Source organism: Phoenix dactylifera, chromosome 1 (assembly GCF_051530095.1).
Source record: "Phoenix dactylifera cultivar Ajwa chromosome 1, Ajwa_hap1_PhDact_Kaust_v1.1, whole genome shotgun sequence".
In the NCBI taxonomy this organism is placed as follows: domain Eukaryota; kingdom Viridiplantae; phylum Streptophyta; class Magnoliopsida; order Arecales; family Arecaceae; genus Phoenix; species Phoenix dactylifera.
In genome coordinates, this window is record NC_143190.1 from 41,602,783 (window position 1) to 41,746,961 (window position 144,179).

Genomic DNA, 144,179 nt, shown 5'->3' on the forward strand with positions numbered 1-144,179 from the left:
AAGTTTCATAGTAATTATCTTTCCAACTTTAGACTAACCAAGATCATGACCCAGTCCAAGACTGCTAAACAAAATTCCACATAAGGTTCAACTTGCCACTCTCATATTACAACCTACTCTAATTGAGAGGATTAAATTATCTCTGAAAGAGGGCTCAAAGTGACAGAAGTTCAGAGAAGCTGTAGAGTCAGGTGCCCAGTCGGAATTTCGGATACATGAGGATGGTTCTTTAAGGTTCGATAACACAGTGTGCGCGCCAAAGAGATCTATAATTGAAGAAAGAGATTCTTAATGAGGCTCATAACTCTCTACAGTGCACCCGAGAGGCACTAAGATGTATTGGGATCTAAGAAAAAAAATTGGTGGAAAAAAAAAGATATAGCTCAGTATGTTGCTCAGTATTTAGTGTGTCAGTAGGTGAAAGGTTGAGTATCAGTGACCCGCTAGACCACTACAATCTCTCTCATTCCCCAATAGAAGTGGGAGCACATCACCATAGATTTTGTACTGGCTTGCCTAAAATCCGTCGAGGTAATGATGCCATGTGAGTGATTATTGATTGGCTGACCAAGTCAGTACACTTTATACTGTTCAGGGTTGGTTTTTCTTTGGAGAAATTGGCATGCTTGTGTGTAGAACAAATTGTGCGGCTGCATGGGGTCTCAATAACCATTGTGTCAAATAAAGACAGTAGATTTGTGTCGCAATTTTGCAAGAGCCTTCGTAAAGCTCTTGGTACCAAATTGAACTTCAGTACAACTTTTCATCCGCAAATTGAACAGTTGGAGTGGACCATTCAGATCTTAGAACATATGCAAAGAACCTATGTCATAGACATAGGTGGTGCATGGGATACTCAGCTATCGTTAACTGAGTTTGCCTACAATAATAAGCAAGCATTCAAATGGCTCCTTTTAAGGTGTTGTATGGTAGAAAATGCCGATCTCCTATTTGTTGGATGATGTAGACGAGAAAAATTTTTTAGGTCCAAAGTTAGTGCAGTAAACTATAGATAAAGTACAAGCAATTAGAGAACAACTTCGCACAACTCAGAGTAGACAAAAGAGTTATGCGGATAATAAAAGGAAAGAGCTGGAATTTCAAGTTGGTGAATATGTTTTTTTCAAATTATCCTCCACTATGGGTGTAATGAGGTTTGGGGTTCGCGGTAAGTTGTTACCTAGATAAATTGGCCATTTGAGGTCTTGGACAGGGTTGGAGGGGTGGCATATCGATTGGCATTACCACCGATTTTATCAGGGGTGTGTAATGTATTCCGTATATTGATGCAGAGAAAATATATTCTAGACCCAAATCATGTAGTAGAGTATAAGCTGTTGGGTATTCATTAGGAAGTATTCGGTGCAGATTGTGGACATGAAGGATTAGGTATTATGACATTGAACCATTCTTTATGTGAAAATACAATAGAGCAATCATTCTGAAAGAGGCCCTTTGAGAGCTCGAGGAAGACATGAAAGTCAAGCACCCTCAACTTTTTGTAATCTCAGGTACATTAATTTTAAGGGCGAAATGTTGCCCTAGGTGACAAGCCAAGAGGGGGGTGAATTGAATTTTTTAAATTTTTAATCCCTTAATCAAAATGATAGATGAATGGGTAGTTTAGTTAATATTAATTAAGTGCGTGTAGTGAAATTAGAAAGACACACAATGCAAATACACAAGAAATATAGTGGTTCGGTGCTCTCCTAAGCACCTACGTCCACTTCCCAAATGTTCCCTTGAGAATTCACTATAATCCCGTGGATTACAGTTGTATTATTTTCCGAGCTCACAATCCAAAAACATTTACACTTTGGTTTTCCAGGATCACCAATAACCTATGTTGGTTTTGCGGGCTCACCAACAACCTACACCGTTGGTTTTACGGGCTCACCAACAAACGTTACAAGAAATTTAAAAGGAAAAAATATGTAGCTCCTAAATGAGCAAATATAACAAATATGCACTAAAAGAAGAGATGAGAAATAGTTATCGCTTTGAGGATGCTCTTCTCTTCTTTGCTCAGTTACTTCACTTCATAAGAGGTTGGTGGAGCCGTTGAATGCACTTTCAAATTACTTAACCACCTTCTTTTGGGACTTGAATGAAGCAACTTGATGAAGAACACTTGGGCTTGCTTTCTCTTGAATACTCTATTGATTTTTTGCAAAAGATGCATTCCTCTGATGAATAGTGTCTCTTAAATACTTTCCAACCTCTATTGGTCACTCCCCAACTGTTTGATTTGAAAAACTAGCCGTTTCTAGCCATTGGGAGCTCAAAAAGTACTTCAGCAAAACAAGCTGTTATGCTGTCAGCCGTGCTGGGGTCGACCCAAGCTTTTCTGGGGTCGGCTCAAGTTACTGTTCATCAACCTTAAGGTCAACTCAAACTTCTCTGGAGTCGACCCCTGCTACAGTGGGGTCGGCTCCTGCTACAATGGGGTCGGCCTTCTCAGGAACCACAGAACCCTTGTTTTTCTGACTTTTTCACTGGGGTCGACTCATGCTTTCTTGGGGTCGACCCAAGCTCCATTAGGGCCGGCCCTCTCAGAGATTTCAGAGACATGATTTTTGGACGCTCATCCTGGGGTCGGCTCATGTTCTCTTGGGGTCGGCTCCACTGGCGTCGACTCAAGTCTTCCTAGGGTCGGCTCCACCTAGGGTTGGCTCAAGGAAACTTGGGGTCGGCTCAAGGAAACTTGGGGTCAGCTCTCTCAGTAAATTTCAGAGAGTTGTTTTCTTTGAGGTTGCAAGTTGGGGTCGGCTTATGGTTCTTTGGGGTCGGCTCCTCTCCTGGGATCGGCTCAAGGATACTTGGAGTCGACCCCAGTTACTGTTCATTTGTGCCATTTTTACAAAGAAGTGCCAGAATGTCCCAAAGTGCGCCAGGGTCGACTCCACCTCTTCTGGGGTCGACTCTTACTCTGTGCCAAGTGTGTCACTTCATGCCAGTGCGTGCCATATGTATCAGGGTCGACTCCAAACCTCTTTGGGGTCGACTCGACTCATAATTTCCTGCATCCTAAGGTTAGACTAGTTCATAGAGTCAATAGAGCATATTTCAAATAATTTTGAGTGTATGGCACAATAGGGTTTCATACCCTTAACAATGAAAATTACAGTTTTGCCCTTAAGAGTATAATTGACTTGAAACTTTGCCGAATTAGATTTAAAAGCTCTCTATCATTTTCTACTACATATTTTATCTCATTGTTAATCATTGTGAGTCGTCTTGATCTCATTTTCTTAATGTATCATGAATGTATCGAGGGTGTGATATTCATTAGTGATGTATCAAGTTAAACTGCATTATTAATTTGATATTCACTCAATTGTTGTGTTAATCATCGAAATAATACTATCATCCTCAATCTTCTCCTTTTTGATGATTACAAAACATTGAGTATCCTTAAATTGGCATTTATATATGAATTGAGGTTTAAAGTTTAGAAAATGATTTCAAGGCTGAAAATTCAGAATTTTCTGAGTTATAGGATGTGCCAACCAAAAGCTCCCCCTTTCTAATCCAAATCTATGCCAAATGAAATTTAGTTTTGCTCCCCCTTACTCTTGTGTTTTATTTAAGATAAGACTTCAAGAATTTGTACCAATGTAAGAGTTTCAAGTTATGTATCGAAGCAAGTGTCGTATGTGCCATTAATTTAGAATCTTTGATTAAACTTCAAATTTCTTATTTAGAGCTTCTAGAGTGCAGATTTTTTTTTTGTTATATATATTTCTCCCCCTCAATAAATATTTTCTTCCAATTTGGCTTTGGTTAAGGATGCATATATTCCAATTTCTCTTACTTCTCCCCTATATTGCAATTTCTCTCTTCTCTTACTTCTCCCCCTTTTTGTCATCATCAAAAGAATATGTAATACATGGGTGAAAAGTATTTTAAAGACAAAGATCATAAACCATAATAAAACATTGCATTTCATAAGAGTCAAAAATTACAATGTTCTAATAAGCCAAATAAGATAACATCGTTCTCAAACAATAGAAAGCAAGATACATAGATAACCAGTGTGTCTCTAGGCACTAATCTAGATGAGTCCCTGCAGTGCTATCAGTAGGCCTAGAGGCATCCAAGGGCTGGGATCTGGCTCTAGATCTCCTAGTATAGGTGGCGAGAGGAGGTCTGGGCTGATATGACTGTAAGGGTCTGTAAGCCCTGTGAGCTGGCTGGCTCTGTGCCGATATCTCTGACTCAGCTGCTCGAGCTCCCGGAGGACCATGAAACTCTCTCTCTCTCTAAAGCTGTCATCCGGTCCGTGAGACCTGTTATCTGAGCAGATAATCCTCTGATCTCAGCTGTCATACTGTCCATCCTACTCATCATGCTATCGGAGAGGGTCCTGCCTTTGCATGTGCCGAAGGGTGGTCAACCGGTACCTCAGGCTCAGGAATGGAGTCTCCAGGCTCTGGTGCATGTGCATCAAGGTGAGTACCATACCATACCACGGTTTCTAAATGGGGTGTGGATTGTGTGAGTTTGTTAGGAGTTAGAAGCAAGAATCCTTGTACATGATCACCAATATATATATATATGTGTGTGTGTGTGTGTGTGTGTGTGTGTGTTTATTGATTTGTACTACTTAACTTATCATATTCGCGAACATGCATGAATTGAAATTAGGAAAAGACATCAAAACTACATGAACAATAGAAACATGCATACCAGAAGCAACTTGGAGCAAAATGTATAGCTTTTTAGAAAAGCAAATTAATCAAGAGAACACCCAAAAAAGCACAAACTCAATAATTCAATGAGAAGAGCCTGAATGGAAGAATTCTGCATATATTTGTACTAATACTGACAAAAGCTCACAGCAAGAACAAACTTGGTAACTGCAAAACAACATTTTATCAACAATAAAAGTTGCACCCCTGGAGAGAAAGAGAACCATACAAGTGAATAGAAACTTAAAAGCCGCCAAATTTTAGCAGACAATAATGACACACATGCTTTAAACATTAAAAAACAAAAGAAATTGCATCTCATGGATGAAGGTACAGGTGAATGGTTATCTTTTAGAACTACAATTCATCTAACTTCCAAAAAAAATGTCCACGACTGTGAGGGAAGCAAAAAGGTATCGCTATGCCCCATAATCTCTGCATGGAGATTAACTATATTCGAGAATTTCAACACTCTTTGCCATCCAAAAGAACATCAGAAATCGTAGACTAAATATACCACAACACCCAAACTGCCTGCAAAGCAAAAGTAGGCCATTATCTACAATCTCTAGAGATCATAAAGATATGTAGAAACCCTGGATCCATCTTGAATTGAAATAGGCAAAAAGAAGCCCTGTTCAAAGATTCTTCCATTAGGTCAGCCACTAGAGAAGGCAATCAAAATTCAAGCAGCGGTGAAAGCATAAATTGGAAACCCCCCTTCCAAGAACATCAGTTATATGCAGAGTGAAAAAACATTTACAAGTTACCAAACATAAACGAATAATAAAATCATAGGAAAAATAACTTTGATCAAAACAAACCATAAAAACAAATAGTGGCTAAGTCTTCTAATCAGAAACCAACAACATCATATAGTACATATTTTCAAAATAAAAAAAAATCCTGCAATATGTAGCAAAAAAACTATTATATCGAGAAGAACAAGATCACTGATAGTCTCTATTCATTCCAAAGATAGCTGCAAGAGGAGATCAAATTCAACGTACCAATTCAAACAAAAGAAGGAACAAATCATTTACGAGATTGAATTGCAGTTTTTCTTCTTTGTTAGCCATCTTAGAAATCCCTACAATGAAGTTCAAAAAACCAAATGGCATATAACCAACTCCAACAAAATCAGCAAGATGATTCTTACAAGATCATAGCATCAGTTTCTCTTTGTCCACCTCAGAAGTCACTTGGGGGATAAATCAAGAGCATCTGCCATAGTCAGCCGATTCGTATAAAATGAACTTGATGATTCATACAAGGGCACGATTCAATTTATAGTGTGTACAAGTTGCTGCAAACCTGATACAATGTCCATGGTTATCAATGCATAAGATCATTACAACCATGCTCTATGATACCCAGACCATAAAAACTTTGGAAGAAACTCCAATGGCCATCAAGAATTGAAATAAGCAAAAATTCTATTAAAACATTAGTAAAAAAGATCAACCATTAAACTAGATGAGACAACCAAAATTTAAAGAAGTGCAAAAATGTCAAAAGAAAGAAGAAAAAAACCAAAGAACATCAAATTCATCAAGTAAACAAGTATTTTATTTTAAATGACTGAACATAAAAATAATAAACTTATATTGTTGTAATGAAAATTACTTCAATCATTGACAGAAAGCCTGTGACAGAATGGATCAACAAATACTGGAAAGTCCAAAAACCATAACATTCAGTGAAACAGCACAAATCTTCAATTATTAAAAATCCTTGCATAGCTCTGACACCACGTGACATAATCAATCAAGAACAAGATAGGAAAAGTTTCCAACCATTTCGGGAAACCCTTGAAGAGAATGTTGAATGCATGTAACAACAACAAAAAAGAAAAAAGAGGACATTTCTTGCATTACTAAGTTACGATCTTTTGGTCCATCTAAGCCACCTTAAAAAACATCTGCATAGCTATCATCTTTTCTTATTCAACATATAATATGGTGAATGCATGTCAATTCACCATGTCCTTCTGAAAAGGCCCAAAACAATTAAAAATTTAGGCGATCCAAACTAGTATATATAGCTATCATCTTTTCTTACTCAACATAGAAGTCCCCGCAAGAAAGTATCATTTTCTCAACAAAACCTACTCAAGTGAAATCAACTAATCACCTCTAAAAGTTAAACATTTTGGCTTCTCTTATTCGTCTCAAGAAACAAAGAGTTAACAATAAAAGAGACAAAGAAGATGACAGAAGAAAGATATCTGTATTAGAATTAGAATTCAGGAAGAGAGAGAGAGAGAGAGCTAAGAGCATGGGGGGAGAATTATCCTCTGAACGCCCCAACTAAGGTGCAAAATTTCCCACAATGTCCACAGACACATCAATAATTTGGCATTAGAACATATATAGAAGATAAAGGAAAAGAAAAATGTTAAGGCACAAAGAAATGGTGGTCAAGAGATGCAGAGAAGAGAGAAATTTAAGGTCCAATTAAAACTGCACAAGAAGACAAGAGAGGGAGAGGGAGGGACAAAGGGGGTAAGTGATTTTTTTTATTTTTTTATTTTTGGGTGTGGGTGGGGGAGGAAAAGGCTCAAAAAATATATCATAATTAGCACCTTACAAAAGTTATATGCATTACATGAGCTGAGGAACGTGTGCTTTGATTATAAGATTTGAGCCTTAGTCAATAATTGGTTCTTAATCAGTCATCTGAATCACATGTGCTGAGTTCAAGGTTAACAAAGTAACCTATCGGAATTAGTTCTTTCATGACATTCCCTTAATAAAAGGTAATGGATTTTTTGATAAAACATTAGACAGGTTAAAGCCTCCATTTTTTAAAATAATATAGGTTTCATTTATAACCATAAACATCAAGCCCCATCCAAATAATTTGGTTCAGCTAATAGGTTATAATTTATACCTTTAAACATATTTCCAATGCATATTCTATTCTTTTATAGTTTTTTCAAAAACATCTAATAAATTCCTTCTTTCATACACAGTGCAGTAACTTGCCTATGGAGAAGTAGATGATAGCTAGCATTTACAATAATTTAAAGCCACCCAAAAAAACACAACACAATTTTATCACCAATTTAAATATACTAAAAAGCAATTGATTAACATAAATTAATTTACTAAAGTTAAGATCTTGGAAGTTCCCACAACCACATGGTTCATAGAAAAACCGAGAGAAAATAAAAGCCACATTAGATCTTTCAGTGTTCATAAATAAAACTGTCACAGCTTCAAGAGTGATGCAGAAGATTCTAAAAATTAGAAAATAAAAAAGAAAAGCAATGCAGCAGAAGATCCCGACACATATCAAATCTTCAAAAATTCTTAATGTTGGACAGTTGTAAAGAGATATCACCATAACACACCAACACCAAACTAGAAATCAAGAACAATATGAAAATTTCAAGAAAACAAGAAGAATGGGGGAATTAGCTTATAATGCCAAATCCAAACTACCAGTCAAGAACCATCTCAAGGTTTGAAAGAAATACAAGAACGAAGGAATGGCAAAGATACCTATACCAGCAAACCTTCAAAGTTCTTTACTGAAGTCCTTGTTTGCGTCATGCAGTATGAAATACATAGCAAAACACAAGGATTGAAACAGAAATGAAAAATCTGACAAGATCTCGTTAAACATATATTGATCATATGAGCTACCTAAAGGGCAAGGAGCAAGAAATATGATAGAAACCACATCCAACATCCGCAAAGTTACTTGCAAGGGTAGACCTCATTAAATCTGAACTAAAGAAACTTGTTTTAGCCACCAATATATCATTCAGAATTAAAACATCATAAAAGACTGCACAGATACATTATCCAAAAGAATAAACAACAGAAATCACATTAAATAGCTGCACATAACACAACAGGGAGATCACCATATAACATCAAAACCTAAAAAGAATCACCACTAGAATCCAAGAAAATGAAAGAAATTAGGAACAGGTAACCTACCATAAAATACCCAGCCAAAATAGAAACCAAGAACCATCTCTAGAATCCAAAAAACTATCACCAATATATCACCCAAACCCATATTAGAAATCAAGAACCATCACAAGAACTCAGAGAATAATCAAGAAAACATGATATTTGAGAAAAGTACCATATAACTGCAAGACCAAACTAGAAATCAAGAACCATCACGGGATTTCGACGCAGAGGCAAGAAAATAGGGAAGTGGGGACGGATCGCTCACTTTGTCTCCGATGAGGGCAGCTTCTGCACCTCCTCCTCCTCCTCTTCCTCCTCGTTCTCGTCCTCAGCGGTGCTGATCTAGGGAAGTAAAGAAGAAGAAGAATGCCGACGCCACGCTCGTCGCGACGCAAGAACAGAAGATTTGGGTAATTCGAAAACGCGGAGGAAAAACAGGTTAGGTAACGGAAGAGCGGGGAGGAGGTCCATATAAGGATTAAAGTCGACAGCTGTACCGTTTCCGGATTAAAAAATAATAAAAGTTTTTCTTTCTCGGCTGAATCTTAGCTAATTATAAGTTTCTTAAAATAAACTCGGCAGAAAATTACTCCACTTCCCGACTTAATTTGAAGTGGAGTGCGTTAAGGAATTAGTTTTCCCGAGTTCCCGTCCAGCTTTATAAAGTCGGCAACCGAACCCGACAAACTAAGAAGGACATGTTCTCTTCAATACAGGACCCGCTCCAGCTAAGCCAATAAACACAAAGTAACTCATGATTAGGAGAAATTATACCCTACACCTCATAAATCATGCATGCCACCGGTCACTGAGATGCATTACTACGTGTTCCATTCATCATGCGCTCATCTCGATGATTAGTCTATAGGAATGCACCTCGCTAATTGAGGATGTGCAAGGCCATATTGCACGTAGTGTAGAATATAATCTTTGCATGATTAGACAGTTTGACCATACTAAGAAGAGGAGTGGTGAGACGAGCAGAGCAAAATGCATATCAAAATATCTTGGATAAATCATGTTTCAATGGAAAACCACAATTGTGGCAGCCAAGGATGTTTGACGAAACATAATTAGCTCCTGACAAATTGCCATCCATACTTCAACATTTAGCTGCTTCATAAAAAGTGAGGTTCAATTTCTGCAAGGTGCTTGCAATCTTAGCCAAAAGCTTCACAAACTCAAGCTCACACTCACCTTCATCCCCACTAAAGCCATGGACATCAAAGTCCTCGAGAAGACGAGCTCAATTCACCATCCAAATTCTGCGGCCTTCAGTTTTCTCCGAACCCAACCATTCTCTGATTGGAATTGACTTTCTAAACAAAGAGTGAATAAGTAATCTTTCAGGCTACAAGTACGTAAGATGGTATAACCAAAATGCTGAATGTGTAGCAATCACCTCAGATGCATCGATCCCAATAATTCTGAGATTAGGATATTTTTGCAATAAGGTTTAATGACTTCAATGATCTGACCGTGTTGCAAAACCCACATTCTCTTGATTACATTATGAAAGTGGTAAGCATTTTTTTAACATTTCGCACTTCAGATAGGAACTACAGTGCATAACAGAGTCATAAGGCAAAATCACTACTTCCTAAGTCAGATAAAATTACAAAACTTCCTCATAGGGTTTCTGCTACAAAACTAAAAGCAAAAGCTGATTATTGAAGACAGGCATGTGATAGCAAAGAAGATGTTGGCAATCCTTGGATCTCTTCATGTTGAATAGTCATATCATTGCTTCAATCTGCTCGCATTGTCGCCTGATTCTCAGTCTTCCTTGATGGAACTACAGTAACTTCTTCTGCTGAAAATATGCTACTAGACAGAAATTTCACAAAACCTCTGCGCCAAAGTTACTGATCTAAACCACCCCAAGGTGACATAGACGAGCTGAATCTGGTATAGTGGATATGGAACCTGCTTCCGTGCATAATTTCTCTGGCCCTGCCCAAAAGTGAATGGCATGAATCAAAATCTGTTTGAAATTACCAAGGAAGCATGGATTCTCACAGTCCTTTTGTTACCTCACTCGATCGATCACCAGAGATTCCAGATTGCCTGAGCACTTAAGCAGGCTAGTTATTGCAGCAACGCCATCTTTGTCAAGTGAAGTGCTTGCTTTCAGATGCTTGAGGTTGTGAAATGAGGGAAGACTCTGTGAGCAATCTTTCCTTTGCAGGGGATACTTGAAGAAGAATAAGATGGAAGTATAAGAATCACAAAATGCTGGTGGAAAAATGAAACACGCAACTGAAGTCTATTGTCGTTCAGTTTGCATCAAAAAAGAACTAGTTTCCAATTGACGTAGAGGAATAAGAAGGAGAATTTTAGCGCACAACTGGCATAACATGTTGGAGGATTCAAAGGGGACGCATACATTGAAGGCACCATACAAGAATTCTAGAGACTCAACATTATATATGAAGTCCGGTAAGCAAGTTGCCGCTCTTCTATAATGATTCATATCCCCAGTATCCTCATTCAATGAATCAAAAAAGAGGCAGATAGAAGCATGCATCAAAGAAGACAACTTCATTAGAGTAAATTCTTGGAATACCATGTCCGGTAGGCAAATGATGCTAGTCCTCGAGCAGAAATCTGACCACAGCCCAGCATCCTCAGGCACATATAGTTCTAATCTCTTGAACAAATATCTAAACTGGTGAAACAAGAATCTTAGTTCTGATCTCTTCTTAAGTTCAAGCCATCGAACATTATACTTCACCACAAGAAGTAATAATCTCTCAGCTTGCTCCAAATCTTTCCCCTCTACCAACCATTAATGCGGGACATAGAAATGTGTAAAGCATCACAAAGGAGGACAGTGTCATTGCTTAATATACAACATATATTAATGACGCCGGTATTAATATATTTGGCCAACATTAAAATTATTTCTTAATTTATAACAAAAATTTAGCCATTGAAGTTTTTTATTTATTATTATTTGTTATATTATTATATTGTGTATTAGAATTAGTTGGGAAAATAAATAAAAAAATCATACTCATGCACCATGCAGGCTGATATTAATAATGCCAGTATTGTTGGCATAAGTTTGGAGCTTAGTTTGTTCTTTCAACCAAAAACTGAGAAGATTAATGAACAGGGGGGGAAAATAGGAGAAAAATATATGCAACCAGGCACAAGTCCGCAAGATTTGCCGGACTTAGTGGAAAGCCCTTCCATCAATCAGTCCCACAGTTTTGTATTTGGAGGAATCATTTTACTGTATCATTTAGAAAAGGATATCTTTTTACGGTAAGCATCCATATCTTAAAAAGATATTGAAAGCATTCAATCAATCATTCAACTTTCCCAAAGAGCCCTCTTAGTACAGAGCGCGTCTCTATCTCTGTATCTTTTATTATTAAAAGGATAGGAGAGATGAATGTTTAAATTTCAGAAGAATTATAAAAATATTATGGAAGAAATCAAGTATGACATGTCACCAAAAATACTATAGTGTATAGAGTTCATAAAATGACGGAATTCAAGGAAAAAAGAAAAGAAAAGAAATCTCATCCTAGGTCTACTACTACTCTCACTTTCTCCTCTACGTTTCTTCTTTTCTTCAGACTCTACCTGAGATTTCTACGGCCATGAACGGCCTTCAAAACCTTCAACAAGTGAGTGAAATATCTCTCTCTTTCTTTTTATCTCCTCTACTTCTCTACTTCTTTTTACCGCTATATGGTTCCAAATCCCCTGCATCCCACTTTATAAGCCATGAAAAGCCGCTCAAGAATCTTGTATCTGGTACATATTTCCCATTTTCTCCGCTTTCTTGAATTGGTTTGGGTCTTTTCGTAATGGATCTTCGATTCTTTTCTTGCTTTATTTGGGAATTTGCTTTTGGATTCTTGAACAGGGGATGGTTCGAGCTAATCTTAGTGGAAATATCGTCATGAATGCAAATCATTACCTCTTTCTTTAATCCTTTCAATCTGCTGTGTATACTTTCTCACATGTTTGATTCTTGAATGGTAAAAATTTAACTGGTTTAGTCCCATAAATTTTTCAAACCTAGGTGTTTTTAGATATTTGGCCCTCACCTATCGGGAAATAATTAAAATGGCTTCAGCTGTTCGAATTTTACTTCATCATGTGGGTTTCCATTGATTACAATCATTAAGCTAGGTCAATTAGAATTATGGATATGAATTATCTGGATAAGCCAATCAATGGGTTATGATCGTATGGTATGTTGTGCAAGGTGTATCATAGTCTAATGGTATCATGTGATTAACATATGGACTAAGTTGTAAGATTTCAATCAGATTAATCTCCTAGAGTTTCATAAGAGATAAAGATGATTGTGATCCTTATAAACATAGCAAAAGTTGTAGATAAATTAATTTTAGTGACAATTATAAACAGAAAACATCGTAATAAAATACTAAAATGATATTTGAAAATATCATCAAATTTGGAAATTAGAAAGGTTATTTGAATTTTAGCAATGTTTTCAAATATTAGATAAAGTTGAAAAGCAATGTTTATGGCAAACATTGAAATGACTTGTGATCTACACCAACCTTTGTTGGAAATTTTGGATGAACTTAAAGTGAAGGAGGCTTAAATGACTCTTCTGACAAACATCGGAAAGGCATTGCTTAAACTCTATTTTGACATTTTTTTAATGATAATTTTCAAAAATCCACAATTGACCATACTTTTTATAGAAATATTTTGGAGATTATTTGAGCTCAAATGCTTCACATTGAAAATCAGTGACTCTGCCACCAAGGTAGTAGCCTGGTGGTAAGGGGGCGATAATTCCGCCCAAGTTGCCCGGATTCGAAACGCACGGGCGTCGATTAAATTAGGGGACCGGATGTCGGGGAAGGCACGCGAAACCTGCGACCTGTATCGAACATTCCCTAGTGGAAGGGGGGCCCAGTAATGGGGCTGCTACGCGGGTGGGCTGGTCCCTCCCCCTCCCCTCCTATTTTTTGACCAAAAAAAAAATAATCAGTGACTCTCAAAATAAAAATCCTTACCATTAATTATAACATGTGATGTCCAAATTAGTTGAAAATCGAGAATTACATATTTTTAACCTTTTTCATCTAAACATGTAATAGACAAAAAGGATAACTTTGATGATACCATGATACTATGTATTGATCTGATCAATAATCTAAAAATATCCAAATTAGAAAAATATTGATATATACAAGTTTTAAAATTTTTTGATCAATTTTATTGATTTGAATATACAAATTATATGGTCTATAGCATATTTTTTGCTTATTAGCAATATTTTTACAATTTATTTTGTGGTCGTATATACGGATGAAAGGTCTCCAAATGAAAATAGAAAATTTCAGTTATTAAACATATTATATATTCCAAATCATTACTAATGATGTAGATTTTCATTTAGGAAGGGCCTTCAATTTTTTTTGAAGTATTCAAGATTAAATACTCTATATTCTGAGTTGGTGTAAATGTTTTGTTTACCAAGATAACATTTCTACTTAATTCTTATCATCATCATCATTATTTTTCTTGTGGGCTAATGAGATTGGGTAGGTTGTCATTTGATAATCATCGGTAGCCATTTGAACAAAAATCTGCCTCTTTGTTGTCGCATGAGAATATGATAACTTGCTTCCAGCCATAAATTTAAAATACAAACATATTTTCATAAGGGAAAAAAGTTATCAATAAAAATTCATACTTAACATTTGATTATTTGATAAAGAAAAGATCTACTTATTAATAGGGCTGGAAGTAGGCTCGGGTCGGCCGATGGCCCATTAGGCTGAGTCGACTTTAGGTCGGGCTACGAGCTTAAATTTGGATCGGGTTTGGGCTCAAAATTAAGAGCATGTATACTTCTTGGGCCAGACTTGCATAGTTATGTGGCTCGGCTTGGTTCCAACCCGAGCCTAAGCTTGGATTCAGGCTCGGAGTTAGCTCGGTATATGGCTCGAGATCTAGCTTGATTTCTTAAATGATGTTTTCTTCAATCAGCTAGGGTTCTCTTCTACTATCTTTAAATGTCTTCCACTCCGCCTCTCGGATGCCGTTCCTCCACTAGTTCACCATCTTCAATAGACAGTCATCGGTCTAAGTAAGCGAAGCCGAGATCCCTCCATGTTCGCCATCTTCGGTAGCTGGACACCATCTATTGAGCTCTCCGATGTGATGAGGAACCCTTATGCTAGCCTCCGCCTGCCCTATGCCTCCACCGTTGATCCCTCCACCTCGCACCTCTCCATTGTGCCCCAACCTACCTGCTACACCTCCTTTCCTGATCCAGAAAGATTATCGGACTCGATGTGGACCACTTTGACCGCTATGAGTATTCAAGAGGATCACTAAATTCAATATGGATCACTTTGGCTACTATGAGTATCTAAGGAGATCACCAAACTCAATGTGGAACACTTTGGCCACTATAAGTATTCAGAAGAATCACCAAACTCGATGTGAATCACTTTGGCCACTATGAGTATCGAAGAAGATCACCAAATTCGATGTAGAATACTTTGACCACTACGAGTATTTGAAAAGATTCTAATTTAAAAGAATTACCGGACTCGATATGGACCACTTTGGCCACTACTAATATCAAAAAGAATTACCAAACTCGATGTGGAACATTTTGGCCACTACCAATATTCAGGAAGATCATCAAACTCGATGTAGATCACTTTGGCAACTACAAGTAGAGGATCTGCTACATCAGAAACCGAGTCGCAGGCCAAACTTTTGGAGGTTATAACTTGGTCATAGGATGTCCGATTGAGATGAATTTTTCTTTTTTTTGAATTTGGATATCTTTTCGAGATCTAGAATTTTAAGCCAACCTTCTAGGAGGTTGAATCAGACTAAAATTTCATCTTTTAAGCCTCGAAACGGACTAGTCAAATTGAAAGTTTTCTTTTTGAGTAAAACTTTGACCGAGCGTAGCTCTCTATCTTATAAGAATTCGGTGGAGCAACAAAAGATAGAATTGATGTAGAGGGTTGAGAAAAATCTTTCTTCTCCCCAATCGAATCATCCTCTTGGTCCTATGTCCTCTAAAACGATTTCGAAACCGCCAACACAGCTGCTGCCGCTATGAGTTGCTCTGCTTCCTCACGTCTAGCTATCCCAATGCTCTCTTTGGAGTTTGGAGCAATATGATCGCTCTCCTTCGAGTCGGCCTAATGAGGTACGGGTTGTCCTTGGGCGTGAGTTTAGGTCGGGCTCGCGCCTGTATTTTCCACAAGTTTTCGAGCCTGGTATAAAACGGCTCATTTCCGACCCTACTTATTAAAAAAATCGACAAAAAAATTTACGCGGTAAAATTTTAATAGCTAGCTAGCAGATACATAATGTATATTTGTAGTAAGCATACAGTCCTAATTATGGAGGACCCATCCAATAAATACAATAAGCTACACTGCAGTCCCATTTTACGGATCAAAATAACCATGGCCTTCTCTAAGGCTGGTACGAGGATAAATGGGGTTATCCCGCGAACTGCCTAAACGGTCATGGAATAACCTTATTGAAACAAAGTTACTTATTTAGATAATTTTACTCTGCTAAAATGTTGAAATAGAATTGCCCCCATAAAATAAGAAATTCCTCCCATCCAATTACATTTTTTGTCTTTATCTATTTTTAAGCGCACCTAAATAATCATGAAAACCGATGCATTCACCTATTCCTGCACCTACCCCGCCCACCGAACATCAGAATAGTTTATTGCTAGAAAAGCTACCCTCCAAATATCTATTGACGGCCCTACCAAACTCTGCCTGACATCCCAAGGTTTAGCAAGGCCGGTGATCCCCTGAACGTGGTACACGGGTCAGGCCGAGCGCGGTATGACAGTTACACGGACTTTTTAGGTCAGTCGCATCTCACATTCGGATTGTATCTTTCGCGCAAAGAATCATTCATCTTCCAAGGTGTGGAATCTGCATGTAGTCTTTTAACCGCAGAGTTTCAAGTTCGAATCGCTCTGCACTTCGATTAAAATATGGTTACACTGCTTAGACTTGAGATCTAGAAGCGCTTATTGGTCTACTGAAAATTTTGATAGTACCAGATGTAATGTACTCACATTCAGATGGGAAGAGTATGGGTAAAATAGTATCTATCTGTATCGAACATTCTTTTGGTGGGACAGAGGTCCAGTGAGGACTGCTATACGGAGGTGAGCTTGTCCCTTCCTCCTCCTACCCCTTTCGATTTAGCAAAAAAAAAAGAAAAAAAAAGGGCATTGGACGCGTCTCTGTTCATCCGCCCGCATCAGCTCTGGAAGCAGCAATTGCGCGATCTAACGGTGGATTCGAACGATGGAAGATGATCCTTATTTGGCACAAAAGATAGGATCCCGGTCCGTCAGTCGCGGGTTTCACTGTCACCAATCCCGCGGTGTTAGGTGGTGGCGTTCTCGGTCCGTCAACAGTAACTGGGGTCAACAAGTCGGTCAAAGGACGGATGGCGCCCACAAAGACTCGGGCGCCATCCTTCCCGCCCCCCAGGCGACAACAATGGTTGCCTGCCGCTAACGAACGTCTATTAACCTTACGCCTCAGTGCATACACCTACTACTTCCTCCTTTCTTTCTCTATAAATATCTCTCTTAATTCCCTTCCTCCACATGCAGCACCCAAAACATCCCAACCACCACTTCCCTCCTTTGTTCTACAAACCTTCTGCTACCAGAAACTAAACAAACTAGATCTCCACCGGTTTCTCTAATTAGTAGCTAGACATAGTACCAGTACCTTCTAGTCCTTCAACTCTCTCCGCCAACCCAGATGGGAAGTCTCCCGCTTGACACCTTCCAGCTCCTAGATCCTGATGTCCTTGCCAATGAGTCTCGTGTTGTGGTCGACTTTATAGCCGACTACTATCGAGACATCGAGCAATTACCGGTTCGAAGCCAGGTAGAGCCGGGATACCTTGGCAAGCGTCTCCCTGATTCAGCTCCTTATCTCCCCCAGTCCATTGATGCCATCCTCGAAGATATCCGCGAGGATATCATCCCTGGTCTAACCCATTGGCAGAGCCCGAACTTTTATGCCTACTTTCAAGCCAACGCGAGCACTGCCGGGTTTCTCGGTGAGATGCTTTGCTCTGGCCTGAACGTTGTGGGGTTCAATTGGATCTCATCACCAGCTGCCACCGAGCTTGAAGGTATTGTTATGGATTGGATGGGGAAGATGCTCAAGCTCCCATCTTCATTTTTATTCTCGTGTGGTCAAGGTGGCGGTGGTGTTTTGCATGGCAGCACATGCGAGGCCGTGGTGTGTACGCTAGCAGCAGCACGCGACAAGGCCTTGAGCAAGATCGGGGCGGATGGTATCACAAAATTGGTGGTGTATGCCTCTGATCAAACACACTTCACCGTTCAGAAGGCGTCCAAACTCGTCGGCATCCCACCATCCAACTTCAGGGCAATCCCGACTACAGCTGCATCAGGCTATGCACTGACTCCTGATAGTGTTCGGTCCGCCATGGAGGCCGACATTGCCAAAGGGTTGGTGCCCTTGTACCTGTGTGCCACGGTCGGTACCACCGCTGTGGGAGCCGTGGATCCGTTGCTAGAGCTCGGCAAAGTTGCAAACAAATATGGTGTTTGGTATCATATTGATGCAGCTTATGCTGGCAGTTCGGGTATATGCCCTGAATTCCGGCATTACTTTGATGGTGTGGAGCTTGCCCACTCGATCAGCATGAATCCCCATAAGTGGTTCCTCACCAACATGGACTGCTGCTGCCTATGGCTTAAGAGCCCTTCGGCACTGGTGGATTCTCTATCTACCAGTCCTGAAATATTAAGGAACAAAGCCAGTGATGCCAAGATTGTGGTGGACTACAAGGACTGGCAGATTGCACTGAGCCGGCGCTTCCGAGCCATGAAGCTGTGGGTGGTCATCCGGAGGTATGGCGTGGCGAACCTAATGGAGCACATACGGAGTGACGTCGCAATGGCTAAGCACTTCGAGAGGCTGGTAGCGATGGACCAGAGGTTCGAGGTGGTGGTGCCTCGGAAATTCTCCTTGGTGTGCTTTCGACTAAAGCCAAGGTTCGAAGGAGATGATGCTTCGGACCTGAACCGAAGGCTCCTTGAGGCAGTGAACTTAAGTGGGCGAGCTTTCATGACGCATGCAGTGGTGGGCGGCACGTACATGATACGTTTTGCAATTGGAACCACCCTAACGGAGATGCGGCATGTTCAGGCTACATGGAAGCTCATTCAATCCAAAGCCGATGAAATAATAGTCTAGGGTCTACGCAACAAATTTGCTTCTCCAAATGGTCTACCTTAGTTTCTTTCACGATCCTGGTATACATAAAATATCTATATATACGACATTTTCTTTATGTTTTAAAGTTGTACTACTTCTAATCTTATGTTTTAAAGTTGTAATACAGGTGTGTCTAATTTATCCTGTTGTATCTTCATATAAAAGCTCTCCCCAAGACCCCAATAACGCTTCTCACACCCCTCTCTCACATACATATGCTTTACTTAAAGGGATTTTGATGCAATAGTCCCCTATTTAGAGTTGAATGCTGAGATAATGCCCATTTTAAAGATAAACATAACTACATCCCTTAGTTTTCTACAACTAATAAATAACATTTGTCAGACATGAATTTTTAGATTTCCAAAATACCTCTATGAAGTTTGATGAGTGACATTTTCCAATCTCATGTTTGGGGCTGTTGGTACATTTTAAGATTAAAATGAGAATAATTTATTAATCAATTTAATAGAATAGGGTGAATATGAATTAATGGATAGGATTTTTATAAATTGACACCACCATTCATGTATTCATGAGGCTAATCGTTCTTAATTTTTGGTAACAGTATATTTACCGCACATTCTTCTACTAGTCTCACTACTTATGTGTTAAAGGCCTAATTATTCTTATGCGGAGTTGGTTATGAGCCATACAACGTAGATGTTTTATCTACTCATGCTCTTGTATCCTGGAGAGAAGAAATCAAAGGGTTTGCTGCACCAATTTCGTAGGCTTTACCAATGCGAAGGGCTAGTTTATTCTTAAAAAAAGCGAGATTTTCCCACCTCAGCATGATTAGCATCATCACCTCAAAGAAAAAAAATCTATTTTCTATTATAATTTTGTTCCATATTATTGTGCTTCACACCAACAAGCTAGGATCTTTTCTGCGGCCTTCTTCTCTATTTTCTACTGCTCACCGCCCATTTGCCTTCCTATAGTTAGCAACAAGAATGTTCTCATCTATCCGATGCAAGAGGATGTTCTTTTCGTTAAACTCATTCTCCTCGTTTCTTCGAGGAAAAAAAAAAAACTCATCCTCTACCTCTCTCACCTGGGTAGAGGAAGATGCCGATTACTTTCGTCAAAAGAGAGAAAATCAGTTGCCACAGAGAGGTTCTCCAAAATCCCTTTACTCATTACTTTTCTGTTTGGAGAGAGAGTTGCTGACCACTAATACCTAAGAAACTTACAAGAATGAATTGCACTCCCGCATTGTCTGGAGATTTGTTCTTTTTTGTTTTTATGTTTTTTAAGGAAACTAAGTAGCACTTTAATGAAGATAATAATTAGTTCTTAGACAATTCTTTGATCATATTGGTGAATATAGCTTTTATTTGGCTAGATAATTTAATGAAATGATATACTTTTCCAAGTATTTGTGATTTTTTTTCTATTCTCTTCCAGACATTGAAATTAAATTGAGATTACAAGAAAAAATTTTAGGACAATTTTTCAATATAAAAAAGATATATTTTGGAGATTTTATTCACTACTTTAATCTGGCAAACATCCCTGTCAAAATCCTTTTTCTTGAGAGGCCCCATTAAAATTTTCTTTGTTCTCAAATGTGGCCTAACATTTTACGACTGATGTTATGTCAAGGAATATTTTAATAAATATCATATCATATCAACCATTTTCAGTGGTAGAATGGTTTTATTATAGTAAGAGGCTATGCTTAGGTGTTCAAGTTACACATGGTGTAGCTTGAGTTACGTAGGACAATGGAAAAAACATCTGGTAAAACTCTTATAAAGTTACACTTTTTTTGAGAGAGACGGTGGAGATCCTACATCAATGATCCAAATTGTTTGATACGATTTATTACCTTTAAACTATCAATATATTAGAATTCATGTAATTTGAAAAATTCTAGCTTATGCATTAGATAGTCAAAAATTGGATTGTCTAAATAACAAAAAATAATAGATATTTTTTGACCATATAGAATTATAGACTAGAGGTCAAATGATTTTTGGTATGTAAGTAGTTTAGAGATACTAGGTCATATTCTGCAGTTTGGATCATCAATGTAAGATGTCTACCATCTAATTCAAAAAAGATATAACTTTATCAAAATGATACCAAATGTAACTTGATCCTGATTCTTAGTGCTTTTCATCATTTTTTTAGATGATATATATGAACTTAAGTACCCCAGAGGGGCACAAGAAGTAGGGGACTATAAATTGAGTCCATGGGTCTTGCTCAAAAGTTAGTTTACGTAATAGTTTACGCAAACCATTTTTGAGTCAGAAAAGATCCAATTTCAAAACTATAAACTAGTTTTGATTCTATCAGAATCATTCTACTTGACTGCTGACTGCAGAGAGAGGAGGGAAAGAAGGGCATAATAAGCAGGTGATGTACGGCCATCAATTAAATATATTATCTCGGCAGACCAACACCAGCTATCCACGGAATATATTATTTATTTCAAGTTGCATGTTAGATGTGCTTCGCCTTTCTAGAACGTAGCAAAGTTCAATAGTTACCAAAAGCTCACAATATCATGTTATTTTTTTTATAGAAACTAAAGAGAATCTATTGTAATTTTATTATTCTAAATAATAAAAATTTTTGGTTGAACTAATTTCCATGATTTTTTCCTTCATATCAAAAAAAATTTCACATTAAAAATTGTGTTACCTCTTATTTATGAATTGTTTGATTATTTTGCTTGTTAATTATTTATGTTGATGGTAAAAAATTTTGTTGCTTGGTGAATTATTGTGACATCCAATTTGATTGCACAAAGAGGAAAATGGAATTTGTGGTATTATAATTTTTTGATTGTATTTTCCCAACAAAGTAGTATCAAAGCAAGGTTGCTAGTGGTTGAGTTTTTATGTGCTGATTAAATGGAATAACATTCTGAGTGGCAATATGGTTAAACTCATATCTTCCAATTAATCAATTTTGAAGCTCCAAATGGAAAATTTACTATTTTGCAAAGATTTGCATGATCCCATTGAAAGAGATAGTACCGATCCAAGTGACAAAACTCGGCAAGAGTGGGAGAAAATGAATAGAAAGACAGTTGAATTAATTAGACGGTGGATAGATGATAGTATTTTTTATCATGATACTATGGAGACTAACACCTATAGTTTATGGAAGAAATTAGACAGTCTTTACGAGCGAAAGACTGCATTGAAATAGAGCATTCATGATCAGAAAGCTTGGAAATATGAAGTATAGGGAGAAAAGTTCAGTAGCCGAGCATTTGAATAGATTTCAGAATGTGGTTAATTGGTCAGCTACGATGAAAATGATACTGGATGATGAGTTGCAAGCATTATTGTTGCTCAGCATCTTGCGTGATAGTTGGAAAATTCTGGTTGTATTATTTAGTAATTCAGCTCCTAATGTCGTAGTAACATTAGGAATGGTAAAGCATAGTATACTTAATGAAGAGACCAGAAAAAAAACATGATGCATGTCAGAACCGGTGGTTACAGAAATGCATGCAGAGGAGTAAAACTAGAAACTTGCAAGAATCGTGATATGTTAAGAAGAAGGTCTAAATTCAGAAAAGAGATTAAATAGTTTTATTGTGGCACTAGGGCACATGAAAAAGTAGTGCAGAAAATTTTAAAAAAAGGGCAATCAAGGAAGAGAGGTGAAGAAAAGGAGGAAAAAGATACAACAACAATTGCATTTGATGAAGATGTTATTATTTGTGATGATAGTTGTGTAAACTTTACATGCTAGGATTGTACTTGAGATGTTAACTTGGGTGCCTCTTTTCATATTACTTCTCGACATAACTTCTTCACATGCTACACTAGTGGTAATTTTGGCAATGTTAGGATGGAAAATGATGAAGTAACTAAACTTACGGGCATGAAAGATGTTTGCTTGAAAATTGATATTAGATGCATATTTTGAGAACCTTATCAATCCTTTACATGATCACCCTTTAAATCAAGAGACGGGTTGTCTCCCCGTATTTAATGAGATAGTTTTATAAGATTGTGATAGGCTCTTCATCATCAAGGCTAAGCTTTTTGAGTTTCATCTTGCTTTCACCTATCAAATAGTTCACTTCCGTTGGTGTAGCAATTATACTGGAATGAATTCAATTCTTGATTATAATTTTTAGGGACTGCTTAACTCCAGATCCAATTTATTGTCCATTTGAGGCTCTGGGGCTTGCTAACCAAAGTTTTTTTGTTGTCCATAATTTCGATGATGACACTAATTTGTAACATTAATACCGTTATGCTTAAAATAAGACATTCATATATAAGTCTTAACGAGGTTTGAATGGCAGTCAGAACAGAAGCCTGGAGTTGATTTCTATACTTACAATGTGATCCCATGCATCACGCACCTAACTTTTCCACCAAACAGACGGCACTACAACCTTTGTCTAGGCAAAAGCCAAAGCGGTCAAATGTGACATCAACCAAGAAGCATCTTTGACTCCTTTCGATGATTCCTGTGCCAAGTGCCATTCGGAGATTCGGAGACTCAAACGTGCTGCACGAAATCACGAAATCCGCGAGCTGAAGTAGAAACTGCCATCAAAAGTCGACACAACGAAACGTCACTACGTGGTATATGTTCCAAGAACAGAACGAGTCGCATGAGAATTTTTTTTAATGTAATTCTGTTTAATGTACTTAAATAATAATTAATCAGAGAAAATAGAGGGATCAGAGGAGTCTGGAATGATATTATTATTATTTTTATTTATTTATTTATTTGCATAGGAAGAGGAAAGAAGAGGCGAGGAGAACCTCATCCGCATAGCAACTCCCACTGAGCCCTCTTTCTACTATATAGTGTTTGATACGGATAGAATATTTTTTACTCATACTTTCTCTATCCGTAGCAGAGCCCCATCAGTGTGGTAACTGTATTTCCATATGAGTACGTCACACCAGCACCATCTAAATTGCCGTAGGCCTATGGAACGATTTTATTGTACGGAGATGGAATGATAAGGTTGTCATGCTTGCTCTCACCAAATTTTCTATGAACTGTCTCTTCCCCTGTGGGGGCCAGTGGGTATGATGTGCGGAGATGGAATGATAAGGTTGTCATGCTTGCTCTCACCAAATTTTCTATGAACTGTCTCTTCCCCTGTGGGGGCCAGTGGGTATGATGTGCCGGCAGGCGGTGGTTTGATGAGATATCCTGGGGTGATCCCGGTGTATCCAACGACGGGGATTTCTCCAGCGGAAGGAGACTCCTCCGGTTCCAACGTAAGAATTCGAAGGGCTTCCCAGTAGCTTTTTATGGTAATAGTGTTGCTTATTCTGTTCTTTGGTTTTTTTTTTTTTTTTTTTTTGTGGGGGGGGGGGGGGGGGGGGGGGGGGGGGGTAAACAAGTAACTACTCTTTGGCGATGGAAGTTTTCTATTTTCTTGGTTTATTGTAAGCATATATCTAATGTATGGAGAACTGATTGTAAATCAATATAAATACATTTAGTTTATTAGCTGGTACTTGAGATATCAGGATAGTTATCTCTTGATTTTTTTTCCTCCCCATGCACGATCGGTAGAGGTGTGTAAAAGATCCGGCCAAACCGCGGATCCAACCCAAATTGGTCTCTTCGGTTCGATCTATATTACTTTTTTTAAATTCAGTCTGTTTTTGCTTTAAGAAATTCTTGAACCGAAAAAATTCTATTCGATTTCGATTTGAATTTTCAAAAAAGTGATTCAAACCGATCCGACCCAACCCATATATGTCTAAACATATATTTATTATTTTTTTTATTTTTTCTTATATTTTTTATACATGTACAATAAAATTTTTATGTTTACACATAGCTTCGCCCATTTAGTCCAATCCATTGAATATAAACACTATATAAAATAGAATTTTTTTTTTTATGTTTAGACTTAGCCTAGCCCATTAAATATCAATATGATAAACCGAATCAAACCGAACCAAACTAAATTTTTTGGGTCGATTTCAAACGATCTTTATAGATGATAGGTTCGATTTCAATTTCAATTTTAACAAAATGGTTTAAATCGATTCAGTTTTGGGTTTAGCTCCAGACTGATCACCCCTAATGATAAGCAAATATATAGTATGATATGACAAATAGTAGGAAAGGCTTAGAGCGGCTCCTTAGCCCACTACATAAACAACTTAAAACTATTTGTTGGCATTATAACTTTGCTCACAATCAACAATGACGTTGTCCCAAGTCTATGAGATTTCTATGCAAACATCTTAATGATAACATTGCTGATGTAGCCTTCCATCTAAAGTCGAAGTTGTTAGAAATATTAAGGATCTTGGGTTTACTTTTATAAACCATAAATAACATAACATATTACCTTGAGCCATTCATAAAGCAAGTAAATGCTGACAAGAACCTCCAATCATCAGACAAAGACTTTTAATCGTGAGTATAGAATCTACAGTATTGCACTGAAACTTTAAGATCACAAACAAATAGTGCAACTTGCTGTTCTCTCCTTACTCTCTTTATTTATGCCCATGGTTGTGATGGGAAACCTCACAAGCTTCTGTTAAGTGGAGAGATGGACCAAGAGCCTTTTTATAGTACCTTAAGTGACTCTTCCCATTATGAGTCACAATGTTTGGCTCTTCATCTTCCTCTTAGATTTAATGTATTACATTGAATATCTTTATTGAATCCATTAAATACAATACAATGTCTCCATCATTCTTTGTATCACAAAACTTTTCATGTAACTTATGGAGTGTTGTGATGACATTAATGTGGTCATGAAGGTCATTCTTTATATCAGAAAACTTTTTATGTAGAGTTTTGTGATGACATTAATCTAGTCATGAACACCGTTCTTTATATCACAAAACTTTTCACGTACAATTTTGTGATGACATTAATGTGGTCATGAAGGCCATTCTTTATATTACAAAACTCTTCATATACCTTATAGAGTTTTGTGATGATATTAATGTGGTCATGAAGGCCACTAATTCTAATAGAAGTCCCGTCCTAATTTTTCACTTCTCTACCTTTGGTTTAAGCCTTTCAGCAATTCTAAGAGCTGTAGGACGACATATTACTCAGCGTAGATCAAATATGATCTAAAATAAATATCAATTAAATCAAGCAACAATAGTAAGAAAATTGGGATAAAAAATAAATTTATTCTAAAAAAAATTGAGGCTGCAACAATGAGTTTGGCTCCTCTCACAAAGACACCTCATGAAAACTTTTCCACCATGGAAATGTCTCACTAAAACTCCCCCAACTCTTTCCCTCTGTTTGGCATGAAGGATGGATACTAGAGGAAAGATGGATGATGAAGAGAATGGATGGGTCTTGCATCCATCCTCTCGTGCATTTAGTGAAACATGAAAAGATGGAAGGGGATGATTTCTTTCTCTATTTGGTATAGGAGGAACGAAAGGAAGGATGCATGATTTTTATATGACATTTTTACTAAGCTATCCTTTGATAAAAAAGTACTATTATTATCAATTTATAATATTATTTATACTAAAGAAATAGAGCAATACATAAGTTTATAATCTTTATACTTATAATTATATAAAAACAATATAAATATTTAATTTAATAAATAGTCTTATAAATAAATTTAATAATTTAGGGTTTTTTCTTCTTCTTTTTTTTTGGTACAAAGCTTTCCCTCCTTGTTGGCCGGCATTTCTCATCCCTTAGGGAGCAAGCTAACAAGTCCCTAAGAAACCATATTTCCTTCCTATCGGCCTTGAAAACCCGCCAAAAATTCACTTAAAAATGGCCAATAGTACCACGACCCACACACACACAAAGAAAAGACTCTCTTTTGCTTTTCCTCTCTCTCTCTCTCTCTCTCTGGGTCCATTCGGATCGGATCGGATCCGTTTGGTGAACCCAGATCCGGCCTAGAAAATGATTCGGGTCCAATTTTAGGACCCGACCCGGACCTCGGGTCCTAAAATTCGGGTCGGATTGGGTCTATGCAGGTTGGGTCGGGTCGGGTCATGGGTCAACCCGACCCATTTGCAGCGTTATGTGCAATCAGTCTTTAAAAGCAATATCATGACTGCTAACCCTTAGGAGGCCAAAAAGGAAAGAGTAAATACATACTAATTTTTCTGATTGGTCCGCATTTCTTTTTTTTAAGGTAAATCTGAATTTTATTTATGCCCGTCTAGATAAAATATATCTATATGAATTAAAAATATATATATATGAAAAAACCAAAAAAAAAGTCAGAAAATGATGTCTATAAAGTAGTTCCTTCATGGTTATGTCTAAGCCTACATGTCTGCATTTCATTATTTACGCGCTTGATATGCTGATGCTTTTTTTTTAATTAATCTAGATTTTGAATTTTAATATCAAAATCCATGTTATTTTTTTCCCCGCTTGGGGAGAGGTCCAGCCTAATCTGATTTATTCGTTTTTGGTATTCTCGATCAAATTCATGCTATTTCCAGTTGGTTGTTCTCACTTGAACTTATTTCTTTTCTTGCTGCTCCAGTGTTCATTGAATGGTTGGGCTTTTGGACCGCTCAAGTTTTCAAATGAGATGGAGATGCGGAATTCATTGGTTACGGAGAACATGTGAATTCGAGTACGTGTATGTGTATGTTGTACATGTAAAAAGAAGGATTGCTATACCAAAACCAAGGCCTGGACTGGTTGTTCGATGGTATGGGTCGATATACCCCCGTGCCAGGCCCATAGCAACACAATAGAGGAGGTAGGGGCGATGGAGAGCCAGAGAGAAGAAAAAAAAAAGTGAAGAGGAGAGAGGGAGGGAGAGAGAAAGAGGGTGGCGGATGTTCGGGGAAGGCCAGCGAAGGGCTGAGGAGACGCGTAGAGGGGCGGAGGAGGAGTTCTGCCTCCAGAACTTTTATTTTGAATGAAACAAGGAAACTGGAGGAGGAACCCCTCCTCCGCACCACTGCGCAGCTCTCCGAGGGCCACTTGCAGTCAGCCGCCACCTGCCCTCTCTCTTTATTTCTCTCTCTCCCTTTCTCTTCTGCTCTCTCTCTCTTTTTCTCTCCACTACACCAAAAAAGAAAATTTCCGACTCTTATTTGCCGACGCTTATTCCAAGCGTCGGCAAAAAATTTTTTCCGTCAACATTTGCCGACGCTTTTTAAATTTGTCCCAAAAGCTTAAATTTATAGAATGAGGTAGATTTATTTATATATTTTATATTTTCTTGCACAAATCAATGGCTTAATTTGAATAGCAACATGGCTTTAATGTAATAGGGTGGAGACGGATTTTTATATTTTTTTTCTTCTGTGCGGCATGATAATAAAGCCGGTAGGCTAAGTTCTGAGATATTCCCCAGTTTATTGCAGCTTGATAGTAGAAACAATGCACTTGGGCATTCAAGGCGCATTGAATGAGCTCTTTTATTTCCTAGGCCTGTTAACAAGCTGAGCCGAGCTCGAGCCTAGGAAGCTTGGGCTCGGCTCGTTCCACAGAATCTCGGGCTCAGGCTTGAGCTCGGGCTTGGTTCCGAGCTCTGTATTGGGCTCGAGTTTGGGCTTGCTTGGCACAGCAAAGGCTCGGACTTGAGCTCGTAAAGCTTGTTTCAAGTACGAGCTCAAGCCCGAGCCGGAGCCCGAGCTCGGGGATGGGGATGGGGCGGGCGGGAGAGAGAAGAAAGAAAGAAAGAAAGAAAGAAAGAAAGAAAGAAAAGAAGAAGAAGAGAAGAAAGAAGGAAAGAAAGAAAGAAAGAAAAAAGAAAAGAGAAGAAAAGACTCACCGGTTCATCGTCACGTGCAGCGGCCGCTGGTTTCGGCCGCGAGCGCCGCCGACACGAGTGTCAGCCGCAGGCACGACTGAGGATGCCGCAGGCGCCGCCGGCCGTGGCCCGGCCCTCCCGTGCGAAAGACTCCTTCCTTGATTTACCAATGGAGGAGGGCTTCTCCTCCCCTCCTCTGTCGTGTTAAAACGGAAAGGAAGAGTCGGGAAAGAGAGGGAAAGAAAGGGGGAGAAAAGGAGAAGAAAGGGAGTCGGAAAAGTTCTGGAGAAAAGAGAAGAAAAGAAAAAAAAAGAGAGGAGGGAATGGGTTAACTGGTTGGGTTCGGGTTAACGGATTGAGTTCGAACCCGAACCAATCCAATACAATTTAAAGAAATTAAATGGATTTGGGTTAGCTCGGGTTGGGTCTGATCTAAATCCAACTGAATTCAATCAGATTGGGATTTAAATTGATTAAGACAAATAAAGTTTAATGAGGTTGAGTCCAAGTTTAATTGGGTCTGAACCCAATTAAATTGTTAATTGGATTGAGTCTTCATTTGGGCTCGTGAGGTACTCAGGCTCGAGCTCGGGCTTGGGCTCAGATTTAAACGGACCTCATTTTAGGTTCGGGCTTATTTGATTAACGAGCCGAGCTTTTTATCGAGCTGAGCCCGAGCAGTTCGGCCCGTTAACAGGCCTACTATTTCTTACATCTTTTTTTCCAGATGATTGCTTGCTGGTGGCTAGAGCAAATGCAAGGGATGGATTATGCTTGAAAATGCTACTTGGCTTATATTGTGCCTTTTCAAGTCAGGCTATTAATGCAGCAAGGTCATATATAACCTTCAGTCCCTCTACTCCTACCTATGCTAGAAATCAAACTCGGCGCACCTTTCAAATTCCAAGAAAGAATGATGTCTGGCAATATCTGGGCATTCCTCTGTTAGGTACCAAACTTTCAGCTGCAGATTTTAATTTTCTTATGGACAAAATAGTGACCAAAATTGAAGGGTAGTAATGGAAGGCTTTATAGTTCCCAAGTAGAGCAACCTTGCTTTAATCAGTTTTATCATCTGTGCCTCTATATAATATTGCTTATGTGCATATTCCTCTCTCTGTTATTCAGCAGCTTGAGAAGGCCTTTAGAGCCTTTCTGTGGGGCCATTCAACTGAAAAAAAATGGGGTTGATATCTTATCTCATGGGACATCGTTCGCTCTCCTAAATCTCGTCTCGGACTTGGCCTTCAGTTCCTTCGGATTAGACATCAAGCGTTTGCATGCAAACTTGCTGCTCGGTGCTTCATGCTGACTCTTTGTGGGCTCAAAATATGTATGCTAAATACAAGTTTCAAGGTCAATGACAAAAATTATATGATGCCTCCTGTTGCCACCAAAATTGAGCTGGAGGTCGGAGTGCAGCTTGGGCGACCCTGAGGTCGGTTAGAGACGAGCTGAGCAGGCTGGCCAAGGTACATAGGGTGGATCTCCTCCATGCGTAGCCTGCAAAAAGGCTGCTTATCAGAGAGTTTCCGGCAGAGGTCCCTTCCATGCCTAAGTCAGAATCGAGAGACAATAATGTTGAAGAGGGAACATTTTAGCAAAGTGTAGGCTCTATGAGTAATATTGCATGCATACTTGAGGTTCCTCACGCCGTCCGTTTATATAGGAAAACCCATTTTGTCGTTACCGAGTCTGACGTGGCTTGCAACGATGGTCAAATAACGGCTGGTAGTACGACCGAGGTATGGGTGCCGGTCCACATGGGTGGCGGGTAGCCCCGGTGGGGCACAGGCCGTGGTACTACCACGATTGTGGGTCGTGAAAGCTGTTAGTTGTTATAACTGTCAGCCCTTGTCGACACGTGTTGATTATCCTCCCCGACTAAGGTTGAGGTTGCTTACTACTTCTGCTGATTGGTTGCTTGGTTGGGGCCGAGGTCGTTCTCCTTAGTTTGCATCCGGGGTCGAGGATGCAGGTCTGACCCGGGGTCAAAGTGTCTAATATTTTTCGCAACACCTCCAAACAACTTGGAATTCTGAAGAAAACTGCAGCATCTGCTCCTTATGTGCAGCTTCAATTTATATGGTCCCTCAAAGCAGGCTCACGAATTAATTCCATGCAAGATCCATGGTGTTCTACTACATCCTTGATTGCTTGGCCTAGTTTTGCTAAAATGGATGTGGATGTTACAAACATGTAGGTGGAATCTTTAATTTCAGCAGATACATCACGGAACAGAGCCAACTTATCCACTATTTTTTTTGGCTGAGATGATGACCAACATATGTTGTATTCCTACGTCAACTGGAAGATGGGCTAATCAGCTTTGTTGGGACTCCAACGGGCTCAATTCTGAGACCGCAAGAGAGATCTATAAAAATCTTTGTTGTCCACGACCGACCAAATACTTCTCCATCCTTCTGTTGGGTATGGAAACTTTTGATTCCTATGAGTGTCAAAGCTTGTTGCTGGAAATTGGTATGGCAATTGGCAAAAACTCTCCTGCAGACAACTTCTTCATAGAGGAGGTATTTTAAGGGACAATACGCAGCTTTGCGACTTATGTCCTAATGATATTGAAGACTGCTCACATGTTGATATTATTCATTGTTCATTTGCCCGACAATTTTGGCAGCAGCTATCAAGTATTGTAGGCATAGGTTTCTATCCTAATTCTCTGCCGGCATTGTTACATTTCTTAGCTAATGCCATGCCATGGTAGAGATCCCTTATAGCCTTCATTACTTGGAGGCCGTGGACAGCTCGAAATGAACGACCATTTCAGCATGTTATTACCACCCCGGCCCAGCTGGTAAGGTATTCTTATCTCTATTCGATGGATATGATATCTCTCCAGGCTAATGAGGATTCATAAAGCACATTCAACGCCCTAAAGTAGATTCTCTAATGAGGATTTAAATTAAGTAGCTTAATGGTTTTATTCAATGGCTACCCCCTCCCATTGGTGTCGTGAAAATAAACTTTGATGGGCCCATTCAGAATATGCAGGCTGCAGCTGGGTTTATGATCGATCATTAGAGATGCTTACTATTTGGGCTCCTGGCCCGCGCATGCATTCTACTTCAGCAGCCGCTTGGGAGGGGTCAGATAGGATAGGCTATCCTTCATTTTGAGGCTTCACAAATTTGGATAAAAGTGACTCCTCTACAGTGATTGTTTGGATTAATATAGGTAATAGTTACAAAGGAGCTGCCAATCCATTATTCAAGGACAAAATGCAGTGGAGAAGAGCCTTATTTGCATTCAAAACCCTTAATTCAGGATGCAGTGGACGCATTCTAGAGAACGAGAAGATGTAGTAAATGATCAGAATTCGGCACCATCGGACCTTGGATGTATATATATTACCGGCTTATACTTGGTGTATGTTACACTACTCTTTAATTCAGGATTAGCCTCCGCTTTCGTACAAAAGAAAGTCCGTAGGCCACGACAGCCATGAAGAGGGAAAGAAGCACAATAAATTTGGTTCACTACGGACCGTGCATAGGCAAATTTGTTGCTAGTGGAATTGCGTGATGTTGGCAAAGTCGTTTGTTTCTTTATCTATTATATCCTATACAAAGGCACACGTAAAATTCGTCTCGCATGACGCAAAAGTGGAGAACTCTGGGAGTCATTTTTTTAAACGATACAAATTCTATTGGAGAGAAGATTGATTAAAAAAGTTGAAGCTCAAAATCATTTATAGGAACAACACAAATACAAATATGGATGTTATGTCTTTGTATAAAACCATGGTCATTGCAGGCCTGGTCCTTTTTTTTTTGCCCAAAACAAATACCAATAGGGCCTAGCGGCCATTAATCATCCATGCAGATGAATGGATAATGGAGTTTAGAGTACTTTGAGATCTGTGCATAAAAAAATCTAATGATTGGCTAAGGAAAGAAGAACCACATTCATATACTCATGGCATCATGCTCTCGTAGATAAGAATTTATGCTAGTTATGCCTTCCAGAGTGGAAGTTGATTCGGTGGTTGTTATGTTGATGCGTTGCAACTTGTTTATGGTGGTCCAATGACTTAAATTAGGGGCTCCTGATATACGCACATGATTAGTTCTCTTGCCATGTGGCATCAGTTGGCGCATCTCAAATTATTCGTTGCCAGCGACCCTTCATTGGTGATTGGTGGAAGGAAAATGCTTGGGGATATTGATGAATTGCACGTCACCGTCCATCAAATTGGCCTGCCATGATTGACGATAAATCCTTAAGTTGCACCAATCCTCTTCAGCCACCTGGTAAGAGAATTGTCCATGCTGAGAGCTTTATAGCATTGCTCCGTGCACTCCATGATGTACTATTTTTGATTTTCTTAGCTGTGTCTGTACACGTTATGTATGATACTTTCGTTTTCAACCAAAAAAAAAAAGTGATCCTGATCGGATGATCCTTCCTTTAAGCTGGTGCGATAGATTTGGCCTTCGGCTTGGCCAGCACTCCTAAAGGGCCCCGGAAGCGCCAGGGGCTTTCAATAGTAACGTAGCGATGTATGTAACATGGTGTTGTTCTTTGTTAAGCCGAACTGGGAGGTCACCTAGGAACCGCCCGTTAGATCAAATGAGCATAATAGGCATTCGTTTGCCATAGGAATATCAACAACCAAGTGAGCAAATGGTAATCTCAAAGTCCATTTAACATTGAACTATATATTTTTTCTGAAAAAAAAAAGAATTCCATCGTATTTAGCTCTCACTTTAGTAGAAGCAAGGAATTATCATTGTACAATTGGAACAAAATACAGAAGCTTTGTTAAGAATGCGCCACTGATGCTTCTAACGCGATTCATTTTATTAAAAATTTAATCAATATTATATCATAGTATTTATTAATATTTATATTGATTTACAATCAGTTCTCCATACATTAGATATTTGCTTACAATAAACAAAGAAAATAGAAGCATATAACCAATACATCCATCACCACATAGTTACTTGTTTACCCCAAAAAATAAAAAGAAAATCACCAAAGAACAGAATAAGGAACACTCTGACCATAAAATGCTACTGGGAAGCCCTTCCAATTCTCCCGCTGGAACCGGAGGAGTCTCCTCCGACTGGAGAAATCCCCGCCGTTGGATACACCGGGGTCGCCCCAGGATACCTCATCAAACCTCCGCCTGCCGGCACGTCATACCCACTGGCCCCCACTGGATACTTGTACCCCTCGGTCACCGCCGGCCGTCCCGTCGGTGGACCGTCCACGTAAACCGTACCAGCGTGAACTGCATTAGCCATGACCCGGTGAACCGGTTGCTGATACCCGACCGGAATTTGTCCTCCAGGCATTGGTGCTACAGGGTGAAGGTATGGAGCGGGCATAGCAACCGGCCCGACCGACAAGCTCCCTCCACTGACCGGACCAGGCACAAAGTAAGCCGGAACCGGCTCAGGCATGTACTGCCAGGCTGGGTTGCTGACGTATCCTCCCGGCTGGTTGACCTGCGGTTCGACCGGAACGTCCCGATTTTCCTCGCCGTCCGGTTTCGTCTTGACCGGCGGGATGGGTGGTGCGGACGAGGCGGAGCGGTAGTGAGGGGATGGCGTGGCGGGAGCGGGCGAACCGGGGTCCGAGGCGTTCTCGTAGGCCGTCCGGGTTTTGTATGTAGGCGCCGGCTCGTCCGAGTTGGTCTCGAGGCCGAAGAGGTAGTCCGGGACCTCGGAGACGACGGAGGAGGCCTCGGAGCGGCTGCGCTCGAGGCCGTTGAGCGCGTCGACGAACCAGTGGTGGCGGGCGGGGCCGGGGCCGTCGATGACGGAGCCGAAATGGCCGGAAGAAGGGTCGGAGGGGGAGAAGAGGAAGAGGCGGAGGCGAGGGGTCCTTGAGGAGGCGGCGGCGCCGCCGCCTGGGGAGGAGACGGAGAGGCGGTCGTACTCGTCCATCATATTCTCGACGTCCTCGTCGGAGGAGACGGAGATGAGGGCGTCGAGGTCCTCGTTGGGGAGCTGGTACCTGACAGCGAGTAGGTGGGGGTCGCCGCCAGCAAGCTTGGAGAGCTTGGACAGGAGGGCAGAGAAGGTGATGGAGCGGGGGACGGCGACGATGCGGGTGTCTCCGCCGACGTAGCGGAGCAGGTGGTCGTGGGGGCGGGGGAGGATGCGGCCGCCAAAGCTGCACATGAGGCGGACGCGGGGGGCGGAGGGGTCATCGAGTTGCCACCGGGACGGGGGTGGTTGCCGGGGGTTGCCGGACACCGGAGTGGAGGCGGCGGAGCCCGCGGCGGAGGAATCGAGGTCTGACGGGTAGTGGGAGGTCATCGATCCGCTGGAGGAATAGGTCCTGTATTGTTCCCACAAAAAGCCCTTGTTAGATAAAAAGAATGACGTGAATGCTTTTTTTCCCTTTTTTTTTTTGGGGTGCTCCTTTGGATGACAAGGTATGATGGGGTTGGTGTCGGCGTAAAACGAAGTAATAGAATATTTTATTCTTTTTATAATGATTGGAGGCATCTTTTGTGATGATGAAGCCGCTTTCCCCTTTGTTGTATTTTCAGGTTCTCACATACTAAAAGATAAAAATGTGGTTTCCGTTGCATTTGCAACGATAAGCGAAGGGGGAGTACTTGATGGAGGCTTGGATTCCATCTACCTATGTGAGATTGGATATGCCTTTTTCACTGCTAGATTTGTTTGATAATGTTTTAAGTGCACTCGTATAAAGAAATGCTGTCATGGCTCATAACAAGAATAATCTTCGCAATCGACCTACAATTCTTATGTGAGCTCGCAAATTCAAATGTGGGCAGCTAAATGGCTGATAAGTTTTGTTGACGAGAATTCTTAAATTAATACATTTGTCAAACATTGTTCATTACAATATAATTATGTGCATGCATGTAATTAACAAACACAGAAAAGGATTTATAAATGATCATAACACATTCTTATGATGATCTCCTATTGGTGATTAATAATATAATCAGTTCAACTTTTCTTTTGAGAGTGATACAGAATGTGATTATAAATCTATTACACAATTATCTCTGGCCTTTGATTTAAGACAAGAGACCTATTTTGTGTGTTTTTATTTTTATTTCAAAATGCTCTACCGTCATAAGTAGACTAATCAAATGATTTGTAGATAAGGTGTGGACGCAATTAAAACCTCCTTAACCATCGCAATACAATAAAGGTTCCTGCCATAAACGATGCACGCATGGCTTATTAATTTTGTAGTATATGACAATCTGATTGAGATCAAATCGAAATCAACTTGCAACTTGATGCTATTTTGGTTGCTATATATAGCACCAGAATTTAATTTTATTATATTTCATTGATACGTTACATGGTAGGTAATGCTATGATTGATAAATAAATTAACTAATAAATAGTTTAAGCATGCAAATTCTACTGTATTTGATTTGGTAGGATAGGAGATGTCTTGAATTATTACAGCCGGCATGCTATCCTCGGATGTATTGTAGCAGGACTGAGCTTAGTATCCCTCAGGTATTACTCTCCTTAAGCCCTATAAATTCTAAGGTAAAACCTACTGTGCTTCTTCTACAGGAAAATCCAGAAGAGGCTTAATTTTGCTGGATCCAATATTCTAGTATTCAGGTAACTAAAATGGAAGATCAATAAAACATATTGACCCCCTTACCCAGCATGATCTCTTGATGGTATAGCTACCTATTTTTGGATCTTATCCACACCCCTGCAACACAAGAAACCCAAACCACAGAAAAGACCTGATATGTTGATGCAAAATACCATGATGCCAAAAAAACAAAATATAATATTTCCACCTCCACTTAGAATAAATACTAAAGAACATCAATTATGTGCAATTTATAGATATCACTGAAGAACCTTAAGAGCTCTCCAAAAAAAAAAAGGACTCCTCAGGAAAATAAGAAAAGATGAGAAACAGAGGAATCAAAAGCATATGAGCAGCTTTCGGAGCCATTAGTATATAGAACAATCAAACCAGAAGAGGAAATTTTTTATAATCATGCTTCCCTCTACGGAGAAAAGAAATCAAAAATCAACTTTATATATGGAGCTATAGATACCTAAAACTTTGTTTCCAAAAAAAAACCCTCAAACTTACTTGCAAGAGGTTGAACGGTGGCTCCTCTATGATTTGAGCTTTTGCAGACACAAACACAGAGGCAGAGAGAGAGAGAGAGAGAGAGAGAGAGAGAGAGAGAGAGAGGTATGATGAGAGTGGAGGGTTCTGCTCTGGCCTACTTTAGGAAAAAAAGGCAAGTGGAGAGGAAAAGGTTAAGAGATGGACGGCTGGCTGGTGCGTGGAAGTGGGCCCTATGCCCTTCTAAAATATCGGGCATCGTGACGTGGCGTCAGTTGGTTTGCCTTTTGTGAGGCGGTACGGTGGGGCCAGTCCGCTCGTGACTTGCATGCGTGGAGTCCTACTGGCTTTCGGATTTGGACGTGACCGGGGAGCTCAGCGTTCGCTAGTCTAAACTATAACCGACCGGTGGATCGGCCTGAGTCCTTTTCCATTAACCCCGGCCGACCCGCAGAAAGAAGAACAGAGCAGTGCAGCTCTAGTTGAAGAGATGTGGCGCGCCTAGAAATGGATGCCAACGCATTTCAAAAAACAATATGCAAGATTCTCAAGTGAGAAATCTCACTCTGTAGGATGTCTCACAGCCTTACCTGGGTCTCACAGTTTGGTTTCCCTAGGACATCTCTGTTTGACTATAAGATCGGTTAGTCATATTAATTTAACATGCTAAGATTTAGAATTACAAATAATACCGTATTCAAGTTTAAGGGATATACCGGCGGAAGACATATTGAATACGTTCTTCAATCACCTGGAATAATAACGGCTGGATCTTCCCTTCCTTGCTCCTCACAAAAGATAGCCGTCAATGGGGCAAGCTATCAACCATTATGGAGAGGAGAGGGGGACCTAGCCTATATATAGGAAACATAGAGGAGCCTTCCCATTAAAGGCTCCAAAACCCTAATTGGGTTTCCTGGCCTACATACCAAAAGTACCACAATAAATAGGACTCAATCCTATACATCCAAGGTGCACCAAAAGCCCATAAAATAAAATGATCACACATCATATTGGGCTTAACCATAGTACCATTCTGAGTCATACGTCTAACCCATTTTATAAAACAAAAATACGCAATCAGTGTAAGCCCATATTTTGAAATTATTCTAACATTCTCCCACTTGGGCGAACACGGATTGTCATATTAATTTAAAAACTTTGTTTTGAAAACGACTCTCGGGTTAGACTACAAAAGTGGCCACACATATAGCTCAAATGATAATCACCTTGGATACATGATCCGGTCCAACAAGAACATCAACATTGAGCATGGAAGTCGTTACACCATTTAATCGATGTAAGACCACTCCACAGCTACAAATGCTAACATCCTTATCGACATGGATCCCCATCCTCCAACCAATGTGGTGGTATGTAGTATAAAATTAGCACCAAAATGTGATCAAAGGTGTGCTAATTCATATCGGTCCTCATAAATACTTCAAAAGAAGCCATATGTCTCAAAAGAGACTCACATCATGTCTTTATGCATTATATCTCGAGATCAAAATGATATCATAATAAAAGACATATGTGCAATGCATGATCAAACATAATTATAATTTCTGTGCACAAAATACAGAATTATAAATAGGAAGATAAATATTTTTTTTATAATTGGAAGAGGCTGTACCCGAAGCATATGGGTTGCCTACGTACCTCGTAAAGAGGATCAAGCCAAAACGTAGTTCTTTTACATAAATAACTCCCACTAACCCAAAATATCAAAAGTTTCCACAATGCCCATATTGGCAATATGTGTCTTAAAGACTTTCGGTGCGAGTCCTTTAGTCAATGGGTCTGCAATCATTACCTCTGTATTTATATGCTCTATTTTTGTCTGCCCTTCTTTAACTTTATCTCTGACTACCAAGTACTTGATGTCTATATGCTTAGAGCCACCAGAACTCTTGTTATTCTTTGAAAAGAACACCGCTGCACTATTATCACAGTAGATGGTAATTGGTCTCGAGATGGAATCAACAACTTTTAGTCCAGAAATAAAATTCCTTAACCAAATGGCTTGGACCGTAGCTCCATAACATGCCACAAATTCAGCCTGCATAGTAGAAGAAGCCACTAGAGTTTGCTTAACGTTTTTCCAAGAAATAGCACCACCAGCCATCATAAAAACATAACCTGAAGTTGACTTCAGATCATCTTGACATCCTGCAAAATCAGAATCTGAGTAGCCTACCACCTCAAGATGATCTGTACGCTGAAAGGTAAGCATATAACCTTCAGTCTTTTTCAAATATCTCATAACTTTCTTAGCTGCTTTCCAATGCTCATGTCCTGGATTCGATTGAAATCTACTAAGGACGCTTACTGCATAGGCTATGTCAGGTCTAGTGCAAACTTGAGCATACATCAAGCTCCCTACAGCACTTGCATAGGGTATGTTCTTCAAAGATTCTCTTTCAAGTTCATTTCTTGGACACTGGGCTTCGCTAAACTTATCCCCTTTTACTATAGGTACATCACCGGGTGCACAATTTTGCATATTGAACCTCTCTAGGATGCGTCGTATGTATGTCTTCTGTGAAAGTCCCAACAAGCCACAGTCTCTATCACGCTGTATCTCAATTCCAAGTACAAAGGAAGCTTCTCCAAGATCTTTCATTTCAAAATTAGCAGATAACATTTTCTTTGTCTCATGAAGTAACCCTAGGTCACTGCTGGCAAGTAAAATATCATCCACATACAAAACAAGAAAAATGAATTTTCTCCCACTGATCTTGAGATAAATGCATTGGTCCACTGTATTTTCAACAAAACCAAGAGAAGTCACAACTTCATCAAATTTCAAATACCATTGTCGGGATGCTTGCTTGAGTCCATATATGGATTTGTTCAACTTACACACTAAATTTTTCTTTTCCTCTACGACAAAACCTTCAGGTTGCCTCATGTAAACTTCTTCATAGAGATCTCCATTTAAAAACGCTGTCTTAACATCCATTTGATGAAGCTCCAAATTATAGTGTGCTACAAGTGCCATGATAATTCTAAAGGAATCCTTGGATGAAACCGGTGAAAAAGTCTCATTATAGTCAATGCCCTCTCGCTTAGTGAACCCTTTGGCAACCAGTCTAGCCTTTTGTCGTTCAACATCCCCTTTTGAGTCTAACTTGGATTTGTAAACCCATTTGCAACCTATAGCCTTAACATGTGGTGGAAGTTCAACAAGTTCTTAAACTTTATTTCTCTTCATAGAAAGCATTTCATCTTCCATGGCATTCAGCCATTTATCTGAGTCAGGTCTTGTTAATGCTTCATTAAAAGAAACAGGATCAATATTATGCCCAATATTAAAATCACTCTCCAGTAAGTAGACAATATAGTCATTAGGCAAGGCAGATTTTCTTTCCCTTTGTGATCTCCTAACTTGTGGTTCAGAAAATGACTCTACTGGTGTTGGAGGAGGAACGTGAAGTTCTTCTTGATGCTCAGGTTCTTCATTAACTATTGTAATTGGCTGAGAAATAACTTTTTCTTGTACAACAGGAATTAGAACCACAACTTGATCCGGTTCAGCAAAAATTTTATTTAACACGGAGCTCTCACTATTACCAACATTATTTCTAAAAATTTTGCTGTAATGGACTCAACAATTCTGGTGCCACGATTAGAACAATAGAACTTGTAGCCTTTTGATCTATCTGGATACCCAATGAAAAAACCAGGTGTGGATTTGGGGTCTAATTTCTTTTCATAAGGATTATAAATCCTAATCTCAGCTGGGCAGCCCCAAACTTTAAATGGGCTAAACTGGGTTTACGACCTGTCCATAATTCAAAAGGAGTTTTCTCAACAGCTTTACTAGGAACCCTGTTCAGAATGTACATGGCAGATTTCAATGCTTCACCCCATAAGAATTCTAGCAAATTTGTTCTACTCATCATACTCCTGACTATATCCTTTAGAGTCCGATTACGCCTTTCAGAAACACCATTTTGCTCAGGTGTTCCTGGCATTGTGTATTAAGGGACTATCCCACTTTGCTGTAAAAATCTTGCAAAATCACCCATGTTCTGACCAGACTCGTCATACTTACCATAGTATTCACCACCACGGTCAGATCTCACAACTTTGATACTTTTCTCACATTGTTTTTCAACTTCCATTTTAAATATCTTGAATTTTCAAGAGCGAGGGATTTATCATTAATTAAGTAAACATAACCATAACGTGAGAAATCATTAATGAAGGTTATAAAATATTTGTTCCCACATATAGTAGAAGGTAACGGTCCACTAATATCGGTGTGAATTAGATCCAAAGGACCATCGCTTCTAGTGGATCCCTTTCTTGTAGTTTTAGTCAGCTTTCCTCTTATGCAATCTATGCAAGTGTCAAAATCCGAAAAATTTAGAGAGGGTAGAATCTCAACTTTCATCAATCTCTCCATTCGCTCTCTTGAAATGTGCCATAAACGCTTATGCCATAATATAGAGGATGATTCACTAATTAAAGCCCTTTTCTTTCCAACTTTAGTAACACAAGAGATTTCATCAACAGGAGCCAAAATCAATTTGTATAAACCATCACACAAAATGCCATGTCCAACCATACGAGAGTCATAAAATAGTTCAATCATTCCATTACTAAATTTAAAAGAAAATCCAGTCTGATCAAGCTTTGACACAGAAATTAAATTCCGTCTCATCGTCAGTACAAAAAATATATTTTCCAAAATAAGAGAAAAACCAGACTCCAAGGATAACTTCACTGCTCCTATAAACTCAACTTTAACTTGAACTCCATTTCCAACGCATAGGTTCACTTCATTCTCACTTGGCCTCCGTCTCCTTATTAATCCCTGTAAGGAATTAGTGATATGAATACTTGCACCAGAGTCTATCCACCAAGAATTTAAAGGTACATCTATCAAATAAGACTCAAAACAAACCAAAACCAAGGAGATACCTGATGAAGTCTTCTTCTTCTCCAACCAAGCCTTAAACTTAAAGCAATCCTTCTGCCAATGACCATTCTTTTTGCAGAATTTACATTTGTCATTCTTTTTCATAATTCCTTTAGGACCACCAGAAGTCTGCCCACCAGATCCTTTGTTCTGCTGATTGTAGTGAGGTTTGTTGCCCTTATGGAACTTGCCCTTACGATTATGAGAAGACCTCTTGTTTTGAGAAGGCTGATGCGTCAGTTGCACAGTTTCAACAGTCTCACGACGTATTCTATACTCCTCTTGGGCACACACAGCAATCAAATTATTCAAATCCCATTTGTCACGCTGGGCATTATAAGCAACTTTAAGCTGATTAAACTGGCTAGGAAGGCTATTAAGAATATGATAGATAAGAAAAGGCTCTGCAATGGGAACTTTGAGGGCTTCCAATTTAGAACTTATGTGCAGCATTTTCATGATGTACTCCCTAACTCCACAAACACCATCATATTTCATATTCATAAATTTATCCATTAGGTCCCCAGTCTCAGCCTTATCGGACTCAACAAATCGCTGTCCTATAGCATCCAAAAAATTCTTAGCATTGTCGTGGTCCGGTATAGCACCCATAATGGAATCAGATATGGAACGCTTGATAATCTTCAAACATAGCCTGTTAGCTCTTTCCCATTTGACATACTCAGCCTTGTATTCGATAGTGCTCTTATCTGTTGGTTTTGAAGGCTGCTCCTCCAAAGCAAAATCTAAACCCAAGAGACCCAGTGCTATGTCTATGTCTCGTTTCCAGTCAAGGTTTGAACAGCAGACAATTGGCTTGATAGGGAAGAGGCATTCAAGACTGCGGAAACGACATATTTTATTTAATATCATCCAAAAGTGATGCATGCAATCAATGGATGATAACATATCTATCTAATCAACTTGGGCTATTAATTAGATAGTCCGTAATCAACTTGAAAAAACATATAAGTCTAATTACGGTAAGAGCCTCGGTGCATCATTGTAGAGTCGCCTTTGGGCTAACAACACAATACGCTATAAGGTACTCTTAAAACATATCATGAAGCTAATTAACAAAATCACATCAGCTTTCGAAACACCATCACCTTTGGGCAGAAGAATGATTCTAAGCTAATGCAATCCCATTAATCACTTCATGTCATTTTTCCAAATCATCATACACAATAACACCTTCGGGCAAGATATTGCATTCAATGATTTGGCAAAATGCAATGCTACCCTCCTTTTTTTTTGTTAAGAAAATCAGATAAATATCAGTGAATGTGCCACTTTGGTGACTACCACCCACTTCAATTTCAAAATATTCTCTTAATGGGAAAATAAGGATAGTCTTTATGCCCAACAAATTTTAATCACAAAATAATAGTTATGTGACAAAATCATAACCATTAAACATGCTATAATCATAATCAAAATCACATGTGATTTAAACAAAAAATGTTACTCACAAAATTCAAGGCATATATGATAGCAAGAAATGTCCAAAATTTAACAATTTAATAATTAATATGCATGAGGGCCTAATTCAAATTATTCAGTATTTAAACAATAATTAAATGGGTTACTAACTCTTAGCCCGGGTCCAAAATTCATTATGGTCCATTAAATAAAATTGGGCTGGTTTATAAAAGAGCCCAACCTGCAACCATGGACCCATTCTGGTCCATTAAAATGCAAAATGAAATAAACATGGGCTGACTAAATAAAAGGGCCCAACTTGCAATTATGGACCTATTCAGGTTAGGCTTAGTAGGACCAAGCCCAATCAAGGGAAAAACCCTAAATCCCTTTTTTTTTTTTTTTTTTTTTGACCTTTCTTCTTCCTCTGGCCGCCGCTGTTCCCCTTCCTTTTTTTTTGTGTGGGAAGCAGCCCGTGGCTGTCCCATGGTGGCAGCCCGCGGCTGCCACCCATGGCCGCCACCCACGCCGGCCACTGCGAGCGGCCGGCGAGGCTCCCCGGGCCGCCGCGCGGCCGGCTGTGGGGTGGCCCGGGAGAAAACCCCCAACTCTGCGAGGCCCCCACGGCCTGCGGCCGGCCGTGGGGTGGCCGGAAGAAAACCCCCGATGCCGAGAGGCCCCCACGGCCAGCGGCCGGCCGTGGGGTGGCCGGAAGAAAGCCCCACGCCAAGAGGCCCCCACGGCCTGCGGTCGGCCGTGGGGTGGCCGGAAGAAAGCCCCCACGCCGCGGGACCATGCCGTCTGCCTCCCGGGGAGGCCGAACGCGAGTCCGGGGAGGTCGGACGCGAGTCCAGGGAGGCCTTGCCTCTCCTTCCCCCACCTTTTTTTTTGTTTCATGGAAGAAGAGCTCACGGGAAAGAAAAGGAAGAAGATGAACAGTGAAAATCTTTTTTTTTTTTTTTAATCCGAAAACAATATGCAATCATGTTCTGAGAAATTTAAATTAAAATCAAATCAGATATTTGATTATCAATGAAAAATCTCTGTACGCAGATTTATGCAGAAGATCCATTCACCAATGCATAAAATTAATCCGTAAGTCTAGATGAAATCATAATTGTGTATGAAGGATTCTAATCCTAGCATGGAGGCTCTGATACCAATTGTTAGTCATATTAATTTAACATGCTAAGATTTAGAATCACAAATAATACCGTATTCAAGTTTAAGGGATATACCTGCGGAAGACATATTGAATACGTTCTTCAATTATCTGGAATAATAGCGGCTGGATCTTTCCTTCCTTGCTCCTCACAAAAGATAGCCGTCAATGGGGCAAGCTATCAACCATTATGGAGAGGAGAGGGGGACCTAGCCTATATATAGGAAACATAGAGGAGCCTTCCCATTAAAGGCTCCAAAACCCTAATTGGGTTTCCTGGCCTACATACCAAAAGTACCACAATAAATAGGACTCAACCCTATACATCCAAGGTGCACCAAAAACCCATAAAATAAAATGATCACACATCATATTGGGCTTAACCATAGTATCATTCTGAGTCATACGTCTAACCCATTTTATAAAACAAAAATACGCAATCAGTGTAAGCCCATATTTTGAAATTATTCTAACAAGATCGGCATATACTCTGTCCCAAACATATGAGGGAAATAGAAGATTCATGCTAAGCAATGCATGATATAAATGATGGAGTGGTGATGGAACTGTGGACTCGTTTGGCTCGTAGAAAAAAAAAGAAAAAGTGGGTCAACAGGAATTAAAAAAAAAATTCTTATTTGATTTAGAGTTTTCAATAGAGAGATATAAAAAAATAGCATTTCCATACAAAATAAGATTTCTATATTGCATGAGAAAGAAAAACGATATACACGGCTCGTTTTCTTCGAGCCCTGCTTCTCCCTTCCCCCTCTCCCCAGGGACCGACCGTATGGAGTATAGCCAAGTGGTAAGGCATCGGTTTTTGGTAAAAGCTACTTTTCCACGGGCTAGTGTTGGGATCTTTTTTTCCAAACTACCTTTAAACCATCAAAATCCATGAATAAGGTCTTCTTTTTATTAAAGGTATAATAAATATTTTATGTAATTTTTTTAAGAAAGTAGATACTCAACCAAATATAAGCTATTCTGAGGTGTACCACTATTTCATGGTGAACAAAACATGCCAAAATCATTTTTCTAAGCATCATATTTTTAAAAATCAGTTTTCTAAAAAAAATATTTTGGTGAAGAAAAATTGAGGAAAACAGAGGAGGTTTGAGAAAGCCTCCTACGCCGTTGTTTGCGAGTTGACTCGGAGACAGACGTGGGCGAAGGTTCGTCAATGATTAGCCTGTCCCCAGCCCCTCCCTTCCCGAAAGGAAGAACGTGAAATTCTTTTTCCTTTCCGCAGGGACCAGGAGATTGGATCTAGCCATACAAGAGTGACGGGAAGAAAAAACCAATTGACAGGATTAGTTTAGTTCAATTGAAAGTTCTTGATTCATCAGCTGTGACATCGATCGGCCGAAACTTCTAATTCTTATTACAAGTAGAACTTATGTCATCAAAGAAAACACCATTCATTTTAGTTTTTTTTTTGAAAAATTAGATTATTCAGGAATACACATTGAATGCTGAGATTACGCATTGAATTTCTGGTAGTAGATCCATAATAAAAAAAGTTTTTGTGATTGTTCCAGAAGAAATGAAACAAAAGATACGGTAGAACTAGGACAGTTATTGTATGAGGTCTACCCAATGGGGAATTGAACCAGTGCATGGTGGATTCACAATCCACTGCCTTGATCCACTTGGCTACATCCGCCCCTTATCTAGCTAAAGGATTTTCTCTTTTTTTCCATTCATCATTATTGTATTTATTCTGACCTCCATACTTAGATCGAGATAGACATAGAATGCCAATCTTTAAAATGTAAAAAAAAGGAGTAATCAGCTGTGACACGTTCACTAAAAAAAAATCCTTTTGTAGCTAATCATTTATCGGGAAAAATTGAAAAACTCAACATGAGGGAGGAGAAAGAAATAATAGTAACTTGGTCTCGGGCATCTACCATTATACCCACAATGATTGGCCATACAATCGCTATTCATAATGGAAAGAAAAATTTACCTTTCTACAAACCAAATAAGTCCAAGTCATATTCAGAAGATATGCTGATATGTTTTGATTTTGTGGTCATACAAGATGAAAATTGCTATTGTTTATTTTTTTTTTTTTAATGTGCAGGCATGTTTTTTATTTTATTAAGTAGAAAATTTAATTAGTCATCAACTAATTTCATTTCTTCGTTTATAGGATCAGAGAATTGACTTTTTGCCATAATATGAATTAATTTATGTATCTGCTTTATTGCAAACCTAATTACACCAATATGGGACAGTAGAGGAATTGATTTGTTGGTAAAGATCAGTTGGATTAAGCGGGGCCATTTAGTTTCCTTCTGTAAAATGGTTCGCAGATGGATCCCGCCTCATCATAATTGACCTTGGCTAGTAGTATGTAAGGCTCATGATTGTGCTTTAATTCTGAATCAGTTAAACCACTCCTTTGTTACATCAGCGCTAAGAATGTTTTCCGAATTAATATGTCGTCCTATATTGTTAGATATCCATGTTGGGCTCTTATGCCCAGAGCTGATATTTTTCGCGATATCCAAATTTGGCCAACCGGTTTTCGTCATCTGTTAAACCTTCAAACCACCCAACCGCCATCCTTTGGTAAAAATATCTGTTAGATAGTCATTTGTGGAAAGTGAAAACAAATTAATTTTTTTATCTGCAATTTTCTCTCTAATGAAGTGATGATAAACCTCAATACTCTATTTTCTTGCGTTAAATAACGGATTTCTCGTCAATCAGATAGCACTCTTATTATCATAATATAGAGGATACGATGTTAGATTATTTGACTTCACCTTGCAAGGTTAAATTTTTTGACCAAATTTTCCATGTCTATGGCAATTCTCCTTGAATTTATTATTTTTCTTCTAAATAGGATTTTTTTCTTCTCAAATTCTTCAAGGAGTCTTTTTTTCTAAATTTTCAAAATTATTATCAAAAATATTTTTCAATTCTGCTAATGTAATTATTTAGCCCACCATAAGTATCATACTCTTTATTGAAGCCATCAATCAACAATCTCCACTATTTATTTTCATCATATCGAGAATTTTCATCAGGCATGCCAAGCTCATCAAATAATTTCTTTGCTTTAAGAAAATATTGCAAGATTATAAGTATATCTTGTTTGAGAGGACCAATCTTTTTTTCTAAAAATTGAAGCCGAGCCTTATTAGACTTTGAGTAAATAGACACAGGAATATCCCGTGCTATCTTTGGATCCTCTATATCTTGAATATATTGATAATTATCTTCATCCACATTGATTTGAAAAATATGCATAGCTATTCAAGCTTTGATTCTCTTTCCATACTTCTATATTGTCAGGAATTGTATCGGTCCCATTCACGATCTTCCGCAAATCTTGTCCAACTAAATAAGACTTGATGTAGGACCTCCAATAAACATAATTGGTGCTCTTCAATTTTTTGATTTCAATGAAAGAGATGATAAGAGCAATGATTATTATGATTCACTTATGAATCATAGAAACAAGAGCCCATACACTTGCACTGCCGCATAATGAATTATTAAAATCTCTAATTAATTCAAACAATAGTAGTGGAAGAAAAATTTAGAGAGAGAAAAATAAATTTATTTTAAAAAAGAAAGATCTAAACAATGAGTTCGGTTTTCTCTCACAACGATGCCTCACCCAAAATGTTCTCCTCAAGAGCTGCTATACTATCTTTCTCCCTTAAACTCTCACTAAGAGATGCAAGAAACCCTAGTAACTTTCTACACATCACTATGTTGGATTTTATGGACCACATGCAAGAGATTAGAACACAAAAAGGCCATAAATCAAACCATAAAATTCAACATATGGTATCAGAGCTAGAAAGTCATCAATGAAAATAATAAAATGCCTACTACTATAAATAGTAGGATCTAGGGGCCCACTAATACATGTATGAATGAGTTCTAAAGTTTAATATTGTATGTGGACTCTTTTCTTTTAGATTTCGTAAACTTGGACCTAAGGCAGTCAACAGAAGTATGAAAATCACCAAAATTAAACGAAAACAGAATTTCATCATCAATTAACTTTTGAATCCTCTCTTTAAAAATGTGACCCAACACTTTTTAGAGACAATACCATCTACATGCATGGTTTTTTTCTTCTCTAGTTATCTTTTATGCTTGAAACATTCAAATATCTTATGACCCTTCCTTTTACAAAAGAAGTACTTGAGAGCTTTCTTAATAGCAGCTTGTAGGCCTCTAGAATTCTAATTTTACTTCAAAACTGTGAGTCCAACCATCTCTTTTGGAACTATTTTTCTTTTTCTTATTATGTGTGAGATCCTTAGGGCGTGACTGATACACCAAATTAACACTCTCACCCATTTTCCTAAGATAGTTTTCTTCCTCTTAAACACAAGCAGAATAAGTTCGTTCGCATTTCATTTATCCCTTTGCAAACTATTTGTAGTTTTTAGCTAGCTAAATTGCACAGGAAGAGAATTAAAAGCTTGATGCACAAGAAAATTATTAGAGATAGGAATCTCATTACTATTGATCTTAGATGCAATACTTTCTAGTTTCATGATATAAACCCTAACACCACCAGTACCATCGTACCTCATATAATTAATTTATCTATTAGCTCCCATCCTCATCGTAACTGATGGGGGGCAAAATGGATCGTCCAACCCACAACTAAAAAGCCGCCCAGTTTCGGCCCGATAAGCGTCAAAGCCAAATCGGTTGAACTTTCACTTCGGCCCAGAGTTAGCTTGACTTCGAGACTCCGCCAAAAGCTCCACTAACTTCAGATATTCGCCGACTCCCCCGACTAAGCTCGAGATCCTTCCAGTATTCACCGACTCCCCCGACCAAGCTCGGGGTGCCTTCAGATATTCGTCGACCTGCCCCGACCAAGCTTGGAGCGCCTACCTCAACAGTAAGCCCTGACCTTCGAGCTCGGGGCGCTCCACTGAGCACACCTCGGAATCCGAAAAGCCGAGCTGCTCTCAGCACCCGTCAAGCCGACCTCGCTAACGCATGATGCAACCTTTCAACGAGTTCGACCTCGGCAACGACCACATCCATGTGCACGCCTATGCCCACCTACGTGGTCTTACATTACAATACTATCATGCCATGTCTCCATAGCCGGCCTTCAACAGTCAGGCGACATCTTGATTACTCCGGTCATACCCTGTTGTGACTGTCAACACCCTACCGTTCTTAAGAACGGATAGTACTACACGCCACCAACCAGCCTAAGCTGCGCGCCATCCGGCTCAGAGCCACGCCCCCTCATGATGAGGGCCGACAGTGCCTTTGCCATCTAGGCCACTCCACCAGGATTATAAATAGCTCGGTGAGGTAACTTCGAAGGGGCCCTTTTTTTGGCTGGACTAAATTGATCCCACTCTAACTTGATCGTTAGAGGGCCCTCACCGGAAACACCGTGAGGCTTTGTGCAGGTGTACGGCAGTCGCGCAGGAGGTGGCTCCCGTCTTCTCCTTCCAACCGCCGGCGGCTCCCTCGATTCCTCCAGCGTGGTCACCCTCGGGCCAAATTTGAACCACAACAGTAACCATATTATACATACCTCTTACTTATGATGTCAAAGAATTGTCTAGTATTATCATTATCAGGTATAGCATCTAGAATTGAATCAGATATGGATCTCTTCATGATTATCAAGCTAAAACAATTCGCTCTCTCCCACTTTTCATAGGCAGCTTTATTTTGGAGTACTCGCACTAGTAACCTAGGGAATCATCCCTAAGTGCAATATCTAAATCCATCAAATTCAATGCTAGCTCAATGTCATCTTTTCATATTTTGTAGTTTGTTCTAGTCATAGTTTCAATAAGAGTAGTAGTGTTATTCACAGTGAAGGTTCTAACTGCTAGATAACCTTGATGTAGTTAATTAACCTTGATGTAGTTAATTAATTAACAAATCAAGGTAACCAATATGCTTGAAAATCTTTATAAGCATTATTTTAATGAGAACCCTTGGTACAATGCCACAAACTTATTTTGGAAAAAAAGCAACCCACATAAGGTACCCTCTCAAACGTAAAGTGGAACCAACTAATAAGCTATCATCAACTTTCAAAGGTCCATCTACTCTAGTAGAATGAATTTCTAGACCATGCATACTCACTAGCCAAAAAAAAATATTTCACTTAAGAATTATAACATGCAATAAACTCCCTTTGATGATTATGTGCAATAATTCGTCAATACTTCCCAATCCCTTTCAAAATATCAACAGAATGATCTTACAAATTTTAGTGAATGAGCCGCTTTCCATTAAAATCCATAACCCTCCAAAGAAAAAAAAAAAGGGATTAACAAGCCATGCCCATAACTTCATTCATCAATCTTGATCTACCAATGGCATGTAATTTATAAAAAATTAATAACTCTTAATCCCTTGAAACACCAAACACATGGATCCTAAATTGAATACGCCACTTTGGTGGTCACTGTCCATTAAAACTTATAACTCTCCAAAAATAGGGATCTTTATAAAACATATCATTATTTAGTCCAAATATGAGAGTACATAAAATTTGTAACAACATAATGAAAGACCTTTATGAAATAAAACATATGATAGGGACCACAGCGTAATTATCAGAGTACCATTGGACAACATAAATATTTGGGAACCTTTTATGAATAAACTTCTATGATAGGGATTAAAATGCAATTTCCTAAAGACTCTTATGAAATACAATACTTCATCAGGGGCTAAATTGAAACGTATCTCTCTTTTTTGCTAATCGGATTTGGATTTCGGTTTGAAACCCAAAAAGCTGAAACCCAAAGTCGCCGTTCTTCCTCACGATCGGGCGGAGGATGCCGAATCCGGCGGCCCGTCCTCGCCCAAGTAACCGCCGGAGGCTGCCGAAATCCTTTGATCGGCGGCCCGCCGCCTTCTCCCCGCAACTCCGACCTCCGGTTTCCCGGATATCGAGAGGAGAACCGCCGGTGAACCGGGATCCGGCGGTTTTTTTTTCTTGAAAGCTGATGGGAAGGAGGAAGGGGAATCGCGCGACGGCGCGGCCGCTCGCCGGGCTCACAGTCTGCCCGTACTGGGCGGCTGGCGGAGGCCGAACTCGCCACGCCGATGGGAGGAGGAGGAGGAGGGCATGGCGGCAGGGAAGGTGAGTGCCGCCGTCCCTTCTTCTTCTTCTTTTTCATCTTTTTTTCCCCTTCCTTGCGCCGCTTTTCTGATTAAGGTAGCAACAATACCTGTGGAAGATGAAAGCACAAAGATGCGGTAGATCTTCCTCTCATTCTCCAAAAAATGCTCGAATACTGAAATCGTTTGAAATTTATAACAGACTAATTTAGAAAGAAAAAAAGCTGCACCAGCAGTGTGGCAATCAACTAGTCTCTTCCATATCACTGGCCTGGCTAGTCTTTAGCCTCACTGAAGTTGATCCAAGCTTCTATGGATCTCGAGGTAAACTAGATGTGGAGATGTCTTTAGAAATTTATACTATTCTATGTCCAGTTCACTCAAGAATTTGGAACGCATTATCTCAACTGGCCAGGTAACATCAGTTTCTTTCTGCCGGCTGGCAAGATTGCATGACCTTCCTCCTCTGATGTACAGCTTCTTCAGGGCCCTCATTTTCCTAGGACTAAGCCAATCTGGTGCCATGTTTCTCGGAAAGCATCTTAGGTCTAGCTCTTCAAGTTCAGCAGGAGGGTTGACTTGCATGATGCTGGCCACAGCTCTTCATGGCCTCAGCTTCCCTCAATTCGATAGCGGTAGGACCACTCATGTTATTTGAGTGATTGGGGAGTGCCCCAGACCTTGAAGCACTTGGAGAGTGCTCAAAGGAAGACAAGTCCCGTTGAAAAAAGGAGACTACAGATCAATGGTGTTGTAGTTGTATGTCAGCAAAAGATTTGCTGGAGTAGAAGGAAGAGATGGAAGATAACAGGAATTTTTTGATGGAAGATGAAAAGTGTTGTTTCTGTAGAACTGTCGTGGTATGTTGCAAGTCACTGCAGAGGGTACTACCATGTCAAGCCGCTGACTGTTAGGAGAGAGCTGCCTTCCTTGATGTGGTTTCTCTAAGACATGATAGAGACAAACTCGGTAGAGAAATAAGGCTGGAATAATTGTATGCTATTAACATAATTTCTACTTCTAATTGACATCAATGTTTCTCACAAGGTCTCGAAATGTTGAGAGTTTTTGATAGGTCGTCTCCATTTATGTAGAAAAAACAGAACTAATAATTTAAATTATAATATGTGGCAACAGGTAACACTGTTTCCAGATCGTTGGCAACAAACAGTTAAAAAAGAAACAAAAACTTCAAGATAGAATGGTTGGGAAACTCTTAGCCGAGGGTTAGATGCATCTATTTGCAGCTTGTTTAGTGTACTTGAAGGATAAAAAAAAAGAAAAGTTTATTAGTAAATCTAGTTTGCTCCTGAGAAGTTTGACCAGAGAAAAAGAGAATGACAAAAGGTTTATCCAGCTGATTAGAAAAGAGTTAGCTAAATCGCAAGGGAGTTTCAGCCCATAAATTCAAGAGAATTTTTGATTAGTGATTGATTTAAAATCCATAAGAGTACACATTGAGCATGTTGCAAACTAATTTTAGCGTTTGGTAGTATAAACAAATTTTGAGAACGTTAAAGTTGGGAAATTTACATTAAAGAGCTCCAGTGGCTTAGAGAGGGAGTAGGATATGAAGAAGAGAATTGTAGGTTCAAAGTAAAAGAAGTCTTGCAGAAAAAAAAGGATGGAACTTTGATATATGGTCAATCTGGGTGATTTTTATGCAGGAAAGACTTGAAATTTCAATGAGGCAAAATGCTAAATATTAAATACTCCGTAATTGTAAACACCAAATACCACATCCTTACAAAACAAAGACACTACTGCATTTTTATTTCTCTGCATGACAAATTCTGCATGATATCCAGTCAGATATGCCTATCAATTGTCGTCCTGCAAGCTTGTTATAAACTAGACACAAGAATTTCTAGTGACTTTTTATCTGATGAAACAATTTGTGTTCTGATTTAAATTTGAATGAACCATCCAGTTTCTTTAGTGTGTTCGATCAAGCTGCAGAAATTCAAACAAGAAGTAATGCTATATATGCTATGAAGTCAAACACAGCATGAAAATTTTAACTCAATGAATCTCAAAAGAACACTTCCATTTTTGTTTCATGTTTTGAGGAAGAAATAAAAATCATGCACCAGTCACATGTGACATTGAACTACAGAAATTTAATGTCGGACTCATAAAAATAACATAAAAAAGACTGTATTAATTCTATACAAATAAATAAGCTGTCATCCCCAGATTTCAAGTGTTCTTAGAGCTGCAGCATCACCAGCCTTTGCCTATGAGCCACAACCAATCAAGTGCAACTCCTGAGAATATACCTCCTAGAAGGAATAGCACAAGCAAGTTCCCCAGTGCATTTTGCTCAGGTCCCTGCACAACCAAAACCACTCACTCAATGTTCAAAATAATTGCCTGCAATAATATTTAGAGATTGTTTTTGCAAATGACACTCAATTTTTATCAATATCATATGTAAAAAATCGATGCAGAAAATGTCAATCTAAATTACAGACAATCCCTTCTATTGGCCTTATTGTGGAGTGATTGAGTATTCCCTAATTGATTTTGATGAGCTCAAAGCATTGGCGTATGTCTTATGTTGTTCTAATGAATTCAATCTAGTGTTTCAGGCAAATCATTATGAATTTCTGTTTAAATGCCTCGAGCTTTGGTTCAAAGTATTTTGGTTAAGTATTTGACTCAATTTGAACCAAAGTCTGCATCACGAGTCGACTCTGGAACTTTACGAGTCGACTCCGGGACACTTAAAGTTTCTGGCACAAGCTCGAGTCGACTCTGGGACTCTCCGAGTCGACTCCAACTGATAACAGACAGAAAGACAGAATGATGAACTTTAGACCCTGTTAGCGAGTCGACTTCAAAAGGTTTCAAGTCGACTCCGATGCTTGGCGAGTCGACTCCAGATGGTCCCGAGTCGACTCCAAAGGGTAACAAACAGAAAGACAGAACGATGGATTTTAGACCCTGTTACCGAGTCGACTCCAGAAGGTTGTGAGTCGACTCCGACGCTTGGCGAGTCGACTCCAAGTTTGTCCGAGTCGACTCCCAGATGAAAGCTGTCTGAAAGGCATAGACTCAGTTTCGGAGACCCTGTGAACGAGTCGACTCCAAGTGTTTCAGAGTCAACCTTCAAGATTAGACGAGTCGACTCCAACAAGGCCCGAGTCGACTTCGATGCAGAACAGCTCAAAAGACAGAGAATCAGTTTTTGCGGTCTCTGAGAATGAGACGTCTCCTGAAGATCTCGAGTCACCTCTCAAGTCAGCCGAGTCGACTCCAAGAAAACCCAAGTCGACTCGAGGAAGAAAAACAGAAAGTTGAGTTTCTAGAACCCTGAGAACAAGCCGACCCCCAAGTGCCCAAGTCGTCTCCAGCTATTGACAAGTCGACTCCAGTTTGGTCCGAGTCGACCCTAGGACGAGGCATGCACTTTAATTCAAATCTGAAACAGCGGGCGAATCGTCTCCAGTAAAATGCGAGTCGACTCCAGTAACAGCCAAGTCGACTCCAGATCGCATGAGTCGACTCCGATCCCAACGGATGCATTGTTAGGATGTGCAGACGGGACAGAACGGCTCCAAATCACTCTCTAAGGGCTACTTTTCAAAAGGAATCACTTAAATAGCCAGAGTGAACAGTAGTAGACAACAAGAGAGCTTTTCCATTTGAGCATTAAAGCATTTCAACCAGCAAGAGCTTCTGTAGAGTGAATCCAAGAAAAAGAAGGAAGAAGTGCATTCAACTCAAACCAAAAAGTACTTCCTTCGCATTCAAGGCTCTACTACTGTCCTCCATCCTTCGGCACATTCAAGAGGAGACTCAGAAATCGAGAAGCCCCCACTTCCTCATCTAAAATCTGTTTAAGGGCTTCTAACTCAACTTTGTTTATATTGTCTCACACTTGCTTTTTTAGAAGCTTCTTCTTGTGAACTTTAAACTCTTATTTTGTATACTTGATTCAATCAGGGGATTGAATCAAGGGTTGTAAGGTTTGTTGGTGAGCCAAAGATAAAACCAACGGTGTAAAGTTGTGGTTGGTGAACCCGAAAAAATCAACTGGATTTGATTGTGAACCCGGAAAAACAATTGAGTGGTTCTAGTCGGTGAGCCTGTCAAAACCGACCGAGTTCGTTGTGACCTCGTGAAAACAACAAGTTGAGTTGTGAGCTTGTAGAACAACCGGCTGTAATCCTAGGAATTATAGTGAACTCCCAAGTGCCGCTTGGGGAGTGGACGTAGGAGCAAGAGTTGGCTCCGAACCACTATAAATCTCTCTGTGTTGTATTGCACCTTGTCTCTTTCACTCTCTTCACTCATTACATCTTGTGATCTAACTAATTCATTTGCAGTAGGTTTAGTTAATCACTCACCTTATTTTTAATTGGTCAATAATTAATTAAAACCCAATTCACCCCCCCCTCTTGGGTTGTCTCCTTGGGCAACAAGTGGTATCAGAGCAGGTGCTCTCATATCGATTGGTGTTCCAATCCTTAAAAAGAGTAAAAGATTAAGATGACAACCCCTTTTGGATCTTTCCTTAGTGAGGGGCAATCCACCAATAGGCCTCCATCCTTCAATGAAGCTAACTGTACCTATTGGAAGGCTAGAATGAGGATATTTATCCAAGCCCAAGATTATGATGTTTGGAGCATCATAGTTAATGGACCGTATATTCCTTCTATCTATGTTGATAACATTGTTATACCCAAGCTTGAAAAAGATTGGGATGATAATGATAGAAGGAAGGCATAATTAAATGCCAAAGCAATAAATGTTCTTTATTGTGTCTTGGACCCTAATGAATTCAATAGAATTTCTACTTGTAACTCTGCAAAAGAGATATGGGATAGACTTGAAGTGATCCACGAAGGCACAAATCAAGTTAAGGAATCTAAAATCAACATGCTAGTTAATAAATATGAACTATTTAAAATGGAATCTAATGAAACCATCTCTTGCATGTTCACCAGATTTACTGATATTGTCAACGGCTTAAAAAGCTTTGGCAAAAGTTATACTAACAGTGATCTTGTTAGAAAAATTCTTCGTTCTTTACCAAGGTCATGGGAAGCCAAGGTCACGGCAATCCAAGAAGCACAAGACTTGAACAAGCTACCACTCGAGGAGCTCCTTGGATCTCTAATGACGCATGAGCTCACAATGAAACAACACAGCGAAGAAGAATCCTTCCATAAGAAAAAGGTAATTGCCCTCAAGTCTACTTCTTCTAACAAAGATCTTTCTTGCAGTAGCAGTAGTAAAGAAGAAGACAATGAGGAAGATGAAGAAGAGGCTCTTCTTGTGCGAAAATTCAGAAGATTCATCAATAGAAAGAAGCATTTCCATAAGAAGAGAGTTCCCTCGAGTTCCTTCAACAAGGATAAAGGTAAGAAAAAGGAAAGTGAGGGAATCAGATGCTACGAATGCAAGAAGCCAGGTCATTTCAGAGCCGACTGTCCCTTGCTGAAGAAGGGAAACAAGTACAAGAAGAAGAAAGCTCTTGTCACCACCTGGAGTGACTCCGATAAGTCATCATCATCATCGGAAGAGAAACAAGAGAAAAGAAGGCCAATTTCTGCTTTATGGCAAACGAAAATGAGGTAATATCTGAAACAAATTTAGATTTTACCTTTGAAGAATTGTATAATGCCTTTAATGAACTAATGGATGAATATAGGACAATAGTCTTTAAAAAAAAAAAATGAGCTAACTAATCAATCTTACAGTCATAAAACTGAAAAACTGATTAAGGATAAGGACTCTATTATTAAAGAAAACTTAGAACTTAAAACAAGCAACCAATTGCTAACTCAAAAAACTGATACACTAACTAAAGATAAAAAAAGACTAACTAAGGAAATTTCTAAACTTAAAAACAATAACCATACTTTAAAAGATAATTCAATTAATAATGTTAAATCATTGAATGAATAAAACTTGAAATTAGCTAAAGAACTTGAAAAATATAAACCTATTGTTGAGAAGTTTACCTATAGCTCTGAAAAACTAGAAATGATTCTTAATAGTCAAAGAGCTATGTTTGATAGAGCCGGGCTAGGGTATAAGCCTAAGAACAAACAGAAATTTTTAAAAACTTCTTTGTAAAAGCCGGTGAAAGTAAAGCTAAAAATGTAATCTGTTTTTGTTGTAATAGAGTAGGACATAAAGCTAATGTATGCAACTATAGAAAAACAGAAGCTAAAAGAAAGATTAAAAAGGTTTGGGTTCCAAAAAAAACTAACATAGCTAACCTAGAAGGACCCAAGAAAACTTGGGTACCTAAGACTACTTGATTTCTTTGTGTATAGGAGTGTCTTGCGGCCAAGCTCAATAAACACTGTTGGTACTTGGATAGTGGCTGCTCAAGACACATGACGGGTGACAAGGAGCAATTCTTCACCCTAGAATCTAAGAAAGGAGGTGTAGTGACTTTTGGAGACAATAACCAAGGTCACATCATCAGTATCGGTAAAATACAAATCACACCTTCAACCCTTATTGATAATGTTCGGTTTGTAGATGGTCTCAAGCATAACTTACTTAGCATTAGTCAATTATGCGATAGAAGTTTTGACGTTTTGTTTAAGCCATCTATGTGCATCATAACCAATTCATTTGACAATAGCTTAGTTTTCAAAGGACTAAGACGTGGCAATGTTTATGTAGTAGATCTTGATGATCTTGCTAAAAACAGCCGCTGCTTAGTAGCTAATTATACTAAGCTCAATGAGGCAAGTTAATTATGGCATTGTAAATTAAGTCACGCAAGCATGGACACACTATCTAAATTAATTAAAAGAGATTCTGTGACTGGTTTACCAAAGCTGAAATTTAAGAAAAATAAAATTTGTAGAGCATGTCAATTTGGCAAACAATCTAGAAGTTCTTTTAACTCTATAAATTGTGTCTCTACTACTAGACCTCTTGAGCTACTTCACATTTATCTTTTTGGACCAACTAGGACCACAAGCTTTGGTGGAAACAAATATGGTCTTGTCATAGTAGATGATTTTTCTAGATACATATGGGTCATGTTTTTAGCTCATAAAGATGAAGCATTTCTAGTGTTTAAGAAATTCCATAAGGAAGTAACTAATGCAAAAAATACTTCAGTTATAGCTATTAGGAGTGATCATGGAACAGAATTTGAAAATCATCTATTTGAAAAATTTTGTAGTAAAAAGGGGATAACTCATAATTTTTCTGCACCTAGGACTCCACAACAAAATAAAGTGGTGGAAAGAAAAAATAGAACCCTAGAGAAAATGGCTAGGACCATGTTGTGTGAAAGTGATCTCCCAAAGTATTTTTGGGGTGAAGCTATTAACACATCATGTTATATTCTAAATAGAGTTCTATTGAGACCAATTATAAAGAAAACACCTTATGAACTTTGGAGAGATAGAAAGCCCAAAGTTAACTACTTTCATGTTTTTGGTTGTAGGTGTTTCATTCATAATAATGGTAAAGATAACTTAGGTAAATTTGATTCCAAATCTGATGAAGGTATCTTTTTGGAATATTCTACATCGAGTAGGGCATATAGAGTCTTCATAAAAGAACTCTTGTTATTGAAGAATCTATTCATGTTGTTTTTGATGAGACTAATGATGCTTCCTCTAGCAAGAGAGTAGCTTTTGATGATGATGCAGGGATACTTGAGGAAAAGATGGACGACATGAACTTACAAGAGGATAAACCGAAGCAAATTGAAGAGAATTCAACAAGCCAAGAGGTAATTGCTGAACATGGGCTTACAAAGGCTTGGAGGTATGCTCACGGTCACCCTAAAGAGTTAATCTTAGATGATCCATCTCAACCTGTTAGAACTAGAGCCTCCCTTAGAAACTTAAATAATTACCTTGCATTTGTATCACATTTAGAACCTAAAAACATTGAAGAAGCTGAAAATGATGTAAATTGGATAAATGCTATGCAAGAGGAACTAAACCAATTCACAAGAAACAAAGTATGGAACTTAGTTAAAAGACCCTCTGAATACTCAATAATTGAAACTAAATGGGTGTACAAAAATAAACTTGATGAAAATGGAGTTGTGGTTAGGAACAAGGCTAGACTAGTAGCAAAGGGCTATAATCAAGAAGAAGATATAGATTTTCATGAGACCTTTGCTCCTGTAGATAGACTCGAGGCAATTAGATTGTTACTAGCATTTGCATGTTTTAAAGATTTCAAATTATTTCAAATAGATGTAAAAAGTGCTTTCTTGAATGGGTATATTAATGAGGAAGTTTATGTAGAACAACCTCCTGGTTTTAAAAATTATCAATACCCCAACCATGTTTACAAATTAAATAAAGCACTTTATGGTCTAAAAGAAGCCCCTAGAGCATGGTATGAAAGACTTAGCAAATTTCTATTAGACCATGAATTTTCTAGAGGGAATGTTGATACAACCTTGTTTTTGAAAAAAAAAATAAAGATATGTTAGTAATGCAGATTTATGTCGATGATATTATTTTCGGTGCTACTAACAATTGTCTTTGCGAAGAGTTTGCTGAATTAATGCGGAGTGAATTTGAGATGAGCATGATGGGAGAGTTGAACTACTTCCTCGGACTACAAATCAAATAATCTAAGGAAGAAATTTTTATCAATCAAGCAAAGTACATCAAGAAAATGCTAAAGAAGTTTGATATGGATGGAAACAAGTCAATTGGCACCCCCATGAGCTCATCATGCAAACTAGACAAAGATGAATCAAGTAAGTCAGTAGATCCAAAGCTGTATAGAGATATGATCGGATCATTATTATATCTTACAGCAAGTAGACCTGATATTATGTTTAGTGTATGCATGTGTGCTAGATATCAATCTAATCCTAAGAAATCACACCTAATTGCAGTTAAAAGAATTTTCAAGTATCTAATAGGAACAAAAGATATAGGGTTATGGTACTCTAAAGAATCAAGCATAGATTTAATAGGATACACAGATTCTGACTTTACTGGTTGTAAACTTGATAGAAAAAGCACCAGCGGATAATGTCAATTCTTAGGAGAAAACTTAATCTCATGGTTTAGCAAGAAACAAAACTCGATTGCACTATCTACGGTGGAGGCCGAATATATTGCTGTCGGAAGTTGTTGTGCTCAAATCTTATAGATCAAGCAACAACTTGAAGATTGTAGCATTAAGCAAGATAAGATTCCCATAAACTGTGATAATACAAGTGCCATAAATCTAACTAAAAATCCAATTCAACACTCAAGAACTAAACACATTGAGATAAAACATCACTTCATAAGAGATCATGTGTTAAATGGTGATGTGATGCTTGAATTTGTTTGTACTGATGATCAACTTGCTGATATCTTCACAAAACCCTTGAGTAAAGATCGATTTTGTACTCTTAGAAGAGGGTTAGGAGTGATTGATCCATTTCTTTGATTCTTTTCTCTCATTCATTGATTTTGATCATAATTTATGTTTGATAGAGTAGTCCACATCTATGATCATCAAATCATTCCTTGAGCTCTAAAAATTACCATATCTCTCTTTTGGCACGGTATTAACTAAGATTTTGGTTATGTGCCAGAGCTCGAGTCGACTCAGATGATTCTGAGAGTCGACTCGTGGGCGAGTCGACTCACGAATTTTCAGGAGTCGACTCGAGGTCGGAAATCCGTTTTTTAACCTTAAACGAAATGACTTTTCCCAATCTTTCTTTTCGGCCGTCACTGTTCCAAAACCCTCGAATCGTCTCCCCCGATCGTCTCCGCCTTCTCTCTCCACTTCTCCTCCATTTTTTCCTCCCTTTTCATGTCTCTCCATCCTTGGATAGGTCAAGATGCCTAGGAAAGCCGTTATCCCTAGCCGGAAGAGACCTCTTGCAGCGAGCGGCGCCGAAAGACGGTCCAAGGCGCGGAATGAACCTGTGAGGTCACCACCTCCGATTCCCTCTCCGCCTCGGTCGACTCCCTCACGCTCGTGCGCCGGGAGGGTTGTCTCAACCGGAAGGAAGGTCAATATTGACTTCCTCTCCAGTGAAGGGTTCACTCTAGGGCATCGTCTTAGGATTCAAGGTTTAGAGTACTTTTGTTCCTTTGACCTTCCTACATATCCTGGGTTAGTCCGGAAATTCTATGGCACCGTCACACGGGGTGGCAGTGGTATTCAAGGGAGGGTAGCCAACATTCCCATCTGCATCTCGGAGGACCTCATTGCACGAGTCCTCCACCTCTCTAGAGAGGGTATAGCTCCCACTCACCCTACTGATAGGTCTGAGGCCCTTACGGCCATTTTAGGGAGAGTAAATGTGGAGTGATAGATTATACCCCTATTTGATTTTGATGAGCTCAAAGCATTTGAGTATATTTTATGTTGTACTAATGAATTCAATCAAGTGTTTCAGGCAATTATATGAATTTCTGTTTAAGTGCCTCAAGCCTTGGTTCAAAGTAATTTGGCTAAGTGTTGAACTCAATTTGAAACAAAGTCTGAGGCTCGAGTCGACTCCGAAAGATTACGAGTCGACTCCATATGTTTCAAAGGTTCTGGCACAAGCTCGAGTCGACTCCGGTACACTACGAGTCGACTCCGACTGAGAACAGATAGAAGGATAGAAAGATGAATTGCAGACCCTGTCACCGAGTCGACTCCAAAAGATTTCGAGTCGACTCCGATGCTTGCCGAGTCGACTCCCGACAGTTCCGAGTCGACTCCAAGGAGTAAGAGACAGAAAGATAGAGCGATGGGATTTAGACCCTGTTACCGAGTCGACTCCAGAAGGATGTGAGTCGACTCCGACGTTTGGCGAGTCGACTCCTAATTATGCCCGAGTCGACTCTCAGAAGAAAGCAGACTGAGAGGCAGAGAACCAAACTCAGTAATCGTGTAAATGAGTCGACTCCAAGAATTTCAGAGTCGACCCTCAAGTCAGCCGAATCGACTCCAACAAAGTGCGAGTCGACTCCGAGGCAGTTCAGATCAACAGACAGAGGATCAGCTTTTCGAACTCTGAGAGCCGAGTCAACTCCAAGAGAACCCGAGTCGACTCGAGAGAGAAAAGCAGATAAATGGATTTCTGGAACCCTAAGAACGAGCCGTCTCCAAAAGTGCCGAGTCATCTCCAGATATTGGTGAGTCGACTCCAGTTTGGTCCGAGTCGACTCTAGAATGGGACAAGCACTTTAATTCAAATCCTGAACAGTGGGTGAGTCGTCTCCTATAAAGGACGAGTCGACTCCAGTAACAGCCGAGTCAACTCCAGATCGCACGAATCGACTCCGATCCCAATGGGCACATTGTCAGGATGTGCAGACTGGACAGAACGGCTTCAAATCTGTTCCTAACGGCTAGTTTTCGAAAGAAACCCCTTAAATAGCCATAGTGAACAGTAGCAGACAATAAAAGAGCTATTCCATTCAAGTAAAAGGCATTTCCACCTACCAAGAGCTTCTTAAGAGTAAATACAAGCAAAAGAAGGAAGAAGTGCATTCAAGGCAATTCGACCAGTACTTCCTTCGCATTCAAGGCTCTCCTGCTGTCCTCAAATCTTCAGCTCTTTCAGAGGAGACTCAGAAATCGAGAAGCCCCTACTTTCCAATCTAAAATTTGTTTGAGGGCTTCTAACTTTACTTTGCATTTATTGTTTTCACATCTGCTTGTTTAGAAGCTTTCTCTGTGAAATCCCAAACTCTATTTTTCTTACTTGATTCAATCTGGGGATTGAATCAAGGATTGTAAGGTTTGTTGGTAAGCCAAATATAAAACCAACGGTGTAAGGTTGTGGTTGGTGAACCGGAGAAAACCAACTGGGTTTGATTGTGAACCCAAAAAAACAATCAGGTAGTTCTAGTCGGTGAGCCTGTGAAAACCGGCCGAGTTCGTTGTAATCTCGTGAAAACAACAAGTTGGGTTGTGAGCTTGTAAAACAACCGGCTGTAATCCTAGAAATTATAGTGAACACCCAAGTGCGGCTTGGGGAGTGGACGTAGGAGCAAGAGTTGGCTCCGAACCACTATAAATTTGCGTGTGTTTGTATTGGCTGCTGTCTCTTCTCTTTCTTCATTCACTTCATCTAATAAATTAACTAATTTGATTACAATAGATTTAGTTAATTACTTATCATAGTTTTAATTGGCCATATTTAATTAAAACCCAATTCACCCCCCTCTTGGGTTGTCTTCTTGGGCAAGACGTGATATTAGAGCAGGTGCTCTTATATTAAGAGAGTAAAAGATTAAAATGATAACCCCTTTTGGATCTTCTCTTAGTGAGGGACAATCCACCAATAGGCCTCCATCCTTCAATGGAACTAACTACACCTATTGGAAGGCTAGAATGAGGATATTTATCCAAGCCCAAAACTATGATGTTTGGAGCATCATAGTTAATGGACCATATATTCCTTCTATCTATATAGATAACATTGCTATACCCAAGCTTGAAAAAAATTGGGATGATAGTGATAGAAGGAAGGCACAACTAAATGCCAAAGCAATGAATGTACTTTATTGTGCCTTAGACCATAATGAATTCAATAGAATCTCTACTTGCAATTCTGCAAAAGAGGAATTGCAAAAGAGATATGGGATAGACTTGAAGTGACCCTCGAGGGCACGAATCAAGTCAAGAAATCTAAAATAAACATGCTAGTTCATAAGTATGAACTATTTAAAATGGAATCTAATAAAATCATCACTTGCATGTTCACTAGATTTACTGATATTGTCAACGGCTTAAAAAGCCTTGGCAAAAGTTATACTAACAGTGACCTTGTTAGGAAAATTCTTCGATCTTTACCAAGATCATGGGAAGCCAAGGTAACGGCGATCCAAAAAACTAAAGACTTGAACAAGCTGCCACTCGAGGAGCTCCTTGGATCTTTGATGACACATGAGCTCACAATGAAGCAACATAGTGAAGAAGAGTCCTCCCACAAGAAAAAGATAATTGCCTTTAAGTCTACTTCTTCTAACAAGGATCCCTCTTGCAGTAGCAGCAGTGAAGAAGAAGAAGACAATGAGGAAGATGATGAAGAAGCCCCTCTTGTGAGGAAATTCAGAAGATTCATCAACAGGAAAAAGCCTCTCCATAGGAAAAGAGTTCCCTCGAATTCCTTTAACAAGGATAAAGGTAAGGAAAGGGAAGGAGAGGGAATCGGATGTTATGAATGCAAGAAGTCGGGCCATTTCAGAGCTGACTGTCCCTTGCTGAAAAAGAGCAACAAACACAAGAAGAAGAAAGCTCTTGTTACCACCTGGACTGACACCGATAAATCATCATCATCATCGGAAGATAAACAAGAGAAAAAGGCCGACTTCTGTTTTATGGCGAACGAAAATGAGGTAATATCTGAAACACATTTAGATTTTACTTTTGATGAACTGTATGATGCTTTTAATGAACTAATGGATAAATATAAGACAATAAACCTTAAAAATAAAGAATTAAAGCTAACTAATCAAACTTACACTCATAAATACGATAAATTAAGGATAAGGACTCTATCATTAAAAAAAACTTAGAACTAATACTTTAATTAAAGATAACGAAAGACTAACTAAGGAAGTTTCAGAACTTAAAAACAGTAACCGAACTCTAAAAGATAACTTTACAAAAGATCTAAATTTACTAAAAACAGAAAAACTGAACTTAACAAAAAAACTTGAAAAATATAAATCTATAGTTGAGAAGTTTACCTTTAGTTCTGAAAAACTAGAAATGATTCTTAATAGTCAAAGAGCTGTATTTAATAAAGCCGGTTTGGGGTATAAGCCTAACAACAAGCAAAAATTTTTTAAAAACTTTTTTGTAAAAGTCGGAAAAAGTAAAACAAAAAATGTAACTTATTTTTGTTGTGGTAAAGTAGGACATATAGCAAATGTATGTAACCACAAAAAAAATGAAGTTAAAAGAAAGATTAAAAAGATTTGGGTTCCAAAAGGAACCAACATTACTAACCTTGAAGGACCCAAGAAAATTTGGGTACCTAAAATTGTATAATTTTCTTGTGTAGGAGTGTCTTGCAACCAAGGTCAACAAACACTGTTGGTACTTGTATAGTGGCTGCTCAAGACACATGACGGGTGACAAGGAGCAATTCTTCATCCTAGGGCCAAAAAGGGGAGGTGCGGTGACTTTTGGAGACAATAACCAAGGTCACATCATTGGTATAGGTAAAGTACAAATCACCCCTTCAACCTTTGTTGATAATGTACGATTTGTAAATGGTCTTAAGCATAACTTACTTAGCGTTAGTCAATTATGTGATAGAGGTTTTGATGTTTTGTTTAAGCCATCTTTATGCATCATAACCAACTCAATTGATAATAGCTTAGTATTCAAAGGAATAAGACGTGGCAACATTCATGTAGTAGATCTTGAAGATCTTGCCAAAAATAGCCGTTGCTTAGTAGCTAGTGATACTAAGGTCAATGATGCAAGTTGGTTATGGCACCGTAAATTAGGTCATGCAAGTATGGATACAATATCTAAATTAGTTAAAAGAGATTCTGTAATTGGTTTGCCAAAGATAAAGTTTGAGAAAAATAAAATTTGTGAAGCTTGTCAATATAGCAAACAATCTAGAAGTTCTTTTAAATCCATAAATTGTCTCTACAACTAGACCCCTTAAACTACTTCACATGGATCTATTTGAACCAACTAGAACCACAAGCCTTGGTGGAAACAAGTATGGTATTGTCATTGTAGATGATTTCTCTAGATACACATGGGTCATGTTTTTAGCTCATAAAGATGAAACATTTTCAGTATTTAAGAAATTCCATAAGGAAGTAACTAACGCAAGAAATGCTTCAGTTATAGCTATTAGAAGTGATCATGAAATGGAATTTGAAAAACATATATTTGAAAAATTTTGTAGTAAGAAGGGGATAACTCATAATTTTTCTGCACCTAGGACTCCACAACAAAATAAAGTGGTGGAAAGAAAGAATAGAACCTTAGAGGAAATGGCTAGGACCATGTTATGTGAAAGTGATCTTCCAAAGTATTTTTGGGGTGAAGCAATTAACACATCATGCTATATACTAAATAGAGTTTTATTGAGACCAATTATAAAGAAAATACCTTATGAACTTTGGAGAGATAGAAAGCCCAAGGTAAACTATTTTCATGTTTTTGGGTGTAGGTGTTTTATTCATAATAATGGCAAAGAAAACTTAGAAAAATTTGATTCCAAATATGATGAAGGTATATTTTTAGGATACGCTACATCAAGTAGGGCATATAGAGTATTCAACAAAAGAACTCTTGTAATTGAAGAATCTATTCATGTTGTTTTTTATGAGACTAATGATGCCTCTTCTAGCAAGAGAGTAGCCTTTGATGATGATGCAGGAATACTTGAGGAAAAGATGGATGACATGACATTACAACAGAATGAATCGAAGCAAATTTGAGATACTTCAACAAGCCAAGAGGTAATTGCTAATTATGGGCTTACAAAGGCTTGGAGGTATGCATACGGTCACCCCAAAAAATTAATTTTAGATGATCCATCTCAACCTGTTAGAACTAGAGCTTCTCTTAGGAACTTAAATAATCACCTAACATTTGTTTCACATTTAGAACCTAAAAACATTGGAGAAGCTGAAAATGATGTAAATTGGATAAATGCTATGCAAGAGGAACTAAACCAATTTACAAGAAACAAAGTATGAAATTTAGTAGAAAGACCCACTGAATACTTGATAATTGGAACTAAATGGGTATACAAAAATAAACTTGATGAAGATGAAGTTGTAGTTAGGAACAAGGCTAGACTAGTAGCAAAGGGTTATAATCAAGAAGAAGATATAGATTTTGATGAGACCTTTGCTCTTGTGGCTAGACTTGAGGCAATTAGATTGTTACTAGCATTTGCATGTTTTAAAGACTTCAAATTATTTCAAATGGCTGTAAAAAGTGCTTTCTTGAATGGGTATATTAATGAGGAGGTTTATGTAGAACAACCTCCTGGTTTTGAGAATCATCAATACCCCAATCATGTTTACAAACTAGATAAAACACTTTATGGTCTAAAACAAGCCCCTAGAGCATGGTATGAAAGACTTAGCAAATTTCTGTTAGACCATGAATTTTCTAGAGGGAACGTTGATACAACACTGTTTTTAAAAAGAAAAAACAAAGATATGTTAGTAGTGCAGATTTATGTAGATGATATTATTTTCGGTGCTCCTAACAATCGCCTCTGCGAAGAATTTGCTGTTTTAATGCAGAGTGAATTTGAAATCAGCATGATGGGAGAGTTGAATTATTTCCTCAGGCTTCAAATCAAACAATCTAAGGAAGGAATCTTCATCAATCAAGCTAAATACATCAAGAAGATGCTTAAGAAGTTTGATATGGATGGAAACAAACCAATCAGCACACCCATGAGCTCATCATGCAAATTAGACAAAAATGAATCAGGTAAGTCAGTAGATCAAAAGCTGTATAGAGGTATAATAGGTTCATTATTATATCTTACAGTAAGTAGACCTGATATCATGTTTAGTGTATGCATGTGTGCTAGGTATCAATCTAATCCTTAGGAATCACATCTAATTGCAGTAAAGAGAATCTTTAAATATCTAATAGGAACAAAAAACATAGGTTTATGGTACTCTAAAGAATCAAGCATAAACTTAATAGAGTATACTGATTCTGACTTCGCTGGTTGTAAACTTGATAGAAAAAGCACCAGCGGGTCATGTCAATTTTTAGGAGAAAACTTAATCTCTTGGTTTAGCAAAAAGCAAAACTCGGTTGCACTATCCATTTGGAAGCCGAATATGTTGCTGCCGGAAGTTGTTGTGCTCAAATCCTGTGGATCAAGCAACAACTTGAAGATTATGGCATTAAACAAGATAAGATTCCCATAAATTGTGATAATACAAGGGCCATAAATCTAACTAAAAATCCAATTCAGCACTCAAGAACTAAACATATTGAGATAAGACATCACTTCATAAGAGATCATGTGTTAAATGGTGATGTGATGCTTGAATTTGTTTGTACTGATGATCAACTTACGGATATCTTCACAAAACCCTTGAGTGAAGATCGATTTTGTACTCTTAGAAGAGGGTTAGGAGTGATTGATCCATTCTTGTGATACTCTTCTCTAATTCAGTGATTTTGATGATTAGCTTATGTTGGATGTAAGATTTCACGTCAGTGATTATCAAATCATTCCTTGAGATTTAAAGATTACCATATCCCTCTTTTGGCACGGAAATAATTGAGATTCTGGTTATGTGCTAGAGTTAGAGTCGACTCGAATGAATGTAAGAGTCGACTCATAGGCGAGTCGACTCGTGCATATTCTGGAGTCGACTCGAGTTAGAGTCGACTCGCGCCTTACCAGAGTCGACTTGAGGTCGGGAATCCGTCTTTTAAACCCTAATCGAAACGTCTTTTTTCCAAACTTTCTTTTCGGCTGCCACTGTTCAAAAGCCCTAGAGTCGTCTCCTACATCGTCCCCGACCCATTTTTGGCCCTTTCTCTCATGTTTTCTCCCATTTTTCTGGTCCTTCCCTCGGTTTTTAGGTCAAAATGCCTAGAAAAACCCCGTTGTCCCGAGCCGAAAGAGACCTTTCACCGCGAGCGGTGCCGAGAGACGGTCCAAGGCACGGAACGAACCCGTGAGGCCAACACCTCTGGTTCCTTCTCCGCCTAGGTCGGTTCTCTCGCGTCCGTGTGCCGGGAGGGTTGTCTCTATCAGGAGAAGAGTCAACTTTGACTTCCTCTCCCGGAAAGGGTTCACCTTAGGGCATCATCTTAGGGCCCAAAACCTAGAATATTTTTGCTCTTTTGACCTCCCTACCTACCCAGGGTTAGTTAGGAAATTCTATGGGACCGTCACACGGGGTGGCGGTGGTATTTAAGGGACAGTAGCAAATGTCCCTATCTTTGTCTCGGAGGATCTCATTGCTCGAGTCCTCCACCTCTCTCACGAGGGGATTGCTCCCACGCGTCCTACCGATAGGACAGAGGCCCTTACAGCCATTCTAGGGAGACCACCCCAATCCCCTATAGAGGAAGTGTTCGCAAATCAGCTTTCGGCTGAAATGCGACTCCTCCCAAGTATCATCTCTAGAACTCTCTTTCCCAAGACTGGTAGGTTTGACTTCGTTTCAGAAAAAGACCTAGCTTTGATGTTCTATATTTTACATGACACCCTCCTGAACTTTCCCAAACTCATCTATAGATATGTCTGTGAACCCCTAGACAAATCTAGGTTGAGTCTCCCTTATGGCATGCTTTTCACACTCATCGTTAGGGAGTTAGAAGTCCCTATCCCTGAGGGAGAACCCTCTCGCTCCCTTAGATACACTGACCACATCGGTGAGGGGACTCTCCACCGAATGGATTTCCACAAAGTGGAGGGTGTCTGGGTTAGGAGGACATCCACATCCACACCATCTGACCCCACTACTCATCACTCACCTAGCTCTGATCATGACCAGGACCACTCCACAGATCCTTCCACCTTCCCATCCACATCTGGTCCTTCAGTCCCTGCTGAGCCATCTACTTCAGCTGGACCCTCTACCGTACCACCACCTCAGCAGCCTCTAAAAGTCAGGATTAGCCCTGAGCAGCTCCGAGAGCTGAGAGGTTCATATAGTGCACCTTCCACTGACGTCATTCCCTCCACAGCAGCGAGGTATCCATGATGATTGCAGAAGTTAGGGAGGAGATGTCAAACATGAGGAAACTAGTCCAGGGTCAATACTTGAGCCTTACAGCCATAAAGGAAGACACGAGGCAGATGCGAGACAACATCAGAGAAGAGCTGGGAAGGCAGAGTCAAGGTGCGGAAAGGCTTGCAAATGCCTTAATCTTCAAACTTGACACCATCCAGGAAAGTGTGACCCAACTAGTTGAGACACAGGCTAAGGCAACCTTAGAGATCATCACATAACTAGGAAATGTATCTGAGGGGATGAGCCTGGTCCTCCGATCTCAGCGACTAAATTTGGGAGCCTCATCCTCCTCAGTGACTAGACGACCCTAGTGTATTTTTATTTTTATGATGTACAGTCCTTTGTGGACTTTCTGAGATGTATTCCATCTTGTACTTAATACAATGAATAGAGATTTACTTTTAAAAAAACTGTGCAATTTGACTTGTTATCTCTTTCTGTGTTATGTGCTTTTTGCTATGATGACAAAAAGAGGGAGAAAAATGTAAAGGAATATAAACAAGAAACATACTTAAGCAAAAAAAAAACACTAAAATGTAAAGGAATATAAACAAGAAACATACTTAAGCAAAAAAAAAACACTAAAATGTAAAAGAATATAAACAAGAAACATACTTAAGCAAAAAAAAACACTAAATTGTAAAGGAATCTAAACAAGAAACATTCTTAAGCAAAAAAAAAATTAATGTAATTTGTTCTTAGTGGATTCAATACCTCGAGGCTGATTATTTCTCTGTTGGGGTTCCTTAAGGAGTAATCTCCAGAATCTATTCAAGGGATATTCGGAGATTAGTTGAATCATATTAAAGAACAAATTGTCAGATTTTTCTTCTCTAATTAAAAGAAATTTAACAAAAATCTGAACAAAGTTCAAACAGAAGAGAATGCAAATATTGAGGGGGAGAATCTAAAACTTTAAGAAAGCAATATAAGCCAAACAATTGATTGCATGATTTGAAGGCTTATATAATTCCAAATGAAAAGAGGAGCTTTAATTTCAGAGTTTACTGACTCATACCTTTCAATTTTGGATAAATTAAATGACTAGACATTTGAATTCATTTCAAAACTTCGCAATGAATCACTTCTTGGATGAGTAATTCACTTTACAAATACTTAATATTTTGTCATCATCAAAAAGGGAAAGATTGTGGAGTGATTGATTATACCCCTATTTAATTTTGATGAGCTCAAAGCATTTGAGTATATTTTATGTTGTACTAATGAATTCAATCAAATATTTTAGGCAATTATATGAATTTCTGTTTAAGTGTCTCGAGCCTTGGTTTAAAGTAATTTGGCTAAGTGTTGAACTCAATTTGAAATAAAGTCTGAAGCTCGAGTCAACTCCGAAAGATTACGAGTCGACTCCATGTGTTTCAAAGGTTCTGGCACAAGCTCGAGTCGACTCCGGTACACTACGAGTCGACTCCGACTGAGAACAGACAGAAGGACAGAAAGATAAATTTCAGACCCTGTCACCGAGTCAACTTCAAAAGGTTTCGAGTCGACTCTGATGCTTGCCGAGTCGACTCCCGACAGTTTCGAGTCGACTCCAAGGAGTAACAGACAGAAAGACAGAGCGATGAATTTTAGACCTTGTTACCGAGTCGACTCCAGAAGGATGCGAGTCGACTCCGACGTTTGGCGAGTCGACTCCTAATTATGCCCGAGTCGACTCTCAGAAGAAAGCAGACTGAGAGGCAGAGAACCAAACTCAGTAACCCTGTGAATGAGTTGACTCCAAGAATTCCAGCGTCGACCCCCAAGTCAGCTGAGTCGACTCTAACAAAGTGCGAGTCGACTCCGAGGCAGTTCAGATCAACAGACAGAGGATCGGCTTTTCGGACTCTGAGAGCTGAGTCGACTCCAAGAAAACCCGAGTTGACTCGAGAGAGAAAAGCAGATAAATGGATTTCTGGAACCCTGAGAACGAGCCATCTCCAAAAGTGCCGAGTCATCTCTAGATATTGGCGAGTCGACTCCAGTTTGGTCCGAGTCGACTCCAGAACGGGACAAGCACTTTAATTCAAATCCTGAATAATGGGCGAGTCGTCTCCTATAAAGGGTGAGTCGACTCCAGTAACAGCCGAGTCGACTCCAGATCGCACGAGTCGACTCCGATCCCAACGGACACATTGTCAGGATGTGCAGACTGGATAGAACGGCTCCAAATCTGTTCCTAATGGCTAGTTTTCGAAAGAAACCCCTTAAATAGCCACAGTAAACAGTAGCAGACAACAAGAGAGCTATTCCATTCAAGTAAAAGGCATTTCCACCTACCAAGAGCTTCTCAAGAGTAAATACAAGCAAAAAAAGGAAGAAGTGCATTCAAGGCAATTCGACCAGTACTTCCTTCGCATTCAAGGCTCTCCTACTGTCCTCAAATCTTCAGCTCTTTCAGAGGAGACCCAAAAATCGAGAAGCCCCTACTTCCCAATCCAAAATTTGTTTGAGGGCTTCTAACTTTACTTTGCATTTATTGTTTTCACATATTCTTGTTTAGAAGCTTTCTCTGTGAAATCCCAAACTCTATTTTTCTTACTTGATTCAATCTAGGGATTGAATCAAAGATTGTAAGGTTTGTTGGTGAGCCAAATATAAAACCAACGGTGTAAGGTTGTGGTTGGTGAACCAGGAAAAACCAATTGGGTTTGATTGTGAATCCGAAAAAATAATTGGATGGTTCTAGTCGGTGAGCCTGTGAAAACCGACCGAGTTCGTTGTAATCTCGTGAAAACAACAAGTTGGGTTGTGAACTTGTAAAACAACCGGCTGTAATCCTAAGGATTATAGTGAACACCCAAGTGCAGCTTGAGGAGTGGACGTAGGAGCAAGAGTTGGCTCCGAACCACTATAAATTTGCATGTGTTTGTATTGGCTGCTGTCTCTTTCTCCTTCATTCACTTCATCTAGTAAATTAACTAATTTGATTGCAATAGATTTAGTTAATTACTTATCATAGTTTTAATTGGCCATATTTAATTCAAACCCAATTCACCCCCCCTCTTGGGTTGTCTTCTTGGGCAACAGTACCCCAATCCCCCATTGAGGAGGTTTTTTTGCAAATCAGCTCTCTACTGAAATGCGCCTCCTACTTAGTATCATCTCTCGCACCCTCTTTCCCAAAACTGATAGATTTGATTTCATTTTTGAAAAAGATCTAGCCTTAATGTTCAATATCTTACATGACGTCTCTCTTAACTTTCCAAAACTTATTTACAGTTATATTAGTGAACCCCTAGATAAACCTAGATTGAGTCTCCCCTACAGTATGCTCTTCACCTTGATATTTAGGGAGTTAGAAGTTCCTATCCTTGAGGGGGAACCCTCTCGTTCACTCTATTTCACTGACCATATGGGCGAGGGGACTCTCCACCGAATGGGTTTCCACAAGGTTGAGGGTATTTGGGTTAGAAAAGATTTCTCTACAATACCATCTGATCCCACTGCTCCTCTCTCTCCCACTTCTGAACATGAACCGGATACCTCTGCAGATCCCTCCACCTTCCCATCCACTGCTGGCCCTTCATCTACTGCTGGCCCTTCCTCCACTGTGCCACCATCTTAGCAACCCCTTGAGGTTAGGATTAGTAGTGAGCAGCTTCGAGAACTGAGGGATGACATTGTGAGGGAACTCAGAGGTACCACTAGTACACCCTCCACTGACTTGACCCCCTCCACTGTAGCAGTGTCTGTCATGATTGCCGAAGTCAAGGAGCAGTTGTCCAGTATGAGGAGTCTTATTCAGGGTCAGTATATGAGATTCTCCAAAATTCAGGAAGCTACCAAGCAAATGCAAGACTCGGTGAGGTCCTTGCTACTGAACCTGAATCAAGGAGTAGAAAGGGTAGCAAACGCAGTAATAGATAAACTTGATACAATCAACGACAGCATAACCCAACTGACCCAAACCCAAGCTAGCACTACTTCAAAAATTATTGCGCAACCGGGGAATGTCTCTGAGGGAGTTCGTCTGCTTCTGGAGTGTCAGCGTGGGAATATTGGAGCTTCTTCTTCTTCTTCTATATGTCCTTAGACTTGTATTTTGTTTCATTGTCATTTAAAGTCCTTCTGGACTTTCAATAATTGTACTCAATTTTGTAATACTTACAATGAATTGAAAAGTCTTATCTTTATATCAGAATTTGTGTATGCTTTCTGTGTTTTGAGTACAATGTACTTCTATGTCTCATCTTGTATGTTTTGACTTTTGATACTTCACCTTTTTGCTATGATGACAAAAAGGAGGAGAACATATGATATATTGTAAATAAAGGAAATCACTAAACAAGAAAACCTTTAAGCAAAATGTGATTTGTTCTTAGTGGATTCGATACCTCGAGGCTCATTATTCCTCCATTGGGGCTCCTCAAGGAGTAATCTACAGAATCTATTCAAGAGATATTCGGAGATTAGTTGAATCATATTCAAGAACAAATCGTCAGATTTTTCCTTCTATAATTAAGAACTTGAGTTCAAGTTTACAATATTAAGAGAAAATTTAGAAAAACTTGAACAAAGTTTAAACAAAATTGAATGCACATGTTGAGGGAGAGAATTTGAAATTCTAAGAAAGCAAATTCATTAAAGACATATAAGCCAAACAATTGATTGCATGATTTGAAGGCTTATATAATTCCAAATGAAAGGAAGAGCTTTAATTTCAGAGTTTACTGACTCATACTTTTCAATTTTGGATACACTAAATGACTAGACATTTGAATTCATTTCAAAACTTCACTATGAATTACTTCTTGAAAGTGCAATTCTCTTTACAAATACTCAATGTTTTGTCATCATCAAAAAGGGAAAGATTGTGGAGTGATTGAGTATTCCCTAATTGATTTTGATGAGCTCAAAGCATTGGAGTATGTCTTATGTTGTTCTATTGAATTCAATCTAGTGTTTCAGGCAAATCATTATGAAAATCTGTTTAAGTGCCTCGAGCTTTGGTTCAAAGCATTTTGGCTAAGTATTTAACTCAATTTGAACTAAAGTTTGCATCACGAGTCGACTCCGGAACTTTGCGAGTCTGACTCCGGGATACTTAAAGTTTTTGGTACAAGTTCGAGTCAACTCCGGAACTCTCCGAGTCGACTCCGATTGATAATAGACAGAAAGACAGAACGATGAATTTTAGACCCTGTTAGCAAATCGACTTCAAAAGGTTTCAAGTCAACTCCGATGTTTGGCGAGTCGACTCCAGATGGTCCCGAGTCGACTCCAAAGGGTAACAGACAGAAAGACAGAACGATAGATTTTAGACCCTGTTACCGAGTCGACTCCAGAAGGTTGCGTGTCGACTCCGACACTTGGTGAGTCGACTCCAAGTTTGTCCGAGTCGACTCCCAGAGAAAAGCTGTCTAAAAGGCAGAGACTCAGTTTCGGAGACCCTGTGAACGAGTCGACTCCAAGTGTTTCAGAGTCGACCTTCAAGATTAGACGAATCGACTCCAACAAGGCCCGAGTCGACTTCGATGCAGAATAGCTCAAAAGACAGAGAATCAGTTTTTACGGTCTCTAAGAACGAGACGTCTCCCGAAGATCTCGAGTCACCTCTCAAGTCAGCCGAGTCGACTCCAAGTAAACCCGAGTCGACTCGAGAAAGAAAAATAGAAAGTTGAGTTTCTAGAACCCTGAGAACGAGCCGACCCCCAAGTGCCCGAGTCGTCTCCAACTGTTGACGAGTCGACTCCAGTTTGGTCCGAGTTGACCCCAGGACGAGGCATGCACTTTAATTCAAATCGGAAACAGCGGGCGAATCGTCTCCAGTAAAATGCGAGTCGACTCCAGTAACAGCCGAGTCGACTCCAGATCGCACGAGTCGACTACGATCCCAACGGATGCATTGTCAGGATGTGCAGACGGGACAGAACGGCTCCAAATCACTCTTTAACGGCTATTTTTCAAAAGGAATCACTTAAATAGTCAGAGTGAATAGTAGTAGACAACAAGAGAGCTATTCCATTTGAGCATTAAAGCATTTCAACCAGCAAGAGCTTCCGTAGAGTGAATCCAAGAAAAAGAAGGAAGAAGTGCATTCAACTCAAACCAAAAAGTGCTTCCTTCGCATTCAAGGCTCTACTACTGTCCTCCATCCTTCAGCATATTCAAGAGGAGACTCAGAAATTGAGAAGCCCCCACTTTCCCATCTAAAATCTGTTTGAGGGATTCTAACTCAACTTTGTTTATATTGTCTCACACTTGCTTTTTTAGAAGCTTCTTCTTGTGAACTTTAAACTCTTATTTTGTATACTTGATTCAATCAGGGGATTGAATCAAGGGTTGTAAGGTTGGTTGGTGAGCCAAAGATAAAACCAATGATGTAAGGTTGTGGTTGGTGAACCGGAAAAAATCAACTGGGTTTGATTGTGAACCCGGAAAAATAATTGAGTGGTTCTAGTCGGTGAGCCTGTCAAAACCGACCGAGTTCGTTGTGACCTCGTGAAAACAACAAGTTGGGTTGTGAGCTTGTAAAACAACCGGCTGTAATCCTAGGGATTATAGTGAACTCCCAAGTGCTGCTTGGGAAGTAGACGTAGGAGCAAGAGTTGGCTCCGAACCACTATAAGTCTCTCTGTGTTTGTATTGCACCTTGTCTCTTTCACTCTCTTCACTCATTGCATCTTGTGATCTAACTAATTCATTTGCAGTAGGTTTAGTTTATCGCTCACCTTATTTTTAATTGGTCAATAATTAATTAAAACTCAATTCACCCCCCCTCTTGGGTTGTCTCCTTGGGCAACACTTATGTTGCCCTAATTAACCATGGTCACTAGTTAATTTAATCCGAGATGGTAGATGACTATTGTGCTTGTGGTTACTCGGGTCCCTGGACACAAACAAACTCGTCCCTGCTGCAGATCACCTCCTGGATGGCCGCATCCTTGTACCTGCACTTGATCCTTGTACAGTTCCGGCGTAGAAAATGGTTCGCTGCTGGAGATGGAGAAGAAGAGAGAGAGAACGAGCGGGGGCCTCGGCCTCCATCGCGCACCCCACCCCCCGGGTGCCGCCCCGCGGCCCTCCATCGGCGTCCGCCGCTGCTTCTTCTTCCTCCCTTCCCCGCTCGTTCTCTCTTTCTCTTCTCCTCCTCCATCTCTGATAGGTTTTCTCTCTCGATATGGCCCGTACCGACTCATGCTGCCGAGCAACCGATACGATGCCCGGTACCGACACAGTAGACCTTGGGCAATAGTGATGATATTGGTGGTGGGGGCAATCGAGGTGGCGATCCTAGGGCTATCAAGGGGGTTGAGGGGGTGGCAGTGGCAGCAACCACAGCGATGGAGATCGCCGTTGTCCCCCATCATGCCAAAGTCGAACAGGTAAGACGATGTGAGAAACCTGAAAAGCCTAAGGCACATCGTAGATGCATGCACAAGCATAGGATGTGTGACAGCACCAAGGTGACGGGCCGTGGCCCAGTCTCGTCCTGGACCACGTTTGGGACCATTTTTTCTATCATGTTTTCGTATTAAGCAACGTGGCTGATGGCAGAAAGTTTAAATTTGAGGGTTAAAGAAGGATAGAAAGGTAAATCTAAGAGATAAGGGAATAAGGAAAGAATAGCGTTTATGCTTAGCTCTACTCCCCCTAAACTTCAATGGTCCCACCAAACACTAGAGAAAACAACCGTCCATTGATCAATTAGAGTTGATCTAATTTAAGGTGTTTGTTGCAATTTATATTAACATTTTCTGGATCAGTTTATAAATAATGGTAAAGGGAGGCTTTATATATAATATAAACAAAATACTGGACGTGCTTTGTGTTAGCCTAGATGCATAAATATTATTGATAAATCAATAATTAAATATTTCTAATATTCAAAAATAGTAAATAAGAAGAATAAACTAGTAAATAATTAACTTGACAATATAATAATAAAATGAAGAAAGAGAGAGAAGATGGCCTATGGATCGAAGCACGTTGATGCGTTGTCCCAGGAAAGTTTATACCCCCATGCACGGGTCTGCTGGCATAGATCTCTTAGAGACACGACGACCCAATACAGAATCACGTCTTCCCCGTCAGTGCGCCTCCAGGAAAGAAAGAAGAGCACGTTCACGCTTGTAGATACCTCAAAAGAAACTTAGAAAAATTATGAGGAGAAGAAAAATTTTCTTTATTTCTTTCCTCCCTAATGATCCCTAGAGCCCTTTTTATCTAGACTCTTGGAATAAGGAAAAGAGAAAATTTTGATTGTGGTTTGAAATGATCCCTAGAGCTCTTTATATAGGCTCAGGCACGTCAAAAGAAGAAGATTCCCCTCCTGCAGATTGATGACGTGTCTTCTTGTCCTCCTTTCATTCTTCGGCTTATTGCATCTTGGTCGTCCATGTTTTCTTCCTTCTTCGAGGGACCTTTTCATGCTTGCTCTTGCGCTGGATGCATGACACTTGTGATGGCCTACTTCCTTTGGGAATTTTTCCATGTTTGCTCCCTTGCTTGTGTGCGGATGCTTGCCACTTGGCCGTTGACCAATTTGGTTTTTAAAATTTTAAAATATTTGATTTAATTCAACAATCCCCCACATAAATTAAATATTTAAAAAATTTAAAATCAAAATAAAATTAAAAAAATCAAAATAAAATGCTGAGTATCTTATATTATGTAATAGGTGTAGGTACCTTTTAGTTTGAACCTGCACTTAGTGACAATTGATTATCTCTGTGGAGCCAAGGTGGACTATGCCTTAAACATTGGTCCATGGCTCAGATTTCATCAACAGCACACATAATATAGCATGAACATGCTCGAAGCGGGTTTGCGCTTTACGACCATGCGCAGGTATCTCTTCATGTGTGTTATTAGGAAACAGCCCACTTTCCACAGTCGCGGCCTCACGACTACACGCATATAGGTGAATCCTAAAAAGGGTACAAGCAAGTAGGTACCCTGCCTCATGGGTCTCGGATTCATTAAGAATAAAAACTTAACTTAACCCTTGCTTTTTATGAGCACTGTTGCCCTAAGGATGGGAAAAACAAATAGTGCTCCTCATTAGTCACCTATCTAGCTTGTTTCTACCCATTGAACCTTTTCAGGTTGGGTTACCACCGTGGTGACTTTACTTATGGGCTTAGCCCCATCCCCTTCGACAACTCTAGAAGCACTATTCTAGACAATCCTTTGGTAAGCTGATTAGCTAGATTCCTTTCGTATCTTACAAAATTTAGTGCAATCAAGTTATTCTTTAATTTGCATCTCAATGATTTATGGCACACTTTCAAGTGCCTATTCATTTTCACATTTGCATTTTCTTGATTGCATTTATCCATAGCAGATCTACAGTCACAATGAATAGATATAGAAGGTAATGGTGAAGTCACAAGAGGTAAATCTATCAGTAGATCTCTAAGCCACTCGACCTTAATGCTAGTGGTATCTAGGGCAATCATTTCAGATTTCATGGTGCTCCTAGCCACAACAGTTTGTTTGATAGACTTTCATGATATAGCTGCACCTCCTAAAAGGAAGACAAAACCAGTGGTGGATTTGGTGTCAACTGTATCACTGATCTAATTGGCATCACTATAGCCTTCCAGAACAGCAGGATAACCACAATAGTGTAATCCCAGAGATATGGTACCCTTAAGGTATCCGAGAATTTTTTCTAGAGCAGTCCAATGATCATTATTAGGATTGTGAGTATATCTACTGAGTCGGTTCACAGAGTATGCAATATCAGTTTTGGTATAATTTGCAAACAATCCTAAAGAACCAATGATCTGGGCATACAAGCTTTGATTGACTGGATCACCTAAGTTCTTCTTTAGATGAAGAGATGGATTATAGGGAGTAGATACAGGATGACAATCAGAGTAATGAAACTTTTTAAGAATCTTCTCCACACAGTGGCTTTGGGACAAAGTTATTCCATCTTCATTCCTCATAATTTTAGTATTAAGGATTAGGTCTGCTTCTCCTAAATCTTTCATATCAAATTTTAGAGATAAAAATTGTTTTACTTCATTAATAATTTCTAAGTCTATTCCAAAAATTAGGATATCATCTACATATAGACATAAGATTATAATTTTGTTATTCTTCTTTTTATAATATACACATTAATTTGTGTTATTAATTTTAAATCCATTAGTTAAGATTATTTCATCAAATTTAAGGTGCCATTGTTTGGGGGCTTGTTTTAGACCATAAAGAGATCTAATCAACCTACATACCTTTTTCTCTTGACCTGGGACAATGAAACCTTCGGGTTGGTTCATGTAGATCTCTTCATCTAGGTCCCTATTCAAGAAAGCGGTTTTAACATCCATTTGATGTATAACCAGCTAATGAATGGAAGCGAAGGCAACAAGGATCCTAATGGTAGTGATTCTAGCTACAGGGGCATAAACATCAAAGAAGTCAATCCCAAATTTTTGAGTAAAACCTTTGGCTACTAATCTAGCCTTATATTTGACTACAGTTCCATCTGGTCTAAGTTTCTTCTTAAAGATCCATTTACACCCTATGGGTTTACTTCCTGGGGGTAGGTCTGCCAATTTCCAAGTGTGGTTTTGGATTATGGATTGCATTTCATTATCTATTGCTTCTTCCAGAAGAAGGCACCTAGAGATTTCAAGGCATCCTCTAAAGAAGTAGGAGAGTTTTCTATTAGAAATATGTAGTAGTCTTCTCCAAAGTTCTTTTCAACTCTAGTTCTTTTACTTCTTCTAGGTTCAGTTTTGTTCTTCTTCTTCTCTAAATCTGGTTCTGCTAGAATTAGTCCCTAAATTATTATTGGTATTTATTTGATCATTTATCCTTATTTTAAAGAAAAATATACTTTCAAAGTTGATTGCATCTTTTGCTTCCATTATGGTGTTGTTATTAATTTCATTTATTTGAGAGTTAAACACTAAAAATCTATTAGCATTACTCTCAATTGCATATCCTATAAATATTGCATCTACTGTTTGGGTCCAATTTTCTTTCTTTTATTTTCTGAAATTTTTACTTTAGCTAAGCACCCCCACACTTTTAGGTATTTTAAGTTAGGTTTTTTATATTTCCAAATTTCATGTGGAGTTTTATCATTATGTTTGAATGGAATTCTATTCAAGATATAAGATGCAGTTACTAGTGCTTCCCCCCAAAGATTTTCTGGTGCACCTGAACTAATTAACATAGAGTTAACTATATCCATTAAGGTTCTATTCTTTCTCTCAGCTACTCCATTAGATTGGGGTGAATAAGGAGCTGTCACTTCATGAATTATCCCATGTTCTTCACAGAACTGGGTAAGCTCAAATGAGGTATATTCACCTCCTTTATCAGACCTTAAGATTTTAATCTTTTTATCTAGTTGGTTTTCAGCTTCTGCTTTATAGACTTTGAATTTATTTAAGACCTCATTTTTAGTTTTGATAAGATAAAGGTAACGATATCTAGAAAGGTCATCTATGAAAGTTATAAAATATTTGTTTCTACCCCTTGAGGTTCTTCTTGAGTCACATATATCACTATGTATGAGTTTAAGAAGATCAGAATCTCTACTTACAGAGTAGAAGGATCTCTTAGGTAATTTGGCCTCTACACATATCTCACATTTGTCATTATTCTTAAGTTCTGATTTTGGGATTAAATTCAAGTACATTAAAAAGCAAATATAATGATCGAAGATATTTTCTCACAAAATGCCTATGACACTCTTGTATAGACCTAAGACTTATGTGCCATACATGGCTTGTTTGCGGGATAATTGAAACTACTTCCTAATCAGCCACATGGGGAAGAAATTCAAACTCAAACTTCTCTCATGCAGGGCACATGCTGAAAATCAAATGAGGAAGGTAAGCAAATGGGTTAGACCCATGACTGACTTTAGTAATGCTCTCACCAATGGCTGAAATCAAGCCTAGGGTGGTGAGCCAGAACCGCATTTGATTCCGCCACCTCCTAAAGTTTTGACTATTAAACTTTTTAGGTTTAGCACTAAGGTTTTCAGATGTGTGGGAAGCCATTGATAGAAAGAGATTGATTTGTAGCTTAACAAAGTTTTGACACATGAAAATGAAAAGGTTTATTTCAAATTATTGCACCGATATCTAATTTAAACTTTAGATGTCTGGTTGAAAAATCTAAAGAATAACAACCAGATTAGCTCCAGAACGGTGGTGGAGCACTTGGCTCACTTAAGTACCAGCCTTTCTTAGGCACGTATGCCTTTTTGACAAGCTTTTCTTAGACACCGTTATTCAATAGATAATATCACTAGATATCGTTCAATTTCATCCTAAGTGCAATATTAAGCTAGCTCCTATGAATTAACCAATTTCCGAATTTTCATTTGAATGAAATCTAGAAATTACTCCATGAGGAGTCCAAATGGAGGTATTAATAAACCTCTTGGAGGTTAAGCAATCTAATATTTTGCTTTGAAAATTAAGTACTAAAGTAAAGCTAGCATAAATGTGTAACAACTAAAATATAACAATTTACAATTATGTAGCAAAATATATAATAAATGTTACAATTTAAAATCTCGTGCTACCAGTACATAAATTTTCCTGGATTGTTAGTCTAGATGCATAAATATCATTGATAAATCAATAATTAAATATTTATAATATTCAAAAACAGTAAATAAGAAGAATAAACTAGCAAATAATTAACTTGACAATATAATAATAAAATGAAGAAAGAGATAGAAGATGGCCTGTAGATCGAAACACGTTGATGCGTTGTCCCAGAAAAGTTTATGCCACGCACGGGTCTGCTGACATAGATCTCTTAGAGATACGACGACCCAATACAGAACCACGTCTTCCCCGTCAGTGCGCCTCCAGGAAAGAAAGAAGAGCACGTTCACGCTTGCAGATACCTCAAAAGAAACTTAGAAAAATTATGATAAAAAATTTTTTTTTATTTCTTTCCTCCCCAATGATCCCTAGAGCCTTTTTTATCTAGACTCTTGGAACAGGGAGAAGAGAAAATTTTGATTATGGTTTGAAATGATCCCTAGAGCCCTTTATATAGGCTCAGGCACGTCAAAAAAAGAAGATTCCCCTCCTGCGGATTGATGATGTGTCTTCTTGTGCTCCTTTGATTCTTCGGCTTATTGCATCTTGGCCGTCCATGTTTTCTCCATTCTTCGAGGGGCCTTTCCATGCTTGCTCTTGTGCTGGATGCATGACACTTGTGATGGCCTACTTTCTTTGGGAATTTTTCCATGTTTGCTTCCTTGTTTGTGCGCGAATGCTTGCCACTTGGCCGTTGACTAATTTAATTTTCAAATTTTTAAAATATTTGATTTAATTCAACACTTTGCATTGCAGAAACTTTAATGCATATGATATCAATATGGAGTTTACTGACATTCTGTTTCCTTTTGGGGAAAAAAATTACTTACCTTGTATCCTTTGGGGGCTGCAGTAAGTACACAGACAGTAAGGTAACCATTGCTGAGTCCTAAAAATGATGTCAACATAATCATCCATCCTTGGTCTCCATACTTTGCTGTGAAGTAGAATGCTGGAATGAATAAGAATCGTGAAAGAATTGCGACCATGAGACCTTTCCGTGACGTCAACTTGAGCCATTTTAAAAGAGGTAGATATCTCCCTATGAGGTCCCACACGTTATACATAGCAATCAAGACAAGAGCATACCTAAATGACAAACAAGATAAATAGTGAGCAACATCAGTCAGCCATAGTAGATAAAGTTTGAAGGCTTCATATTTCATAAACTACATGGAACATACTAAGATCCTTAAGTTTTTCCTTTATTCTGACCTCCAGGTTTTGAAAAGGTAGCAAATCAGAACATCATTAACTCAGCATAATATTTCACAGGTCAATTTCGTTCCAAAGAAAAAAATATAATTTTCCAGGCAAATGAAGATCCTAAAGTGTTGTAAGAAGCATTATGCTGAAATGCAAGAAAAAATTTGAAAAATATGGAAATGATTGCTACCTGCTCAGAGGTAACACGTATTGCATGTAAACTATAACGAACTATGCAAGCATGGATTTCCCTACATTTATTACCAAATCTCAATGAATTGAAAATATTGACAGATCATGATAGACTACTGATACAAACACTTACCATGAACCCAAGCTGTGGGACCCAGTATCCTCAGACAAGAATCCAGGGAAAATTGACAATGTCAAAACATATATCAGATATACATCAATTGCATAATCTATATTTTGCAATAACAACTGTTTGTTTGTCAAACGCTCGGAGAGTTTGGGGTCCTCTTCAGCCTGCAAGAAATATTTATTTTAATGTGGAAACAAATGTTTTGTTTCTAAGGAAACCAGTTTGCAAATTAAATGTTTTGAATAGCCATGAAACTCTCAACAAGATACGGACTCCTTGATGACGTTGCTTTTGGATGCCAGCAGCAGCAAGATCAGCAGAAACTGTCATAGATCCTTCTGCAGCTGCTTTTAAACGGTAGTACTTCACAATCGGCACCTTGGGGAAGATGAATGCATACAGTAGCACAGAGAGTAGCTCGAAAAATCCTGAGATCGCGAAGAACATCACTGCAAGGGGAAGTTAGATAACAATTATTTATAACATTCCTGAAGACACATATCAACCTTGTCCTGTCAAAAGATACCAGGTGAGACAGGAATTGATATGATAATTAGCTGATATAATCGATGCTCAATTCACGATAAGGGAGCATGATTATCTCATTGAGAGATTTGTGTGTATTGCAGGGTTCATTACCTGAAGGACGTCATGAATCAATTGGTGTTCTACTTATGAAACTTAAGAAACTACTTTCAATAGTATGTGAACTGCAATTAGTCTGAGTAACTTTGAATTCTTAGACAGTTACAGTTGTTACTCCAATAGGAGGTGAGGATTTAATTTAATATAGTCTGAGAAGCCAAATAATAATCCGGGAATTGATTGAGAAAATAACTTTTGGGTCACTAGAGTATGTGCTGTTAAAATTATCTGAATGCCTCATGTAATTTAAACTTACTGAAAAAATTCAAGTTTCAATTTGCAGAACCAAATGGTCTAAATATTAAAGTATAAAATGAAATGGATGATATATTCTCTACTTATCAGTACCACAGATCTGCTAAAAGTCTATACGCACTTGCTCCCTTGCGAAGACCATCTTGGCTGTTCTCAAAAGCAGCCTTTGTTATTAATCTCAAAGCAGAGGTTAGTGCCCCAGATGCGGCCAAGCCAGCCAAGAAGGACTGCAGTTTTACAAGGAGAAAAGGCTCATGAATGTGAGAATGCTGCTCCATATGAAAATTAAATTTGAGAAAGGTAATTTGTAGAAGGATTACCTGATTGAATTCTGAGCACATCAAGAACAGATCACCAACCATTCCCCCCTGAACATGAGCATCAGCAACTCCAAATGCTGCACTGATAGAACATACACCAATAAAGACTCCAATCCCACCTTTTCCAGATGTTGCCACATCCAACTACGATTGAAACATGCTATGTCATCAACTGGATTTGAGAAAACCTTGATGGTAACCACTTAAAATTTGAGGAAAGATCACATTTACTTATTTCAAAAATAATAGATACGTACCACAATTAGGAGCAGAGAACTTAAGAAGAACAGAGTATATCCAATTAGGTTGCGTTTTCTGGTGTTGAGCTTTGCTTCATTATATGCTAGTATTGCAACTGTCCCAAGGGCAAAAGGTTGATAAACAAGTGTAAGCACTCTTGTGGGGTGGTACCTCTGCAATAGGAGAAATCTACAGGTAATTTATTCAAGAATTCATCTATCGCTCATTGATCAGAAACTTTGCATCAGTACTTCATACAGTACATTCTCCTAGAGCATTGAAAAACACATATTTGAGCATAATAACGCAACAACAAAGTCTAATTACAAATATATATACTATTCCTGAATGAGATAATTTCAGCTTCATTACACAAATTAGATGATGGCTTGAGGTAAAACTTCACTTTGGGTAGCTCACCTCGTCACGAAGTTGGACAAAGTCAGGTTTAATGGCACTAGTTATTGAATGTTGAAGTCAGTTTAGCAACAAATATTAGAATCTATTCGGACCGTTTCTGCATAGATTCCCCAAAGCTGACCCAGCCTTCATGGGATTAATACTCAGCTGTATGCATTATCAGAAACATATAGTAAATGTGCTAGACGTGTAGCTTTGTTCAACAGATTAGTGGTAGAAATGGACAAGTTAAGCACAAGCATGTAGTCCCTAAAAATCGTCACAATAACCTAAATCACATATGACCGCTAGAGTGATACAATGAAGAATTGTTCCACATCAACTAACACCTTACACTGTCTGTTGGATAGAATAGATTCACTCGAACTTTGCATGCTAGCATAAATTATCTGGACATATACCTCATGTATTTCTAGCCATGAAAAACAACAATATTTAATTTGCCAATAAATGGCATTCCTTCCTGTCTCCAAACTAAATAAAGCTCGTAATCCATATGTCATCCCCAACAATATACATCAAAAACACTAAACTTTTGGTTTCTGATATGCTAAAATAAGTAAAGCTGGAAAGTTATCTACATACATCATAGCCAATTTGATTTTATTCAAATTTCATAGCTTAAATCCTAGGATTTGATTCTGAACATCAGTTCCTGGCTTGTTATTCCTTCTTCTGACAACTCGTAATGGAACACATTATACAAAGTAAAAACAAATTTAGTATAACATAAAATGATATTATACATGACAAGGATGCCCAATCAGAACTGATTCAAGGGAACATAAAATCAACATACCTTGAAATTGATCAAAACAATAAACATCAACAAATGGGCAGGTATCTCCCAGCAAGGTAGTTTTCAGGAATATGGGTATACCACAAACAGGACAGAAAACAGAACACGGTGCATATAAATGAGAATTATTATATGGCTAGAATGACACAAAAAGACACTAGTGACAGAATGACACAAGGTGATGGTGAAAATGGGAAATAGGTGCTTACGGGGAAGAGGTAAATATAGTAATCTTCAATTGTTAACATGCTATTCCATGCGAAAAGGGATCCGTTTCCCAGAAGCCAGCAGATGATCATTGCTATGTACTTGCCCTGTTCATTTGTGGAAAGTAATTAGTGGTTTCTGCAGAACAATCACTGAATTGCACATTGCTTCCACTTCTTTTTGAGTAGAAGTCGCCTGGAACAACTTAGCAGAAACTTGAGGGTTAGATAAAGCACCTCATTTCTACTGGCTTCACTGGTTTCAGTCTGGTAACTCATGATCGATTCCCTTCAACCACTCCTTTAAAAGCACCAAAAGAAGAAAAAGAGCACAAAATTAAAACAGCATGGCATAACTTTTCTGATAGCATAATGTGGCAGATTGAGAAGAAACAAGGGCTAGATTACTGTCTCCGGTTCAAGGAACTTGCAACAAATAATGCTATTCAAAACCCACATGCTGCTGGTGATAAAATGATGCATATTTCATATACTTAACTAATGAGCATGCTCATAAAGTTGATAATTTAAATTCTAAAAAAAAAAAAGTTGACAAAACTGTAAAAACTACAAATATCAGATTAACAGGTAGGAATTCTTGCATATATAAATTTTATGCTTTCGATTTATATGAAGAATTCTTGCATAAAATATGGCCAGAATTCTATTTCATATCTATATGCCTTTCTTCTACCCAGCCATTTGCTCTCTCTCTCTCTCTCTCTCTCTCTCTCTCTCTCTCTCTCTCTCTCTGAGGAAAATATAACACTAGTAGCTATATCAGTGATCACTAAATCGACAGGCATATCAGCATCTGAAATTACATCCTGCCTTCTATAATATCAAATTAAATAATTTAGAAATACTGATTAGGGTAACCTCGTAAAAAGGATGCATGTATCCATATCAAAGTAAAGAATATGAGAGCAGATCAATATCAATGTCCAAAAGAAAAAATATATCACCAAAAATATCTCTGAACTAAAAAAAAGAATAATTAAGTCCTTATTCGTCACATTAGTCATTATTCGTAACCCTAGTCCAACTTCACTCAGAAAGCTTCTCCATATTTAATTTCCTCATGCACTTCAATCATTGTAATATCCACATACACAATAAAATGAAACAAAATTTCGTGTGTAGTACACCAATAAGAGTTTTGATTATCAGAGAGATTCTCATGCAGAAAAACGGGAAGTATACGCCAAAGGAATTATACATTCAGAGATAAAAAAAAAAATTAATTTTGTCTTGCAATTGAAAGGCTCCTTGTAGCCAAAATTCTCGGAGGAAAAACTTAAAAGCAAAGTCAAAAGACTAAGGTGCCACACTGATAAGAGGATTCATAAACTACAAATAAAACAAAAGTTTTACCAATTAAAACAGACACCAGCTGGAAAAAGGCCCCTTTACCGTAAAATAAGTTGAGAACAAGTAATGGACGATGCCCCTAAAAAATATATATATTGCTAATAAAGCATGCATAGCAATATGTGAAGGTTCGAGCCCACTCAACAAACCAGGTCGCGCCTTATTCTATCTTGCACTAAAATCAGGGGATGTTTGCAGAGAAAACCTAAATTTTAAAAACAAAGATACAAAAGGAGTATAATAATTTATACATTAAAGAATGGCTGAAGCAACACTACAAGAATTTCATTGACAGGTTGAAGGGACCCCACGACAAATAAGAAAAATAGCAGAGGATAAAAAAAATCAAGAACTTGAGGAACCGATGAGAGGGAACAGAGGATAAAACAACTGAAGGAATCTTGAGGACCGACCAAAAGAACATCACCGGCAACCAAATAAAAAAATCCAGAATTTTTCATAGCAGAGGATTCTTGAGACAGAGAGTCTGCTCGTATTACAAGAACTTTATCAAACATAAAGATTCAAACACCTAAATGAAGAGACGAGAGGGAAGAACAAAGGAGACAGAAACCTCATCAATCTCTCCGACACCAAAGGAGTAAAAACCGTACCTCTATGCCGTGGCCGCCACTCAAGAACGCAGATCAAACACAGTCTCTCTTCTTCACAAGATTCAAGAACTCATACAAAGAACACCAGGGAAACCAGAGGAGACCCACCTAAAACAAACAACAATACGATCTTTTGTTGCAAAACAGAGGTTTCTCAGAACAAAAAACATGCTCACAGAGAAAATCCAACGAGACCAAAAAAAAAAAACCAGAAAAAAAAACAAAAAATACGAAGTAAATACCAAGGGTTCCCGCAGTCTAAACAGATACAAAGACGAAGGCAACAAACAGTCGAGTGGAAGAAAGAAAGGATAAGAAAGCATACTCTTGGAGAGGTGGAAGATTCCGTCCCGGATTTGAAACGCTACGAGAGTGATTCAGGAATCCTTCTTAAATTAACAGTTTTGGCGAGTCAAAAGGGGAAGGACAGCTGGACAATGCTTACTTTATGGAAAGAAAAAGGATTCGGCATCGAACAGATGGCATGTGAGAGGGATCCAAGAAATGCAAAAGGGAAAGGACAGGGTGGAAACTTCCGTCCGGGATTGGAAACGCTAGGAGAGGGAGAGATTCCGGAATCTTTTTTCTCATAGAGCCAAAGGGGCAAGGACAACTCGAAGATTCTTGTTGTGGTTGAAATTCCTGCCAAAGGGGAGTCGAGGGGACACCGGCCGGACGGAGAAGAGGGCCACCTTCAATGCTCCGGGGTGCCTCCACAAAGACGCCAGCCGGGACGGAGAAAGGGTGCTGCCCTGCTGTCCAGGGTACCTGCACAAATCCTTCGTCGAGGATTTCAACGAAGGCCCTCCGATAGCTAAGTTAGCAGAGTTTTTTGGAGGGTCCTATTTTGGAAGCCAGAGTCTCTTATTCCCTTTGGGAGGGAGAGTATTGAGAATCCTCTGGAGTACCTTTTCATGGCCTTTTTTATATTTCTTACCAGAGTGCCCCCGTAGCGGAGGTATGGCCCCTTGCAGGCAAGATATGGCCCTTAGTAGGTATAGCAGGGTATGACTCCTGGCAGGTCTAGCAGGATATGGCCCTAGTTGACACGTCATAGCGTGGCCATCAAGCAAAGTACGACACTGTGAGGCTGCTGCAGGTGATAGCCGTGGCATATGCTTGGCGAGGTCAGCTCGGTTCTCTGATGGAGGTTGGCTCGGGCCTCATGGTGGGGCCGAGGTCAGCCTGGCTCTTGGCAGGGCCGAGGTCGGCTCGATCTCTGGACGTAGTCAGCTCGCTCGGCGGGGTTTGGGTGGTTCCATGCCAGAGTAGGACGATCCATTTTATCTCCCATCATTTGCCCCTCGACTTTCGAGTTCGAGTCGTTCTTTGGCTCGAGCGAAGCAAGTAATCAAGTCGTCGATCGTTCTGCGATACAGCCAGATGTTTGTGAAGATATGAGGGCTGAGTAGGGCGCACCTCTTAAGTTGCTGGAGCTGGTGGTTTTAGGCCGAGCTTGGGTGGTTTGAGCTGCCACGTCATTCTAAGCTAGCATGTCGTTCCAGGCTGAGGTGATCGAGGGAGCTCTTTAATGCGTTACGTGCACGCTCCCTTTCGAGGCATTACTTAACAGTATACGAGGGGCCAATCATCAATGCCCCGTCTCCCGAAGCGACCATCATGATGACCGGTCTTTAACACCGCGATACAGGAAGATTTGCTGAGGGAGCCTCTAGGCCTGCCATGTGGCAAGATCTGGCCATTCGGCCGCCCAGGTGGGCTGATCAGAGTCGTCGAGGTAGACTAAATAAAACCTTGAGGGGGGCCTTAGGGCCCCTATTCGACCTCCATCACCCTCGCTCTTCTTCTTCCTAGCCACCATCGCCATCGTCCTCAAGCTCTTCTTCGAGCCTTCTTGGTATTTCCGGTGAGTTTCGTGGTGGGTCTTTCTCCTTTGTCTTCGGTTGCCGACGACCCTGCTTTTTTTCTGGTTATCTTTTCCGGCAAAATCTTAGGTAGGTGTCCTCTTCCCTTTTTGGTCGCTCAGAGAGTTAGTCTTTTTCTCTTTGATTCTGTGAGCGAGGCGGAGCCCTTGATTGCAATGGGCTCGCCATCTAGAGCTTCTGAGCCTAGTGCGGGTCCATCCCGAGTTTGGGCTTCTCCGGATGCAGGGGAGGCCGAGCTTGAGGTGGACTATGGTCCGAACAGGGTCAGTTCGAGTCTGATTGAAGAGTAGCTGGGCTTGGTCCGGGCTCAGTTCTTCTTTCCGCGCGAGTTCATTCTTGAACTCTCGGGGCCTAGGGCTCGAGTGTCCGACCCTCCTCGAGGCCAGATTGGAGCGTATGTGGAGACGCTTCGAGCTGGTGTGAGGTTCCCCCTTCATGGGTTTGTAAATGAGCTTCTCGCGACTTATCGTCTTGTTTCTACGCAGCTCACTCTGAACTCCTAGAGAATGATCATAGGCTTGTTTCACTTTGCCTGGCTCACGATTTTTCCACCCGGTAAACGTCTTTTGAGGCTGCTTTGTGCTAAAGGCTAGCCACGCAGACCAAGGATAGTGGTACTTCTTCTTTCGAGGAGGCCACGTACTCTTCCGAGGTGCCCCTTCCTCCATTCATGGGTGAAAGGACAAATTCTTTTTTATTACCTCCGAGCGATTGTGGGGGTTTGACCCGACCTAAGGCTCGCCGCTGGCCGTGGTGAAGAATAAAGCGCCCAAGTTGTCATAGTCTGAGCAAGAAATTCTAGACGGACTGCTCCGGCTGGGAGGAACTGTGAAGCTTCCCGACCTGCTCAGCAAAGGAGTTTTGGTGAATGTCGGCCTAAGCTCGGCTCATCCCGAGGGAAAGGGCGATGCAATCCTTTTTCTTTCTTTTTCTTTCCTTCTTTCTCAAACTTGACCCTCATCTGAGTTTCTACTGTCAGAAATTATAGAAACGGTCTTCAATGACGAGACCTTGATGGCCCGATATAATAAGAGAGTGGTCGCCTCGGGTGGAGCTCGGCCTGAGTCGATGCCAAAGAAGCTGAGGGTCGCACCTTCTTCCAGCATTACGCGGGGCGAGCATGCTCATGAGGCTGAGCTGCCCCCGTCGATTGAAGGAGTAGAAGGAGGAGCCACGGTGGACCAGACGGTTGTTGCAGCTGGAGGCGGCGCTCGGAGGGCCCGCAAGGTTATCTGATTGCGGAGATTGGGTCCTGAGTTGGGGAGCAGACTTGGGGTCCCGGTCTCTTCTAGGGTGTTGACCTCTTCCAGGGCCCCGAGCTCTTCAAGAATTGATCTCGCTCCCTCCGAGCCCGGGAGGACACCGTTCCTACTCGGGCATCAATTATTCGAGGACAATTGGGCCCTTGACTCTGGCAATGTCGCTCGCGAGGTCTTCCGCTGGAGCAGTTGGGGTTCGAAGGCTTCGTCGATCAAGCATACTCTGCGGGTGTCATGGTGAGTAATATCATACTCTTACTTTTATATTTTTCTGATGCTCGACTTCGGCTAGTGTTTTGTTTCTTGTGTCAGCACCTTTATGTGATTGACATGTTGGTGAACGCCGCGATCAACTATCGGATCGGGTGAGGTCATCTTGGTCGAAAGTGGAGGCCACCGAGCGACTGAGGCAAGAGGCCGAGGCCCAAGCAACGGCCGCCAAGCAATGGCAGCAAGAGGCCGAGAAGAGGGCGAAGATGGCTGAAGCTCAGATTGAGGTCGGGCTCGCCTGGATTCTGAAGGCGGAGCTCGAACGCAACCAAGCTCGTTCGACACTCCAATTCGCCGAAGGTCGGATTTTTAAGCTCGAGGCTGTACTGGCTGGCCAGAAGCGCAAAGCCGAGCAACTGCTAGGTCGGCCGAGGAGCGAGTTTGAGAGACCGTCCAGAATTACCGCCAGTCTAAGGCATATCTGGACAAGTTGGAAGAGGAGGCCACTGATGGGCTAATCCAAGGGTTTGAGAACTGCTGCAATCAAGCGCAGCGACTCTGCCCTGAGGTCAACTTCAGCGGCCTTCGTCCGCTTTTGGGTGGAGCCACCGGGTCTGCGGTCACGGCTGAAGTGGGCGAGTTGGCTGAGTTGCACAAGCTCGTTGTCGACGTGGACGGAGATGCTCCTGAGGCTCCTGCTGAGGCCGCCCATGAAGCTGGAGCTAGGGCTGCTGCCGAGGTCGGGCCTGAGACTGCACAGGCCGCCTGAGCTTTACCCTCTATTTTCTTTTTATCTCAACCATTCTTATATTCAATCCGACCTCAAGGTCGGCATTTTTTATACTCGGCCTTTAGCCTTTTGATATCAATAAAGTACATTCTTTTGGCACTGCGTTCTAAAGTTTTGTCAAGTGCTTGAGCTTATCTTAATTTACGTCTTGTATTGGATTTTTGCGCTCGGTATTCGCTTCCAACTTAGATTTAGGATAAGACGGTCTTGTTAGGTCGATGAAGAGCTCACTGTTTCCGAGCTCATCCGCTGGCGCACTTTAGGCGCTGAAGTCGGACATTAGGCCTGCGTCGGGCCTCTACACAGGGACTAAGGTCGAGACCCCATTTAGCCTTCGCATTGTAGTTTGCTAGAGCACCCTTTAGGTAGAAAGTCGTGAGTTTTGATGCCTTTCGACCGTGTAGATCCTTTTAGGCTCCAACTTGGGCGCACGAGCTACGGTCATGGCACCTTCCTTTTTTTTTTGCGGCCGAGGAAGACTGTGGCTCACAGTCGACACTACAGTGCATCCCGAGCTCTAGTCGGGGCGTCATTATACTTGCAGCCAAGGGGAGCCTCTGGCTCGCAGTCAACACTATAGGACTCCTCGAGCTCTGATTGGGGCATCATTGTACCTGCGGCCAAGGGAGCTTGTGACTCACGGTCGATACTGCAGGGCGCCCCGAGCTCTGGTCGGGGCGTCATTGTACCAGCAGTCGAGAGAGCCTGTGGCTTGCGGTCGACACTGTAGGGCGCCCCGAGCTCAGGTCGGGGCGTCATTATGCCTCCGGTCGAGGGAGCATGTGGCTCGCGGTCGACACTGCAGGAAGCCCCAAGCTCTGATCGGAGCGTCATTGTGCCTGCGGCCGAGGGAGCCTGTGGCTCACGGTCGACGCTACAGGGCGCTCCGAGCTTTGGTCGGGGCATCATTGTGTCTGCGGCCAAGGGAGCCTGTGGCTCGCGGTCAACGCTGCAGGGCACTCCGAGTTCTGGTTGGGGCGTCATTGTGCCTACGGCCGAGAGAGCCTATGGCTCGCGGTCGACGCTGCAGGGTGCTCCGAGTTCTGGTCGGGGCATCATTGTGCCTGCGGCTGAGGGAGCCTGTGGCTCACAGTCGACGCTGCAGGGCGCCTCGAGCTCTGGTCGGAGCGTCATTGTGCCTACGGCCGAGGGAGCCTGTGGCTCGCGGTTGACGCTGTAGGGCGCCTCGAGCTCTGGTCAGGGCGTCATTGTGCCTGCGGCTGAGGGAGGTTGTGGCTCACGGTCGACGCTGCAGGGCACCCCGAGCTCTGGTTCGGGCGTTATTGTACCTCCAGCCGAGAGATCCTGTGGCTCGCAGTCGACATTGCAGGGCGTCCCGGTATCCGAACCAGGACATCACTGTAGACACCTGCAGTCAAGGAAACCTGTGGCTCCGCGATCGACACTATAGGGCGTCCCAGTGCCCAGACCGGGACGTCATTGTAGATTCATTAGCGCACTTCCTTCAATGCATAGCCAGCTTTTGAGGGGCGGAGGCATTCAAGGAGTGGCGATGCAACCGACTAGCGGTGTAGCTTGCCCTCGTGCATGAGATACCAAGTTGTTTGGCACTCAATTCGTTTGGCACTCAATTCGTCGGGCCTGCTCTACTACCACTCCATCTGAGTTGGTGAGGATGAGGTTTGCATCGCTGCCCTCCGAGGTCGAGGAGCCATCGACATGCGGGATCCATGGCTCTCAGAGCGTTTGGATCTTTCACTTCAACTCCTTGACTTTCTTATCGAGCTCGGCAACGGGCGGGGCTCCTGTTGCGGCTCGGCATGTGGCTCTCATGCCTAGGGACCGAGCTCGGTGATGACGACGCTCTCTTTTGTCAGCCTATGTGCGTTATAAGGTGGGGGAGTGACACTGGGGGTGCCGCGTAAGGATTCGCCTACGAAAATGCAGGCTGGACTCCCGCTTACTGCAGGCCTTGAATGGCCGCAGTGAGTGTTTGGACTCATTGGGCGAGTAGATTAAGCTGCTCTGGCAAGACCCGAAGGATTTGACCCACCGGTACCATGAGGGGTGGGCTTTGGAGCGAGATGCCGGGAGTTGGTGCCCAGCAGCTCGATGCATTAGAAGTTGTTTGACTTCTCAACTTCATGATCACGACTCAGGCCCTTTCTCTAGCGCCAAATGTTGTGGTTGAACTAAGGGCGACCACGCTGGAAGGGAGTCGAGGGGACGCCGGCCAGGACGAAGAAAAGGGCCACCTCCGGTGCTCCGAGGTGCCTCCACGAAGATGCCAGCCATGACGAAGAAAGGGTGCCACCTCCCTGCTGTTCGGGGTGCCTGCACAAAGCCTTCACCGGAGACTCCGACGAAGGCCTCCGATGACTAAGTTAACAGAGTTTTTTGGAGGGTCCTGTTTTGGGAGCCAAAGTCCCTTATTTCCCCCGGGAGGAGGCAGAGTGTCGAGAATCCTCTGGAGTACCTTTTCATGGCCTCTTTTATATTTCTTACCAGAGTGCCTCGGTGGCAGAGGTATGGCCCTTGGCAGGCAGGATATGGCCCCTGGTTGGTGTAGCAGGGTATGACCCCTGGCAGGTGTAGCAGGGTATGGCCTTGGTTGGCACGTTATAGTGTGGCCATCAAGCAAAGTATGGCGCGGTGAGGCTGCTACAGGTGATAGCCGCGACATATGCTTGGCGAGATCGGCTCGGTCGTCTAGTGGAGGTCGGCTCGGGCCTCTTGACTCGCTCTCTGGCCGTGGTCGGCTCGCTCGGCGGGGTTTGGATGGTTCGGAGTAGGACGATCCATTTTACCTCCCATCAATTTTTATTTTTAATGCAAAGAAAAAAGGATTTGAAATCGAAAGACAGCACGTTGGAAGGATCCCAAAAAGAAAAAGAAAAAAAAACAAAGACTATAATTATGAAAATATCCTTTATACGCTCCGTTCGTATTGACGATTCCAAAGTTCCCAGTTAGCCGTTAACGCCGATCCCAGGGCGTTTTTATTTGATAAGTTTGGCACCGGGTTGGGGGTGCCGTTATTGGAGAGGCCCACTTTACGAGCGCTGAAACACGCAAGCCACCGGTCCCCTTCGTGAAGGGCCATGCATGCACACGCAACACGAAGTGATTCTCTAAATGCTCCCTTGTTTGATGGGTATGTTTCGATTATTTTCGCATTGAAGAGAGAGAAAAAGGTGCATATAAAGACAAGGTTGCGCATTTGTCAATTCATGGCAAAAAGAATCCGGTGGTCTGATGGGATGATAGCCATTCACCTCCATATCTCAAGCATCACACATGCCTTTAACTGGTCCAACCAAGAGATCTTTTCTGATCATTGACGTAACGTTACAACTATAGTCTCCCATATAGTTGGTGCGCTGCTTTCTTTATTTGTCTTTGAAAAGACCGAGTTAAATAAGAAGGGTGCATTTAGTTTGTTCTTTTATATATATATGGGGGTATCTTCAAATGATGGTCAAGCACGAGACGTACAAAAAATACTATCATCTGTAGATAACCACCATCAAGCTGCAGCACTTTGACATATCTGGAAAAATAGAGGTGCAAACTTCGATTTATTCCTGAGATAAATGCAGAGAGAGAGTAAACAAAGGTTTACTAGCTGTTTAAACAGGATTAGTAAGATTGCAAGCAGTTGCAGCCTAAAAATTCAGAACTGATCAGCATTTAGTTGCAGCCCTAAATGCAGACTGAAAGTTCAGAACTCATCAGCAGTTGAACAAACATACCAATCAGAGCACTTAGCGTGTTTAGATCCCTTCATTAAAATGCCATTGCTTGTGAAAACTCGACATCAGAGAAAAAAGCTACACCTTTTCTTTTTTTTGCAGGTGATTGGAGGGATTTTTAAAATGGACATACTGAAAATCCATTTTTCCCCATATTTTGATAGGAATCTTGCTATATGATCAGTTTGGAAGAAGTTTATCTAGGATTTTACATGCTACTTGAATGAGACAAAAGGCTAAATGTTAGAAATACCTAATCTAAAAGCTAGCATGTAAGCTCAACTTGGAATGTGAAAACCAAACTCATCCACTCAGCCAATGGATAAAAGAGAATTGATGACAGAGAGGGAAAAAAAGAAGATATCTCTTAACAAAGAGCACAATGTGCCCAATCCTTATAGGACACACACACTTAGAGGTGCAAATTGGTCGGATTGAACTTAGTCATGAGTGACCCTGACCCAAATCGATTTATTATTTGGATTCTAATGTTGGACCCAGACCCAACTTGGTTTATTATTCGGATTCTAATGTTGGACCCGGACCCAACTCAATAGAAAATCGGATCCATAGTTAAAATTTCTAACCCAACAGGTCATTCAGGTTGGGTCGGGTCCATGGATAACCCCGCCCTAACCCAAAAAATCGGATCCAGATCGGATTCGGATTGGGCCAGGGCCAGGTTAGATCTCTGTACTTATCATTTTCTATTCTTAGTTTCCTTTGCAATAAGTGAAAACTACATGAAGCAGATTATGCAGGACCATATAAGTGAAAGTGCCTAAGCATCAATAATTGATGCCATTACAAACTAACCTAATAATGATAGGCTCAATTTTGTTAGCTACAAGAAAAATTTTCGATTCATGTATGCAATATTTTTTTTATTTAAAAAAAAAATGCATCTATGCTAATCCTTTTTATCCTTTTTATTCAACAGTGACATCTTCTGAATTTGTTAAAATGCATCTACTATTATTTTTTCTAAGCATACCACTAGAAAAGCATGCATGGGCTAAGATGAGGAATATAATTTTGATAATGGCACATGACAAAGTTCAACAACTGCAAAGGACTCATCATGAATCCATCTTCTTCCAATGGCAAAATTATACTCTATTTTGCCTTCATTAGTCTGAACTTCCTTCTTAAGAGAATAGTATTTTCCATTTAATGTAACCAACGTAAGCCTTAATGTAAAATTCATGTCATTCGACAATACACAAAAGACAGTCTTTTTTATTTCTCTCATCCTCAAACACAAGAAGAGATTAGAAGACTAGAAAGTTAGAGACCTTTAAGCACCCATGCAGGCCCTAATGATATACCGGGTCCGGGTTGGGGTTAGGTCGGGCTGTAGGGTAAGAAACCCAAATTTTTTTCAAAAACCAAACGGGTCAGGTCAGGTTAGAATTTAGTAAACCCGACCCGACCCGACCCAGAAAACGAAATGGCTCCAATTTTAGAACCCTGCTCGGCCCCACAGGTCCTTTAAATCGAGTCGAATCGAATCTAAGCGAGTCGGATTGGGTCATGGGTCAACCTTAAAGCTGATCATGAATGTCAAATTTTATATAGGCCCGACTCCAAGCCCGATTAAAAATGAATAGAGTCCAGGCCCGAGGCCCGACCCATGATCAACCCTGGTCAATCTGACCCATTTGCAGCCTTACAGACGCTACTTTATTTGCACTATTTTGATTGAAGCCTTATCTATGAAATCATGTCAGATGTGTGTGTATGTAATCTTACCATGAAGGTGGAGACAAGAAACTTGCATTGAATTTTTATCTCATGAACAAAATTTCAATGCCAAATAAATTTGAATGAACAATCAGGTCTCTTTAGCGCATTTCAGATAGCTGCTTAATTTACTGAAAAATAACGAAGTCAAAGACCAAGAACAATTTTAATTCAATGGAGCTCAAAAGAACTCTTTCAATTCTATAGTCTAACATAGATTATAGAAAATGTAGAATAAAACTGCAGGACAATTTTTTATGTGCAAGTAAATAAACTGTTTAGCATAGACTTTAGTTGTTGGTGCGGCAGCATCACCAGCCCTTCCCTATGAGCCACAACCAAACAAGAAAAACTCCTGAGAATATACCTGCTAGGAGACAGCACAAGCATGCAAGTTCCTAATGCACTTTGCTCAGGTCCCTGCACAATCAAATCCACTCATATCAAAGTGAAAAAAGATAGCAATTACTTAGAACAATATTTGATTCCTACTGATAGATACAATATCAAGGTCAAGTTCACCAACCCAGCTGTATCCTTCGGGCACTGCAGTAAGAACACAGACAGTAAGGTAATCCTTGCTTAGTCCTAAGAATGATGTTAACATGATCATCCATCCTTGGTCCCCATACTTCACTGCGAAGTAGAATGCTGGAACAAGCAAGAAACGTGAAAGAATTGCAACCATTAGGTCTTTCCTTGATGTCAGCTAATCCATGTCAAAAGAGGTACATATCTCCCTATGAGGCCCACAAATTATACGCCGCAGTCAAGAGAAGCGCATACCTGAATGAAAACCAAAATTAATGATGCATATTGTCGGTTAGCTACAATGGAACAGAATGTTTTGATCGCTTTCTTATATCTTGATCCACAACTTGAAAGATAGGAAAGGAACATCATTAAATCAGGGTTCTACATTTTACAACGCTAACACTAAAGTACTATGCAAGCATGAGTCGTGCAATAAAATATTGCTGGCATTTATGAAAAATTATAAAGAAACTGAAAATATAATAGAACATAATAGTCTGCCAACAAGCACACTCACTATGACCCCAAGCTGTGGGATCCAATATCCTCAGGCAAATCCTGGAAAAATTGATAAGGTCAACACATACATCAGATAAATATCAATTGCACGGTCAATGTTTTCTAATAACAACTGCTTGCTGGTCAAACACACTGAAAGTTTTGGGTCCTCATCCTGCAACAAATATGTATGTAAACAAGAAGACCTATCTTTGCTTTTTCAAAAAAGCACTTTATATGTTTACAAATTTGGATTGTTGTAAAACCATCAGCAAGACATCAACTTGATCATGCTGCTTTTGAGTGCCAGCAGCAGCAAGGTCAGCATAAACTGTCATAGATCCTTCTGAAGCTGCTTTTGAACAATAATACTTCACAAACAGCAATTCAGGGAAGATAAATGCGTAGAGAAGAATACATAGTAGCTCGAAAATTGCTGAAACTGCAAGAAACATCACCTCAAGGAGAAATTAGAAGTGACGCTTAGAGACAGACTAAAGATTCAAATTTATTGTTAAAAATACTAGGGAATAGGGATAAGAATTGATATGAGAATTCTCAGGTGTAATTTATTCATGACAGTGGTTTACAAGGTCTCAAAAAGAGATCAATAGCAAATGGCAGGGTTCATTATCTGAAGGGCATTATGAGCAGTCATTTGATACTTCTTATCAAGCCTAGGTAACAACCATGGTGGTGTGGACATCGAAATCAATCTGAGGTATATTCTTATATGTTTAAACAATTACAAATTTTTACTTCAATATCTAATGAGAAGCTGGGAGCTTCAGCCATCAGAACTCATCAAGGTAACTTTAAGCAAGTGCTTCATTAGAATACATCAACAAGTCATTCCATTCACACGCACAAACAGATATTCTAATGTGTTAATACGTATACCAAATTCGAGGACATGCTGCTGACTAGTGAGGTCAGAGTTAAAGAAAGGAGAATAGTATAATCATGCAGGTGGGTCAAAGCTCTCAGCATCCTAGGTGCACATATCATTTCCTTTAGAAGTCTAAAATGCAATCCACAGTAAATATTCTACTTCAGTGCTAGCATGAACCGACCATCTTGGGTGTGCTCAAAAGCTGCCTATGTAATTAACCTCAAAGTAGAGGTTAGCGCCCCTGCTGCCGCCAATCCAGCCAAGAAGGACTGCATTTTTACATTAAACAAAAAAAATTCATGTATGTGACTATGATGTACTTACAAAAAATTTAAAAAGAGTAAGTAGGATGCCATTTGCCAATGTCCAACTTGAATAAATTTCGGGCACATCAAGGACAAATCACCAATCATCCCCCCTTGAATGTGGGCATCAGCAACTCCAAATGCTCCAGCAATGGTGCATATAACAATAAAGTCTCCAATCCCACCTTTTCCAGATGTTGCAACATCTAACTATGATGGAAAGATGGTATGTCATAACTCGTCTTGATTTAAGAAATCCTTAACAGTTACAACATTAAAAATTTTACATAGATGATTCAAAGTATAACTGAGATACCTGCCGCAATTACTAGGAGAGAACTTAAAACGAACAGAGCATATCCATCTTTGCGGTTTCTCCTGTCAAGTTTTGCTTCATGATATGCTAGTATGGCATGTGGTGCAAGGGCAAAAGGTTGATAAATAAGTGTCAATACTCTTGTCGGGTGGTACCTCTGCAATAGGAGAAAAACTCAGGAAATTACTCAAGAATTAATTTAATATTTGTTGATCATGAATTTTGTATCAATACATTTCACAGTGCATTCTGTTATGTTGCTGAAAAAATTGCATATTTCAATTTAACAACATAAAAAACAATTCTTTAAAGGAATACAAATTCCATTTATGGTGAGCCTTTGATTGCTCGAGCCACTTGGAACTCTACCTTTGCTCTTGTAGCATCTCGATCGGTGTTCGTTATCTGAGAGCCCTGACCTCCGAGTTTCCTCAAGGTTAATTTTGATGAATGCGTGTTGGATGGCGGCAAGAGGGGTGGTGTAGGTTTTGTGATTAGAGCCTCAAACTCTAGAGTGGTGGCAGCAGGTGGAAGTCTGATCTTTGACATCTCGGTTTCCGAAGCGGAGTTGAGAGCTGCTTAGGCCGGCCTCAGCCATGCTCAGTGCATATTGAGACCTGACGCCATTTTGTTGGAAGGCGACTCAGCTATAGTGGTTGGTTAGATACAAAGGAATGCAAGGGAGGTTCGGATCCATCCCCTGCTTCGGGATATCTGAAGCTTGGCGAGAAGATGTGTCTCCTTTGAAGCTAGGCACATCTACAGGAAGGTGAATGGTGCCACTGACCGGATGGTCTCCTTTGTAGCAGACCACTCTAGTGGGGTGCTCTAGACGGAAAAGGCACAATTGCCAAGGGCCTTGTAGGATATGGTGTTTACTGATTTTTTTGGATGTATTAACGCTAGAGTGGTGTGAGTCGCCCATTGTAGCAAAAAAAAAAAAGGAATACAAATTGCATCCAGAAATGAAAAAATTTATTTGCCCTTTGTAAATAAAATTTACAAAGGGATTGGACTCTCTCCGCAAGGTGTGTTCCAAACATATGACCCAACCTAGCCTCGTCCCAACCTGCCCCGCTAGGGTTGAGGAGGTCGCATACCCGCAATCCCTCCATTGTCTCGACGTCAACCATAGTCGGCCAGAGTCTCAAAGGGAGGACGCCCACCCACGAGTCACCAGCCACATCGATACTCCGTCCATCACCTATCAACCATCTAGTGTTCTCCACAACTGTCGGCAGGTACCTCGCGATCTCTCGCCACATAAATGGGCATCTGCGCCCACTCCGAATCACCCCCACAAGGCCCGTCCGACCATATCTAGCCGCCATGGTCTAACTCCAGAACCTCTACGGCTCCAGCATGAATAGAACTGCATGTTGGACAATCAGTGTCTTCCCATTTCTCTTTCAACACTAGCATGAAAATATTTGAATACATCGAGCACCTAGACTTTAAATTTTAAACCAAAGGCCCATATTTTTCTGAAATGATCATCAATAAAAGTAACAAAATATAAAGCACCACCAAGAGTCCTAGCATCCATAGTGCAAACATCACTGTGAATTAAATCCAAAATATGTGATCTTATATGTGGAGGGGATTTATGAAATGCAACTCTATGTTATTTGCCAGCTAAACAATGAGCACAAGTCTTTAGGGGCATACCTTTTATAGAAAGGAGTTTTTTTTTGGCCAAAATATTAAGTTTCTTCTCCCTAATGTGTCCAACCTGCTTATGCCATAATTCAACAGAGGAGTCTTCAACTACATTCACCTTCCCATTGCACAATTTTGCTTGCATCATGTAAAGTGTGCTTAATTTCTTTCCTCTTGCTACCACTAGGGAACCTTTGGTAAGCTTCAATTTTCCTTCACCGAAGTAGTTGCGGCAAGCTTTATCATCAAGTACTCCAATAGAGATCAAGTGGATGCGGATATCTGAAACATGTCTCATATTTTTCAGCAATAGTTGACACCCAATGTCGGTTTCCAAGCAAACGTCTCCCATGTCCACAATCCTAGTTACTCCATCATTTTCCATCCTGACACCGCCAAAATAACCACTAGTGTAGGATGTGAAGAAGTCCCGTCGAGAAGTAACATGAAAACAGCCATCTGAGCCAACAACCCAAGTAAAATCTTGGCATGTAAGGTTTACATAGGCATCATCAATACCAACATCACCATCAGATGCAACTGTTGTTGTATCATTTCCTTCCTTCTTTTCTTCACCTCTTCTCCTTGATTGCTCTCTTTTAAATTTTTTGTACTCTCTTTTCATGCGCCCTAGCTTGCCATAATAAACATATTTTATCTTTTTTTAGAATTTGGGTCTTCTCCTTGACCTATCATGATCGTTAGAATTTTGCAAGATTCTAGTTTTACTCCTCCGATGCCTTTCTGTAACCAATGTCTTTGACTATGTAGTCACACCATGTTCTCTTATTTTGGTCTCCTCATTAAGCATACTAATTTTTACTATTTCCAAAATTACCATACCATTAAGAGCTGAATTACTAAGTGATACAACCAAAGTTTTTCAACTATCAAGTAAGGAGCTGAGCAACAACAATGCTTGCAACTCATTATCTAACATTATTTTCATAGCATTTAGCTAATTTACCACATCCTAAAATCTACTCAAATACTCGGCCAGTGAACTTTCCTCCTTATACTTCATATTCAGAAGCTTTCTGATCATTAAGCTTTCCTCCTTCATCCTAAAATCTGTTCCTTTTTCTTGGTCTTCTTTCCATCTCACAACTTCCACTTCTTAAGCCGACCTTGCCTGCTGGAGGTATGATTCCGATCTTTGTGAATCGAATTTGATTGTTTTGTGCAGTTTTCCGCTCATAGAGACTCTCTAATTTTCTTCTATAAACTATGGGCATTAGTCTCTATAGCAACATAATGAATAAATATTATTATCTATCTACTGCCGGATTAAACCAACCGTCTTCCTATTCAGTTTCTTCCACTGCTGAGTTTTGTTACTTGGTTTGATACTATCTTCTTTAATAGGATCATACAAATCTTTGCAAAATAGTAAATCTTCCATTCTGAGCTTCCAAATTGAATAATTCGAAGATGTGAGTTTAAATATAGTGCCACCTAAATGCTCTTCCATTTAATCAACACAAGAAAAATTCAGTCACTACTAACCTGCTCTGATACCACTTTGTTGGAAAAAAAATGTAGGTCCCGTTGTCTGGGCCTCTAAAAGCACTTTTAGATGGAATATGAGTATTTGGTAAAAAAATTGGAAAGCTGTTTTAGTTTTGCTGGAAAGCTAAAATGGCATTTTGGATAACTTCAAATAGAGCTTCTCCGAAAAAGCACTTTTAGGCCCCGTCGGAAAGCTACTTTGAGTTATAATTTTTTTTTTCTTTTTGGACTAAAATACCCATAATCAAATATAATAATTATAGAAAATGATAATATTTATTTATATAATTATAATAATTATAATACTTTATATCTTTATTAGTGTATTATACTATAAATATAATATTATATTACATTATATCATAATATATAGATATATTATGTTATATAATATCAAATTATGTTATATTATTATTCTATAGTATACAATATTATATTACTATATTGTAATAATATTATATGACATTACAATAATATTATACTATATTATATATTTATGTATTAATACATATTATATTTTATTATATTCCATTGTATAATACTATGCAATGTTCTTTATAATCATTTTGTCGTACCAAAAATATTTTTTTAATTTATTTAATAAATACATATAAATGTCTCACAGCACTTTAGAAATGTAGTTATCAAACAGCAAATAGCTTTTTATAAAAGCTCTACTATAAAAAGCTCTACTTCCGAAAGCTCTACTGCCAAAGCTTTGCCAAACGGGGCCGCAATCAAAAAATATTGATGCCGCAAGCTTCTTTTTTCTCTTATATAATTAAATAAAATATTACTCACTAAGCAACAATAATCTTTGCGAAAACAAGAGACAATACAATTTTTAACGTAAAAAACCCTTTTATGTAAAGGAAAAAAACCAAGGGACAAAAATTTTCACTATTTAGAATAATAGACTTTCCACAATAAGAACATTCTCACGGATTTCAACAATAAACAGTAAAATAAAGAAGAAATTTCATCAAGTGTTGATGCTTGAAATAATCATTAGAGAAGATTTTTCAAAAATCCAAACCGTTCAATCTGTAGTCCTTAATTTCGAAAATAATATACTAAAATTTTAGTCAAATCTAAATACAATCAACCATCCGACCATCTGACAAAACAACACGTTTTTCTTCTTTTTTTTTCTTTTTCTTTTTCCGGTAGAACCCCAAGACATCCGGTTTTGTTGCAATTCCCCCATCCAAACCCGTTTCATTCTTTTTTTTTTATTATTTTAAATAATATGGGTCCCCCATACAGAGGGACCATACAGAGCCCAAATTTACGAAAGAGAGAGAGTGAAGCTCGACAAATTTAATGGTTAAGCTAGAGGAGCGGCTTAAAGAAACAAAATTCATTATCTTCTAATAGAATCAAAAGAATGGCAGACTTTTATGGCATGAGAGGACACCCACACCACAAACTAACTGATCTTTATCTTTGAAACCAAAGAAACATCGGGACCGCGTATGAAACCAATAGTTTGTTGCAACAAAAAAAAAAACAAAAAAAAAAAATCCGAACACCTGGAAGAAGAGCTGGGTGAAACAGAGCCTTATCGATCTACTAAATATCAAAAGGAGTAAAGGTTGAATGTTTATGACGTGAGACTCACTCCAAGAACCAAGAACGCATCCCGTCCCTTTCTTTTTTAGAATCAAGAAAACACCGACAATTATCATTGGCACCGAAAAATAAAATATATTAATGGAACAAATAAAAAAGAATGATCCGAAATTTTGGAGTTCACTGCATCCAAGAAGAGGAGACAGAAAAGTTACTTACAGAGAAAACCCAATGGGGACAGCTCCAAAATCCAAAGAAGACAAGATCCGAAATTTTGGGGTTCATTGCATCCAAACCCTTGCGAGAGGGCCGGAAAGATATGAGATATCGAGCTCCGCCGCGACGCCAGCCTCGCCGCCGCCGCCGCCGCCGCCGCACCGCCGCAGCGTCGCAACTCCATGGGAGACCTTAAAGAAAGCGGAATCATCTAAAACTACGACCGGAGAGCAAAGAGATCTCAGAGAACGCCTTTATGAGCCAACGACCTAGAGGAGGGGAAGCGGCGAGGAGGGGAAGGGGAAGGCGCGGTGGCGACGGCGACCGGCGCGGCGGCGCCGGGCACTTCTCACTGGAATAAATAATTGGATAAAAGTGTTTTATGGGATGACCTCACCTGCAGAACATAACGAGTTTATAAAATCGATAATTTATTGAACCATGAGTTGCGTAAAGTCGGTGATGTTGCACTTTACATGGACTTTATATCCGTCTTTAAATATTGTTTGAGACATCGGCTTGTCCGACCCGGCACGTTTTTTGGATCAAAATGCTCGGCCGTGACCCTAAATTTATTATATTTAGGCTCAAGGTGAGTAACCCGAAATTGTAGACTTACCCAAGTGACGTGCACTGGTCTACCAAAAACGAAAGCATGCCTGGAAATTGTCGATGGAAGAGGTTTTTTTAAGTTTTAGCTTTTCTTTGTTAATGCAATGGTGGTCCCATCTTATCACTGTTTCTTTAAAAAACTAGAAATTTACATGTATATCCCTCTAAGTAAAATTACACTTTTGCAAAGTTGTTGTTTACGTATATGGCCTCATAATTCTTTTTTTTTCATGTCTATCCACAAAAATATTTCAATTATTTTTATTATATATATATATAACAAATATTTTATAGATGTAAAAACAAAAAATATAAATTTAAAAAAAAAAAAGCTCTTCCACTTGAAAAAACAAATTACGGATTTTTATGTAATTTTGAGAAGAGTCATTCATGCATGTAGTAGCATATCTTCTATAAATTTGAGATATACAGATCATCCTTTCAAGCCAACTGTATTGACTTTTTTGTCCTAATTTGCTTAGCTCTCCAATTCTTCTTCCGTTTTTCCTTTGGGTCCCGCTGATCACTGGTCAGTAGCAAAAAAAGCGTGCAGTGCCTAATAAGTAATTTTCCCTAACAACTAAGCTTAAACTACAGGGGCTCCCTTGCTCCCTTGGTTTTCTTCTTCTTGAATCCATGGCAACGTCCGCCACCATGACTCAGATGATTTTCATCCCCGAGACCTATGTAAATATATGTTTCATTTGCTACTCTGTAAAAGTTTGTATCTTTACATGTCATGTACAAATAATTTTGTTCCTTTATTCCTTAATCTCTAGGTCCACCATTTTTTTTGCTGCCGAAACTTCACTCTTATAGAATAGGGCTTGTTCTCTCATATGGAAACTAAACTGAGAAAGGAAATTAAACTGAGTATATTTCTGCTTTATTCATTAAGTTTAATACTTTTTTTTGTGTATAATCCAAAGAGTTTAGCAGTTTGAATCTTCACTAGTGATGTTAAAATATTTGTAGAAGAAGAGAAAAACAAAAGAAAAGGAGGGACGGAAAAAAGGATTTTATATCTCTATTTTAGCACATTTGGTACATCTCAGGGTTATAAATATTTGTGTACAAACACCATACCAAAAAAATAATATAGGCTGATATAAGATCATGCTAAAAAAATAATAATAATACTCACCGATACAAGTTGTTGCGTGATTCCTAAAATTATGCTAACATTCTTTCTCAAACTTAAGATGGTACTATAGGCGCTAACTTGAGTTTGAAAACTAGATCACGAATGTACCTAGAAATTGCGTACTAGATTAAGAGTTGAAGTAGCAGCTCAAAAGCTGATGTGATAAACTAGGAGTTAACATAATAGCTCAGAAGCTGATGTGGTAGTAGATCGAGAGCTAGCATGCAGCACAAAGCTTGATATGGCAGAATACGAGCTGTTATAGCAGCTCAGAAGCTGATATAGTAGATTAGAAGTTAACATAGCAACTCAGAAGCCGATATGGTAAACTAAGAAGTCAAGCTGATGTGATAATATAGAATTTGATATGGCCGAACAGAAGCTGACATAGCAGCTTAGAAACTAATAAAACAGATCTGAAGCTAATACAACAAACTAATGTATTTGACAATATTGACGTAGCTAACTGATGCAATAGACTAATGCGTCCACCGATATGACTGGTAACATAGCCAACTGGTATGTCTGTCGATGTGTCCTATTGACATGACATATTGACATGTCTGCCAATTTGGCTGATTGACTTGTCTGATGATGTGGCAGTGAGAAGAATAGAAGATGACAGTACGGCAATGACAAAGCTCAAAGAAAAGGCAAATGAAGGTCGATAATCCTCATAGATGGAAGCACCATGGAAGAGGAGCAAAAGACCTCAAACTGCATAGTGAAGGAGCCGGAGGTAGCAAATAAAATCAAAGATGAAGAGAAATGGGTCGAGCGATGGTGAGGAAGGATGACTGAAGATCTAAAGCTGAGGAGAAAAGTAGTAGAAAGGAGCTGCAGATCTATTAGAAAATAAAGTATCTTCGAGTATTAATCTATCGAAATAGAGGATATGTAGATCTACTAAGGAATATTAGATCTTCGAATGTTAATTTACTAGAAAATAGAGAATCTATGAAAAAACAGGGGATCTGTAGATCCACCAAAAAATAGAGAATTTTCAGGTGTTGATTTATCAGAGAACAAAGATTGATAGATCGGCAATAGGGTCTTCAAAGCTTCTAGACATGAAAACGACAGTCATAGCAAAGACGAAAGAGATGGTGGCGGCAGATTAAATGGTCGGTGGCTCTGATACTATGTTAAAATATTTGCATGAGAAGAAAAAAAAACCAAAATAAAGGGAGAGAAAAAAGATTTTTATATCTTTGTTTTAGCACATTCGGTATATCTCAGGGATTATATATACTCGTGTATAGACTCCATACAAAAAAAAATAATATAGGTTAATATAGAGTCATTCTAACAAAAAAAAATAATACTCGCTGATACAAGTTGTTATATAATTCTAAAATTATACTAACAGGTGCCGGGATGATCTATTTAGTAAGGTTATTATTATTTATCATGTTGTTGTTTCATTTTCCTTTTTCAATTCGTTTAACTTTGTTTATAGTCTTTTCTTCTGACCCCACTGTAAATAGCTGGTGCTTTTCTTCTTGTTTTTTTTTTTTTAGACCATAAACCGGAGGAAGTGAGGAACCTCCCCTAGCAGGATTAATTGAGTAGAGAAAAAGAGTGCAAAGGTGAATGAGATACAGAGGAGTTACAGGAGATTAGCGGCCATACAATAACAACAAAGGAGAAAGGGCATCATAGAGAGCAAGATGGCCGTCACTTGATTTTCCACCACACAAGATACCCGAACTTCTGAAAGTGTGCAGCACCTTAGAAAGAGTAGCATTAATAGAAGATTTTGTCCAAGGAAGAGTCTAGAGTTCCTCTCCAACCAAATGTGCCAGCAAAGTGCCAAAATAAGTGTGAGGACCCAAAAAAAAAAATCTTTTGGGATTGATGGGCCGGCCTGAAGAGGCCTGGCCCATCTCCATTTACGATCGTGCCCTGGGCACGATCGTGGAAGAGGGAGCGATAGGGGGAGCTGAATCGCAGGGGGGGAGGTGACTCGCCGGGGGAGACCGAGCACCGGGGAGGGGACGGTTCCGCAAGCCGGCCGGTCATGGAGGATGCTTTAAAGCCTTCTTTCCTTCAGCGAAGATCTCCCCCACAAATCTGGTGAAGGTGCCTTGGATCCGGGGGTTTTGATCCAAGTTTGCTCAAAGATTCTCCTCCGATTTCTCATCGGAAAGGTTGTCGGAGCTCCCTATCGGACTGAGGTAATTATGGCTCGTCCCCTTGTGCTTCATTTGCTAGATTTAGGGTTTTGGCCGGTGAAATCGTCAGAGAAGGATCTGAAACAGAGTACCCCTATTTTGGCTCCTCTCTTCCGGATCTTGCCACCACCGGCCGCCGGGTTGGCCGGGATCCATGTCATTTGGGGGTTAATCGGGACTGTGTGAGGATTGGTGAGGGATTTCTAGGATTAATTGAAGATGGGGAGTGGCGGATTTGAGGTTTTCTTCCTCGTGATCCCATCCTCTTCTCCTCTTCCTCTTGTCGGTTGGCCACCAACGGTGGCGACTGTGAGTCGTGGGCCACTGTGGCTGCCGTCGGGTGGGGGTCGAGCCACCATCATGGTAGCCTTCTATTGATGATGGAGGGGGGGAATCCTTTCGGTTCTTTGGGGAAGAAGAAGAAGAAACCTCTTCTTCCCTCCCTCTCTTGGCCGGCCACCATCGCTGGCGACTGCAACAGTGGCGGTCGGCGATGGTTCAGCCAGTTGTGGCCGAGAGTTGGGAAGGAGAGGGCACAGCCACCATGGCTGCTGCCCATGGACCAAAGAAAGTTGAGGGAGAGAGGTGTACTCCCATCCGTGAAGAGAGAAGGGTCTTCTCCCCTTCTCTCTCGTTCACCCTTCTTTTGGTCTCTTCACCGGGACCGGCCATCATAGCCGGTATGGCAGCGGCCACGGCTGGCGACGACATAGGCCGGTGGTACAAGGATGAAAGTCGGGCCACCCCGACTGCCCCTAGATCTGGAGGGATTGAAATATTTGGGAACCTGGTGATGGACCCCATAGTAAATGTGATTTATGGTTTAGAATATTTAAATATTATATGATTTAGTTTGTGATTTGTGATTGATATTGTAGTGGGAGAGTAAGCGATGCCAGGAGATTTGGTCAGGAGACTCAGCACCCCAGCTCGTAGGTTGTGATTTGGATCCGTGTTTGAGTCAGTCTACAAATTTCAGTAAGAATTCTTACATCTGAGCACCTCTATTTATGCATATATTTGATTTATTGTTGGATATATTTTATCAGTATGTTGTTATTAGTTTTATGAGCTGGTATTACACATATGAGGTATGCATCTTGTTTGCTATGAAAATATTGAAATAATTAAATTGGAAAGAATAATCATATCTTTGAGAATACATGAAAATATATGATGTGATTGAAATTTGACCAAACATGTAAAATTAGATATGTAAAATGGATTGGACTAGCCTTGTCATGAGATAGCCTCTACGAGCTTATGCGTAGGATAGCTGCCACAAGCTGATGCGTGGGACAGCCTCTATGAGCTTATGCGTGGGATAGCCTCCACGGGCTTACGTATGGGATAGCTGCCACGAGCTTATGCGTGGGATTTGTGTAGTCTTGGACTGGATCATGATCTTGGTTAGTCCAAAGCCAGAAGTGAAAAACTTAAAATTTGAAAATTAGATTAATACAAAAGTGAATAACATAATGTGTAAAAAGGTATTTATGTATATGTATTGGTTTATTTATACTTGTTGTTTATTGAGCCTTTCGAATGATGAAATAACACTTATTTGTTGCTTGGATTATTTTCTTATTATTATTGGTGTGGTTGTTGAGATTCTTACTGGGCTGGAAATGCTCATACTGCACTTATTTTTGTTTTCAGAGGCATTGAATTTGTAGAATCCGTCAGGTGAGACGAGAAGTGAGATCGATCTGGAGTCAGACTGCTAGATAGTTAGAAGTTAATTTATCTTTTGCTTATGGGCATTTGAAATTATGTAATCAATCAGTACATTTTAATTGGTTTGATTTAAATACATTAATCGTTGATTTTTGGCATTTTTGTGAATATTGTACCTTATTAAGCCTTCCATGATCTCTAGGGTTTTACTTTAGGGATTATGTGGTCCTGTCACGTGATCGACCCGAGTGGTGGGTTTGGGGCGTGACAGATTTGGTATCAGAGCTAGGTTTAGGAATCCTAGGGTTTAGGCTCGAGTGAGCATGAGTGGAGAAAATCACTAAACACGTAAGATATTTAAATGGTGTGTTTAGCATAATAAGGATACAAAATTTGTCTTAATCTGTTATTCTTGATGCTAGAAAAATTGTGTAGGTTGATATGGCGCGAGGGCGTGATCAGGAGCGTGCCAGAAAGCCGACCTGATTTGCATACGGCTCCATGGCTTGGGCACCCTCTGAACAGCAGGAAGGTACTTCATCCGTGCTGACTCGAGGTGTGCAACAGCAGGAGCACACTATCGACCCTACTGGCAATACTCCAGAGATGGGAGCTCCGGAGATTGGGATGTCCGAAGGACCAAGTATTCAGCTTGGGAAGACGATAAGTACTTCGCAATTAATGCAAATGATGGTGCAACAGCAAGCTGCGGCCAGGGCAGACATGATGAGAATGGTAGAGGTACTGCAATAGTTTTTGCAGCAACAGTTGTAGCAGCAGCAAGAGATGTATCAACAACAACAGCAGCAGCAGCAGTTTCAGGACATTATAGCCCAGTCGGAGCATCGAGTCAGTCTGTTGGATTTTCAAAGATATGCACCCCCAACTTTTAAGAGTACGGCTGACCCGATGGAGGCTGAGAGCTAGCTGAAACAGATAGAGAAGGTCTTTCAGGCCTTGAGGTGCCCTGATGAGGAGAAAGTCCTTTTTGCCACCTTCATGTTACAAGGTGAGGCAGCTGATTGGTGGGAGATGGAGAAAGAAAAGCTCAGTCCGAATGATGTCCCCTTTATTTGGGAAGAATTTAAAAAGGTTTTCTATGAGAAGTATTTTCTCCAGGGTATCCGATTCTAGAAATACAGAAAGTTTGGCCGACTGGAGCAGGGCGATATGACAGTTGCCCAGTATGCTGCAAGGTTTGAAGAGATGTCCCGATATGCTCCAACCTTGATATCAAAGGACAGTGACTGAGCAAGAAAATTTGAAAATGGACTCAGGGGATGTATTCAGCAACAAGTCACTGCTTTTGAACTGTCTACTTATAAAGATGTGGTTAACAAAGCCTTGGTGATAGAAAAAGGGCTTGATAATGCCCAAGCTGCCAGAAAAAAGAATTTGAAGAAAAGATTTCGACCCAATGATTCTCTGAGTCAAAATAGTAGACCCTTCAAGCCAAGAAATCAGAGACCAAATCAAGTTGTCACTAGAGATAGAGCTCAAGCCCGAGGTGCTATTAGGTGCTACAGCTGTGGAGGACCTCATCTCAAGCGAGATTGCACTTGGGTTGGAGGGACATATTTTTCTTGTGGTCAAGAAGGGCATAAGGCTATTGTTTGTCCTAATGGGAAAGAACCGCAGAGGCGTCAAGCACCTCAATCCTCTCAGAGAGTCCCTGCAAACCGAGCATCTCAGGAAGGACAGCAGTAAGAGGGAGGGCAGCAGAGGGCTAGGACCCAAGGGCGGGTCTATGCACTCACGGAGCATGATGCCAAGGCTTCTAATTCAGTGGTGAGAGGTAATAAATCCATTCCTAATACTCTCTCTTGTTTAGCATGTCATAAATTTTGTTAGGTTATATATGTTTGTGCATGTATGGTTAAAGATTGTGATTAGATGCCTTGTGACTATGTTTACAGGAATGATTAGGTTATTGTCTTATGATGTGAATATTTTATTTGACTCTGGTGCTACCCACTCCTTCATATCGGCCAATTTTGTTAGAAAGAATAATGAAATATCACTTGTGCCATTAGAAGTTGATCTCTGTGTCTCAACACCAAGTAGAGATGTTATATTAGTTAATTCAATTTGCAAGAACTGTATTTTGGTCATCGAGGACAAGGAAATGAATGTAGACTTGCTGGTCTTAGAGATGAATGATTTTGATTTGATCCTTGAAATGGATTGGTTGGCAACATACCATGCTACTATTGATTGTTTTGAGAAAACAATCAAGTTTCAGATCCCTGGCCAGCCAGTATTTGGTTTAGTGGGTGGCAAGTCACCTCATCAAATGAACTTAATATCGATTCTACAGGCCAGGAAGCTTCTTGCAAAAGGTTGTGAAGGATTCTTAGTTGCTGTGTTAGACACCCAAAAAAGGAGCCCAAGATAGAGGATATCCCTATGGTGACAGAATTTCCAAATGTGTTTCCAGATAAATTACCAAAATTACCCATGATAGGAAGATTGAGTTCTTCATCGACTTGATTCCTGGCACTGGTCCAATTTCAAAAGCTCCATATCGAATGGCTCCAGCTGAATTGAAAGAGCTGAAGGAACAACTACAAGAGTTACTGAATAAGGGTTTTATCAGGCCTAGTGTTTCTCCTTGGGGCGCTCCTGTATTATTTGTGAAAAAGAAAGACGGTAGTCTTCGGCTCTGTATAGATTATCAGGAATTAAATAGGATGATAGTACGGAATAAATATCCACTACCAAGAATTGATGACTTGTTTGGTCAGCTACAAGGGGCTCAGGTTTTCTCGAAGATTGATCTTCGTTCTAGCTATCACCAATTGAAAATAAAGGTGGAGGATGTGCCCAAGACAGCTTTTAGGACCAGATACGGGCATTATGAATTTTTGGTCATGCCTTTTGGTTTGACAAATGCACCGGCTGCCTTCATGGATCTTATGAATCGGATATTCAAACCTTATTTGGATCAGTTTGTGGTAGTGTTCATTGATGACATTTTGGTGTATTCAAAAAGCTCACAGGAACATGAAGAACATCTAAGGGTAGTATTGCAAACTCTTAAAGAAAAGAAGCTTTATGCTAAGCTATCAAAGTGTGTGTTGCCCAGTAGATACAACCCAAGAGGGGGGGTGAATTGGGTCTTTTAAAACTTTTATACTACTTCTAAAACTTTTCAATTAATTATGCTAAGTTGTATAGATGCACAGTGGAATTTAAACTTAGCAACAGTTTGATTTATTGAATGAGACTTGATTAAGTAAATTAAATATGCTTGCAACTAAAGGATGCGCAGATAAGAGTTAAGCAAGCAATTTATCTAAGTAAGTAAGTGAGCAAGTTAGACAATGACAAAAAGCATCACAAACACAACAAACATATAGTGGTTTGGTGCACCCCAGCACCTACATCCACTCCCCAAGACCTCTTGGGAATTTCACTATAATCCTCCAGATTACAGCCGGTTGTTTTACAAGCTCACAACCCAACTTGTTGCTTTGCGAGATCACAACGAACTCGGTCGGTTTTCACAGGCTCACCGACTAGAACCTACCGATTGTTTTCACGGGCTCACAATCCAACCCAGTTGGTTTTCCCAAAGGCTCACCAACCACAACCTTACAACGATTGTTTTCCGGATTCACAATCAACCCAGTTGGTTTTTCCCAAAGGCTCACCAACCACAACCTTACAACGTTGGTTTTTCCTTTGGCTCACCAACAAACCTTAACACCGTTGGTTTTCCTTTGGCTCACCAACAAACCTTAACCTCTTGATTCAATCCCTTGATTGAATCAAGTTACAAGATATTAGACTAAGAATTTAAAGCAAGTACAAGCTTCTTAACTAAGCAAATATATCCAATATAAACAAATGGAGTAAAGAGAAGCTCTCAAACGAATTTTGAAGATGAAGGAACTCGGCTTCTTCTTTACTTGACCCTCTTCTGATTTGGCACGAGGTAGAGGATGATTGAGGCAGCACACGGATGGAGAGGAAGCTTTGGGATTCACTTGGATGCTCTTCTTCTCTCTATTTTACTTTGAATGGCCCTTTTGTGCTTATAGGAGATTTTCCGTGTAATCTCTTTGAAATCTTTTCTCTAAATGTTCTCTCCCACTTCCATACCTTCTTCCCTAGCTCTCCTCTTGATTTTATAGCTTTAGATGGCGTGGAAACAAGAATCTAGCCGTTAGAGACAAAAATAGAGCCGTTGGACACAGTCTGTACCTCCTGACAATATTTCCGTTGGGATCGGAGTCGACTCGCGCGATCTGGAGTCGACTCGCCTGTTGCAGGAGTCGACTCGTGCTTGACTGGAGACGACTCGGCCACTGTTCCAAATTTGAATTAATGTGCTCGCTTTGTCCTAGAGTCGACTCGGACCAAACTGGAGTCGACTCGCCAATAGCTGGAGACGACTCGGGCACTTAGGGGTCGGCTCATTCTCAGGAATCCAGAGGACATTTTTTCTGATTTTCTTCCTCGAGTCGACTCGGATTCTCTTGGAGTCGACTCGGCTCTCAGAGCCCGAAAACTGATCCTCTGTATTTTGGGGTCGCGCTGCCTTGGAGTCGACTCGAACTGTCTTGGAGTCGACTCGCCTCTCAGAGACGAAAATACCGTCTTCTGTCTTTGGGGTTGCGCTGTCTTGGAGTCGACTCGGACTTTGCGGGAGTCGACTCGGCTCTCAGTGTCTGAAATTGGCTCTCTGACTTTTTGCCTTGTTTTCTCTGAGAGTCGACTCTCGCTTCCTTTGGAGTCGACCTGCCAACCATTGGAGTCGACTCGAGTTCCTCAGGAGTCGACTCGGCTCTCAGGGTCCAAAAATAGCTTCTCTGTGTTTCTGCCTTGTTACTCCCTGGAGTCGACTCGTACTATCCAGGAGTCGACTCGAGGACTATTCTTTTGGATTTTCCTTTGAATTTGCTCTTCCAACTTGAGTCCTTTGAACTTGAAACTTGGGTCAATAAATTGTAGCTTTCTTCCAACTTTTCTTGAGAGCTTTGGAGGCCTTCTTGTGTTCTTCCAACTTGCTATATTCCTTGCAAAATAACTATCTTTCTCCTTGCAACACAAACGTTAGTATTTATACTTCAAGGTTTTGTGATCATCAAAATTAATCTTTAAATCAATCTTTGGGTCATCAGTCTCCCCCTTTTTGATGATGACAAAACTTGGAGTATATGCAATATAAAATATATTGTGTTCTAGAAGTAGTGCATAGCTAAGTTGCATGAAGTAGAAAACATATATATTTAAAACATACTTCATGATAATGCTTTAGATTTAATCAGCTTAACATAATCAACATATCTAAATTTAAGCTGGTTTGTATTCAATTCAGAACATACAGAATATAAAGCATTATGAGCATATAGTTAGGTATTTCTTCCCCTTTTTGACAACATCAAAAAGATAGTGAAACATTAAGCACAAAGATAAGACTACTCAAATATTTCTTTTTCTTATTGTACTCTGATTTGCATGTCAAATTATTGCAAGGATATGAATCATATAACTCAAGGCAATAATATTAGAATAAGATTAATGAGCATAGATCAGAGCCAATTAAGATAATTTCAGAGCAGAACACATCGAATGTGATTCCAAGGATAGTTTTCAACTCAAGTGTAGATGGAATCTTTCTTAAGTTAATTCAAGAAGTACCACGAATGATATTCAAAGAAAGCACGAATGGAAATCTAACCTCTCTTCAATAATAAGTATGAAAGCTCGTTCATTTAAGATCTTTTGCCCAATATATTAAGTATTTTATCAATATGAGAGCAATTTAATTAATTTTCAGAGTATAAGTGCAAAACTCATATACTTGAAAAACATATCATCATGTTGGATCATTAATTCTTAATGACTTCAAAGTTCTTTTATGATAATAAGAACATTGGGGCACAAATACCAAAATATGCAATTTTTGATACATCTTAGAGCTCATTTAAAGACTTTCTTTTATTTCTTTAGAAAATAAGCACAATTTGATACATAAAAATATGAATTGGCATAAAATTTGAAGTTCTAAAGAGCAAGCCAATTAGGACTCATTAGTGAATTTCAAAATAGATTTTCTAAAAGATACTCAAGCAAATTCAACATATCATACTCCCCCTTTTTTATTAAATTAGAGGCTCTTAAGATCAACTATTTGAATTGCAATTTGGTTCATGATTTATGCATAAGATATATTAACCAAATAACAAGCCTCAAGGTGTATCATAAAGATTTTCAGATTAAATTTCAGATGATACATATTGAAGAGCATTAGGATCACTTTTCATTTAGTATGCTTTCTCTCTCCTTTAGTTATAGATTTATGCGATTAAGTTCCATAAGATCTCTCCTTCTAAGATTTTCTTTCTCCTCCTCAATTGATCATTCCATTTAAGAGTTTAGAATTTGAAGATAATGTTCAGTAAAATTGTCAATCTCAAAAAAAAATATTTTCTATAAGTTTCAGCTTATTTTCATAAGACTCAATGTTTGAGATAAGACAACCTTTATAGAACTCATCTCAAGGTATAAACTCATTATATAATTAAAGCAAGTCTTGCAATATAAGGAGGTTCATTAAAATCAATCCATAAAAAGATACTGAATATCTAAAGCTCCCCCTCAAAAGATGCATTCTTCTTTAATCATTCTTTTCTTTTGTTGAATTTCAGATTTTAATGATAAACGTGAATAAAACTGAAACTTTATGATATCAAGAATGTAGAGTGATCTAGAATTATTCAAAATTTATAGCAATCACTCTTTTTAATCTTTCAAGAACCAGTTATGCTTCCTCTTAATCTTTGAGAAAATGTACTGAAATATTAATCAGAAAATGATTCATTTGAAGCTCAAATTTTTTTTTAAAAGCATTTACATTTTCTTTCTTTTAAGAATCATTTGAGTGAGCTGAAATATTTCTAGACTTAAGATCATTCACTCTCTTAATAATATATATATATATATATTGATGGAAGTCTTTAATAATATAGGAGAGAAAAACATATAGATGATCATTGAAGTATATATATTTATAGAACTCACTTTCTTAATTATAGTTTTTCAGCAATGTATACATGAAGCACAATAAATCTTTTTAATATCAAAATAAAATCATATATTTAAAAATATTTGTTTGCAATTAAGATCATTGAGAGACACATCATTTAGACCAATATTAGTACACTTTAGGGATAAGAAAAGATATGTTTCGGATGCATATCGAGACAATCAACCAAGGCGTCAAAATTAATTCTGTTTTTCTTATATTAAAATTTTCATTTAGAAATTATATTCAGTTATTCTCCTGAATGACGTGATCATTGAAGCATATAACTAAGGTTACAAAGATGTAACGATATAAGCATTTTTAAGTTAAGTTTAAGCTTTTATACAAAATTAGATTCTGAATTTCATAAAGATTTTCAATAGAGTCTTTCAAAGTCATAATTTGAGATATGTATCTTCCACATTGTAGCTCATCTTAAATCATTATGATTGAAAACACATATTTCAATAACATTAGAGCACTTTCAGAATCTTTATATTTAATATTGAGTTTCGATACACAATGGAGGATATTTTAACAAGTATTAGGACATTATGTATCAAAGTTAGGCAAGTAGAAAGATAGATCAAGATCAATTCAAAATAGAAATATCCTTCTCTTCTTCTTTTTGCAACTCTATTTAACTTTCAAAGATAATCGTGAATGACAAATCTGAAATTTCTTTTCAATAGTACCAGAATAAAACATTCAATCAAATTATTTAAGCATGGAGCATTACACAATATTGAGAGTCCGTAATTTAAAGCATCATGCCACATGCAAAACATATTACGTGTTAAGTCATGCATTAAAATATTAAGAATAAGCATGTCAAGGACCAAAATCAATTCTTTTCAAATAAACTCCCCTTATTTAAATATAATCTTGCACTGATTTCATTCTTAAGGTGTGTTTCCAAGTGATTAAAGCTTGACTTGATTCTTCTTATACTTTCATTTACTTTGTCATTCATTTTTACTTTCTTGTGCTCTATACTTTATTTGCTCCCTATCCGGTGGAGTTGGAAGGGGCACGAGGTACTACCACTAGCCTCCCTCTTGTGCCGTCCCTAATATGCCCTACACCGAATAGTTGGGTCAAATAGTGCCGGGTACTACCACTAGCCTCTCCATTGGCACCATCCCTATGATGAGCAATATAGAAAGGTTAAAATGTTCACTTGAAACTCTCTCTATTTAAGTGTAATTAATTACGAATTTTATCCCTTCCAAAAGAATGTTCACACAAGTATCACAAATGTGCCGAATATATTATGCTTGTTTTGCTTTTGCTTAAGATTGGAGTACTTGCCTTCTCTTGAATAATATCCATTTTCTTTTCTTTATCTCTCTTTCTTTTTGTTATTCTCAAGTAATTTACTTGAAAGAGCAGAATAAAGAAATAATCAAATGTATCATATAGAGGTATATCAAGCAAACAACATTTTCATTATGCTCAAGAATTCATAGCTTCTCACAAGTCATTTTAAATCAACATTTTAAGTATATACTTGTGTATTTCATGGTTATGATATAGGCAAAGGAATATTTTAGTTTGAGCAAACCATGAAACAATTTCTAAAAGCATAAGTCAATCAATACATATATAGACATGATATCAAGAAATTAATAATTAAAGACTTTAATCATGCCATAGTAAGATTTAAATTAATGACTTTGCTCAGCTAGTTTATGAGAGAGGTATCTAAAATTACCGAATCATTCTGCATTCTTCAAGTCAAAAACCTACTAGAGAGGTATCTAAAGTCCTCTCTCTTGTTTACATGTAAATGTTTATTGTACCTTTTATGGAGGTGTCCTTCAAGTTGGAATCTCTCATTTTCTTGCTAAAGGATCCTGCAAGCTCCTTTTCTTCCTTGAAAGAAAGTTATTAGTTTCTTCAAGATACAAAACATTCATCCACCATATTTTTAACTAGATGACTCGATATAAGATATGATACTAGTTGAATGTTGAGTCACTTTACTCAAGAGATTCCCTAAGTATAAGCAAGCACATATCACTTGAACTAAAGAGATGGTTTCATTAACCAATATGGTTCAAGTACAAGCATGTGAGACAATAGAAGGATTTATCAAGATCAAATCAATTTCTTATTTTCAACATCAATTTAGCTTAGATTCTATTTGCTTAAGATAATTGTCAATAAGGCATGCTAGCTAAGTTTTGATCAAATTGCCTTAAACAATTGTTTCTATCAAAATTCAGATTATGATTCATTTGTTATCAATAAATTATGATTCATTAAAGTTAGAGTGAAGTCTTGCACAAGGGCACATAATGATCACACAATCTGGTCTATTAGGTATATGATAAAATAATTATTCTATCATGCTTTTGATGCTTGTTCCAAATCACAAATTGCTTTATCATATTTGTAATGAATGTTTTCAAATAAGGTGGTTATTTTACATAGATCTGAAATAATCACATAGAAGTGTATTCTACACATTCATTTGACAGAATATAAAGCTCATAAAGCAAGCAAATGATAATGGTGATCTTTACTTCTAATCATGTAAGAATTTTATCAGGATCTATTTCATCTTTTCTTGATTTAGTCTTTTAGTAGTCATCAATTTTTCTTCATTAAGTGCATTTCTGAAAAATCCAATTTGGTTCTAATTATTAACAAGTTTTCAGATTGTTATATGTAAAAGATTAACCATATATATATATAATTTAATTTTAGTATCTTGACAATAAATCATTAATCTCATAAAGAATAAAATGAATTGATATTTCTACAACTCGAATCTTTCCATTGAGTATTCTATATGCATTGCTTGATGAATGATATCCAAGGATAGAAATTTCTTTATCAGATTTGGCATTATTTTCATAAGAACATATCAAGCATAACGAGTATGACTGAAAAATATGAAAGATATGCAATGGTTCATTTTCCATTTTTCAGAAGATCAAAAGGAGTTTTCATCAAAAATTGATCTAATAGAAATCATATGTATGACAAGCAGTGATGATAGCTTTTTAAAAATTATTTAAGTAGATGACTATCATACACAATTGTCTTTTTCATTTCTTCAAGAATTCTATTAACCCTATTTTACTTATGGTGTTCTTGGTGCAGAAACAATTGCATTCAATATTATTTTCTGTGCACAACTTAATACAAAATTGGTTTTCAACACTATGCCATGATACTTCTTTATTTTCATAGTTTGCAAACCTTTTTCATTTGATCCCTTTTTGTGAGTTTGTGCCAATGCAGAAAATATTTCAATTTAAGTGCCAAGAACAAAACCAATGTACGCTGTTGAAAACTTAGTGTTGGAAACAACATCTTTAGATTTAGAAATTGGTTTTTGTTTGTTTCCTTAGTTAATATGCATAGCAAACTTTGACCTTGTAGAAGATAATCTAAGTAAACCAATGACAAAGTCTTTTGAAAATAAATCCATACTCGCATGAGTTGATATTATATGCCAAAGATGGTTTCTTTAATCTTGGTATTTATAGTGCATATCTTCAAAGGCATACCAAGTACACATTTTCATATCTATGATCAATAAACAATAATGCCATGGATAAAAGCTCTCAATCAAGCATATAGAGAATTCATAGAGTTATTCTTAATAAATTGATTAATCATCTAGCAACTTATCCAACAATAAGTAAAGTATAATATAGAAAGATGGAGAAATTTGAAGTTATTTCTTCTATTTTAATTATTTTTCTTGTTTACATTTAAGTTCCATTCTTCAACATGTGTCTAGAATACCCATTGTTCAGATATTATCTTTTATTAGAACCTTGGAGAGCTAGACACACCTACTGAAAAATAATCAGATTTTCAACTTAGGAACCCAAACTCTTTTGGGTCCTTGCAGGTTAGCTATTATTGTTCCTTTTGGAACCCATATTTTCTTAATAGCTATTTTGTCCATAGGCCTGTAGATTTTAGGATTACAAGATGTGTATTTCTGCATATTCTTGTTAAATTTAACAGTCATAGATTTAACATAAGTAGATGATGAATTTTTAATTTTTTGATTTTGTTCATTAGGTTCATTGAATTTATGAAAAACTATTTCAGGATGAGCAAAAGGGATTTTAATTAACTTTTGTTCATCATATTTATAAAAATCTGTTTTAGGATAAGCAATGGAGGATTTAACAACTGTATTCTTGAAAGATTTTTGGATGTACCATGGTTGATATCCCAATCTAACTTTGTCAAATTCAGCTCTTTGATTATTTATCATTAGGTTCAATTTTTCAGAGCTGAAAGTAAATCTTTCAACAATAGGTTTTAATTTGTCAACTTCTTTAGTTAATCTCCTGTTATCTTCTGAAAGTAATTCATTGTTTTTCTTAAGTTTATCATGGCTTTCGGTGAGAAGTTGATTTCTTTGATTTAGTTCTTTATTTTCTTTAATTAAGATTTCAGTTTTATTAGTTAGTTTCAGTTGTTCATCTCTTAGGATTTGATTTTCATTCTTTAAGTTCTTGTTCTTACAAATAAGTTTCTTATATTCTAAATACAAATCAGAAAAGGCATCGTGAAGTTCATCAAATGTAAAAGTGCTTTCAGTTTCCGCACGTACCTCATGTGCCACGAAGCATGGATGATACTGCTCTTCTTTTACACATGATGTTTCAGATTTGTTAGTGCATTCATATTTGTCTTCAAGCATATTCCATATTTCTTTAGCAGTCATGCAAGAAGATATGCAATTAAACTCATTCCTATCTAATGCACAATATAATAGGTTCATGGCTTTTGAATTTTGTTGAACCATTTTCTCATTATGACTAGTGTTTGTGTGTGTTCCATTGACTATAATACTCCATAGATTATAATCAAGTGATTGTATAAAAATGCGCATGCGTGCTTTCCAATGTGTATAGTTTATGCCATTAAATAGTGGAGGTGTATCAATTAATTGTCCTTCTCCTAGAAAACTATCTATTTGAGTTGTCATGATCTTTGGCTCTTGATCGTGAGATCAATAATTAATCTTAGAGCACCTGCTCTGATACCACTTGTTGCCCAGTAGATACAACCCAAGAGGGGGGGTGAATTGGGTCTTTTAAAACTTTTAACTTTTCAATTAATTATGCTAAGTTGTATAGATGCACACTGGAATTTAAACTTAGCAACAGTTTGATTTATTGAATGAGACTTGATTAAGTAAATTAAATATGCTTGCAACTAAAGGATGTGCAGATAAGAGTTAAGCAAGCAATTTATCTAAGTAAGTAAGTGAGCAAGTTAGACAATGACAAAAAGCATCACAAACACTACAAACATATAGTGGTTTGGTGCACCCCAGCACCTACATCCACTCTCCAAGACCTCTTGGGAATTTCACTATAATCCTCCAGATTACAGCCGGTTGTTTTACAAGCTCACAACCCAACTTGTTGCTTTGCGAGATCACAACGAACTCGGTCGGTTTTCACAGGCTCACCGACTAGAACCTACCGATTGTTTTCACGGGCTCACAATCCAACCCAGTTGGTTTTTCCAAAGGCTCACCAACCACAACCTTACAACGATTGTTTTCCGGGTTCACAATCAACCCAGTTGGTTTTTTCCAAAGGCTCACCAACCACAACCTTACAACGTTGGTTTTTCCTTTGGCTCACCAACAAACCTTAACCTCTTGATTCAATCCCTTGATTGAATCAAGTTACAAGATATTAGACTAAGAATTTAAAGCAAGTACAAGCTTCTTAACTAAGCAAATATATCCAATATAAACAAATGGAGTAAAGAGAAGCTCTCAAACGAATTTTGAAGATGAAGGAACTCGGCTTCTTCTTTACTTGACCCTCTTCTGATTTGGCACGAGGTAGAGGATGATTGAGGCAGCACACGGATGGAGAGGAAGCTTTGGGATTCACTTGGATGCTCTTCTTCTCTCTATTTTACTTTGAATGGCCCTTTTGTGCTTATAGGAGATTTTCCGTGTAATCTCTTTGAAATCTTTTCTCTAAATGTTCTCTCCCACTTCCATACCTTCTTCCCTAGCTCTCCTCTTGATTTTATAGCTTTAGATGGCGTGGAAACAAGAATCTAGCCGTTAGAGACAAAAATAGAGCCGTTGGACACAGTCTGTACCTCCTGACAATATTTCCGTTGGGATCGGAGTCGACTCGCGCGATCTGGAGTCGACTCGCCTGTTGCAGGAGTCGACTCGTGCTTGACTGGAGACGACTCGGCCACTATTCCAAATTTGAATTAATGTGCTCGCTTTGTCCTAGAGTCGACTCGGACCAAACTGGAGACGACTCGGGCACTTAGGGGTCGGCTCATTCTCAGGAATCCAGAGGACATATTTTCTGATTTTCTTCCTCGAGTCGACTCGAATTCTCTTGGAGTCGACTCGGCTCTCAGAGCCCGAAAACTGATCCTCTGTATTTTGGGGTCGCGCTGCCTTGGAGTCGACTCGAACTGTCTTGGAGTCGACTCGCCTCTCAGAGACGAAAATACCGTCTTCTGTCTTTGGGGTTGCGCTGTCTTGGAGTCGACTCGGACTTTGCGGGAGTCGACTCGGCTCTCAGTGTCTGAAATTGGCTCTCTGACTTTTTGCCTTGTATTTCTCTGAGAGTCGACTCTCGCTTCCTTTGGAGTCGACCTGCCAACCATTGGAGTCGACTCGAGTTCCTCAGGAGTCGACTCGGCTCTCAGGGTCCAAAAATAGCTTCTCTGTGTTTCTGCCTTGTTACTCCCTGGAGTCGACTCGTACTATCCAGGAGTCGACTCGAGGACTATTCTTTTGGATTTTCCTTTGAATTTGCTCTTCCAACTTGAGTCCTTTGAACTTGAAACTTGGGTCAATAAATTGTAGCTTTCTTCCAACTTTTCTTGAGAGCTTTGGAGGCCTTCTTGTGTTCTTCCAACTTGCTATATTCCTTGCAAAATAACTATCTTTCTCCTTGCAACACAAACGTTAGTATTTATACTTCAAGGTTTTGTGATCATCAAAATCAATCTTTAAATCAATCTTTGGGTCATCAGTGTGAGTTCTGGTTGGATAGTATTTCCTTTCTCGGGCACGTAATCTCCAAGGAAGGTGTCTCTGTTGACCCAATGAAAGTGGAGGCAGTAGTTGGATGGAGTAGACCTACCAATGTAATTGAAGTGCGCAGCTTCTTAGGATTGGCTGGATATTACAGAAGATTTGTTGAGGGATTCTCCCGTATTGCCATGCTTTTAAGTCGCTTAACTCAGAAGCGAAAAAAGTTTGAATGGACAGATGACTGTGAACAGAGTTTCCAAGAGCTGAAAAAACGTCTGGTGACAGCCTCAGTGCTAGCTATTCCATCTGGAACAGAAAGTTTCACCATCTACAGTGATGCATCTCGTAAAGGACTTGGGTGTGTTCTGATGCAGAATGGGAAGGTGATAGCTTATACCTCTAGACAGTTAAAGTCATATGAACAGAATTACCCTACACATGATTTGGAGTTAGCGGCGATAGTTTTTGCTCTAAAGAATGGAGGCATTACTTGTATGGAGAACACTGTGAGGTTTTCACAGACCATAAGAGTTTGAAATATATCTTCACACAGAAGGAGTTGAATTTGAGGCAAAGAAGATGGCTAGAACTACTGAAGGATTATGACCTGACTATCAGTTACCATCCGGGGAAAGCAAATGTAGTGGCTGATGCTTTGAGCAGAAAATCCTCAAGTGAGTTGGCAGCATTGATCACTACGCAGAAGCATATTTTATTAGATTTGGAGAGATCAGGGATCGAGGTACGAATACATGATCCTAAGGTACAATTGGCTACCCTCACAGTGCAACCTATTCTGATTGAAAAGATCAAGATGTCTCAAAAAGAGAATCCAGATTTATAGAAGATTAGAGAAACAACAGAGTCAGGTGTGCAGTCAGAATTTCGAGTGCATGAAGATGGCTCTTTAAGATTCGGGAATAGGGTATGTGTGCCGAAAGTACCAGAAATGAAGAGGGAGATACTTGATGAGGCCCATAACTCAGCTTATACTGTACATCCAGGAGGTACTAAAATGTACCGGGACTTGAAAAAAAAAATTTGGTGGAGTGGCATGAAGCGAGATATAGCTCAGTATGTTGCACAGTGCTTAGTATATCAGCAAGTGAAAGCTGAGCATTAGAGGCCTACTGGACCATTACAGTCTCTTCTCATTCCTCAGTGGAAGTGGGAGCACGTCACCATGGATTTTGTGACTGCCTTGCCTAAGATCCCTCGGGGTAATGATGCAGTGTAGGTGATTGTTGATCAACTGATTAAGTCAGCACATTTCTTGCCTTTTAGAGTTGGCTTTTCTCTGGAGAAATTGGCAAGTTTATACATAGAGTAAATTGTGAGGCTGCACGGAATTCCAGTTTCAATTGTGTCTGACGGAGATACTAGATTTGTGTCATAGTTTTGAAAGAGCCTTCATAAAGCCCTTGGTACAAGACTGGACTTCAGTACAGCTTTTCATCCACAAACTGATGGATAGTCGGAGCGCACTATTCAGATTTTGGAAGATATGTTAAGGGCTTATGTCATGGATTTGGGTGGTGCATGGGATAGTCATTTGTCGCTAGTTGAATTTGCCTATAACAATAGTTATCAAGACAATATTCAGATGGCTCCTTTTGAGGCATTGTATGGAAGGAAATGCCGATCTCCAATTTGTTGAAATGATGTAGGAGAAAGAACATTATTGGGTCCAGAGATAGTACAACAAACTGTGGATAAGATACAGGTAATCAGAGAATGGATCCTTATAGCTCAGAGTAGATAAAAGAGTTATGCTGACAATAGGAGAAGAGAACTGGAGTTCCAGGTTGGTGATCATGTTTTCTTGAAGGTATCTCCGACTAAAGGTGTGATGAGGTTTAGGGTTCGTGGCAAATTGAGCCCTAGGTATGTTGGTCCATTCGAGATCCTGGACAGAGTCGGAGAAGTGGCATACTGTTTGGCTCTACCACCAGCTTTAGCAGGTGTACATAATGTATTCCATGTTTCAATGCTGAGAAAATATATTTCGGACCTGAACCATGTGGTAGATTTTGAGCCTATTCGTCTGCATGAGGACCTAACTTATGAAGAGTACCCGATATGGATTGTGGATAGAAAGGATCAAATGTTGCGATGTCGGACCATTCCTTATGTAAAGGTGCAATGGAGCAATCACTCAGAAAGAGAGGCCACTTGGAAACTCGAGGAATAAATAAAAGCCAAACACCTTCAACTCTTTGGTATTTCAGGTACGTTAATTTCGTGGACGAAATTTTTTTTAGGAGGGAAGAATGTGAGGACCCGAAAAAAAAAATCTTTTAGGATTGATGGGCCGGCCTGAGGAGGCCACGATCGTGGAAGAGGAAACGACAGGGGGAGCTGAATTGCGGGGGGGAGGTGAGTCACCGGGGGAGACCGAGCGCTGGGGAGGGGACGGTTCCGCGAGCTGGCCGGTCATGGAGGATGCCTTAAAGCCTTCTTTCCTTCAGCGAAGATCTTCCCAACGAATCTGGTGAAGGTGCCTTGGATCCGGGGGTTTTGATCCAAGTTTGCTCAAGGATTCTCCTCTAATTTCTCGTCGGAAAGGTTGCCGGAGCTCCCCATCGGACTGAGGTAATCATGACTCCTCCCCTTGTGCTTCATTTGCTAGATTTAGGGCTATGTTGGCTAGGTTTTGGCTAGTGAAATCGTCGGAGAAGGATCCGAAACAGGGTACCCTTATTTCGGCTCCTCTCTTTCGGATCTTGCCGCCACCAGCCGCCAGGTTGGCCGGGATCCATGTCATTTGGGGGTTAATAGGGACTGTGTGAGGATTAGTGAGAGATTTCTAGGATTAATTGAAGATGGGGAGTGGTGGATCCGAGGTTTTCTTCCTCGTGATCCCATCCTCTTCTCCTCTTTCTCTCATCGGTTGGCCACCGGCGGCGGCGACTGTGAGTCGTGGGCCACTGTGGCTGCCGTCGAGTGGGGGCCGAGCCACCATCATGGTGGCCTTCTATTGATGATGGAGGGGGGGCTGAATCCTTCCGGTTCTTGGGGGAAGAAGAAAAAGAAACCTCTTCTTCCCTCCCTCTCTTGGCCGACCACCATCGCCGACGACTGCAACAGTGGCGGCCGGCGATGGTTCGGCCGGTTGTGTCCGAGGGTTGGGAAGGAGAGGGCACAGCCACCATGGCTGCTACCCTTGGACCAAAGGAAGATGAGGAGGGAGATGTACTCCCATCCGTGAAGAGAGAAGGGTCTTCTCCCCTTCTCTCTCATTCACCCTTCTTTTGGTCTCTTCACCTGGACCGGCCATCGTCGCCGGTATGGCAGCGGCCACGGCTGGCGATGACATAGGCCGGTGGTACAAGAGTGGGAGTCGGGCCACCCCGACTGCCCCTAGATCTGGAGGGATTGAGATATTTGGGGACCTGATGATGGACCCCATAGTAGATGTGATTTATGGTTTAGAATATTTAAATATTACATGATCTAGTTTGTGATTTGTGATTGATATTGTAGCGGAAGAGTCAGCGGTGCCAGGAGGTTTTGGTCAGGAGACTCAGCACCCCAGCTCGTAGGTTGTGATTTGGATCCGTGTTTGAGTCAGTCTACAAATTCCAGTAAGAATCTTTACATCTGAGCACCTCTATTTATGCATATATTTGATTTATTGTTGGATATATTTTATCAGTATGTTGTTATTAGTTTTATGAACTGGTATGCACATATGAGGTGTGCATCTTGTTTGCTATGGAAATATTGAAATAATTAAATTGGGAAGAATAATCATATCTTTGAGAATACATTAAAATATATGATGCGATTGAAATTTGACTAAACATGTAAAATTAGACATGTAAAATGGGTTGGACTAGCCTCGTCATGATATAGCCTCTACGAGCTTATGCGTAGGATAGCTGCCACGAGCTGATGCGTGGGATAGCCTCCACGGGCTTACGCGTGGGATAGCCTCTACGAGCTTATGCATAGGATAGCCTCCACGGGCTTACGCGTGGGATAGCTGCCACGAGCTTATACGTGGGATTTGTGCAGTCTTGGACTGGGTCATAATCTTGGTTAGTCTAAAGCCAGAAGTGAAAAACTTAAAATTTGGGAATCAGATTAATACGAAAGTGAATAACATAATGTGTAAAAAGGTATTTATGTATATGTACTGGTTTATTTATACTTGTTGTTTATTGAGCCTTTCGAATGATGAAATAACACTTATATGTTGCTTAGATTATTTTCTTATTATTACTAGTGTGGCTGTTGGGATTCTTAGAGGGCTGGAAAAGCTCATACTACACTTATTTTTGTTTTTCAGAGGCATTGGATTTGTAGAATCCGTCGGGTGGGACGAGAAGTGAGATCGATCTGGAGTCAGACTACTAGATAGTTAAAAGTTAATTTATCTTTTGCTTATGGACTTTGAAATTATGTAATCAATTAGTACATTTTAGTTGGTTTGATTTAATACATTAATCGTTGATTTTTGGCATTTTTGTGAATATTGTACCTTATTAGCCCTTACATGATCTCTAGGGTTTTACTTTAGGGATTATGTGGCCGTGTCACGTGGTCGACCCGAGTGGTGGGTTTGGGGCGTGACAATAAGTTGGTCCCAAGCTCTTCAAAATTTGGATTTAATCTTTCTACACCGCCGAGAAGACCAAAGATCTCGAATGTTGGGAGGTCATCTTTGATCTTAAGCTGTGTTTTCAGAGTAGACCAGATGCTTCTAACAGAGGGGAATTTCAAGAATAGATGTGATACAGTTTTAGCATTAGAACAACACAAAGGGCAGCCTAAAGAGATTCCCCATCCTTTACGTGCCAAGATTTCACCGGTATGCAATCTATTTTATAATGCCAACCACGTAAATATCTTAAACTTTTCTGGAGCTACTGCTGTCCAAAGGGATTTATAGAAGGGCTAAAGGGTGCCACTTTGGTTAAAAAATTTGTAGAATGATCCCACTGTATATGTTCCATTGCTAGTTAATTTCCACACAGGCGCATTACCAATTTTAGAAGGTCTACAAGATTCCAACAATCGGGATAAAAGCTCCAATTGTTTAGTTTGTTCTATAGACAAAGGACCAAATAGCTTAATGCACCACTTCATCTTTCTCCAACTCCACCGAGAGGCCACTGAGGAATTAACTCTAAGCACTCTTTTGTAGTGGTCATTAAACAAATTATTGGGCATCCCTCCTTATGCATTTAATTATGCTTGAAAGTTGTGAGATATGTTGTCTTCAAATTTGTTGGGAAGATACTTGGTTATTCAATGTTTGCTTGGGTAATAAAAGCTTCTTTGACTACTTGTTTCAAGGCAAACTTGGGGAACATTGGTGCTTATTTGGAAGCTGGTTTTTGGGATTCCAAAGGGCTAATAGGAGTGGAAAAATTCAGATTAGTGTGCTGGAATTTAAAGTTGTTAATTGGATTGCATTTTTGTGTCTCTTTGGTGACTTGAAGAGCTTGGTGCCTATTCTCTTCAGTTTTTCCAGCAACCTTTCACTCTTTTGTTTTGGAGCTTTTGTGTAGCTACTTCCTCCTTTGTCAAAAGCTTCATTTTGGCCTACAAATCCCTTATCATTTTGTGAGACATTTGTGTCTCTTGTAAACACTTTGTAATCCTACAAAGTTAGTGAAATTGGACATCGGTCCCATGGACGTATCTCAATTGAGGGAACCACGTAAAAATCTCTTGTGTTCTTATTTTGTTTTTGTTCTCTTTATTGATCTACACTTGTGAGGAGCCATTTTTCCCAACATAAATGAGCGAAGGGGACTGCATCTACCCAAGCATCCTCCCAAAATATGATGTTCTCCCAGATAAATTGCTGGTGCTTTTCTTTCGGCTAAGATTTCTTTTCTTGCTAATTTTAACTTCTTGTGATGCAAATGTTTTACTATGTCTATTACTTTTGCCTTTTTTCACCATTGATGTTAATTAGTGATGAGTTTATTAGGGAAGATTTATCTGTATCTATCTCATCAGTTTTGGATACATTTTGAATATATATGTATGATTGTGCTTTCTGCCCTATAATGAGGAGAAATTATTTGTCATCAACAATCAAACAATAATTATTATTCTCACACGAGATAGATTTTGCTCCAAGGAGAGGGTATCTACTTATTTTGACTCCAAAATTAATAATAGAGTATCAAAATGAAAAATCGACATCATTGATAATGATGTATGCTACAATAAATGTCTAAAAATCAAAAATCATATATTTTGAAGGTCTCTGACCTATGCATCATATGATTTTTAATTTATAGATATTTTTGGTAGTATAAATCAAGAACAATAGTAAATGTTTAGTTTGGATGCTCTATTATTGATTTTAGAGTCGAGTGAAATAGATACATTCTCTTCTAGAATGGAGCAAAGTCCATATCTCTCTTTCTTTATTTATATATGTTTAAGAAAAATATATTTATTCAAGAGAAATGGTGGGAAATCCACCTAAACTTTTTCTTTAAGAAAGATAAAATACCAACAAAGAAATTCAATAGGGGAAAGAGAAGAGGAAAAGTACAAAAAAAAAAGTAAGGAAAAATAGCAGAGCAGGAAGGAGAGAAGCAAGGAGAGCAGTGAACTTGAAGGGAGGAAGAAGAGCCCAACTGAAATGAGGTCAGTAATCAGCACGCTTACGAGGGCCAAACTTCACATCTATGAATAGCCTAAAATCTCTTCTTTTTTCATTGTACATTCCTTCTCCGTTTGCCCCTTGTATATGTTTTCTTGGCTTTTCTCGTAAATAACCTGTTTGCTCCCTTAAAAAATTAAACTAGACTGGCTTTTCTCTCAAGCTACAGACACCAGCACGCTATAAGAAAGAGCTTCCCAGCCACCTCTAAGATCATGAGGCACCTTTTTGTCAGACCAAGATCCCCTTGAGGATCATAAGATAGACTTTCAATCTCTGAAACTTTATCCTAACATCTTTTTACTGACCTCAGACAAGTTTTAACTTGAAGGAGAGCCTTTATTATAACATGCCTTGTATCTGTTAAGAGAAAGGCCTTAGATATTTGCTTGCTTGTTTAATTGCTTCTCTTTGATTATGGGCTTCTTACATGTTGCGGATGAAAGCACTCACCCTTCGATTGTACTATTCCCTTTCCTGGATCCAAACTGCGGAAAGACGAATCGAGAAGAAGAAGTAGTAGAGAATAAAATCAAACAATCACAAAGACAACAATTTTACGTGGTTCACCCCAATACGGGTTACGTCCACCGAGGCCACACACACAGATTCAATATATTCAGCAAGGGTTACAACGATCTCTCTTCCCCATTGGAGATTGCACAATTAGGGCTTACAAGAGAGATAGGACTCAAAAAGAAACTCTCTACAGCACCTAGGGTTCACAAAAGACCCCTTTTATAGGTTTCCAAAACATAAGGAGACTTCCCTAACGAAACCCTAAGTCAAAAAGCCATCTTGCCACCGTTTGAATCAACCCCGAGATCTGGAGTCGACTCTTCACTTTCAGGGGTTGACTCCTGATAAGCTCGAGTCGACTCGGACATCCTCGGGTCGACTCCAAGTATCAGCACCGAAGACTGGCATGCTCTGTCTTCCTGAGAGAGTCGACTCCTTCAACCTGGAGTCGACTCGAGCAGACCTCAAGTCGACTCCTGCAGGGCTGGAGTCGACCCCTACAGGGCTGGAGTCGACCCCTACAGGGCTGGAGTCGACTCCTACAAGCGATCCCAAAAATAGCTCTCTGTTTCTTCACTGTGACACATAGCGAGTCGACCCTCTCATCCCTGGGGTTGACTCAAGCTTCACATGAGTCGATTCTTAAATGCTAGGGGTCGACTCCATTCAGTTGGCACAGATTTTTTTTTTTTCCAAGCAAACTTGAACCGAATTCAATTGCAGTTGTTTCGAGTTTCGAGGCACAGTTTTTCAACATTACATACTGTCGATGGATTCTTTATATATGTATTGGCTAATGCCTCTTAACTCTTCTAGTTTTAGCTCCTTTTTCACCTAAAATTTTCAGATATTCCTCCTGCTCGTTTCTAAAGATGAAGCATTTTTGGAAGATTATGAACATATCCAGACTGAAGGCGCCTACAGAAATTTGTTATCTTTAGAAGTACATTTCCTGTAACATGTTAAAGAAATTAAGCAAAAAAGACATCATCCATCTCAAAAGTGCATTACTTGAAACAGAGTACATTATCAAACTGCCGTAGCCTTTACCTTATTTCTCTACTATCAGTTTTGCTCTAGCGTGTCCTTCTTCTATCCTATATTGATCTCCTATTCCTAGGTGAGCCATTAAAAACCATACCAAAGTGAGCAACTCTCCTCCGGTGCTAAGCTGCTTGGCATGGTAATAACCTCTGCAATGACTTGCAGCATAGCACAACATCTCCACCCAAACAACACTCATTATCTTCCATCTTTTCTCTACCTTCAGCTCTAACAAATGCTTTGCAAGCATACAAGCATCAAAAAGTATTGATTTGCTTCTGTCTCCTTTCACCTGTATTGGAGGGACTTTAGTTTCCACCGAAAGGAGCATCTCACAGGCTTGCGTCGCATCAGGCATTGCGTCTCCTCGCTGAAAGAATTTCTTAGCCTCCGCACAGGTGTCTCCGTACCTGATCTGCCCAATTCCAGCACTCAGCATGAAAGGGCGAACTACAAGAAGATACAACATGTAATCGGATATCGCCTTGCTAATCTTCTGGTCTGAAAGTATGCCCTTTGGGTGATTGATGCCGTCAAAGTAATAGCAGAGATCAGTTGCAATGTGCCACAAAAGGATGCTCTCGTCAAACTCCACCTCAACACTCCAGCCAAGCTCCTTCCGGTATCCCTTCCTTTGAAGGGCCCATTCTCCTCTGCAGGTGCTGAAACGCTTGTAGCCTTTGGAGTCTTCTGCACTGCTTGTCTTGTTCTTGATCTCCTTAAAGATGAATTCTTTCAGCTCATCATGGACAGGACAATAGATGGTATGGAAGAACCTATCCCAGGCTTCTTTCACAGTAAGAAGAGCCATGATTCTTTTGATTGTGGATGGCTGGTCTTTAAGGCAGAATCTTATCAGGTTGTAGCATGCCATGGAATTAGACCACCTTGGTTTGTTGGCTGGTCGAAAGAAAGAAATGCTTGCAAAGATCATGTTAGACAGGCGATACTGCTTGAGATCTTTCAGCTTAATAAATGCCCAGTCCGAGAAAACCAGCAGGCCAACGGAATAGCTCTCAAGAACGAGAGCCCCTCCCAACAGTATGTAAGTAATTACTACATCGATATCTTTGTAGCCATGCTTCTTGGTGAACAGGAAGAGCAGGAGGGCAGATAGGATCGAGGAAAAAGTGATGCTGCGGAAGAAGGGGCCTACGACAGTATGAATGAGAGTTGACTTGGTATAGAGCACGTCGTAAATGAAGGAGAGTTCGATTTCGATTACTTTGAAGGCTTGCAAGGGAGAGCGCTTGAGGAAGAAGGATTGGCTCTCGTTCCGGTCATGGAAGCTGAGGATGAGGTCTACAATGAGGCGCTTGAATGTGTGGAAGAACCGATGAGCTCTGGACAGAATCATCACTGTATTAATATCCTCCACGACAGTGTCCAAAGATCGCGGCTGGGTTTCAGGTTCCTTCTCCACCTCAATCTCTGCTTGTAGACCAGCAGCCGACATCGAGGCATACTCCTCCATGAACTTGGCATAGTTTGGACCAGGGTCAGGAGGTGTTACCATGGAGTTCCTCAGGCAGTCCATGCTTGCACACATGAGTGCCCAGGACCTCTCACCATACTTCAGAATTCCAGCGAGAAACATTAAAGCTGCAGGGGCCTTGAGCCTAGTTTGTGGCAGGGACCCAATGAAGACATAGAAGGCGACTGCAACCTGAAACATTAGTCCAAGCAAGTGTCTCATCCATAGCTCATTATCCTCTAGGGAGAAAGCAGTGATGGTGTCGGGGCCGCCAAGATGTAAGAGAAGGAAAGGGGCCCAGAATGCGAGGAGGTCGTTGTTCTCATTGTCAGGACTGGAGGGACTATCTTGGTTATTAGAGAGGATGCCGAGAGCAAAGGTGGCGACCCAGTCCGCAAGCAAGTATGCTGACCAGAGGATGAGGCTGATGCATCTGGATTTGTTGCGCTTCCGGACGCTCCCGGAGAAGATGAGGACGATCTGCAAGCATAAGCTGGTTAGAATAAATGCTCGGAGGTCCCAGTTAGTCCATATGCTCCTCACTCTGTAAGAGAAAAGCTGCATTAGGCTCTCTTTCTCTTCCACTTGCTCTTTTCTCCAGCAGTCTGTAGCACCTTCCTTGGCAATGGAAATTTATAGCACCTTCTAACTGTGAGATAACTGAAAGAAAGAAATTCTCATATTGAAGGTTACCAAGACGAAGCAGAGGCTTCGCAAAATTTGGACTTTATGTAAGACAAGGAAGGTGGGTGTGGAGGCGGCTCAAATGGTGGGTTCCAAGTCGCACAGGCATAGGATGGGGTTGGCATGTAACAAGGTGAAGAGATTGGAACATTATGTATTCTAATCTATTCCACTGGAGACGGGTTCGGCTCAAAAAATTTATTGGACGGGTTGCAGACCTTTGGTCAAGTTCCTAAGAAGATGTTGGTTCATGTAGGTAGTTTCAGGGAAAATGCTCGGAAGTTGGAAGGAAAGGTTGCTGCTGCCCCACACGGTTTGCATTTTTTTTGCTGACCAGATTTCATAACAGTAGTTGACCTCTGAGTTGACCCCAAAAAGAGTCTCTCCAGTCGTCACTCAGGAAACTTCATGATGGATTACCTTTTTTGAAAAAAAAAAAGAGAGAATAGGAGACCAAGGAGCTTCAGCCACATTAGTCATCTGCAATTTTGTTAGAGGGATGAAAGTTTTATATACATCGAAGGAAGACTGTAGGCAAGAAGAAAATGAAATGGGTACAAGGGTGAAAGTCTTCGGACAACGACAGAAATAGAAAAAGAAAGAAGGGACGGAGAAATACAACTGCTCCATCATTATCAACCGAGTAAGTTCTCCAATATGCATGACCAACAAGAATTAGCATCTTAATTCTTGACTGTTTTTCATTATTTCTGCATTTTAATCTTTCATCCTCAGTCATCTTCCACCTCCAAGCTTGTCATTTTTCAGAGTTCCTTAAAATTGCTCTCTTATTACGACCGCTCCATATTATCTCACCCTGTTTCACGAACAAGAATGTCGAAGGAAGGTATAATTGAAGAAGTTCTTACTCCATTGGTGAAGCAACTGGGGAACGCTAGGTGCCAAGCTCTCAAGTTCAAGGAGAATGATACACCCCCAGCGATCAAGCCGCTTTTTGAGAGCATTGAGAAAAATGTGCAGGACGTGGAGGACATCGTCCGAAGAGCAGAGAGATGGGAGAAGGATGTGATAAATAATTTTGGTATTGTCGCTCGCCATGTTGATGACATCTTGGAAGAAGACAGCGAACCCCGCGCATTCGAATCCAAGCTCCGGAACGTCGATAGGGAGATCGCCAACTTAAGGGCCCTTCTGACTCCCCCACTCCAACTACCACAGATTGAATCAGCTCGTGCAGCATCAACTCGTTCTGTTCCTTCTTTGTCTAAGGCCCTGCAAGCATCAGAAAAGTGGCAGCAACTTGAGTTGGAGAAGAAAATCCTGGAGAGTTCCGCCATATCCAGTCTTCAGGTGAGTTATGACAACCTTGACGTCCAGTTAAAACTATGCTTGCTTTGCTTCTCTGTCTTCCCAGAGAATTCAATCATACGGAAAAGGCCTGTAATTTACTGGTGGATCGGGGAAGGCCTCGTAACTCCAACAAGAGACAACACAGCTGAGGAGATTGGAGAGAGCTGCTTCAGAAAGCTAATCATGAAGGGCCTGATTGAACCAGTTCATATGAAACGAAGCCCTATCATCAAATTCTGCAAACTGCATCCATGGATGCGATGGATGCTTATTGCTGTTGCTAGAAGAGTGCAATTCTTTGATTTTGATTCAGAAGGAAATCCTACTTCAGATGATTCTTTAAGTCGTCGTGCTTGCTTGGTAACCAGGAAAGAAGGAGCACCCCAACAAATGTCCATCAGGGGCCTCTCAAATCTTGGTGAGTTGCTGACACTGTTCAATGTCGACGAGCACTACCTAAACTTTGAAAGGAGCCGGTTCTCTGAAATGAGGAAGATCACTGTGCTCCAACTAGGACGGTGGCAGAGCTTGCCCAAACATCACATTGAAGTAGAGAGCACCGAATTCTTGAAAGGGTTGAGGTCTTTCAAGCACTTGAGGTATCTTTCCTTCCAAGGCATATCCAGAATCACAGAGCTTCCTGCTTCAATCAGTGAGATCTCCAATCTCAGAATCCTGGATCTCAGAGCATGTCACAACTTAGAAAGACTGACAGTGGGGATCGCTTCTCTTCAGAAACTAACCCACTTGGATCTGTCAGAGTGTCACTTGCTTGAACAGATACCTAAGGGGATCGCCTCGCTCTCAGAACTGGAGGTGTTAAAGGGATTCGTCATCGGTGATGCGAGAAGCAAAGATGCTTCTCGACTTAGGGAGTTAGCAAAACTGAAGAAACTGAGGAAGCTGAGTATAATCATAGGGAGTAAGATGACAGTCACAGAAGAGGAACTGAATGAGCTGAGAAACTGTGAAGCCGTTCGCTCTCTAACGATAACATGGGTGGTATCACCATCTAAGAAGGGAACTGCAACGCTAACAAGGACCGCAACTATGACGATAACATCTTTCTCCCTTCCGTCGAATCTCGAAAAGCTAGACCTTCGATGCTTTCCAGGTAAGACGGTGCCAGCTTGGTTGAGCCCTAACGGATTGAGAAGCCTGAAGAAATTGTACATCAGGGGAGGTACACTGAGTAGTCTTGGTCCGGAAATTCGCTCACCAACATGGAATGTGGAGGTGCTACGTTTAAAATACTTGCGTGATTTGGAGGTGGAATGGTCTCAAATACAGTCAAATTTTCCAAATTTGACTTACTTGGAGATTGTTAAGTGTAGCAAGCTGAGATCCTTCCCTTGTGATGAAGATGGAGTGTGGGTGAGCGTCGACAGAGAAATATCAGGCCACAGCACAAGCGGGAGCAACGGCATTACCATTTCATAACCTTTATTTCTATATACAAGCATTTTGCTATGTGATCTGCAATCGGTGTTGCATTTTTATCACGTAGATCAAACTTTTGTTTTTTGATTTTTGTAGTTGCACTAGAGTGCAAAAAAAAACTGTATCGAGAATAAATCATGCTATTTTCAGTTATCTAAAGTTCGCATGGAATGGCATTGGTGTATCCACACTCCCTATGATCAATTTCATGCATCATTCTATATTGTAAGGCGCAGTTTCCTGGGCTAATGGGCCGGCCTGAACAGGCCAGGCCCATCAGCCCTGTCGATCATGGTCGATCGCGATCGATCGACCGATCGTGAGAGAGTTGGAGAATAATTTCCAATTCCCCGATCGCGCCAAGCTCGGTGGAGGGGCTGACGCAGGGGGTGGCGATGAGGCGGCCGCGGCCAAAGGAGGATGAAGGAGCGGCACCGGCGGGCGATCACGGCGAGGAGTCAAGGGTCACGAGGCTTTTCTTGCAGAACTCGGAGGCGAAGAGCGAGCCGCAGCGGTCCTACGCCGAGTTCTTCTTGGATTTCCACCGGAAAGGTTCATCAGATCTTCGCCGGACTGAGGTAATGGATCAAGCCTTTTCTTCCTCCTAGTTTTACGGCTCTATGGTTGTTGCCGCCGTTTGATTTGGGCCGGCGAGCAGCCGGATTTCACCCGAAACATGGAACCCCTGTTTCGATCTTCATCCTTTGGGCGTTGCCACCACCGGCCGCCGGCTTTAACCTGGGTTGCGGCCTCCTTTTGTCGCCATCGGGTGAGCGGCTGGGCCACCGCGGCTACCACCTACTACCGGCGAAAGGGAAGGGAGGAAGAGAAGGGCCAAGCCCTTCGTTCTTTCCTCTTTCTCTTTCCTCCTTCCTCCTTCCGTCCGGCCGACCTCTGTGGCCGTCGATGTCACTAGGCTGGCCGTCGTCACCGGGGCCGAACTACCTTGGTCGCCGACCCTTGGCTCCTCCTTGGTTCGGGTCGAGAGGGAGAGGGGAGAGATGACTCCCTGTATGAGAAGAGGATGCTCTCAGACCTTTCTCTCTCCTCTCTCAAACCTTTCTCTCTCTTCCCTCTAATGGCTGAAGAGATGTGGATGAGGGATCAGGGACGCGATGGCAGACCCATGGTGAACTCCACTAGAGGGTTCTGGGTAGTTGATTTTTAGTTTATGATTTTTTATTCTAATCATGTATTTGGTAACGTAGGGGAATGATATGCAGGACAGAGGAATGGTCGAGCAAGGTTCTTGACACCGTGAGTTCTAAACGAGATGTGGATTGTGTGAGAAGTTGAGGTGTGGATTGGTAGCATTGTAGCTTGTTGGATTGCGATAAAGATAAGGACCATATACTTGGTTACCATTATGTATATATACATGTTATTGATTTACACTACTGAATTTGCATCGTGATTTATATTGATAGATTTGATTTGGTATATGATGGTATATTTTATATAATTTACAGTACGATTATACTTGCATAATAGTATATGTATCAGATATTGGAAGCATGAATATATGAACAATGTTACATTGAATTTGAGAGAAATATACTGTGTAAGTGAAAATTGATTTGACAAGTATAATTTTAAATCAGATAGATAAGTTATGGTTTGCACTAACCTTATCATGAGATAGCCTCCATGGGCTTATGCATCGGATTGCATCAATAGGCTTATGCATGAGATTGCATCCATAGGCTTATGCATGAGATAACCTTCACGAGCTTATGCATGGCATAGCGTCCACAGGCTTATGCGTGGGAATTTGTCGGTCTTAAATTGGGTCATGATCTTGGTTAGTCCAAAGCCAAAAAAATATTACTATGAAATCTGAAAATCAAGTTAATGAAAAACAAATAATAAGACATAAGAAATTATTGTTGAACAATTGGATAAATTTGAGATTTATATATGTATATATATATGTGTGTGTGCGCGCGCATGCGCGCGCGCCGCTTCTTTGATAAGATGAAAATGAGGGCTTATGTGTATGTTAATTTTATGAGCTTTTCGAGAATTGATATGGTATTCATTTTATCTGGTATTATTCATTTGATTATTTTTCTAATACTTATGGTGTAGCGATTCGGAATTCTTACTGGGCTAGAAAAGCTCATATCTTTTCTTGCATTTTTTTTAGTATTTTAGGTTGCATAGTACTTAGCTACGGTTGGAATCATAGGCGGAAAGGATGAATAGATAGAAAATCTTTATTTCTAGCAAGATGAATGAATCTGAAAATTTTATACAATTTTGTTATTTATTACGAAATGAGATCATTGTGTTTATGGACATTGAGGTTGTAATAAGTTTCTTAGGCCTAGCATATTCTCTAGGGCCCTATCCTAGAAAGTGTATGACCGTGTCATATAGCTGACCTGGTTGTTGGGTTTGGAGCGTGGCATATATAATTGTTGGTATATAGTCAACGCTAATATTGTCCAATCATAATCATCTGCAACCAAGTGCTGCACATTTCATATGGATGTTATGAATCGTAAGACCTTCTTTACAGAGGTATTCATACTGTATTGGGAACTTTTTTTTTTGATGAATATACCATATTAGGAACTATTCTTCATGTCGTAGTCTTTTTTTTTCGTTTTTAATGAAAAGGGGGGCTTGGCCACCCAAATTTATTGAAACTGAATAATTTACAATGACAAAGCTGAAAGGAGAAGGGAATATACGGGGATGTTGATAGAATTCAGAAACAAAAGAACAGTAGGTAGGTATGCAGCTGAAACTTCTCTCTGCCAGTAGTGAATATGAAACTCTGAAAAGGCTTGCGAGCAGCTGACTGGTAGAAGCAAGGGGAGGAAGAGAACAGTATGCAGCTGGAACTTCAATTGAAACTCGAGGCTTATGCTCCAATTTGCAGCTGAACCTGTGTAAAAACCTTGATTTGTGACCATCTAAACAGGGAAGCACTTCAAATTCCTTCGCTGAAACACTCTCTGAAACTTGAAATCTGAATATCTGAAACACTCTCCGAACACCCTCTGGCACCAACGAATATGCATCTGAAACATTGTAAAAACTATGAAATCTGAACATCTGTAACTTGAAGTCTTTCTCATCACAAAGACCTCTGAGGGAAGCAATCATTAGTCTTCTGAAGGGTGTGCTGGAAGAGTACAAAGACCTCTGAACTTCTTTTTTTTTTTTGAATCAAAAATTGGACATAGCCTAATCTCTTTCATTAAGTAGATGAAAGGAACAGTACATAGTCAAACATGTTGATGTGTTCCAAAATTGATGTACAATCTAATGGATTATACATATTCTTTCCTTCAGCTGTTAAATCTTTATTTCTCCTTTTTAGCTATTATTTATTTATTTATTGCTCTCTTAACATCAGACATAGCACAAACTGTTGCATTTATTTTAGTAAAGATAAAATGTCATTGATCACTAGATCAAAATGGAAGTACAAGAATGTAATGGTATAGCCCGTCCAATAACAAATGAGCATAATCTTATCAAACACTTCCACTTCCTTTAGAGCTATCATCACTCAAGCTTGTTTTCCTGCTAGAATCTCCGGATGATGAGAGAGATCCATTCAAAATCTCCCCTACAGTCTTCGCAGCTAATGGCAGGCCACTACAATTGTCCAAAATTTCCTTCTTCATGCCTCTTACAGTAGGATGATCAGACATGCGACCATCTTTTGTTAGTGCATCCATGAATATAGCCCAACAACTTTCGCGATCGGTGAGAGGTTGAAGGTGGTACAGGTTTTCTTCCCCAACCATCTTTACGGCCACCTCTTCCACTCTACTTGTGATGATAGCTCCTCCACCGCTTCCCTTCGGCAATCCAAAAGCAAGACGGTCATCCCATTGATCATCTCCTGGCAGCTCGGAGTCCAAATTTTCATACCATTCATCAATGTTCCAAACATCATCGAATACAATGAGATATCTCTTGCCCATCAATTGTAGGTGAAGGGTGAACATCAATTCCGCAAGGCTGTTGCTTCTTGAATCAGAATTTGAAATCGAAGTGATAACATCCTCTTCGACTCCAAGAGACGTTAGCATCCTCTCCAGAATCTCTCTTCTCAGATCTTTTCCTCTGTGAATTGTCTGTGATACGCATACCCAGAGCCTTGGAAAGAAGCGCCGTCTCACCTGCTGGCTGTTAAAGAGCAGTTGGGCCAGCAGGGTCTTACCAACCCCACCCATCCCAACAATTCCAATTCCCTTGAATCCATTCTTATCCTCACCCGTGAGCATTCTTTCCACTTCAATCAGCTGATTGGTAGCTCCATGGACCTTCGCTTTGTCCACAGCTTGAGAAGTCCAGCGGTCGAACTCCACTGGCCCCCGCCTGCCCATGTCACCACGCAAAGGACCGCTGCTAGATTTTCCTTTTATCCTTCCATCACTTATGGTCCGGATTTTTCGCTTGATCCTTAGCAACCTCTTCCTGGTTTTGAAAAGAAAACACAAATCAGTTAAAGAATAGAAGCACGTACGCTTGCGCTGCTCATGATTCCTGTGCTTCTTGGACAGCATTTGGCACTCGATCAGTATGTCATTTAGGTCGTAGAGTGATTCTCGGAGCAAGTCGGCGGTGCCTAGCGACATGGAGAACCTTGTTTTCTTTTTGAGATCTTCCTTGATCTCGTGGAATTGGAGAATAAACGGAATTGTTGCATTATCCTCTTCTCCAAGACCATCCACAAATTTACTCATCAGAAATTGTATTATTTCAACAGCCATTCCACTGGTAAACTCTCTTCCTAATGTTCTCTCCTTCCCACGAACAGCACCTAGAACTGATGAGGAGAAAGCTGGAAACTAATAAGACATCGAAGAGTTTTTTTTTTGAGTGAAAACAGAGGAAGCGCGTCAAAAAAGATTTTTCGATGCCTCTGGCAATTCTGTCACCATTTCAAGGAAGGGGAATGGAAAGAGTAGTCTTTTATTTTATTTTTATTTATTGGTTCCTCGAAAGGAAAGCGCGTCGAAAGCGGCAGTGGGGTTCAAGAAAAGTCTACGAAATCGTGAAGAAGTTGGACGAGATGCTGAATTACGGAGGATGCCCGAAGTCCTCGCGGATGTCGGCCCTTACCTTCCCTCCTTTGCAATGAAAGTAGGACTCGTATTTGGAGGAGATCCACCGTTACCATAATCTGGCGTTGGTTGGTCAAAATATGGGACCCATTACCCCAGTTGCCGAGAAAGATAACGAAGGGACACTCTCTACCCTACACCTAGCATACCACCTCAGCAGTGCACTGGGCCAATGGTATTTTGCCACATCATGCGCGTGGCCATGTTAGCATAAGTTAAAGAGAATCGAGCACTCTACCCACTATTCAAATAAGAAAACCCTAGTCGCTCCATCCCCCTCTCTCATCTTCCAGCCAAGTGCTCTGTCTCCTCTCTTACCTTCCGACCGAGCACTCCACCCCTCAACGGAGTCTCCTCCCCTCTCTTCTAGAATTTTAACTTAAAAAAAAA

The 144,179-nt window shown here is 39.8% G+C and overlaps 8 protein-coding genes and 2 long non-coding RNA genes across 24 annotated transcripts in view; 3 read left to right on the top strand and 7 right to left on the bottom strand.

Annotated features, from left to right (window-relative positions):
* The window catches only part of LOC113461040 (uncharacterized), a 9,927-nt gene extending 653 nt beyond the window's left edge, over positions 1 to 9,274 (bottom strand). The window contains exon 1 of the long non-coding RNA XR_005507875.3: positions 5,851 to 9,274. This is a non-coding gene — a long non-coding RNA (uncharacterized LOC113461040). The remainder of the gene's footprint in view (positions 1 to 5,850) is intronic.
* Positions 9,275 to 12,143: 2,869 nt separating this feature from the next.
* Positions 12,144 to 19,231, top strand: LOC148715278 (tyrosine decarboxylase-like). Its single transcript, XM_088701404.2, has one exon. The coding sequence runs from the start codon at positions 17,401 to 17,403 to the stop codon at positions 18,871 to 18,873; it is 1,473 nt and encodes a 490-aa protein (XP_088557530.1). The 5' UTR covers positions 12,144 to 17,400; the 3' UTR covers positions 18,874 to 19,231.
* Positions 19,232 to 33,394: 14,163 nt separating this feature from the next.
* Positions 33,395 to 36,807, bottom strand: LOC103723654 (uncharacterized). The gene is made up of 2 exons (XM_008814628.6): positions 36,665 to 36,807; positions 33,395 to 34,888 (listed from the first exon to the last, which is right to left on the bottom strand). The coding sequence occupies exon 2, from the start codon at positions 34,864 to 34,866 to the stop codon at positions 33,613 to 33,615; it is 1,254 nt and encodes a 417-aa protein (XP_008812850.4). The 5' UTR covers positions 34,867 to 34,888; positions 36,665 to 36,807; the 3' UTR covers positions 33,395 to 33,612.
* A 4,511-nt stretch (positions 36,808 to 41,318) lies between these two features.
* Positions 41,319 to 49,788, bottom strand: LOC148715466 (uncharacterized). Its single transcript, XM_088715377.2, has 3 exons — positions 49,703 to 49,788; positions 41,576 to 42,414; positions 41,319 to 41,468 (listed from the first exon to the last, which is right to left on the bottom strand). Exons 1-3 carry the CDS (start codon positions 49,786 to 49,788, stop codon positions 41,440 to 41,442), a joined length of 954 nt encoding a protein of 317 aa, XP_088571503.2. The 3' UTR covers positions 41,319 to 41,439.
* A 1,130-nt stretch (positions 49,789 to 50,918) lies between these two features.
* LOC149768672 (uncharacterized) lies at positions 50,919 to 60,624 on the top strand. The gene is made up of 2 exons (XR_016395654.1): positions 50,919 to 51,576; positions 51,668 to 60,624. It is a non-coding gene; the product is annotated as an uncharacterized LOC149768672 (long non-coding RNA).
* Positions 53,231 to 89,745, bottom strand: LOC103724017 (equilibrative nucleotide transporter 3-like). 11 transcript variants are annotated; one of them, XM_088701435.2, is made up of 11 exons: positions 89,171 to 89,727; positions 88,846 to 88,953; positions 87,098 to 87,161; positions 86,864 to 86,968; positions 85,453 to 85,608; positions 85,196 to 85,339; positions 84,997 to 85,102; positions 84,249 to 84,424; positions 83,979 to 84,139; positions 83,278 to 83,536; positions 53,231 to 53,583 (listed from the first exon to the last, which is right to left on the bottom strand). In XM_088701435.2, exons 3-11 carry the CDS (start codon positions 87,137 to 87,139, stop codon positions 53,476 to 53,478), a joined length of 1,257 nt encoding a protein of 418 aa, XP_088557561.2. In that variant the 5' UTR covers positions 87,140 to 87,161; positions 88,846 to 88,953; positions 89,171 to 89,727; the 3' UTR covers positions 53,231 to 53,475. The 11 variants fall into 11 exon arrangements, with proteins under 11 accessions (XP_088557561.2, XP_038973908.3, XP_088557580.2 ...); XM_039117980.3 differs by having other exon boundaries at positions 89,088 to 89,185; XM_088701454.2 differs by lacking the exon at positions 89,171 to 89,727 and adding an exon at positions 70,629 to 70,681 and having other exon boundaries at positions 88,846 to 89,162.
* An 8,801-nt stretch (positions 89,746 to 98,546) lies between these two features.
* On the bottom strand, positions 98,547 to 106,607 carry LOC103724016 (equilibrative nucleotide transporter 3-like). 4 transcript variants are annotated; one of them, XM_088701487.2, is made up of 6 exons: positions 106,424 to 106,607; positions 105,951 to 106,344; positions 100,992 to 101,148; positions 100,695 to 100,881; positions 98,973 to 99,232; positions 98,547 to 98,866 (listed from the first exon to the last, which is right to left on the bottom strand). In XM_088701487.2, exons 2-5 carry the CDS (start codon positions 106,014 to 106,016, stop codon positions 99,187 to 99,189), a joined length of 456 nt encoding a protein of 151 aa, XP_088557613.1. In that variant the 5' UTR covers positions 106,017 to 106,344; positions 106,424 to 106,607; the 3' UTR covers positions 98,547 to 98,866; positions 98,973 to 99,186. The 4 variants fall into 4 exon arrangements, 3 of the variants coding, with proteins under 3 accessions (XP_088557613.1, XP_038973901.1, XP_088557610.1); XM_039117973.3 differs by lacking the exon at positions 106,424 to 106,607 and having other exon boundaries at positions 105,951 to 106,351; XM_088701484.2 differs by lacking the exons at positions 105,951 to 106,344; positions 106,424 to 106,607 and adding an exon at positions 101,361 to 104,476.
* Positions 106,608 to 133,665: 27,058 nt separating this feature from the next.
* Positions 133,666 to 136,121, bottom strand: LOC103724015 (uncharacterized). The gene has a single exon (XM_008815136.6). The coding sequence runs from the start codon at positions 135,826 to 135,828 to the stop codon at positions 133,798 to 133,800; it is 2,031 nt and encodes a 676-aa protein (XP_008813358.4). The 5' UTR covers positions 135,829 to 136,121; the 3' UTR covers positions 133,666 to 133,797.
* A 354-nt stretch (positions 136,122 to 136,475) lies between these two features.
* On the top strand, positions 136,476 to 142,010 carry LOC103724014 (disease resistance RPP13-like protein 4). 2 transcript variants are annotated; one of them, XM_008815135.6, is made up of 2 exons: positions 136,476 to 139,277; positions 139,908 to 142,010. In XM_008815135.6, exon 1 carries the CDS (start codon positions 136,783 to 136,785, stop codon positions 138,697 to 138,699), a length of 1,917 nt encoding a protein of 638 aa, XP_008813357.4. In that variant the 5' UTR covers positions 136,476 to 136,782; the 3' UTR covers positions 138,700 to 139,277; positions 139,908 to 142,010. The 2 variants fall into 2 exon arrangements, with proteins under 2 accessions (XP_008813357.4, XP_038973900.3); XM_039117972.3 differs by having other exon boundaries at positions 139,923 to 142,010.
* LOC103724013 (putative disease resistance protein At5g45490) lies at positions 137,779 to 143,728 on the bottom strand. The gene has a single exon (XM_089923723.1). The coding sequence runs from the start codon at positions 143,433 to 143,435 to the stop codon at positions 142,188 to 142,190; it is 1,248 nt and encodes a 415-aa protein (XP_089779849.1). The 5' UTR covers positions 143,436 to 143,728; the 3' UTR covers positions 137,779 to 142,187.
* Positions 143,729 to 144,179: the final 451 nt, after the last annotated feature.

Coding starts and splice junctions, on each gene's coding strand:
- LOC148715278 (XM_088701404.2), top strand. CDS start 17,401: ATGGGAAGTCTCCCGCTTGACACCTTCCAGCTCCTAGATCCTGATGTC.
- LOC103723654 (XM_008814628.6), bottom strand. CDS start 34,866: ATGACCTCCCACTACCCGTCAGACCTCGATTCCTCCGCCGCGGGCTCC.
- LOC148715466 (XM_088715377.2), bottom strand. CDS start 49,788: ATGAAGAGATCCATATCTGATTCAATTCTAGATGCTATACCTGATAAT. Junction 42,415..49,702: donor TTTGACATCATAAGTAAGAG/GTATGTATAATA, acceptor TCGTTTCCGCAG/TCTTGAATGCCTCTTCCCTA. Junction 41,469..41,575: donor GAAGAAGAAGACTTCATCAG/GTATCTCCTTGG, acceptor AATTCCTTACAG/GGATTAATAAGGAGACGGAG.
- LOC103724017 (XM_088701430.2), bottom strand. CDS start 87,139: ATGAGTTACCAGACTGAAACCAGTGAAGCCAGTAGAAATGAG. Junction 84,425..84,996: donor TGGTCTTCGCAAGGGAGCAA/GTGCGTATAGAC, acceptor TTCCCCTTGCAG/TGATGTTCTTCGCGATCTCA. Junction 84,140..84,248: donor AAAAGCAACGTCATCAAGGA/GTCCGTATCTTG, acceptor TATTTCTTGCAG/GCTGAAGAGGACCCCAAACT.
- LOC103724016 (XM_088701484.2), bottom strand. CDS start 101,540: ATGTCAAAGATCAGACTTCCACCTGCTGCCACCACTCTAGAGTTTGAG. Junction 101,149..101,360: donor GAGATGCTACAAGAGCAAAG/GTAGAGTTCCAA, acceptor CTCCTATTGCAG/AGGTACCACCCGACAAGAGT. Junction 99,233..100,694: donor TTACTCTTTTTAAATTTTTT/GTAAGTACATCA, acceptor GTTTTCATTCAG/GTATGCGCTTCTCTTGACTG.
- LOC103724015 (XM_008815136.6), bottom strand. CDS start 135,828: ATGCAGCTTTTCTCTTACAGAGTGAGGAGCATATGGACTAACTGGGAC.
- LOC103724014 (XM_008815135.6), top strand. CDS start 136,783: ATGTCGAAGGAAGGTATAATTGAAGAAGTTCTTACTCCATTGGTGAAG.
- LOC103724013 (XM_089923723.1), bottom strand. CDS start 143,435: ATGGCTGTTGAAATAATACAATTTCTGATGAGTAAATTTGTGGATGGT.